At 40.6% G+C, this 126988-nt stretch overlaps 1 protein-coding gene and 1 long non-coding RNA gene across 4 annotated transcripts; both read left to right on the forward strand.

The window, feature by feature from the left end:
- The first annotated feature begins 42071 nt into the window (after window positions 1–42071).
- Window positions 42072–62063, forward strand: C1D (C1D nuclear receptor corepressor). Of its 2 annotated transcripts, XM_029231889.1 has the most exons (6): window positions 42072–42136; window positions 53530–53676; window positions 54442–54508; window positions 54813–54868; window positions 57792–57988; window positions 62004–62063. In XM_029231889.1, exons 2-5 carry the CDS (start codon window positions 53539–53541, stop codon window positions 57954–57956), a joined length of 426 nt encoding a protein of 141 aa, XP_029087722.1. In that variant the 5' UTR covers window positions 42072–42136; window positions 53530–53538; the 3' UTR covers window positions 57957–57988; window positions 62004–62063. The 2 variants fall into 2 exon arrangements, with proteins under 2 accessions (XP_029087722.1, XP_029087721.1); XM_029231888.1 differs by lacking the exon at window positions 62004–62063 and having other exon boundaries at window positions 57792–59415.
- Window positions 62064–62180: 117 nt separating this feature from the next.
- LOC114900624 lies at window positions 62181–114780 on the forward strand. Of its 2 annotated transcripts, XR_003794896.1 has the most exons (6): window positions 62181–62235; window positions 73365–73472; window positions 76347–76530; window positions 87207–87367; window positions 88960–89115; window positions 113981–114780. It is a non-coding gene; the product is annotated as an uncharacterized LOC114900624 (long non-coding RNA). The 2 variants fall into 2 exon arrangements; XR_003794895.1 differs by lacking the exon at window positions 87207–87367.
- Window positions 114781–126988: the final 12208 nt, after the last annotated feature.

Raw genomic sequence — 126988 nt, forward strand, 5'->3', positions numbered from 1 at the left:
CAAAAAAAAAAAAAAAAAAAAAAAAAAAAGCTACTGTTAATTCAAGAAAACCAGACATCTCAAATTAATGAAGTTAGCACTTTTTTTTTGTATGGGAAGGTGCAAGAGTCTGGGCTCATTGAATCATTGCTTTGACACGCACCTTGAGTATCTAGAGCCAGTATTCTGCCCTTCTCCATCCTGAATCCCCTCAGAGTGCACAGTCTGGGGCAGCTGCGGTGGCTGAGGGCTTGATGGCTGCAACATCCGTTGTTTACTGATATGGCAGGTGACACTCCTCATCCACAGGCCCTAAGAATGCTCACACTGGGCCTTTTGTAGTAAATCAGAATATTGGCTCTGGAAGAAGCATCAGAGACCGCTGAGCCCAATCCGATCATTTAGAGACAGACTGGGTGCTGCGTGTCCTGACCCCTGGCCCAGGGCTCTTCTCCCTGCACTGCCCGAGGAGGCCGCTCCACACTCCAGTTCCCTAGAAGCAGGGCACCTCTCAGGCCACAAACCAGAATCTGAGATCCGGTGTGCAAACCACACCATGGTCAGAGGTGATAAGGGTAGCAAATAAACGACCTGGAGGAACAGAAGCAGAGACTTGGCGCTCAGCAGCCTGCAGATAAGCAAGTGTTTGACCTGGGCTGAGCACATCCGTTATCTGGTGACAGATAACATTCACACTCGAGGAAGCCTGTGCCTGCAGTAAGAATGGAGCTGGTATGGTCCTCACAGCCACAGAACAATGGCTCTGAACGATGGACTCGGGAACAATAGATGGGGGGAAATGTTAACACCCGCCCAGGGGGTGCTGAGCTCCCGTGGGGGGGGGGGTGGTCACAGGCTAAGAGGACATACCCAGAAGTCTCGGGAGTGCTCGCGGCCACAGTCCCTACCCATCTGCAAAGGGCCATCAGGCTTGCTCTGGATTTCCCAGATCTGCTCAGTAAAGCTTCCTAGGAGAAACATCAGAAGCCTCATTCTCTTTCTCACTGTTCAGGCTACTGAAACTGAAGAAGCCCGTAAAGGCTGAACGCAGAGGGAAAACCATTAGCTTGCTTCTAGAGAGACTTGACCAAGACAACATATATAAAGATAGTAACATTGACAATAATAGCAGGTGGTATTTACTGTGCACTATACTAAGTGTCTCCCCTTCTGCATTAGATTCTTCAGTCCTCACCACAGAACTCTGAGGTCAGCACTGTCGCTGTGGACATTGGCAATTGAGGGACAGTCTTCAAGAGGCTAGGAGGTTTGCCCAAAGCCCCACGGCCAGGAAGCAGGAAGTGGAAACATGGCTTGTCCATCTCTAGAACCCAAACTCTGAACCTCACCTCTTTGATACATTGGTGGAAGCTGTTGGAGCATTTTTTTTTTCCCATCAATTTTGCCACTTTAACTTAAGGATATAAGTCCTGTTAAAAAGTGTTATCAGGGCTTCCCTGGTGGCGCAGTGGTTGAGAGTCCGCCTGCTGATGCAGGGGACATGGGTTCGGGCCCCGGTCCGGGAAGATGCCACATGCAGCGGAGGGGCTGGGCCCGTGAGCCATGGCCGCTGAGCCTGCGCGTCCGGAGCCTGTGCTCCGCAACGGGAGAGGCCACGACTGAGAGGCCCGCGTACCGCAAAAAAAAGAAAAAAAAAAATAGTGTTATCAGAGTGAAGGGAGACTTTGGGAGGGATTCTGGTGGGAGCAGAAGGGAGCAGGGAGCACTGTAAGGGGAGGAGGGGAGAAGGAAAACTACCCCTCACGGGTACGCTGGCACCGGGTTCCACCACACCTAACGACAGCCCGTGCCCACGATTTCCCCCTTCCTCAATAACAGGAGCCCAGTCTTTATTACAACACACAATGAAGATTACACTTGCCGGCCTCCCTTTCAGGTAGATGTGGCTACCATGGGGAGGGGGGCACCCTGAGGAAGACGGTAGAGCCTAGAATGTGGGGAGCCTGGAGCCTGATGGCCGGGGAGCCACCCCCCACCCCCGGCCTGCCCCAGCCTGTTTACTTTGACTGCTGCCTGAAGACAAATGGACTTGTTTCCTTTTTAAGCCAGAGACAGCTTGGGAATTTCTTGTATGCATGGATACTCGTGCTAACTACTGACTTTCACCCACATTTTACAAAGGGGAACTCAGGCTCAGAAAGAGTAAGTATCTTTATCCAAAGGCGTCCACGTATTACCTGGCAGAGTTCAGATGTGCATCTGTCCGTCTGACCCTAGAGTTTTCGTCTTTCTAGCACAGTCTATACTAGCAAAAGGAACAGGAACATGCATGCATGTAGTGCTTTATAATTTGAAAACATTTTCACATGCATTATGCAATGTGTATGGTTTGGGATTTGGGGGCTGCAAGCAACAGAAATAGACTCTAGATAACTTACATTAAAGAGGACTCTATTAGGAGGATTGGGGGTGGGTATCAGTTGGTGTTCAATCAGAGAAGCGAAGTCACTAGGGCTTGTTTCAGGGATGTGACCATACAGCTTGTGGAAGCTGGTTAAGCAGTCTCTGTAAGGCTGCCGTCCCCAGGTCTGATGCCGGAGCTCGGTGTCCACAGGGCAGACTGTGACCCAGCCTTCTACACACATCTGTGGTCCCGGCCGCCCAGCTGCAGGCCTGCTTCTCTGCGGGTGCAGCCTGACTTTGCTGTGGGAACCACCCCAAACTTCACGTTGCTTAGAATCTGTGGGCCTATGATTGGGCCTTGTTGATGAAAATAATCAATAAACAATCTATTATAGGAATAGAAAGTTTTATTTGAGCCAAGTGAGGACAATAGCCTGGGAGACAAACTCTCAGATGACTGAGGAAGTGCTCTGGAGAGGCATGGTTTCCAGCACAGTTTTCTATGTTGTCAGAACAAAGAACATTGAACAAGTCAGGGATATATTCCTTCAAGGTTTCAAAAAGACAGAACAACAACAACAAAAACCACATCAGCACGTACACAGTGGGTCTGTATGGCCTTGGCACCTGGAAAGGAAGTCTTATCACGGAAGGAGTACCAGCATTGGTGTCCCAGAAGGGAAGGCATTTAATCTTTATTTTTAACATGGACAATCTTTACTTCTGGTCGATGTGCCCTTTTCTTTAATAATTAAAGCACATGTACACCATATGCTTGACAGGCCCCAAACAGGCTGCTTTAGTTGACATAAAATTCAAGTTAACTCATGGCTAAGCCAGAATGACTTCCCCAGACCTCAGTATGTGATCATTTCTTTTATCAGCCTGGGTCATGAGATGGAAGCACTCCTTCTCTCTGACCATCCCGATTAGCTCAGGAGAGCCCAGGCCCAGCCAGACCAGTGAGCTTCGGTCCCCAGACTTCTGTTCCTTCCCCTACAAACAGGCTAAATGACTCAGGTGGCAATGAATGATTACTCAGAACAGAGATCCCCTTGGTTTGATTGAGCTTTTGCCACACATGATTCCCATTTGACAAGTTCTATAGGACCCCATGGAGATTGAAAAGGAATTTTATTTGCTGTCTTTATTTACCAGGAAAAGTGAGATTTGGTTTGGGACTCAGAGCTTACTTGTCAGACGCTCTCTGTGACACCTGTCGCCAGCAGGGTGGGGCTCCTGACGTAGAGTAGAGAAGACCCCGGGGAGGGAGGGGAGGTGATGGGCCACTACAATGGTCAGGAAGGATCCTGCCAGCAAGGTCACTCCTGCCCGAGCCTCACCAGGGACAGGAGAGGTTCAGCTGCTGATAAAGGCCCGTCAGTCTTTGGAAGGCCACAGACACCACATTTATTCAATAGCAAATACGGATTGTTAGGCAAAGCCAACCATAAGTTAGGACAGTAGTCTCTTAATTGTGCTGTTGATATTAATCACTGTAATAAAACTGTCTAATTGAAAAAGTCCATATTGACAAACCAACAAGAATTGCATTGATGTAATAGTAGTTTTGAGTTATTAACTCTGCACATTTTTATCCGTAGAGCTGTCACATTTGTCATCGGGCAGGATGTCTCTTAAAGCAGCGGTCCCCAATGTTTTTTGGCACCAGAGACCAGTTTCTTGGAAGACAATCTTTCCACGGACCGGGCTGGGGTGTGTGGTGGGAGGGTAGGGTTTGTTCAGGCGGTAACGCGAGCGATGGGGGAGCGGCAGATGAAGCTTCGCTCGCCCGCCACTCACCTCCTGCTGTGCGGCCCTGTTCCTAACAGGCCGCGGACCGGTACTGGGGCTTGGGGACCCCTGTCTTAAAGAGTGCTAAAGGGTTATTCTGGAAAATTCCTGAGACTGGAAGATAAGGAAGTTTTGTGGATCCTGCGAGAAGCTGTTTGGTTTTCTGTATGCACTGGTGTGTGTGTGTGTGTGTGTGTGTGTGTGTGTCTGTGTGTGTGTGTGTCTGTGTGTGCATGTCCATAGACTGATTTCCTTAGGTGATCTGAGCCAAAGATGAGAATGTCAAGTTTGCTCAGTTAGTTCTGTGGATTGAGATCACCTTTGAGGGAGAAAGGATGGGGAGTCAATGTACAAGGCCACATACCTGGTGGCACTTACCCCTCCAAGAATGACAGCCCAATTGGGGGATGGGCAAGGGCACTGTGATAATAATCCACAGCACATGACTGGGCTCATCATAGCAAGTACTCAGTAAAGACTGGCTTATTGGTTAAATGTTTGGAAGGAAAGGTGTCATTTAGGAATTGCATTCAGTTGCATGTAACAAAGACCCAGAAAATCCTGGGTTTATTCTCAATACAATGGCAGTCAAGATGTAGGCAGTCTAGGGTTGTAGGGTGGTGCTCCATGATTCTGCCTCCTTTCTTTCGTCTCCACAATGCCTAGTGCATGGTTTCTATTCTCATCACTTCATGGTCCAAGATGGCTAGGGGGATGCTAGCCATCCAACCACCATGCATGTTGGAAGGAGGAATAAAGGCAGAAGGGCCCAAAGTGGCATAACTTCCAGTATTCCAGAATGTTCCACACAAACACTTGCACTCACAGTTCCGTGGCCAGAAGGTAGTCACGTGGTCACACTTAGCCGAAAGCGAGGCTGTGAAATGCAGCTTTTAGTTAGGCAAAACACCACTCTGAAACGAAAAAGGGAATCTCTTACTAAGGAATTAGGGGGAAATGGACACTGCGTTGGCATTAGTAGTTTCTGTCACAAGCACCATTACATTAGCACAGTTTTGGAGGGAGACAAATTGGTGACATCCCTCAAAATGTGAAATATTCATACTCTTTGAACCAAAAAAATTTTATTCTTAGAAATCCTTTCTACAGATGACTCTCACATACGTACACACACACACATATGTTTATTACAGCACAGCACTATTTATAATATCAGAAAATTGGAAACAACCTAAATGTCCATCGATTATCCAATTGTTCAAACACTGTGGTAATATGATGGAATAGTATTGCATCTATGAAAGAAGAATGAGGCGACTGTAAGTACTGAGATGGACTAGGATATGTTCTTAAACCAAGAAGCAAGCTGCAGGATATTATACATATTGTAATAAGTATATGATCCCATTAGTAACATTTTATTATACATGTTCCTGGAGATGTATCAGAGTCTTAGCAGACAGAGAAATGAGCCTGTGTAATTTGAAAGAGCTGTCAGAAATGCTAAAAAACATAATTAATGACTGAGCTGAACTCCTGATACAAGTAAAAGAGTCAAGTCTGTGGTCAGAGAAAGTGGTACTAACCTAGCTTCCAGAAGAGTTCTGCTTGGACCAAATTTGCACCAAAATGTTGGGTGGGCCAAGCAGATGTGAAGCCTTTGCAGCACATCTTAAGGGTGAAACTGGGATGCTGCTGGCAGAATGATGCCCTGATGTAATATTCTGCTACAATGGCATTAGATCCAGATGAAACATGCTTTGTAATACATTGAACTCTCACAAGAAACAGCGGGAAATTTCCAATGACAACAAAACAAAATAATAGAACATACACATACATGCATAATGAGCTAAAACTAGAATCAAGAGAGGGAAGCAAACTGCAAGGCTTGGAGGATCAATGCCAGTGTCAGCCCCAAACGTAGGGATTGGAAGCTAAGCCCTGAGCCTGCTGCCAGGGCCCATGCCCTCATTAAGAAGTTTAAAGCCATTCCCTGTTGGTAGGACACATGACTGCAGGAAAAAGTAAATGCAAATCCTTTTTGGAGGAAGGTGTCATTAATTCAGGCTTTCAGGATTCCCACAGATTATGTAAAACCAAAAAAAGATCAAAATAAGAAATTACCAAACACACAAGGAAACAAGATGCAATGATTATGTCACTTAGGACAAAATTTAGCCACACCTGGCAGAGAATCCAAAGTCACAGTGACTTAAACATACATGGTTTTATTTGTTTTTACGTAAAAGAAGTCAGGAAGCAGGTATCCAGAGCAGGTTTAACACAAATTTGTCAGGGACCTGCTTCCTGCCGGTCCGTGCATCCTCTGAGATCTCAGTTAGGGCCCTTGTTCTTATGATCTAAGAACTGCTAGGACTCCAGATATGCACACTCCAGGTCACGGTGGAAGGAAGGGCATGAAGAGCATGCCTATTCTCTTTAAAAACATTTGCTGGGAGAGAGGACCTTCAAGGTGGCGGAGGAGTAGGACGCGGAGATCACCTTCCTCCCCACAAACACATCAGAAATACATCTACATGTGGAACACCTCCTACAGAACACCTACTGAACGCTGGCAGAAGACCTCAGACCTCCCAAAAGGCAAGAAACTCCCCACGTACCTGGGTAGGGCAGAAGAAAAAAGAATAAACATAGACAAAAGGATAGGGACGGGACCTGCACCAGTGGGAGGGAGCTGTGAAGGAGGAAAGGTTTTCACACACTAGGCAGCCTCTTCGCGGGGGGGAGACTGCGGGTGGCGGAGTGGGGGAGCTTCAGAGCCGGAGGAGAGCACAGCAACAGGGGTGCGGGGGGCAAAGCGGAGAGATTCCCGCACAGAGGATCAGGGCCGACCGGACTCACCAGCCCGAGAGGCTTGTCTGCTCACTCTCCGGGGCGGGCGGGGCTGGGGGCTGAGGCTCGGGCTTCGGTCGGAGCACCGGGAGAGGACTGGGGTTGGCGGCGTGAGCACAGCCTGCCGGGGGTTAGTGCGCCACGGCTAGCCGGGAGGGAGCCCGGGGAAAAGTCTGGACTTGCCGAAGAGGCAAGAGACTTTTTCAAGAGACTTTTTCTTCCCTCTTTGTTTCCTGGTGCGCCAGGAGAGGGGATTAAGAGCGCTGCTTAAAGGAGCTCCAGAGACGGGTGCGAGCCGCGGCTAACATGGCGGCATGAGACGCTAAGGCTGCTGCTGCCGCCACCAAGAAGCCTGTGTGCGAGCACAGGTCACTATCCACACCCCCCTTCCGGGAGCGTGTGCAGCCCGCCACTACCAGGGTCCCGGGATCCAGGGACAACTGCCCCGGGAGAACGCACCGCGGACCTCAGGCTGTTGCAACATCACGCCGGCTTCTGCCGCCGCAGGCCCGCCCCGCATTCCGTGCCCCTCCCTCCCCCGGCCTGAGTGAGCCAGAGCTCCCGAATTAGCGGCTCCTTTAACCCCGTCCTGTCTGAGCGAAGAACAGACGCCCTCCAGCGACCTACACGCAGAGGCGGGGCCCGATCCAAAGCTGAACCCGGGAGCTGTGAGAACAAAGAAGAGAAAGGGATATTTCTCCCAGCAGCCTCAGAAGCAGTGGATTAAATCCCCGCAATCAACTTGATGGACCCTGCATCTGTGGAATACCTGAATAGACAACGAATCATCCCAATATTGAAGTGGTGGGCTTTGGGAGCAACTGTAGACTTGGGGTTTGCTGTCTGTGACTGATTTCTGATTTGTATGTTTATCTTAGTATAGATTTTAGCACTTGTTATCATTGGTGGATTTATTGGTTTGGTTGCTCTCTTTTTATTATTATTATTTTATTTTAATAATTTTTTTAATTTATATATTTTTTCCTTTCTTTTTTTCTCCATTTTCTTCTGAGCTGCCTGGCTGACAGGGTCTTGGTGCTCCGGCCTGGTGTCAGGCCTGAGCCTCTGAGGTGGGAGAGCTGAGTTCAGGACATTGGACCACCAGAGAACTCCTGGCCCCATGTAATATCAATCGGCAAGAGCTCCCCCAGAGATCTCTGTTGCAAAACTAAGACCCATCTCCACCCAACAGCCAGCAAGCTTCAGTGCTGGACGCCCCTTGCCAATCAACTAGCAAGACAGGAACACAACCCCACCCATTAGCAGAGAGGCTGCCTAAAATCATACTAAGTTCACAGACACCCCAAAACACACCACTGGATGTGGCCCTGCCCACCAGAAAGACAAGGTCCAGCCCCACCCACCAGAACACCGGCACCAGTCCCCTCCACCAGGAAGCCTACACAAGCCACTGGACCAACCTCACCCACTGGAGGCAGACACCAAAAAACAACAGGAACTACGAACCTGCAACTTGTGAAGTTAAGCAAAATGAGAAGACAGAGAAATATGCAGCAGATGAAGGAGCAAGGTAAAAACCCACCAGACCTAACAAATGAAGAGGAAACAGACAGTCTACCTGAAAAAGAATTCAGAGTAATGATAGTAACGATGATCCAAAATCTTGGAAATAGAATGGAGAAAATACAAGAAATGTTTAACAAGGACCTAGAAGAACTAAAGAGCAAACAAACAATGATAAACAACACAATAAATGAAATTAAAAATTCTCTAGAAGGAATCAATAGCAGAATAACTGAGGCAGAAAACGGATAAGTGACCTGGAAGATAAAATAGTGGAAATAACTACCACAGAGCAGAATAAAGAAAAAAGAATGAAAAGAATTGAGGACAGTCTCAACGACCCCTGGGACACCATTAAATGCAGCAACATTTGAATTATAGGGGTCCCAGAAGAAGAAGAGAAAAAGAAAGGGTCTGAGAAAATATTTGAAGAGATTATAGTTGAAAACTTCCCTAACATGAGAAAGGAAATAGTCAATCAGTTCCAGGAAACATAGAGACTCCCATACAGGATAAATCCATGCAGAAACACATATTAATCAAACTATCCAAAATTAAATACAAAGAAAAAATATTAAAAGCAACAAGGGAAAAGCAACAAATAACATACAAGGGAATCCCCATAAGGTTAACAGCTGATTTTTCAACAGAAACTCTGCAAGCCAAATGGGAGTGGCAGGACATATTTAAAGTGATGAAAGGGAAAATCCTGCAACCAGGATGACTCTACCCAGCGAGGATCTCATTCAGATTCAACAGAGAAATTAAAATCTTTACAGATAAGCAAAAGTTAAGAGAATTCAGCACCACCAAACCAGCTTTACGACAAATGCTAAAGGAACTTCTCTAGGCAGGAAGAACAGGAGAAGGAAAAGACCTACAAAAACAAAGCCAAAACAATTAAGAAAATGGTAATAGGAACATACATGTCGATAATTACCTTAAATGTAAATGGATTAAATGCTCCAATCAAAAGACATAGACTGACTGAATGGATACAAAAACAAGACCCGTATATATGCTGTCGACAAGAGACCCACTTCAGACCTAGGGACACATACAGAATGAAAGTGAGGGGATGGAAAGAGATACTCCATGCAAATGGAACTCAAAAGAAAGCTGGAGTAGCAATTCTCATATCAGAAAAAATAGACTTTAAAGTAAAGACTATTAGAAGAGACAAAGAAGGACACTACATAATGATCAAGGGATCAATCCAAGAAGAAGATATAACAATTGTAAATATTTATGCACCCAACCTAGGAGCTCCTCAATACATAAGGCAAATGCTAACAGCCATAAACGGTGAAATCGACAGTAACACAGTAATAGTAGGGGACTTTAACACCCCACTTTCACCAATGGACAGATCATCCAAAATGAAAATAAATAAGGAAACACAAGCTTTAAATGACACATTAAACAAGATGGACTTAATTGATATTTATAGGACATTCCATCCAAAAACAACAGAATACAGTTTCTTCTCAAGTTCTCATGGAACGTTTTCCAGGATAGATCATATCTTGGGTCACAAATCAAGCCTTGGTAAATTTGAGAAAATTGAAATCTTGTCAAGTATCTTTTCCAATAACAACGCTATGACACTAGATATCAATTACAGGAAAAAAATCTGTAAAAAATACAAACACTTGGAGGCTAAACAATACACTACTGAATAACCAAGAGATTACTGAAGAAATCAAAGAGGAAATCAAAAAATACCTAGAAACAAATGACAGTGAAAACACGATGACCCAAAACCTATGGGATGCAGTAAAAGCAGTTCTAAGAGGGAAGTTTATAGCAATACAATTCTACCTCAGAAACAAGAAAAATCTCAAATAAACAACCATCCTTACACCTAAAGCAATTAGAGAAATAAGAACAGAAACATCCCAAAGTTAGCAGAAGGAAAGAAATCATAAAGATCAGATCAGAAATAAATGAAAAAGAAGTGAAGGAAACAATAGCAAAGATGAAGAAAACTAAAACCTGGTTCTTTGAGAAGATAAACAAAATTGATAAACCATTAGCCACACTCATCAAGAAAAAAAGGGAGAAGGCTCAAACCAACAGAATTAAAAATGAAAAAGGAGAAGTAACAACTGACCCTGCAGAAATACAAGGAATCGTGAGAGATTACTACAGGAAACTATATGCCAATAAAATGGAAAACCTGTAAGAAATGGACAAATTCTTAGGAAAGCACAACCTTCCAAGACTGAACCAGGAAGAAAGAGAAATTATAAACAGACCAATCACAAGCACTGAAATTGAAACTATGATTAAAAATCTTCCAACAATCAAAATCCCAGGACCAGAAGACTTCACAGGCAAATTTAGCAAACATTTAGAGAAGAGCTAATACCTATCCTCCTCAAACTCTTCCAAAATATAGCAGAGGGAGGAACACTCCCAAACTCATTCTATGAGGCCACCATCACCCTGATACCAAAACCAGACAAAGATGTCAAAAAGAAAGAAAACTACAGGCCAATATCATTGATGAACATAGGTGCAAAAATCCTCAACAAAATACTAGCAAACAGAATCCGAAAGCACATTAAATGGATCATACACCATGATCAAGTGGAGTTTAGACCAACATGTGTCAAGCAGGATAAAAATTTCCACACCTAGACACATATCCGTATGATTCTACCAAATACCAAAGCCCAAGAGAAGATCTCAAAAATAACCAGAGAAAAAGGATCACCCACAAAGTAAAGACAAATTGGCTGATGGCAAACTTCTCAATTATAATAAAGGAAAACAGACAACAGTAGAAGAACATCTTCAAGTTGGTTAACATACTGTCAAAATAGGATTGTGTTCCAGGAGATTTTTTTTTTTTAAGAACAAGGAATAAATAGAGACATCTTCAGAGTAGCAAAGAATGAGAGGATTTACAACCAATGGCTCTTAACAACATGAACTTCTAAAGGATATAGTTCAAGAAGAAGCAACATTTATCTCAGTAGCAAGGTCAGAAATATAAGCAGGAGTGATGAGCAAAAATACCTAGTAAACCTGAAGGCTAAATTGAGGTAAATGTAAACAAACATTGTCTGAATATGATTTATAATAGTAATAAGATACAAATGCAAATTGAAACCAAGTGAGACACCATTTTACACACCCACCAACTTAGCAAACACTAAGAAGAAGACTGACCATACCTAGCGCTGGTGAAAATGTGGACAAACAAGGACTCCTATACACATCTGAAGAGTGTATTTTGATGCAAATATTTTGGAAAATAATTTGGCCCTACAATATCTAGAGAAATCCTTGTACATGTGTACCTGATGACAAGTTCAAAATTGTTCATAACAGCATAGTTTGTAACAGGAAAAACTGGAAACAATGCAAATGTTCCTTAATAGAAGACTGCATAAATAAATTGTGGTCTAAACAACAAGAGCCTACTGTATAGCACAGGGAACTATATTCAATATCCTGGCATAAACCATAATGGAAAAGAATGTATATATGTGTATAATTGAGTCACTTTGCTGTATAGCAGTAACATTGTAAATCAACTATACTTCAATAAAAAAAGAAATTGCATAGAGATTATAGGTTGAACTTAGTAAATTAGTTTCAAGCAGGTTATCCTGAATTATCTTTCTCAATATAAAATCCTTGTTTCTCCATGCAATTAAATGTGAATTATAATTTAAAATGTGAATAAAACACTTATTCATCCAAAAAAAAATTGTGGTCTATTTAAACAAACGGAGCCCAACAGTGGAAATGATGAAAAGGCAGCTAACCAGTACAATGTGGATGAAATTTAGAACCATAATGTTGAGTAAAAAAAAGGCAAGTCACAGAAGATTGTATATAATATAACCCCATTTTTGAAGCTCAAAACCAAACTAAACTGAATTTTAAGGATATATACCTATTAGATAAAAGCTGTTTTACAACACAAAGAGAGTGATAAACACAAAATCCCAGAATGGTGGTTTCTGCTGGGGGTAGACAGGAGATGGGACATATGGAAACATGTGGCTCACTTCAAAGATATTGGTAATGACACACCTTTTAAGTTGCATGGTGGGTTTATGAGTATTTATGTTACTACTACACTTTGTAACATATGTGCCATATATATGTGTGTGTGTGTGTGTGTAAGTATCAATTATTATAGAACAAAATAAAAAATAGTGAGAGTAGGGCTGGCTTCAAAGTCAGATTGCCTGTGTTTCAGTCCTGCCACCGCTACTTAACTGGTTGTATGACCTTGGGTAAATCACTTAGCTCCTTCAAGCCTCAGTATTCTCACCCTTAAAATGGGGGCAATAAGTTCCTATCTCTTAGAGGCTTATATAATACTTGTAGAGCACTTAGTAAATGCTCAGAAAATGTAAGGAGCAATTATTACTTTTATTTCTGGATATTCCCTCCCTCTGGTCACTGTGTGCAATCAAGTTCATCGATGGTCATATGTCAGGGTGTAATCCACTCATTTTCACCTCTAGGACCCCAGTGCATCTCAGCTTTAATGCTAGCATCCAGACCCTCTCCTCTCCACGCCCCCCTCACAAGCATCAGCATGAGCGATACCCAGGGCTTGTCCGACAAAGCATTTAAAAGCACATATATGGATGCCAAGAAGGGAATTCTAAGTATGAAGGGCCAGAATCTTTGTGTTAATGCCCAGCAGATGTGGCTTGTGCGTCAGAATGTTTTTGGATGTTCACTCTGAATGCGTAATGTCTAAGTGAAGCATCCTGAGGGCTCCAGCCAAGTCATTCAGGTCTGATGAAATTAAATCAAGAGACATCCCTGTAGGAGGATTTGGTTGCTGACAGAGTCTGAATGGGTTGTTGAAAATGCTTAAGAAATTGGGATTCCCAAGCAGTAATGGATGCGCCGATGACTGGGGCACTCTGAAAAACCTTGCTAGAATCTCGGCAGTAAAAGTCTCCAGCTAAAACTGTCTGTTCCCTTGGGACTGGAGGAAAATAAGTACAAAGCCACCCTCTGCCCCCACTTTCTTCTTTTTTTAGCTCCAGTACAGCGTCTGGCTCAGGAACTGGGCATTTTGCGGCACATTTTAGGGCGCTTCCCTTTGTGTTCTTTGGAATTGCAGTTGGCTTCCTTGGCTGGAGACAGACAGAAATAGCAGCTCATATCTAACCGCCTTCACTCTCCTTCATACCCTTAACTTCAGGAAGTACGATCCACGGCCTGATGCCTGATGCCTGATTTGGTCCTCTGTCCATGGCTTCCAGCTCCCAACTCTTCCTCAGATTTTTATCTTCTCTGGCTGTTGCCATGTGTCATGTAATGAATGATTGATCTGTGCCCCCCTGAAAAAGATATGTTGAAGTCTGTATTAGTCAGGGTTCTCCAGAGGAACAGAACTAATAGGATCTATAGAGATAGAGAGAGATTTAGAATGAGGGGTTGGGTCACATGGTTATGGAGACTGAAAAATCCCACCATCTACCCTCTGCAAGCTGGAAGCCCAGAAGGGCTGGTGCGGTAGTTCCAGTCCCAACCCGAAGGCCTGAGAACGGGGTGAGACAATGGTGAAAGTCCCAGTCTGAGTCCAAAGGCCCAATAGCCAAGAGCACTGATGTCTAAAGGCAGGAGAAGATGGACATCCCAGCTCAAGCAGAAAAAGCAAGTTGACCTTCCCTCCACCCTTTGGTTCTATTCAGGCTGTCAACAGATTGGATGGTGCCCACCTGCACTGGTGAGGATGACCTTTTTTACTCAACCTACCAATTCTTCCAGAATCAGTCTCACAGACACATCCAGAAATAACGTTTTACCAGCTATTTGGACATCCTGTCACCCAGTCAAGTTGACACATAGAATTAAGCATCACTTCCCTTGATGGCATCCTTACAACCCTACGAGTTAGGTGCAATCATTAACCCTACTTGGTAGATGAGGAAACAAAGGTTAAGGTTTTAAGTAGCTTGCTCTTGGTCACCCAGCGATAAAGTGGTACAGTAAGTCCCCTACATACGAACGAGTTCTGTTCCGAGAGCGAGTTCATAAGTCCAATTTGTTCGTATGTCCAACAATGTTAGCCTAGGTACCCAACAAACACAATCAGCTATGTAGTACTGTACTGTTTAAAGTTTATCCTGTTATTTCCAATTTTCGAACACCTTGCATTTTGTGTGGTCTCAGACCACAGTCTTTGAAGAATATGTTTATTTCCATGACCTTATGGACCAGTCTACAGGCAGAGCCTCTGCAGTGAGGTTGCTTCTCATACCTGGGGCCACACCCAGGGCCATCGTAAATCCCAGGGGAGATACTCCAGAACTAGATGAAATGTTTTTGCAAAAGAGAATCCAGAGGCTTTCCTTTACGCTTTTTTGTAGGAGGAGAGTTCATTACTGTCCTATCCACCTACCCAGATTTCTTTTCTCCTGGGCTGGTGACTAGGAAGTTTCTTTGTCCAGATAATTGGTGGTTCTACACTGCTCTCCTTGTCTCACCCCACTTGCTTTATCTATTTCTTCCTTCTTTCCACGGACAAACCTAGCCATTATCATACAGATGGAGTGTCCTGTTCTGATACAAATCCCCAGGCTGGATGCCTGATTGATGGCAAAGGAGCTCCACTGGAGAAGAGTAAGGGAAAGCAAGAGGGAGAAGTGAATGCAGCATATATCTGGGCAATGTTGAGAACATTTTAAGTGTGTCCCATCTGGCTTTCCTAAGAGAGGGTGGGATTTTCTGTATGTGGCTCTGTCTTTTTAAACCCATGCACAGAATCGGTTACTACAAATTGACAGACTTCCCACCCCCCTCCCCGCCTCACTCCCAAATGTGGAGTGGAGCTTAAAGGAAAGTGAAACACCTTGTCAAAAGTGACCCATCTAGGAAGTGGCTGAGTGGGATTCCAGTCTAGCCCACCTAATCCCACCAGCGTCTTTTTTTCCAGCCCATGATGCTCCTTCCAAATAAATAGTGTCATGACAGTTGGAAAGCCATAGGTTTCAAAGCAATTCACTATTTAATGTAAATGAGGGTAGCTGTAATTTTTCTTGTTTTAATTCACGCTTATTGATGATCTATTTCACACCTACTCCATGGCAGGCTGTGCAGGGCATTCACGTGAACAATATTATTTGACCTTAAAATCCTCTGTAAGGTGGACACGTTTAATTGTTTGGAAACATTTGTTCTAAATTATTTTGTTTCTAATCTCACTTAAAATTAATCATTTGCACTTTATTTTGTGTAGATAATATATGCACAAAATTTAGGTGTATGAAAAAGTATACAGCAAGAGTAAGAGTCAATCTCTCCCCTCTTCTATTCCTTAGGAAACTATATAGTTGCCCTCCTCACAGACATCCACCTGTTCATTGTTACCAGTCGATTTTGCAACTTTCCAGAACTGTTCTATGTACTTGCAACATGTGTGTGTATTTTTCTTTCCCCTTATACGTGATAGTATACATTGTACTGCATCTAGTTTTTTTCACTTTATAAAATTTCTTGGGGATCTTTCCACTTCAGTCTAGAACTGCCTCATTTTCTTTTAAGTTGATTTATGGCTTTATTGTTATGCATGTTCAATTTTTAATACCATTTTTAAAGGTTGCACTCCATTTACAGTTATTACAAAATATGGGCTAACGTCTCTGTGTTGTCCAATACATCCTTATAGCTTATCTTACACCCAATAGTTTGTACCTCCTACTGCCCCACTCCTATATTACCCCTCCCCATCTCCCCACTGGTAACCACTAGTTTGTAGAACTGCCTCTTATTATTATTTTTTTAATAGCTACCTTTGGGTAGACAAAATTAATTTCCAATATTTTGCTATATATATTTCCAATATTTGCAGTATTAAAAAATATTGCAATGAATATCCCTGTGTGTATGTATATATTTACTTAATAGTTGTGTGGATATACAGTTAAATTTTACACATAGATGGGTAAAGCTCACTGCTTTTAAACTAAATTAAAAAATGATTTAAAAATTAATTTAATTATCTTTAAAAGCCATGAACCAAACTGTACTCTTTTCACAGGCCAGTCTCCTTTCCCAGTTGCAGACAGCCTATGCCATCTGAAAACGGGCCGACTTTTGCACACAGGCCCAAACACACACACGAATGGATAGCTCACTACCTCAAATCTTGCTGGTTTGATAGACAGTAGGTCACACTGGTTAAATCAGCTGGAGGAGACTTTGGAAACAGACATCACAGAGCTTAAGAATTTTAGAGCTTGAGGGGTTTTTAGAGATCAAGTAGTTGTACATGAGGCCCCAGAAGACAAACTTATTTGTCCTTGTTCATGGAACTCATTCCTGATATACTGACAGATGGACAGATTTTAAGTTAAGGCCATGGTTGGAACTGCAATACCCAATACGGTGACAGCAAGCACTTGAAAAGTGGCTAGTCTGGGGAGCTATACTTAATGTTTTGTAATAACCTATAAGGGAAAAAAATCTGAAGAAGAAGAAGAAAAGATATATATGTATGTATAACTGGATCACTTTGTTGTACACCTGAAACTAACACAACATTGTAAGTCAACTACACGATGATTAAATAAAAATGCGGCTACTCTGAATTGAACTGTATTCCTTTTTTTGTGTGTGTGGTACGCGGGCCTCTCACTGCTGTGGCCTCTCCGCAACGACGCGCAGGCTCAGCGGCCATGGCTCACGGGCCCAGCCACTCCGCGGCATGTGGGATCTTCCCGGACCGGGGCACGAACCCGTGTCCCCTGTATCGGCAGGCGGACTCTCAACCACTGCGCCACCAGGGAAGCCCGCAGTGCATTTTTAAAAATAGTTACAAATACAAGATAAGGAGAAGACTTGAACACACAGAAGGGAGAAATGTGCCTAGTGTAGGTTCTGCAGTAATGGCCTGAGTCCAGTCCACCAGTGGTCTGCTTCCCACTGGGAACGTGAAACGGGGCAGAACCAGCCATGATCCATTCTGCATGGTCACAGTAGAGTCCCTGTGATTTGCTCTGTCTCGGGTCATCCCATACACCGCAGCATTTGTGTTTGTATCTGTGCTTACACGGCCTCCCAGGAGATGGGCTGGAGGCTGCAGCCACCACTCTCAGACCCCTTGCAGGAACCCCAGCCTTTTCTTGGGTCAGCATGGGCACTTTGGTTGGAACGCTCTGGTTCAAGCAGGAGCCCTGCAGCCCCCTTGCTTGCCTGCCCCGGGCTCTGGGGTCTCACCAGCAGGGGCGCGCGTGGTCATCCTTGAGCCCCAGCCCCTCAGAGCCCCTGTCTACATGTGCTTTCACTCCCTCAGCCTGCAAGTGTCAGATTTGCCATCGAAAACGATAACCTCTACTTTTTTCTTTTGTATTTGGATAAACACCGAAGAAGCTGGAGCTGTTAAACTTTGTCTTGGGGAAAACCTCCCAACTGGTTTATTTGGCGTCATGGAACCTCTTACGGCTTTCAATATACACAATGAATAATCAACTGTTTTGTATACTTGTTTTCAGTTTTCATTTCGACAAACAAGCACTATAATTACAGCTATTAGAATAAAATCTGTTAACTATTAAAAAAAAAAGAAAATAAAAAAATACAAGGGAGGTAGGGAAGTCAGATATGGAAGCAGGACAGGCCTTTTTGTGATCCATAGAGGTAGACTCTGGAGCAGTGCTGTCCAGTAGAAGTTATTGCACTGAGGGGAATGTTCTACGTAATTGGCACAATCCAGTACAGTTACCACTATCTACATAGGACCATCGAGCATTTGAAATATGGCTGGTGTAACTGACATACAATTTTTAATTAAATTAAATTAAAATGTAAATAGTCACATAAGAGTCATGGCTACTGTTGGACAACGCAGTCCTGGAGTATAAACGTCAAGTCAGAATTGAGAAGAAGGGGTGAGCGTCTTATGCTCTCATTGGCTATGGGCTGCCCTGGCTTTGGTGGGAGGGTAGGTAGAGCATAATTTCCCAGGCAAAACTGTTAGCAGTGCTTTTCACTCTACATTTCTCCTCTTAATCAACAGATCCTTTCTATGTCTGTGAGTCTATTTATGTTTTGTAAATACGTTATAGAAAACAAACTTATGGTTACCAAGGGGGAAGGGGAAGAGGGATATATTAGGAGTTTGGGATTAAAATATACACACTGCTATATATAAAATAGGTAACTAACAAGGAGCTACTGTATAGCACAGGGAACTATACTCAATATCTTGTAATAATTTATAATGGAATAGAATGTAAAAAAAGAATATATATATTTATATATATGTATGACTGAATCACTTTGCCGTACATCTGAAACTAGCACAACATTGTAAATCAACTCTATTTCTATAAAAATTTAAAAAAAAAACTGTTAGCAGTGGACATTCAGACAGTCGAGGGGTGTGGGGTGTGCGTTCTGGCCAAGCAAAGCGGATGAGGCACTAGCGCGCCCCCTGCAGGTCACAGGATGATCAACTGGGTCATCCAGACGCCCTATTTTCATCCTACCTCACAGATTCTCTAAGAACTGAATTACAGTCGCAGAATAACCTGAAGCCAACAACCTGGCCACCGACTTCATGGAGCAAAACAAACTTCCCAGTCCCCAGAGATGTTGGTTTCTCTCCCACCTTATTCTCAAATCATCCCTGGCAGTTCTACTGGTTTGCTGGTTCCAAGAGGAGGGTCATGAGGTATTGCACAAGTACACAGAGGAAATTTTTCTGTGAGCCTCTGATTATTAGCTGTTTCAGCCATAGAGAGGAAATCTAATTTTACACTGTCTGCTACCACCTTTGAGATGGCTAGCCCAACAGCTCTAAAAAAGAAAAAACAAATTTGCCCTTTCTGCACTGGAGTGTCGTAGATATGAAGTTATAAATAAGGAAACCCACGTTCATGTTTTATTTATACCTATTACACAGGATTTATGGTGTTGAAAAACACATTCAGCTTAATTTATGCAGGAATTAACTTTGGTAGAGATTAATTTTTGATCTACGGCCCCTCCCTAAAATATATTATCTCTATTCATGATCTTGGCTTGCAGACAGAGATGATAGTGAGCAAAAGAAAACAACAACAACAGAAACAACAAAATGAAAAAGCTTCCAAAGGGAGATACTTTAAGTCCTGAAAATGAAGATAACAGGATGTTTTTAAAATTAGAATCCCTTGGAGTTCACTGGCAGAGCCAGAATTTAGAATCAACCTAACAGTCTTTTCTATTAAGTCTGGACGTTCAGTAGAGAGTTTTACATGAAAATACATAAAACAGAAGAAAATAAAAAACAGGACCTTGGCATATGTTAATGCTTAATAAAAAGGAATTAAGAACTCTGAAATACTTAACCAGTATTACTCCTATGTTATCTATGTCACATCTTTACAGACTACCAAGCAGGTGTGTGTGTGTGTGTGTGTGTGTGTGTGTGTGTGTATGGGAGAGGAAGAGGATGGGAAGGAGAGGGAAAAAAAATCAAAGGGAAAATCAAAAAATCAAAGAGAAGCACAAAATATAGCTTTGAGCCTCTGGACAGTCAAGAGGAAAAGGGAATGATGAATGTCATGCCTACAAGAAAGTATATTAGTTTGCCAAGAAGCACTAATTTTGGTTTTGTTTCAGAAAGTTATCTTTATTTTAACAAACAAACAAATAACACAGTAGATGTTGTCTTTTTTTTCTTTTCTCTTCTAGACTCCAGCCATCTTTACAGCCTTACACCTCACCGACTGAGGTGAGTCACTCACTGACATTACCTGCCTGACCCCAGTTGACGCTTGTGTTGGGACCCCTGGTCCTGAGGATGCTGTTGAGAGCTCATCACGCCTGCTTCTTCCTGTGGAAGCCTCAGGCCGGTCAGAGTGCCACCAGGCGGGTAGAGGAGAAGACAAAATAAGTTGTCTCCCGCCCTTCCTATGGCAGGTGACACCCTCTCTCCACAGCTATTAGTGTTTCCGTGACTCTTCTCTCCTAAGCCCCCCCTGCACTGTCATCACCGCAGCCTCCAGCCAGCACCCAAATATCCAGGCCATTACTGGTTATGGGATGGGGTATCACAGGAGAGTGTCTGGGGAGAGGGCACCCAAAGGCGTCCCTCATAGGAGAGGTCTTGTCTCTTAGTTTTTACTTGAGAAGAAAAAAATGAGGTAGAAAAAAATGCAAGGACATTCTCCCAGGCTACGTGTTTTGCTGGACCAAAACAGGGAGTATATAGAATTAAGTCATTGTCCTGGAGAGTATCTGACCAAGGGAGTTGGCTTCGAGACTGTGTCCTTGGCAGTGGCATGATTTAGTTCTGAAAGGGAGAACAAATCTCTCTCCTTCACCAGTCCTCACAAAAAGCAATGCAGGAAGCTTAGTCAAGTGTGCAAATCTCTACTGTGAACTTTTCTGCCACATCTGGGGGAATTACTGGCCCTTGAAATCTCTCACAAACAGATAAGAAGCAAGGTTATAACGTGATTTGACACGGAGTTTTGAAGGCTCCACTCAGAAATGTGGAAAGTGTGGCTTTCAAGGCACCATTTCAAGAGATTAAGATTTGAAATTGTGTTGCTTTATCTTACCGTTTTCTTTCACAGGCTTTTCCTTAGGCCTTGCCTTGGAGCTTTTTTTCATCCTTTCTTGCCCCAGTGTACATATGAAGGTTTGTAACACTTCACGCTTGAAGACTTGAGGAAAACGGAGTAAATTCAATATGACCGACTTCAGAGTCACTGGCTTCACATGCATCTACTTGCTGTGAAGAGAAAAGCATGTGAGGAAAATATATTGCCACTGGAGGAACGGATCTGTCTCGTGTATAATGGCTCATTTTATCCATCCCTCGTGTCTTACCAGACTAGGTTACTAAAGAGGCTGGCCCCGCAGCACAGAGGCCTCTCAGCCTGAGCTCTGCGGATGGCCCTCAGCCCCAGGCCTCCTTGCCTTTGCTGGACTCACCCCTCCTCCCTGACATTCTTGAGCTTCTCCCAGGTCATGAGCCCCCGGGCTCTTGGCAGCTGAAACAAAAGCTGAAAGAAACCCACTCGGCTCTGCAATCAGTGTGCTGAAGCCCCAGTTCATAGCAAGGGGCCAAACCCTTCCATTTCCAGTCCTGCGGAGGCTGGAGCCACTGGGCTCAGATCTGTTGGTTAATAGGGTTGGAGACGTTGAGACCAAACTCTAGGTGCAGAAGGAAAGAGCAGATTCAGGCCCAGCCCAAAGCTGCTTCTATTTCCTGAGGAGAAACGAAGAAGCAGCCACTCTCTTTAGACTTTCTGGAGCAATCCTCTTTTGAGCACCCTTATTTTGTGGTGGATAGAAGTTCTTCTATCTGATGAGAGCATCTGTTCTAACTGTGGCAGGGGTGGGTGGAAGAGAGGTTGGGAAAAATGTACGTCTAGGAGCAAACAGAAATTGAGGTTGGAGAACTGTTCGTGGTGTTTCTGGGGAGACCTGTACGATTAGCACAATGTGTTACTAAGAATGGCCATGGACCAGGGCTGCCGTGGAGGCTGGTTTATCTGTTTGGCCCATTCTCAATCTCGTCCTGGACAGAGATCGGGGCTCTGATGAGTGATGGGGGAAGAAGAATGGCAGGACATGGAGCTGGGAGCACAAGTGAGAGCCTGAAGCCTCTGGCAGTATAGCATTGGGTGTCCTGTACAGGCAGAGGCTTCCAGGTGGCCTTGGGGACCTAGGTTAGGAGGGACAGGAACACTTAACAAAATGAAGGACTGGGACAAGCTTTGCCTGTTCCCCTGTCTCCCTTAAGCCAACCTTAATCCTTGGGGTTTGTGGATGAAAAATGTCACCTGCCGTATCAGTAAACAAAGGATGGTGCAACCATCAAACTATTAACCAGGCAGCCGCCCCGGACTGTGCACCCACCCTGAGGGGATTCAGGATGGAGAAAAGCAGGACAGTGGTCCTAGGTAGTTAAGGTGCATATCAAAGGAATGAGTTCAATGAGCCCAGACTCTCGCATCTTCCCATACAGAGAAAAGTGCTAAGTTCATTACTTTGAGATATCTGCTTTCTCTTTAATTAACAGTAATTAATTTGTGATGTTCTGACCACCCGTTTTTTGTTGCAAGACCTCCAATATATCCTGGCCCCTCCATTACCTCTTTGGAACATTCCCTCAGAGCTATCTGAGAGGCTGTATCCCAAGCTTAAGTCCTCAGCAAGTCTGCTGAATAAAATATAATTCTCAACTTTTAGTTGTGCATTGTTTTTCAGTTGATAGGTTGAACTTCTGAATAATGAATTAAAAATCTTACCAGGAATAAATATTGACCTAACATATTGATAGCAGTGATGAGACACATTGCTGGGGCTTTTGATCAGTTCTTAGCAGTCTTGCTGGCATGTGTGTTAGCAGAAGAAAAGATACCACTCTGGTGTGACTCTGAGGGTTTGGACCATCTGGCCCCAGTCTATCTTTCCCAGTTCATCTTTTCCCACCTTCCCATCAATTCCTTGTTTTTGTCCTTCTGAACTCTTCCCAATTCCCAGGCACACCCTGCACTTACACAGCTGTGCTGAGGGTATTCTCACTGCCTGGTAGAAATCCTTCTCTCTCAACTCTTTGGAAAAATCTTATTACCCATTCATTATGTTCCCAGGCAAGTTCCTTCTATAATGATTTTTCTAGCTCCCCAGATAAAATTAATCCTATCCTTCTCTGAAATTTCATTTTCATGCTACTAGAGCATATGTTGAATTATAATTATTCCTTCATTGGTGTCACTCTGCTAGATCACGTATGCTTTAACTGGGGAGACCAAAGTTAAACTGAATTGCCTTGTCCTGCATTAAACTAAATGAAAAGTCTAAGATAGGCAAGTACGGTCTCAGTATCTGGTAGGTGTTTATAAAAGAGGGAAGGGAATGGAGGTGGAGGAACTCTATCTCTGTTATCAATGTTGCATGCTGGCATATACACACACATACACACACATATGTGTCTATACACACACACACATATACAGATAGATAGAACTACTTACTATGTACCATATATTGTACATACAGGGATATTTTAATTTAATCCTCATAAGGAAAGAGAAATGATTAAAGGTTTAAGTAATTTGCCCAAGGTCACGTAACTAGTAATAGAGCATAAATTCAAATTCAGATAGTCCGACTTCAGAGACCAAAACTTCATCTGTTATTATTAACCACCTCCCTTTATCACACCTCTAATGGACACCTGTCATTTCCTTGGCGACCTGCCTCCTATTTTAGAAGCTGAAAAGTCCAGACATTGTCCCATCCTCTCTTGCAGCTAGAATGCAGGCAGGTGACCCAGGCCTGACTAAACAGATGCTTCTGCTAGAGACTCTGAATTGGGAGCTGGTTACATAAAGAGGCAGAGACAGTGGAGAATCCAGAGGTGCCAAGGGGGTGGTAGCAGGAGGAGCATCATCTAAAGTCCGGTGTCTGTGGTTGCCAGGCAATCTGTGGCTTCCATTTTTCAATGGTGGGTCAGTAGTGGTGGTTTCCCTACTAGGTGGGTTAGGTGATGTGTTTCGGCTGGGGTCCACCTGCAGCAAAGCTTCCCTCGTCTGGTTTCCTTCTCTTGCCTGGTTCCAATCATGTTGGAAAGTCCTGGAACTATTTCACAACTCACCAACGAATGCTTTTTTTTCCCGCTTAATCAACCAGAATTAGTTTCTGTTGCTTGCAGCCAACAACCCTGACTGGTATAATATATAGACTCATTATCTTTAATGTAGGTTGACTCCAACATACATCATTCCCACCTGGAAGAAAAAACACACATGGACCCAGAATTTTATGAAAGTTCAACAGAGTAGAGGGTGAAGGTGGAAGATGGTGGATCATTGGGAACAATTTCTAGCTCATTGATCTATTTATGATTCACGTTGCAGTTTGCATGGATGATTATGGGATTTTTCAGCGTGTTGTTACAAAACCGGTGTCCAGAAGTGGACTTTTACCTTCCTAGTGTAAGTTGACTTCCAAGTCTGACTCTGTGCTTTAAAAATTTGGGGATGAATTTGACCTTTGAATAGTAAGAAAGAAAATTACTACTTATCTTTCCTGCTGTTATAAGCAAAATGGCTTCCTCAAATTGTAGTACTTACAAAACTGAGATCACAGAGGAAGTTGAACTGCTGAATTATTTAACGTAATCTGACTCATTAGAGGCTTAGCTTCTGAGATGGAAGAAGATACGATAGCTTACAAAAAAGTTACTGATAAATTCCAAGATGGAATTCACTTTGAAGAGAGTGAAATGGGGTTGCTGGGTAACGAATCTCTCTGGCCTAATGCAATGAGAGAGTTGAATTTGCCGTTTGACAAAGGGGTTTATAATTACAAGGCATCTCTGAACTTCTGGAAGAAGCTACTGCTTCAGATGGCCAAGTGGTCTACTGAAATGTCAGATATAAGATAGGAATCAACCTTACAGAGGCCAGGGGTTTGACCTTCGTAAGTCTAGACACACTAATATGATTATCGTCGCTCTAATCAGGTTGTAAATTAAACACACACTCTACGAAGCAAAGACTTTCATGGGGTTGTTATTTAGAGGATGATGAAAAGCTGCTTTCTGTCTCTCCTGAGAACGGGAAGAAATGAGGTGACTTTGCTTAGATCAGTGGCTTTCAACCACAGGTGATTTGGCAATGATGGTAAGGAGACGGAAAAGGGAGGGTGCTACTAGCATCTAGTGGGTGGAGGCCCAGAATGCCACTAAACATCCTACAATGCACAGGAAAAAAATCCCACAATGAAGAATTATCTGAGCCAGAAATGTCAATAGTGTTGAAGTTGAGAAACTCTGGGTTTGATGTAAGAAAGAAATTTCTGAACTTGGAGTTATATAAGTATCGGAATGGGTTTACAGGTCCAGGACTACTGTGGGGTGAGTGAAGCATTGGCCTCTGGGTGCATAATTTGAGTGTCAAAAACCTCAGTAATCAAGATAAATAATATTTTTAAAAAATCAGTGCAAAAAATCCATGATGAACAGGGTATCAAAATTTTAAATAAAGACAGGATCCAACAGAGATGGGATTTGCATAGAGGAAGTTAAAATCTTGTTTATCTTGATTACTGAGGTTTGGGGCATCTCGCTTAAATTTTGTGCCCCAGGCAAGGACCTCAGTCCCCTCACTGTAGTCCCGACCTGTTGGATTATCAAGGGTGTGGAATCGTTTCAGCTAAAAGGTGATTCGATTTGAGTATTACTAAGCTGAGGAATAGTTAAGCGTGGTGGAGGTAAATGAGAAGGTCTTTTCCAGCTCTAGAATTTTAGATTTTGGTGACTAAGTTAAATAAGGAAGCAACCCCTATGTTAAGCTGCACAGAATTTCTGTAACATGGCTTTCTAACTTCTCTGATTTATAGCCTGGCCTCAGTTAGCCAAGATCATCTTCATTATAAAATGTAATGTATGAATGGCATCCCAACGAAATACGTGGCATTAACTATACTCTTTAGTAACACTCTTCTATTGCAAATTTCCCTGTCAGAAAAATAAACATGGCATGACTTTCCCATTTTACTATTTCTCCTTCTCATCCTCTCATCTCCCAGCCCCACCTCACCATAAAGCCTCCTGACTCTTCTTTATCGGGATCCATTGATATTGACATTCTTCTACATTACTTGCCCCTTTTGTTCCCTAAAATGCCATAGATGGAATCTTTGTGTGTGTGTGGAGAGGGGGAGGATTTTAAATACTTTTCCTTCTCTTAGGCTTGGGGAAGTAGTCTGTCTATATCTGATGACTAAGTTTATATATGTGGGCTATAGAGTACTTACCACATAATGCTGACCTCTCAGAAATGCCAGATGAAAGCTTCAAAGATAATTTACTATCCTGGGCGGGGCAAGATAGACAGTTATAAAAAATTACAGTAATATTACCAATTAGGAGAAATGTGGTCCTGGATCCGTATTAGAACAAACACTCTAACCGTTATAGGTCGCCTTCCATTAATTTCCCCAGTTTCCTTCTATGTGTGGCTCCCGTTAGAGTACCTGCATTCAGCAAATGTACTCTTGCATGAAGTAACTGGATATGGAACCCACCACTTCCCCACATCCTGTCACTTAATCTAACTGACATATGTACAATTCCTTTTGATCTATGCTAACCATCCTTATCTCAGTGCAGATCTCTACTTCTATCTGTTATTTTTAAAAAATGCTTTAATCAGAGGGTCACGACAAGTTGGGTTGAATTATAGGGTTTGGGTTTATAATTTTTTTTTCATTCTGTTAGAAACAAAGCAACATCAAACTTGGGCTCCTTCTTCCCAACCCCTTAGTCATTGCTATTTTGATGAGCTATTTTGTGTTTATTTCTTGAAAAAGGAACAAAAGGAAAAGAAAAGAAAAAGAAACTAAGTGGTAGATGGGTTGATGAGAAATAATTCTAATTTAATTGGAATTACCAAAGCTAGACATAGCCAAATGTTTTCTTCTCTTTTTTCTGTATCCTTTTCATTTTCTTTTTTCTGCTGGGTCCAGGGTGAACGGAAGTTCAAGTAGTCTGCCCACTGCTTAAGCAAAGGATATGTTTAATTGTCTAGGATTTGGGACTCTGAGCTGCCTGGATGGATACTTTGCTGCAGAAAATCCACCAGGAGAGGGCATAAGAGAGCACTGGAGTGGAGGCTGTTGCCTGGGGGCAGAAGTTCTGCAGTCCCTTTAGGATTATGCATTTTGACCCAGGACAGGTCACAGGATCTAAATGACACATATGTGCCTAGGTTCTGCAGTTCTCAAGAAAAATACTCAAAGTTTCCTTTATACTAATCAGGCTACATGAACATCAGGTTTGTGGGCTTCCTATGGCAGAAAAGAAATTATGTCTCCTGCATAATTTTAGTTAGATATTCAGAAATGAGATCAAGTGAGACAAATGGGGTATTTGTTCTCTTTTCTACATCCCTGTTCTCTAAACAGATGTTACTCCATCTATTTTATATAACATTACAAACATATACTGAACAAATGGAGGAATAAGTGAATGAATTAGAGTTCGTTGCAAATGGTAAGGATTCTTTTAGAAAACTTTTCTCTTGGTCGTACATAAAGTATGAGTCACGAGGTAAAATTTTTTTGTTTTGTTTTGTTTTTTTACTGTGGTTTGCGCTAATCACTGCTGATAAGAGAGTATCATACAAAAAACACTACCACCCTCGCCCCAAAAAAACAAAACAAAAAAAAAGGAAAAGAGAGAGAGAGTATCATATGACACTTTAAACAGAATCCTATGACTACTAAATAAATTATTACTTCATTACTGGAGACATAAGCTTAGGTTCAAACATTTTCCTTTAATCACTCTGCTCCCTGTGTTGCAATATAACTTCAGCTATGTTAAAACAACTCCCTCCCTTGTACTATTGTGTTTTTGTGCGTGTTTGAAATTTTTCATAGAAAAAAGTGTTTTAAAAACTTCCCACCCACTGCACCAATTTATTGTTCATAGTAAATAAGTCAGGGAGTGTCTCTTGTGTCTAATGCTTTGAGGCAAACCCTTTAAGTGCAATCTGGGTCATCTCAGTGATCTCAAGGTTTCTGTGCCCTAAGTTGTATCTTCTGTTCGGGTCTGTTTCAGATTATGTATGTAGGATGGAAAAAAATCTGTTACCATAGTAAATCAGCACCTTTTCAATATAAAAGTTCAGTTAAAATATTCTCGCAGAATGTTTCCATTGAAAGAGGCTGACATAGAGAATGGATTTGAGGACACGGGGAGGAGGAAGCGTAAGCTGGGACGAAGTGAGAGAGTGGCATGGACATACATACACTACCAAATGTAAAATAACTAGTGGGAAGCAGCTGCATAACACAGGGAGATCAGCTCGGTGCTTTGTGACCACCTAGAGGGGTGGGATAGGGAGGGTGGGAGGGAGATGCAAGAGGGAGGGGATATGGGGATATATGTATATGTATAGCTGATTCACTTTATTATACAGCAGAAACTAACACAACATTGTAAAGCAATTATACTCCAATAAAGATGTTAAAAAAAACTTAAAAAAAAATGAAAGAGGCTGACAAAAATAAATACTAGGCTTTAGGAACTGATCATTTAGAGGTTGCCTCTTCTAAAAGATTCATTTTCCTCTCCATTATAGGTATCAGTAGAAACTCAAAGAAGGGTGAACCTCACATTTGCAGGACACTTGTGCACCAGGCACGCTTCTAGCTGCTTTCATTCGTCAGCTCATTACTCTCCACAGCAAACCTAAAGTGTTTGGTATTATCAGCCTCACCTTACAAGGGAGAACTGAGGCAGCTGAAGTTCTGACCCCATCGGTTCTGGTGAGAAGCACCAATGGCAGACTAAAATATGGCTAAAAACTTTGTGAGGAAATAGCTGTGTACCCACAAGTGGTGACAGGATGACAGGAGTCACCTCCTCTGGGAGGACACTTGTGATGCTAGAGTCCTCAGGTTGGTCAGTCAGGAGGTAGAAGCTACCTTCCTTATTCAAGTGCTCTGGGTTTCACATGAATGCCATCTCCTTTGGTGGGGCTTCAGAGCGCTGTAGAAGGCATATTAGCCTTCAGAAATGACGCTTTAGCACCCGCATGTGCTAGATCTATTAGGATGATCAACTTGCCCCAGTTCACCTGGAACTGTCCCATTTTAAAAGTCAAAGTCCTGCATCCCGAGAACCCCATCCGTCTCCAGCAAACTGAGATGGCTGGGTTTCAACATGGCTCTGTAAGAGTTAGTTGTTTGGAGTCTGGCAAATCACATTGATGTGAGTCTCATAAAATCCACCAAGTCACTGTATAGACATCAAATATGTAAAAGCAATAAAGTATTATATTTTCAGTGACTCCTCTCCCCCAGGAGAGACTAAGCTTCTGTGAGTTGGCTTTGATAATGGGAAAATGCAGTCACTAGAGCTCACGCTGACAAATCAACATCATTTCTGGGCTCCTCTAAACACGAGGAATTGATATTTCTTTCATAGCTCAGCCCTGCCCCAATGACTTTTCACTATTCCTCTTTGAATGAGTGGGTAAGCTAAACACAGAAAACTTAACTGTGTTATACCCATTATTAGATAAGGACAAAGGGTGATAATTTCATAAGATGAAATGGGGTCAGGGGAGCCGTTTCCACTTGACATCATAATAGCATTAGCTTGGAAAAATGATCTGGAGCCACGTAGAGAACACACTGGATTTAGTTCAAATCCACTAAGTCTGGCTATTTACAATAGATTCCTTTGTACAGTCTATCCTGCTTGTTACACTTGACATGAAGTACTTAGCAGCCCTACAAAAAGAGAAAAAGTATTTGTAGGTATTTAGTAAAATAGAGTCATTGAATAAAAAATAATAAAAAAGAAAGGGCAGAAAAAGAAAGATCCATCAGGATGAGAAATGAATAAACAGGGATGGAAATGGGGAAATAAAACAAGTTTCAGTTTCAATTTGTAATTCATCTTTTTAAAATCTATTTCAGGCCTGAGTTATATTGTAGCCCAGGAATATTTAGTCCAGACAAGGCTAAATGGTAAAGACAGGCTGATTTAAAAAAAAAATTTTTTTTTTTTGGCCACGTCACGTGGCTTGCGGGATCTTAGTTCCACCACCAGGGATCGAACCTGGGCCCCCTGCAGTGGAAGGGTAGGGTACTAACCACTGACCACCAGGGAAGCCCCAAGACAGGTTGATTTTTAATAGTAACTCATTCAACATTAAATGTGTGTATCATTTTCTTCATGACTGCTTATATATGCTCTGGGAGTCCCCAAATAGCAGTTTGAGCTTCACGTCTTTCGACTGGTTTTAAATAACTTTTCAGATAGGCAAAAAGATTTGTCTTTCGGAAAACATCTCCCCCATTATTTTTAATAGTAATCAATATCAGGGAGAGAAGTTATTTACATCCTGAAACCAAAATGAACTTATGTCTGTTAAAATACGATCGGCATATATTGCTAGAGTTTACTTAAATACCATGAGTTGTGTGAGTCTCAGAATGCAGGCTGGAACCAGCAGTATCAGTGTCCGTTGGGAACCTGCCAGAAATGAAAATTCTCAGCTCCCCACTCCAGACATGCTGAATCATAAATTCTGCGGGGAGGAGAGAGCGAGCAGTGACCTGTATTCTAGCAAGCCTTCCCGGTAAATCTGATGCACACGCAAGTTTGAGAATCACTGCATTTGTGTATCCATAGTGGTGGCTTTATTTCCTAACCATCCTGTTTTATCACATGGATAGGCTTTACCAACCAGGCCAGCTGTACTATATTCTTTTTTTTTTTTTTTAAAGTACCATAGGTACTTTAAAATTTTTTTTTATTTTTATTTTTTTAATTAATTAATTTATTTTTGCTGCGTTGGGTCTTCGTTTCTGTGCGAGGGCTTTCTCTAGTTATGGCAAGCGGGGGCCACTCTTCATCGCTGTGTGCGGGCCTCTCACTATCGCGGCCTCTCCCGTTGCGTAGCACAGGCTCCAGACGCGCAGGCTCAGCAGTTGTGGCTCACGGGTCCAGTCGCTCCGCGGCACGTGGGATCCTCCCAGACCAGGGCCCGAACCCGTGTCCCCTGCATTAGCAGGCAGATTCTCAACCACTGCGCCACCAGGGAAGCCCCTGTACTATACTCTAAAAAGTTCACTCATTCTTCAAAGATTGATCACACCTTGCCTGATGCTGTCTCTGCCTCACGGTGTGATTGATCACACCTTGCCTGAAGCAACCTACAGAATAGTTCTAGCATATGGGTCATATTTTCAATCATTATTAAAATCCTTACTTACTTTTTTTCTTTTTTAATTTCAAAATTTTTTGATATAAACGACATACAACTTTGCATGTAACCTACACACATTCTTCCTTATATTTTAAATCATCTGAATTTACTTATAATATGACATACAATGTAAATGCTATGTAAATAGTTGTAAATACAATGTAAGTGCTATGTAAACAGGTGCTAGTGGGGAGCAAAGTCAAGTTTTGCTTTTTGGAAATTTCTGGAATTAAAAAAATTTTTCTTTTTTTTATATTGAATCCTTGGATGTGGAACCTGCAGATATGAAGGGCCATCTATATATGGTTGTATCACCCAGGGCTTCTGCTTGAACCCTGACTGATACAAATTGGCAGTGGTGCCAGATCAAACCCAAGGCCTGCTTTTGTATCACTCCTGAGCCAAGATGGTTTTTATGTTTTTAGAGGGTTGTAAAATAAAACAAAGAATGTGTGACAGAGACCTTACATGTCCCACAAGGCTGAAAATATTTACTCTCTGGCCCATTACAGAAAGTTTGCTGACCCTTGTAGGAAAAGTAGGAGTGTAAAATTCTATGGCTACTTTTTGTTTTTTGGGTTTTTTTGCGGTACGCGGGCCTCTCACTGTTGTGGCCTCTCCCGTTGCGGAGCACAGGTTCCGGACGCGCAGGCTCAGCGGCCATGGCTCTCGGGCCCAGCTGCTCCGCGGCATGTGGGATCTTCCCGGACCGGGGCACGAACCCACGTCCCCTGCATCGGCAGGCGGACTCTCAACCACTGCGCCACCAGGGAAGCCCTATGGCTACTTTTTAAACAGTTTGACAGTCCCTTAAAAACATAAACATAAATTTATCATATGGCCCAGAAGTCCTGCTCCTACATATTTACTGAAGAGAAATGAAAATACATGCCTGTACAAAGACTTGTACCTGAATGTTCATAACTTTTTAATTCATAATAACCAAAAATCAAACAACGCAAAGGCCCATTAACAGCTGGATAGATAGACAAACTGTTATACATCCATAAAATAAAAGGGAATTAACCACTGATACCCAACAACATGGATAGATGTAAAAAAAAAAAATGCCAAGTGAAAGAAGGCAGAGAAGGAAGAGTACATACTGCATGATTCCATTCCATTTATATGAGGTTCTATAACAAGTGATATCAATCTATAGTGACAAAAAATGTACTAGTTGCCTGGGAGACCAGTCTGGGGGGTTGACTGAAAAGGGGCTTGAGTGAACTGCCCAAGGAATTTTTTTTTTTTTTTTGGCAGTTCTGTGCAGCATGTGGGATCTCAGTTCCTCACCAGGGATGGAATCTGTGCCTCCTGCAGTGGAAGTGCGGAGTTCTAACCACTGGACCACCAGGGAAGTCCCCGGGTGGCTTAAACAACAGAAATTTGTCTCATAGTTTTGGAGGCCAGAAGTCCAAGGTCAAGGTGTTGGCAGGGTTAGTTCCTTCTGAGGGTTTTGAGGGAGAATCTGTCCCATGCCTCCCTCCCAACCTATGGTGGTTTGCTGGCAGTCTTTGGTGCTCCTTGACTTTAGATACATCAGTCTGATTTCTGCCTTCTCCCTGTGTATGTTTCTGACTCTGTGTCCCAATTTCCCCCATTTTATAAGGACACCAGTCCTACTGGGTTAGGACCCACCCTAATGATCTCATATTTGCTTGATTATCTGCAAAGATCCTATTATCAAATAAGGTCACTTTCATAGGTACTGGGGGTTAGGATTGTAACATCTTTTGGGGTGGGGGACACAAGTCAATGTATAACAGTTGTTCACAAATTAACATAGAAGTGTAGGACTTGGCCTCATGAACATGGTCATCTCAACAAATTCCTCTCTTCCTTAGGCCATAAGTCTGGAATCTTTGCCTGTCTTTCTTGTCTATCATGTTATCTTGATCTAGGCCAAGTTCTACAGTGTAAGCATAATTGAATTGATTTGGTTTGAGGCAAACATTTAAACAGAGAAAAGACAAACATATGTACTCAATATTCAGCTAAACTGTTCACTCACTGATTTACGTTAAGGCCTTAAAGTAAATATTACCTATTTAGAAAGGTTACTTTATCTAAAATAGTGTGGCTGTAGCCACAGTTGCCTTTACAAAGTCTGTTTTTGAGACTTCCGAAGCTGTCATAGCCATAAATGCTACCAATAAAGCAAAGGTAAAAATTATTTTTATTAATATAATTTTCTTCCCTTTTCAGAGTGTAAAGTTTCTAAAGGCTGACTTTTTCCCCCATCCATTTATTTATTTATTTTTCTAAAATTTATTTATTTTTAAAATTTTTGGCTGCGTTGGGTCTTCATTGTTGCGCGCAGGCTTTCTCTAGTTGCGGCGAGCGGGGGCTACTCTTCGTTGGGGTGCCTGGGCTTCTCATAGCGGTGGCTTCTCTAGTTGTGGAGCATGGGTTCAAGGCGTGCGGGCTTCAGTAGTTGTGGCAAACGGGCTTAGTTGCTCCATGGCATGTGGGATCTTCCCAGACCAGGGCTCGAACCCGTGTCCCCTACATTGGCAGGAGTATTCTTAACCACTGCGCCACCAGGGAAGCCCTGTCCATTTATTTTTAAGTAGAATACTTTATTCTAAAATTTTCTAATTAAAGAGTTAAGACATTTTTAATGGACAAAACTGTGTCTGGTTTTTTCTTTGTATTTCTTACTTTCAGCATAATATAAAATTTTCACAGAAAAGAATAATTCTATTGGAAAATAGAATTAAAAATTCACCCAAATGCCATGACCTAATATAGCTATATATTTTTTCCTGAAATTCTATACACATTACATTTAGATGTACCGATTGAACAGAGCATGTTTTTTTCCTTCAAAATATAGATGTGCTTCTTCCTGCTAATAACTTTGTTAGTATAACATTTCCACTGTATTTTTGTTCATTGAGAGGAAAACGATGTCAGATTTCTTTCTTTATACTAACCAGTTTACGCATTTCCTAGCCTTTTCTTTATGTAATAGGTAAAAAGATGAACTTAATACCAACTAGCTAATCAACGACTAGACAGGGTTATAGTAATGTTCCAGGCACTGAAAAAGAAATTAGAGAAGGAGAAAAGAGGTCAGTGTCCTTAAGAACTGGAAATCTAGCTGACGAATTTACAAAAGAAGTGCCAGATCTGAACGCAGATCAAATTCCTTGCTATGTTGATCTGCACATTATACTTCTAGGCCTGGGGAAGCTCCCCCAGGGCCATTGTGTGTCGGCTGCCAAGGGAAGAGATTCAGTGTGACTTGATTTCTTCAAGCTTTTTGCTCAGTGAGGTTAACAGGTGGTTGAGGGAATGATAATAATAAGGTAGTGAGATATCATTTATTATTTAATATGAAAGGAAAAATATGCCATTGACATAAGACATAAAAACAGAGATTCCTCTCCCATTTGGAATGAAAGAAACACACATCAAGAGCGGTTGCTAATGAAAACGAGAAATTTCTACTACCCACCCTGTAAAACAAAGAAAACAAGCAATAGAACGTCGTAACACCCTACGCTTCTTTTATATTAAGTACTTAATTTCTGAATGTGGGACATTAATTATATTGTTGAGATTAAGCCAATTTTGGTAATTTGGATTTTCAAGCTCATTATCTCTTGTATCCAGATGCAAATATTTCATTCTAGGGACAGGGGTTTTACAGAAGATTTACCAAAAAGCAGGGTCCTCTCCACAGAGAGCTATTTATTTTCCATTTAGCAGAAGTCATGGCATAGAGCAAGTCCAAAATAGTGCAAATTACTACAAATGTCTCTGCTCAAACATTTTCAGTCTCTTTTGCATCAGGATAATTGTTTCCACGTTTTAGTTTATTTTGTTAGCATAAACAGGTTTTTGAGTTTGTCTGGATAATTTTTTCACCTTCCAATTTCCTTTTGCCTGTAGCGTCCCAGCCTTTCTTAGGGAAAGGACTCAGCACTTCTTCAAATAGTCGTTGTGATTTATAATCCTATAAGTTAATTGGCTTGATAAGGGCTTCTGGGGCTTGAGTTCCAGGCATGGACACTCCAAATTCCCATTATATTGAGGACCCTTGTATTGACCAGCAGTCTTCACTTGGTTATTCCCCAAGCCCAAGTTATGGGATGTGTGAGCTTTGCCTCTCCAGAAGTTTTCCTCTAAATTCATCCTCCTTGTGGAAACTGTTGGATAACCCAACTTTCCCGTCTAAATTAGCCCAGTTACTGAACCACGATTATAATTAGCAGCATACCCATTTTTTCCATTCACTTTGGGGGCCAAAAGTACTTTCTCATCATGAGTTAATTCACCAGGCCAGGTCTTGGGATTGTTGTCCTATCACTGTTGCTAAAAGTAGTCATACGAAGTCGACAGAAGAGAGTTTCAGTACACAGTTCCAGCCTTGCTTGAAACTTGGGTTCCAAGTACTATTTGAACTATTTATTAGTTGTTATTAGTGCTATGTAACAAAGAATTTGGCTGGCTTTTGTCTCTGGTTACTGGGAGAGAGCCTCTAAATTATTGGAATTTCCCAAGTGGTAGGAGAGTCTTTGTTGTTCTTGGTGAACCCCTCAGACCCCACCTGAGTTTATGCTAATGAGGTGACTCATGGTGGGCACCTGGATAGTTTCAGGATGGAGGTTGGCTAGGCTGGAAAGGTCAACCATGTGATTAGAGGGTTGGGGCTTTGAGCCAGGCCCTATCAGTGCCATATGGGAGGAGAACTGGAGATTGAGTTCAGTCATGTGGCCAGTGACTCAATCATTCGTGTCTATGTAATGAAGCCCCAATAAAAAACCTTGGACACCTGGAACTCAGGTGAGCTTCCTTGTTGGTTATACTCATTGATGTCCTGGGAGGGTGACCTGTTCTGAGGACACGGAGGGTTTGTGTTTGAGAGCCTCTCAGATCTCGCCCTATGTGTCTCTTCATTTGGCTGGTCCTGATTTGGATCCTTTATAATAAAACTGAAATCATAACACTTTCCTGACTTCTGTCAGTTTATTTTAGTAAATTATTGAGCCTGAGGGGGTAGTGGAAACCTCCAAATTTGTGGCCAGTTTGTCAGAAATGCAGTGGCCAGAGAACCCAGGAGATTGGGCTGGTGTCTGAGGTGAGGGGAGTCTGCTTACTGTGTCCTTAGCTAAAATTTGATCTAACTCTGCATAGTTCGTATCAAAACTGCATCGCAATGGGGAACTTACTTTAATTTTTTTAACAGAAGTTGAAGAATTTCTTACGCATACGTAAAAACACGTGCGAACGCATAACCTGGTCAATTGTCCAATTGATTTTCTTCTTGAGATTTTTTTTTTTTAACAGTAGACATTCAAGTCCAAATAAAACAGGTTTTTTGTTGTTCTTGTTGTTTTAGTATATTGAAATGCAGCATGATATTCTATTAATGGGGTTATTTAATACAGCCATTGTTCAGCAGTTTGGGGTTAATAACCAGCTAGGTTACTTTTAGTTCTTAAGTAGAAATGAAATGATTAGGTCTTTTAAACAGCCACTTGCAAGACTTCGACACTAAAGCTCTAAGAGGTGGGAATTCTACAGAACCACCAAGAAAAACCGGATATGTTGCTGAAGGTCTCCTAGTGACAAAGATTCAAGGGTGGCCCCAAAGTAGACACATCAACTTGTTTTGGGAACTTCAGAGGAGGAGAGAGGAGGGCGAATCATCTCCATGTCTCTCACCACATGGAGTCTTAGAAGACTTTGCATATAGTAGGTGATCAATAAATGAGATGCCATGAATAAGGCCCTTAAAGGTTATGTGAGGGCTGGATGCAAGTCCATGTGTAAGATTCTGGTTGCCTGCTGGTAGGTACTTTATGTAGTTTAATAAGCTTCAAGGACTGACAGCTCAGAGACAGGGAACTAGAAGCAGTGTGAGGAGTCGTGGCTTCTAAATTATGCTTCTGAAACAGGTGTTTATATTTTCTGTTTCCAATTAGTGCTTTAAGTACTGACACTTCCAACATGGCCCCCATCTGGATGGGTGGAGAATATGGGGCAAAATCAAGCAGTCTATTCTACAGAAAATGTCTCCTCCTGCCCCTTGAAGAACGGTGAGGAATCCTGAGTAGCGAGTGTGATGCTGGGGCTAAGATAGAGCAACTATCAAATGTGAAAGTTGACAAAAGCTTTCCAATCCAAATACTTGCTAGATGGCAAACACATCGTTTAAGTTCAGAAGGAACTTACATCATTCCCTTATTTTTTTTCTCCTTAAAAATGACATTTCGATTTAATTATGTAATTATTAATTTAAAAAAAGAACTTATATTGGAAACTACCTGAAACTGTATTTTTCTGTTGCTTATATTAAAAAGTATAGTATGATGAATCTCCATGTACTCATCATGCAGTTGGGTGAATTTCAGTTGTGAGAACTGAACCAATGTTGCCCTACGAAGCAAAGACTAATGAAAAAAATGTTCACTGAAATGGTAAAGATATACTTCGTGAAGAAATAAGACACTTTGGCATTTCTTCAAGTGTGTCTCTGCTGTCCAGATGAGTTTATGCTGCTCCAGAGCCTTCAGAAGGCAGTTGTGGAGCTCCATTAAAAATGTCCCTGGCTTGGGCTTCCCTGGTGGCACAGTGGTTGAGAGTCCGCCTGCCGACGAAGGGGACGCGGGTTTGTGCCCCGGTCCGGGAAGATCCCACATGCCGCGGAGCGGCTGGGCGCGTGAGCCATGGCCGCTGAGCCTGCGCGTCCGGAGCCTGTGCTCCGCAACGGGAGAGGCCACAACAGTGAGAGGCCCGCGTACCGCAAAAATAAATAAATAAATAAATAAATAAATGTCCCTGGCTTCTCAGTGGTCCTGGGAATCCAGGCCACTGACTGCAGTGGAAGCTTTTCCAGATACTCTTCCTTTGAGGGGGTGAGAGAGAGGAACCAGGTAATAAGTTGGGAAATAGAGCATTAGAATTCCTGAATCCTCAGAGGACCTGCTGGGGCAAAATCCCCAAACAAAAGAGATGATTAAACACTGATGATGGGATACGAAGAAACTCCCCATCATGGTACGTTTAAGGGAGCTATTAACACTTAGCGAGGAGCAGATGGAAACACTTGCATTTCACCCTCACAGCTGGCTCTCTCGCTGGCCACATGAGGTTGTCATAACGGCCTTGTAAAACACACCCAATTGACAAAATATTGGGAGGAAATATTTGCAAACGAATCAACAGACAAAGGATTAATCTCCAAAATACATAAATAGGTCATGCAGCTCATTATTAAAAAAACAACCCAATCAAAAAATGGGCAGAAGACCTAAATAGACATTTCTCCAAAGAACACATACAGATGGCCAAGAAGCACATGAAAAGCTGCTCAACATCACTAATTATTAGAGAAATGCAAATCAAAACTACAATGAGGTATCACCTCACACCAGTTAGAATGGGCATCATCAGAAAATCTACGAACAACAAATGCTGGGGAGGGTGTGGAGAAAAGGGAACCCTCTTGCACTGTTGGTGGGGATGTAAATTGATAGAGACACTATGGAGAACAGTATGGAGGTTCCTTAAAAAACTAAAAATAGAATTCCCATATGACTCAGCAATCCCACTACTGGGCATATACCCAGTGAAAACCATAATTCAAAAAGACACATGCACCCCATTGTTCACTGCAGCACTATTTACAATAGCCAGGTCATGGAAGCAACCTAAATGCCCATCGACAGACGAATGGATAAAGAAGATGTGGTACATATATACAATGGAATATTTTTCAGCCATAAGAAGAAATGAAATTGGGTCATTTGTAGAGATGTGGATGGATCTAGAGACTGTCATATAAAGTGAAGTAAGTCAGAAAGAGAAAAACAAATATCACATATATGTGGAACCTAGAAAAGTGGTACAGGTGAACTGGTTTGCAAGGCAGAAATAGAGACACATGTAGAGAACAAGCGTATGGACACCAAGGGGGGAAAGCATGGGTGTTGGTGGTGGTGGGATGAATTGGGAGATTGGGATTGACATGTATACACTAATATGTATAAAATGGATAACAAATAAGACCCTGTTGAATAAAAAAATAAATAAAATAAAATTCAGAAAAAAAAAAGAAGTTGGAAGTTTGCAACAAGGAGAGAACCCTCACCTGACCATATTGGCACCTTGATCTTGGACTTCCATCCTCTATAACTGTAAGAAATAGGTGTCTGTTGTTTATAAGTCACCCAGTCTGTAGTATTTTGTTATAGCAGCATGAAGGGGCTAAGACAGTATTGGAACAAGTATCATTTTTCTGTGTTTTTAGAATGACTCATGAGCTGACAACCTATTTAAATATTCCCATCCCACCAGAATGTTTCAAATCAGTCAAGTACTCCTTGACATGGGGTGGTGGGCAGGGGTGAAGGAAGGAAAGAAGAAAGACAAGGCCAAAAAGAGGAAGTGGCTTATTTATTGAAGTTATTTAGGCAAACAGTAGAGATGGTGATGGCATCAATTCCTCATCCTCTAAAAACTCCTACCCTTGGTTTCAAGATAGAAAATCTCACCATCTGAGCATTCTCTGGCAGCAATACTCAAGCATACATCTGGAAGTTTTAAATGTTGAAATCAGTAATTATAGGAGAAAAAAGTTCGGTGAAGGAAAAGAAGAGGAAAGTAAAGTGGAAGAAAGGGGAGGAAAAGAAGAGGGGGAGGTATTCCCAGCTGTAAATTTGAATGTAAGCTCCATAACAAGGAAGGACTTTTTGTCACTGCTCTACTTATAAGACATAGAATAGAGTCTGGTATTTAATAGGGACTCAGTAAATATTTGTTGAACAAATCATGGGATTGTGGTGCTACTGTGGTGTTGATAGTTAGGTGTACAGCAGTTCAGGCAATGTGCCCCTCAGATCTCCCTTTAAGAAAGAATTTACTGTTCTGTAGTAGAAGCGCAGTTGACTGAGAGCCGCCACCTGGCAGCATCTTTAGGCTCTACTTCCGTTTTTAAGCTGAAGCCATGCTCTTGCTAATGACTGAATATAGAGGTGGGTGCCAGTTCCTGGCCATTTCTGCCCAATGTGGTCTCCTCTAAGGGGCAGTCTTTGTTCTGGAACTCACTGTTGGGGTGGTGAGACCCTGTCAGATGTCCATCACGGTCCGAGGCTTTCTGCTCAATCCTGCTTCCTACGTCTTTATCTTTCAGAGACATCTCTGCTTCCCCCACACCTCAAACCTCTTGTACTACTAACTCCATTTCAGTGTTTGCTTCCTGATGACCTAAATGACACAAGCTCTGACAATTTGCCTTGAAGCCTCATTATCACTTTGGTGCTGGATGAACTGTCAGGTTCTGAGTTATTCTGGGTGTTTCAGTCTTCCCAGATCTCAACAGTCTTCCTGGTAAGGTTATGCACCCAACTCTCAAGGATTGTGCTACTGAAAATGTGATCTCTGGACTGGCGCCCATCTCCGAACTATTTCTTATTACCTGTCCACAATGAGATGAATGCAGAAATTGAGAATAATCATTTGAAAACTTTTATGACAATTTGGCATCACTCCAACAACTAAGGTCTGTGAACTGGTTTTCTTGAGTAGGGTATAAGATTAGTTTGGATGTTGTTGAACTCACATTGTGAGTCCCAAGTTGTGTGGATTGTGTAGTAGTCATATGTAGTAGGACCACATTGCAACTTGCGATATTTTGAGGTGACTCTAACTATGTATAAAATCTGGAATCTATTTCTTTCATCAAGAGATAATTTAATCTTAAAAATAACTTTAAAGGATAAGTTGTTGGAACTGCCAATTGACGAAGGATTGAAGATGAATTTTGAAAACGTCATCATTTGTTTTATTTTAATTTTTAAAAATATTTATTTATTTAGCTGCGTCAGGTCTTCGTTGTGGCATCCTGGGATCTTTAGTTGGCTCCTTGGTTGCAGCATATGAACTCTTAGTTGTGGCATGTGGGATCTAGTTCCCTGACCAGGGATCGAACACTGGCCCCCTGCACTGGGAGCATGGAGTCTTAGCCACTGGACCACCAGGGAAGTCCCTGTTTTATATTGCTTTGAAAACTCTTCACCCATTCCCATCAACTTATCTCTGTTTCTCTACTGAGTGTAAAAACAAAACAGAGAAACAGTTTAGATACTCACCACCCTCAACCAGAAGCCTTATCTTTAATCCCAGTAGACTAGAAGAAGAAACCAGAAGAAAGCTCATTTGCCACTTAAAATACTTTAGATATTGACACACACGGTGTTTGTTCAAAGTGCTTTTGTAGGCATTTAATATATGGAATCGCTATTTCATGCATAACTTTTCGTTAAATTACGATTGTGGAATAAAGTCAGGAATGTAAAAACGATGCTCCTAATCGTTCAAGTAGCAATATGCAATCTTTGTCTTTTTTTCCTCTTATGTTTGTTCTGATTTCATTTATTGCAGTGCAGTTTTATGTTTTTTGAAATAATTAGAAATCTAGGCTTCTCTTTTGCCTTTTTATCCATCTTTCAAGCAATTCATTTTGATTGTATTTTACAAAATAATCTCGTGGCGATGGGTTGGAAAAACAAAGAACCCGAACTTTCACCACGGATAACTTGGGAAGCTGCTTTGGAGGCTAATTTTGAGGCGGACAATGGGAGAGTAGTAACAAGTTTCAGCGAACGTAAAAACCAGCACAACGCTTTAGTAACTAACATTTTTTTTTTCTGGATAAATATGCTCAATTTCTAATCCGGTGGGCGTTGGCCAAACGCAAATCTTGAAAAAGGTGCCAGCGCCCCGCCCCAACCCCCTCCTACACCTTCGGCCTGCGGCGCGGTTGGAGCATGGCCTTTGGAGGCGGAAGACAAAGGAGCGAAGGGGCGGGGCGAGCAGCGTGAGGTCACCGGAGAGCGCCGCTCGCGCCGCGGGCAGAGCCGGCGCGCCGCTGACGTCACCGCCGCCGACTGCTTTCTGGGAGGCAGGAGTGGAACGCCCGTGAGGTATTATTCAGAGCTGGGGTTGGAATTTCTCGTGCTTTTAAGTTCGCTTCTCCTGGAAGCGCCCTGTCACCCTCCGGCTGACTGTGGGGAGGGGGACTGGGCTGCGTAGCTTTCCGCGAATGCGAGCGTTGGGGCAGCGTCGTGGCAAGATCCCCCACTTCCGCTTTCCTGTGGCTGCTTGCTGGCTTCGGCCTACCTTGGCCCTTCACGTCTCTGGGTCCGGCCTTTCGCTTTTTCCTCGCTTCTTAGCTCCGCCTCTCAAGTATTGGAGGGCGGAGAAATTAAGAGCACGTGACTTCACTGTTTATTTTCAGCTGCCTTCAAACCTGGTTGAGGGAGGAAGGCCTAAGTGGCAGATGTAGGGGAGTAGCTTTCCCGTGTCATCCGTTATCATTCACATACATGATCACGCACTGCCTGCCACTGCAATATTAGCCCACCTGAGATGGTAGGCTAATTTCGACCTTAAGGTGAAATCTAATGGAATCTCAAAAAAGTGGTTTTTCTTTACGGCCCAGGAAAGTTTAGTGTGACTGAAACTTCTGTTTGAAAGTATCTTTTGTGTCTTGCCGTTTGTTGACTGCAACAGTTTTGGCTTGATAAAGATGTATCTGTCCCAATGAGATGTTTATTAATCATAAATAAACACTTATTAATCTTTTTGGACTGTCTATAGTAGACTGAACCGAGACTTAACCGAATGTTGACTTTGGATTCGAAAATAACCAAATAGTTCCTATTGAAATTCCGTGAACTGTTTGTGATTGATGGAAAATGATAGAGCTCACTGTTTTGTTGAAAGAAAATAATGATTGTGTGAACAATGTTTTTTCAAAATAATTAGAACGGTTCTGAGTCAAAAGATGTTATAGCTGTCTTCAGATAGCTGTGTTGTATGTATTGCAGTTCAGAGGTGATGTAATTTTTCATAACAGTCTTAAAATTTTCAAATGGCTCTTTATGTGTTTTATCTCAGTTAGCGACTGTTTCCAAACAGTTGACCCTTAAAATATGGCTCTAAATAGTCCCCACTGGGTTGGGGTGTTTGATCATTTTCACTTTAGTAAAATAATAACTAGTATTACTAGTTAATGTATTGAGTCCTGAGCCAGGCACTGTTCTAAGAACTTTACCTGTATTATTTACTTAACCTGCACAGCACACCTGAGAGAAGATGAGAATATTGTCATAAGCAAATTCCATAGTTTTGGAAGGTAATTTTACTGCTTCACATCAATAATTTTGAAAACACTTCGAATTAAACTTTAGAATTAACAATTGAAGTAATTTCATTGTAATCTGATTTAATTATTTATCTCGATCTTGAGCAACCTCTTTGTAATTTATATCTTTTTCTACTGTGAGACTTTGGGATAAATTTGTTTTTAGAGGCTAGCATCTCTATCTTTTCTCCGTGATTTTACTCTATGAAGGAGAGTTACAGGCTGCACTAGTGTAGACTGTCTGCCAAAGACAACAATATTTATGGAGAGATTGTCGTATATACGTTTCACTATCATTTTCTAAGGTAATGCAGTGCAAAAAGGTCATTACGTTAATAGAATTCTGATGCAACATTTGCGGATGTCTCTCTAGTTTTCTCCCCAAATTATGTATATTTTGGATTTGTTCCTGGCTTAGTTCATAATTGTATGTAACTCTACTTAGTATAGGAATGGAAACAGCCCTGGAATGTACATTATTATATATTTTCTTTTGGATCCACATGGTCACTATCCTAATCTGATATTGAGATTCTCGAAAATTTGGTTCCAGTTTACTTTCATTGTTTTTAGTTAGTGAACAAATAGTTATTAAGTACGTGGCAAGACTTTATGTTAATCATTTGGAGATACAGTGGGTAAATAACCAGTGGAAGGTTTTGAACAGAGGAGTGACATGATCTGGTTTAGGTTTTTAATAGGATCACTCTGCCTGCTGTGTTACGAGCAAGTTGTTGGAGAGAGGGGTAGGGCAAAGCCAGGAGACTAATTAGGAAGGTGTAATAATTCAGATGAGATGATAGCAGCTTCACAGCTGGAAAGACTGTGGTGAGTAGCAGTTCAATTTTGGATGTATTTCGTAGGTAAAGCTAACAGATTTGCTTATGGATTGAATGTGGGTTGTAAGAGAACTGTCAAGGTTTGGGGCTTGGGCAACTAGAATGGTTAATTGCCATTAACTGAGAAGTGGAAAACTATGGGAGGAGCAGGTTTGTGAGGGAGAATTGGGAGTTCATTATGATGTGTTAAGTTTGAGATCTCTGTTAGTCATCTAAGTGGAGATGTTGAGTAGGCAATTGAGTCTACCAAGTCTGGAGTTCAGTGGGGAGGTCATTGCTGGAAAAGAACATTTGGGAGTTGTCAGATGGTATTTAAAATCATGAGACTGGAGACAATCGCCAAAGGAGTGAATGTAAACAGAAAAGCAGTACAAGACGTGAGTCTTTAGGCATCTTAGCCTTTATAGGTTTGGGGAGATGAAGACCCAACAAAGTAGACAGAAAGAACAGCCATCAGGGGACAAGGACAGTTTTGGGAGTCTATAGTGTTGTGGAATTCAGGGTGGAGTAATGTGTTCACTATTCTCAGACGCTGGTTATGGATCAGATAGATAAACGAGGACTGACATTTTTGGATTTATCAAGATACATGAGAAGGAGTGTTATTAATGGGTAAGTGATAACGGTCTGGAGAACCTTGGGAGCAAAGAGGAAGAAGAGACTACTTTTGTTTGGGAGATATGGAAGGCTTTATAGAAGAGAGGGCATTTGATGTGTGTTTTAAAGGATTAATAGGTTTTACTAGGCCCAGAAGACAGGGGAGGAGTGGGGGGAGGGGGTATTGCAAGCAGAGGAAAAAGCCTTACTTCTCTCCCTTCAAAGCCATACCTCCCAGTCAGCTGTCTTCAAGATGCTTTTGCAAGTCCTTTCCTTTGTAAACATTAGTCAGTTCCTCATTCTGGATTACCATTCTTGCTCCAGGCCTACTGAACCCTGCTAAAGAAATTCACAAAAGACCCAAATTAATGCTACCCACCTTCAAATGGGTCCTTTCTCGGTTGTCTGACAGTTGCTTTATTTATCCCTACTCTCTTCCTAGCACATACTCCACATTTACTCAGCATTGACTACGTGCCAGGCACTGAGGAGTCATTTCTTTAATAGATATTTATTTAGCATCTATGACATGCTACCCTGATATTTGGAGTGTATATGAGCAAAGACTTGCCCTGCACGGTGCTTACAGTCCAGTGTGGATGATGGACACTATTCAAATAATCACAGAAATATAAAATTACAACAGTGATATGGAGAAATACATGGTGCTGTGAGACTGTGTAACTAGTGGATGTGACTCAATGTGAGGCAAGAGGGAATGCTTCCTTGAGAAAGCATTGTTGATGAGGGAGCCGAGTTAAGCAGGCCAAACATGTTGGTGGCAGGGAGTCCTCACAACAACTCTAGGAGGAGTTTCTAGAGAGCACGAGGCTAGAAAGGCTTTTGTACCATGAGAATAGGGAGAAAGTGGCCTTATGGTGGCTAGAAAATTTAGGTGTAGGGAAGGCAATCCATTCATATAGTTCTCTGAATAAAATAGAGGTAAAGAATATAGGTTTTTTTTTTAAAATAAATTTATTTATTTTTGGCTGCGTTGGGTCTTCATTGCGGTGCGCGGGCAGTCTCACTCCTCTATTGTAAACTTCCCCTTTTATCTGTCGGTGAACATTACGTGAATCTGTAATTTCACTAGGGGTTGCCAAATGGTGATTTTCTTTTTTTTTTTTAAAGGTTATGATTTCTTCCACATTTGTTAACTGGAATTTGAACTCTAGTTTTATTACTTGGGAACCTGACAGTCATCAATAACATGTCTATTGTGGAAAAATGCTGTCAGAGCAACAGTTTGTGATGCCAGGAATATACGTTTCCTGGCTATAGTTCTGGAGGCTTAAAGGAGTGTGATGGTCTTTTTGATGTGTCAGCTTGGCTAGGCTGCAGCCCCCATTCAGTCCAGCACCAAACTAGCTATTGCTCTGAAGGTGTTTGTAGATATAATCGAAATACACAAACAGTAGATAATCTGGGTGGGCTTGATCCAATTAATTAGAAGGCTTTAGAAGCAGAGCTGAAGCTTCCCTGATGAAAAAGAAGTTCCACCCGTGGACAGCAGTTTCAGCTTGCAGCCAAGAGTTCCAGCATGTTCTTTCTTGCTTACCTGCCCTGCAGATTCCTCCACAATTGCATAAACCAGTTTCTTGCAATACATCTCTTCAGAATACCTCCTACTGGTTCCGCTGCTCTGGTTGAACCCCAGCTGGTACCAGGAGCCACTCTCTAGGCTCTCATGTTCTCTAACAAAGTGGGGTGAGGAGTGGTGGCAAGGGTCAGAGAACCTACTTTTGTTAGGGTAACCCTATAATTTATTGCTCAAACTGGGACTTCTGAAAGAGAAATGGGGAGCTGAGCAGTTGGCAAGCTGAAACAATAGACATACATGGGGACTCTCTTGGGCAAGTTGAGACATAAAGTCATTCTGTGTGTCAGCCACTGGTGACACATCAGCATGGCGGTGACATATTGATGACACCACCCCCTCAGGGAGCTTGTAGTCAAGGTTAAGTAAATCAACACGTCACCAGATAGTGTTTTAGGTGACATGAGAACCTGTAGCTGTGCTTATCCAGACAGAGGGAATGGGAGGGTGGCACTCAGAGAAGTCCTATGCACTAAAGGGAAACCTGATCTTACCTCCAAACGTAAGCAGGGTTTGAACAAAGTGAAGTGGGAAGGATGGTTCACGTATAGAGAGCCACACAGGCGAAAGGTTAGGCTGAATGGGCATAGAACATCTGGAAAACTGCCGTGGTGGCTACAGCTATAGGATTGGAAGAGGGGAGCAATGAAAGATGAGGCTAGTCAGGCAAGCAAGGGCCACATCGTAAAGGGCCTCATGTCCATATAAGGGGTTTGGAGTTTATCTTCAAGGTGGCGGGAAACTATTGCATGATTTTAAGCAGGGGTGTACCATGACCAGATTATCTTTATGGAAAAGTTATGTTTTGTAACATCCTAACATTGAGAGTGGAGAAAAATTGACAGTAGGGAGACTACTCCAAGGCTCTTGAAATGATCTAGTTAGTGAGAATGGGGGAAAGCTTGTGGCTAAGGAGATTAAGGAGGCCGTATTGACAGAACTGATGGGACTGGGGCCTGAGGAAGCGATGAGGGGCGACTTCCAGGTTCCAGGCTGCACTGAGCTCCCTGAAGCAGAGAATGGAGGGGAGGAGGTAGGGGATGATGTCGTGTGCCCCTCCTTTTCTCCTGTTGGCACTGTGGCTCTCATCACCAACGAGAGGAGGGAAGGAATGGCAGTAACGTCCTGTAGGGATTGCTGGGCAGGGTTTCTCCCCTCTGCCCCTGAGTCTCAGCCAGACCTTCCTGAGGGATGAAGAGAGGCACCTTCTCTCATGCCCTCTTCCACTTGCAGCCTGCGCTTTAGAAGGAGTAGGTGGAGGGGTGGGGAGTCCCTGTAGAACCAGGCAGCGAGTGAAGGGCAGAGGGGGGTGAGTTCTCTTCTTTCTCTTCTTTGGACATTTACCACGTACAGTCTCGGGCAAGTTACGGAAACTCACTGTGGGTCCGTTTGTTGTCTGTGAGGAGTAAATGAATGAATGTGTGTGGCTGCTTAGAGTAGTGCCTGGCTCACAGGCAGTGGGGTTCAGATGTTGGCTATGGCTGCTGATAACCATCCATTCACTGCTTCATCCTGGCATCTGAGTAACAAAGGGGACCAGAGGGCGGCTTCTGCAGCTCCCTCCTTGCAGTGCTCCCTGTGGAAGGAACAAACACTCAGGAACTATCTGTACAGAATGTTAGAAGAAATCATTTTAATTGGGGGGGATTTCTGATAATAGAAGAACCTTTATTTTTCAGTCTACCTTGCCTTTATTTTTTAGTTAGGAAAAAGGCAAGTGGTTCAGTTCAGATTTAATGAGAATCATTATTCTTACTTACTGCCTTGCTTTCAGTGTTCACCGTAACCCATTTTAACAATAAATAACTACTTGTTTACTGGGGCTTAGGGACAAGGAATAATTGCAGGAAAAATCCCTGTCATGATTTTGAGAGGGGAAATATTTTCCAATAGAAAAATCGGATGAAAAAATTCACATTTAAATAAAGGCTTTTTTGTGTTTTTTATACTTGCAGTATTTGTTAAAAGCCAAAATAATTTATTAAAATATGCCTTTATTTAAATTTAATGATTGTTTATTTTTATTACAATTTTAATACATGCTTTTTGAAATAACGAAATTTAAACAACGAAGAATGAAGAGCTAAAAACATGAGTCTGCTTTGATCCCATTCGCATTTCCTGTCCCTTCTCAGAAAGAATGTCTGTTTTTGTATGTCTCCTTCCAGACCTTTTTCTACATATCTACATATACAATTTTTTTAAATAAATGGCATCTGTTAGACACATTACGTGTTATATACTATGTTCTATGACTTTTTTTCACCACTTATCGTGTATTACTACATAAAGATTTACTTCTTTATTTTCACTCTTTTGGATGGATGTGGTATAATTCATTTAACTGTTCCCCTATTGATGACTATTTAGATTATTCCCAGTATTTGGTTATAATGTCTTCATTCAACAAATGTTTATCGACTGCTGGGCAGTGGTAGTGAACAAAACTGCCTGTTTTCATGTAGTTACCTTCTTTTGGAGGTAGACAGACAATAAATGAAATATGTCAGATGCTGTTGAGGCCTGAAGGGTGAAGAAGGAGATAGGAAGTGCTGGGAATGAGAAGAGGGGTATGCATTTTAAAATAGGATGGTCAGGAAAGCTTTACCAATAGATAACATTTGAGTAGAGATCTGGCAGAGGTGAAGTCATGAGCTTTGAAGCCATTGGTGCGGGAGAAACATTCTAGGAAGGAGCGAAGTCCAAAGGCTCTGAGATAGGGGCATGCCCAATGAGAAGAAGAGCAGTGAGGCCATTATGGCTGGAATGGAGTGAGCCAGGGGCAGAGTGGGAGGAGATGAGGTCACAGAGGAGGCAGCAGAGAGTCAGGGTTTCTTCGGCCACTATAAAGACTTTGCCTTTTCCTGAGTGAGGCGGCAAGCCTTTGAAGGTTTCCAAGCAGAGGCATGGTAGAATCTGACTTAGATTTGAGATGATCACTTTCTTGATAATAAACTATTGGAATGGAAACAGGGAAGCCATTTAGAAGGCTATTGCAACAATACAGGCAAGACACAATGATGGCTTGGACTGGCTCGGACTAGGGTGGTAGCAGTAGAGGTGGTAGGACTTGAATATGTTTTAAAGATAGGGTAAGAGAGGAGTCAAGGACTATTCTGTAATTTTAGGTCTGAGCAGTCGAAAAGGTGGAGTTGCCATGAAATTAGATGGGGAGGACTGCAGTAGGCAAGATTAGATTCTTTTTTTTTTCATTGAAGTATAGTTGATTTACAGTATTGTGTTAGTTTCAGGTGTATAGCAAAGTGATTTGGTTATATATGTGTGTGTGTGTGTGTGTGTGTGTGTATGTGTATACACACACACAGTAAGTCCCCTACATACGAACCTTCAAGTTGTACACTTTCAAAGATGCGAATGTACGTTCACATGTCCAGTCATGTAAGTTAGTTCAAGTGTCTGGCGTACATTGTCACTTGCATGCATCCTCTACAAGTGGTTGTCCTTTTGTGTACTTTACTGTATAGTACTATATAGAGTACAGCAGTACGGTATGTTTATTTCCTGCCTGTTCACTCGATGGCAGCCCCTGTATGCCAGCTGTTGTACTGTACTACTGTAATTTTCAAGGTACTGTGCTGTAAGATTAAAAATGTTTTCTTTATTTTTTGTATTTGTTTGTTTTTTATGTGTTATTTGTGTGAAAAGTATTATAAACCTATTACAGTACAGTATTATATAGCTGATTGTGTTAGTGGGGTACCTAGGCTAACTTCGTTGGACTTACGAACAAATTGGACTTACGAACGCGCTCTCGGAACTGAACTCGTTCATATGTAGGGGACTTACTGTATATGCACACACATACATACATACATACATATACTTTTTCAGATTCTTTTCCATTATATGTTATTACAAGATAAAGTAAGCAAGATTATAAATTGGGCTTTGGGCACATTACATTTGAGAATCTATTAACAGCCAACCAAGGTACTGAGTAAGCGGTTGGACATTAAATTTGGAGTTCACTGGCGAGGTCAGGGCTGGAGATGCAAACCTGGGAGTCATCAGTTTATTAATATAGTTTAAACCCAGAGCTCACCTAGAGAGTAAATTAGAGAAGAGATTCAAGGACAGCCCTTGGGCACGTCAAGGTTAAGAGGCTTGAGGATATGAAAAGGATGCAGCAAAGAAGACCAAGAAAGCAACCTGTGAGGTAAGAGAGAAACCAAGGAAATGTGATGCCCTAGAAACCAGACAGACTGAGCCAGCTATGTCAAACGACGAGAACTGAGAATTGACCATTGAATTTGACAGTGTGGCTGAGTGGGTGACCTTGACAAGAACAATTTTGAGTGAGAAATAGGGGGCCTGATTGTAGTAGATTCAAGAAAGAATGGAAGGAGAGGAACTGGAACTCTAGTATTCAATATTAGCAACCCTTTTTGAGGAGTTTGTTCTAAAAGGGAGATAGAAAATGGGGCTTAAGCTGGAGGGGCATATGAAGTCAAGGTGTTTCTTTTGTTTCTTATCTAAGATGGAGGAATAAAATGTTTCAAGCTTATGGGCAGTGATCCAGCAGAGAGAAAAATTGATGTCAGGCAAAGTCCCCACTTTAAGAGAAGGGTCTGAAGAGTCCATTTTAATAAACTTATATGCGTGTATACAAGGATTTCTGTAGGCTACTTTCTGAAGAGGATATCCTGAGTCAAAGGGTGTGTGCATTTAAGAAATCTGTACCAATTTATATTCCACCTCCAGTGTATACCCTTGCTAACGTCAAACTTTGCCAGTCTTTAAAATTATTGCCAATCTGATGGGTGAGATCTTCATTATTTTAATCTGTTTTATGCTTTGTAGGAACTCTTTATATAATCTAATCCTTTGTTGTATTTTGGCACATATTTTCTCCCGTGCTGTTTCTTGCATTTAACTTTGCTTATGGTATACTTTTACCATATAGATGTTTTTTCAGTTTTTATGTATTTAAGTCTGTCAGCCATTTCCTTTTATAGCATTTGGGTTTCATTTGGATTATATACATATTTTATATAATGTATATAATCTTTTAATACATTTGTACATTTATCTCTTAAATTCATCTGGAGTTTATTTTTGTGTATGTTGTGAAATAGGTATCTAAGTTTTCCATCTCCTTCTGTGTTCTTAAACAGTTAAATACCATAAAAATTAACTGTTTCTTAAAGGTTTGGAAGAAATTACCTATAATATTTTCTAGACTTGGAACCTTTTTGGAGCGTAGATCTTTGACTTCTTTAAAGTGTTTTTTTTTTTTTTTGGTCTGTGTAATGATCTGTTTGTTTTATGTACTTCTTTTTAGGTTAGTTTTGGTAATTTTTTTTCCTAGCACCTCATTCTTATCATCCAGATTTTTCAAATTTATTGGTTTAAAATTTTATGGAAAGAAAAGAAATATCAAGTCTTCTCTATATTTGTGTCTGTCCCTGTACTAATACCTTTATCTGGGCAGTAGATGCTGGAGCTGTCCTTTCACAGATTGGGAGATTGGTTTAGCAGCTTTCAGCCCGCATGGTTCACCTCTTACTGTCCTTCATCTTGGGTTTATTCCTAGATTCTCCTTCTCTTTTGTTTGTAAGGGATTGCAGGCTCCTTGGTTCTGTTCCCTATCAGTCTAATCCCATTTGCTCTTTAGCTTATAAAAATTTCTGCTGTTGAGGTCGGCTGATGGATATGTGCCCTTCTTGGTTTCCAGCATTACTGTGGACTTATTTTTGTGTTTCTTCTGTCATTTTGGAGAGATTTTTCTGGGAGGAATGAGAGGCAAATCCATATTTTCAGTTAACTTTTTGAAATAGGAAGTCACAGTTCTTTCCTGTGTGGTTTTCTTTTCTCATAGTCCTTTGTTTAATTGCTGTTTGCACAGTAGTTGGATAATAACTTTACAGTGTGAGTAGTAATAGACCCCTGGACTTCACTTTTTAAAAATTTTAAATGAAACCAGATGTCTCAGTGGACTGTATTTGTTGAATAGAAATGTGGATATATTGTGACTAAATATTCAAGTAGTACTTTTAAAACTTAAATGACATAGTCATAACATTTAGAATTATAAGGGACTTTAGAGACCATTAAACCAAATGCCTTATTTAATGGATGAGATATTTGGGGCCCAGAGAGATTCAGTGATTTATCTAAGGTAACAAAGTCAGTGATCAGGCAAGGTGGAAAGCCCGAGTCCCTTTACTTCAATTTGGCTATGCTGTTTGTTATTTTGCACATTCTTGATGTTCTCCTTAGCTGTGTAATGAAAGAGGTATTTTCAGCTAATAAAACCTAAGGATGGTACAGTGGCTTGGAATTGCTTCTGAAATTTGATCTTAGATACCATATTAAATACATTGATGCGGACTTTTCTTTTCCTCATATAGCTAGTAAATATTATGATGTAAATGTGAATTTTAAAGAATGGGCCGTCAAGGTATGCTCTAGCCTAAATGAAAACCATACAGTTTATTTCTCCCATGTTTCATCTTTTCTGCTTACAGACTTTATGTGATCTATTGACTCTTGAATTTCTTATTAATATTTTAAGCTTAAGGAATATATATAAATATAAATATAGGCTTGAAAAGTAATTTTAGTGATAAATCATAAAATATTTCAGATCTAAGATTTCTAATTTTTTGGTTTAATATACCATGCTGCTAGATCAACATCTAAATTTACAAGTGCTAATATGTATGTTTTTTAAAAAAAGAGCTTTGCTTATTTTTTTCAGCAAGCATTAGGGGGTGGTGTATATTTATCACACTTTCATTGCTTTGCTTAGTCTTTAACTTCAACAGAAAGTTTTTAAAATGTAGGGTTTTTATTATTGATATAACATGTTTGGTAGTCGTATCTCTTTAGTTCTCAAAAAGCATCGAGGGATTGAGGGATTGATATGTGTAGCATTAATGAACTTGGGTGGGTCCTATCCTGGCAGCCCACCCCCACTCCCCAGCAGCCTAAGAAGAGGGGAAGTTTAAACGTGGTTGCTCCAGAATTATATTCTAAGAAGATTTGTTTGATTAACTTCAGGTTTTAACTCTTTTAGCACTTTTGAAACATATGATATGACCTATTAATTTTTTTTTGTAACCTAGAGAGCATTCTCTGTCTCCAGTATGAACTAAGAATTTAATTTTTTCCCAGTTGAACATAATGGCAGGCGAAGAAATTAATGAAGACTATCCAGTAGAAATTCATGAATATTTATCAACATTTGAGAATTCCATTGGTGCTGTGGATGAGATGCTGAAGACCATGATGTCTGTTTCTAGAAATGAGTTGTTGCAGAAGGTATTTTAAGTAATTTCTAAAAATGTATTCATAAAACCGAGTGCTATGTTATGAAACATATAGAAGAAGAAACATACATGAAATATGCCCCTTTCCCCCTTTATTTCAATTTTTAAGTGTTTGGATATCTTTAAGGGGAAAATATAACAAACTCCAAGCTTAGGAAATACCTCCTAACTATATTTTTATTTTGACTTGGTTTTGAATAAAAAAAAGCTCTCCCAGCATTCTTTTTGACAGACTCTATCTTTGACCTTTTAAGTATTACAATGATGTTATCAGGGTTTCTGGAAACCCTATAGGACAAAAAGAGTAAATTGACTTTGACAGTCTAAAACAAATCTCATTATGTTTCTTCTGTCTTTGGTATTGCCTAAGCATTTTAGCCTGCTTCTTATACATAAATGCATCATGTACAATGTTTATATTGATGAATTACTTTTGACATACAAAGCCCAGATTGTAAATCCTGAAATTAAAATAATTCAAAAGAATTTTTTTTTATTTTGGATTATACACATTCCTTGTTTAACTTAAAGATGGTACGCTGAAGTGAAAATTTGTGGGCAAAAATCACTGGTTAACAAAACTTTTCTTTTTGCAAATTATTTCCAGATTATTTGGTTTGATTATTGGATTATAGGAAGTGAAAAAAACATTTCTTTGATACATTGTACTTGGTGAAAGTTTAAAATATGTGATGGTGCTCAAAGTTTTAATTTCTTTTTTCTTTTTCTTTCTCTCTCTCTCCCTCTTTTTTAATAGTTGGACCCACTTGAACAAGCAAAAGTGGATTTAGTTTCTGCTTACACATTGAATTCAATGTTTTGGGGTATGTATATTACTTTAGAGTTAATTAGAAAGCAAATTATTTATCATGTCAAAGGTGACTTATTTTTTAAAATGCTAGCAATTATACTTTATGGCAATTTTAATAGTCAGATATTTATTTCTTTTTAAATCAGAGTACCAGATGCCCATGAGCCACACATACATTTAATATTACAAAGAGGTTGAATAATTTAAGATTTAGTTAATAATTTGTGTGACGTTTCCTTTTTGTAACTAGAGTTTCTTTAATTAATGCTCTTAATTAATATATATGCATTTTATTCCATGAAATCTTTCTCTTGTAGTTTATTTGGCAACGCAGGGAGTTAATCCTAAGGAACATCCAGTAAAGCAGGAATTGGTAAGATTGCAGTGGATCGATTTCTTTTTATTTTACGTGTAATGTCTGTTGTAGTGTTTCTAAAGGTAAAATCTTAGTACCTTTATCACACTAATTGTGGAGAACAGAATTATTTAGGGATGAAATTACGAAAGTGAGCCAGATTTCATCGTGCCTTTAGTTTTTCTTTCTCTCACCTTTGTCAGAGAAGGGTGTTCCATATATTATATAAATCTGTGGATGGGAAAATGTCACGATTCTAGTAATTATTTATAAGTGCTATATTATTTTTCCTATAAATTCTTGAAATCCTGTTCATCTCTACAACTGCCTGTTTTTTTTTTTTAAACTCTTATGCAATTCTTAAAAGTATATTCTAGTTGATTTACTAGCCAAGATGGGAAAGTTTCTCCTCCACCGTTTCAATTCTTCCATTAATTCATTTTCTCAGCAGTAAAGAATCCACTTCGGCAACAAAGCTAAAAGCTTTTTTGGCACCAGTTGTATGTGTACTGTCCAGTAATTCTGCATTAGTGACATATTTACAACCTGTAATAAATCTTCTAGGTTTGTCTTTGTATTCCATTTAGATGTATAAGTATAGTATATTATATAAGGTCTGGTATCTTGGAGTTTTTGCTGACTTCAAAAATTAAATCAAATCATTCAATTTGAAAGAAAAAAATTTAGAAATCAAACTTACGGTTACCTTCTTGACTTGGCTTTATGAATAAGAATATTAATAAATTTATTCTTTGTGTTTATAAAATATAAGGTAAATATATATGTGAAATACACTTGACACTGTATTATTGTTCTAAAGTTTTATGGTGGTTGATATGTATGTTTTTTTATAACTTAGTAAAGTACTTGGTCATTTATTTTAAAAAATGAGTAAACCAGATCTGCCGTCTTCAATTTTTAAATGTGTAGACTAAGACATTTTCTTCTTTTAAATTTCTTGGGGGAAAAGTAAATTTATTTTTAAATACAGAAATTGTGAAAGATACTTAAAGCAAAAATATAAAGCAGTATGATCCACAGAGCTTGATTTGACAAGTGATACTGGCTTTAAATCTTAAGAAGTATGCATTGTATCATCTGCTTTCACCTTTCTAATATGGACTTTACATTTATAAAATTCCTCTTTCTTCTCTTAAACACAAAGTTATTTGGAGTAGTGTAATACTTAATTCTGTCACTGGAAAAAGATAAAATCATCTGCCTTCTTTTTCCCTCAGAATCCACTTTATGGAGGAAGTACATTTATATTTTGGACAAGGGTTGATAAATGAAAAGCATCCATAAACCTATTCCCCTTTTCTGACCTTGTGACAGATGTCACTAATTGATCACAGAGTTAGTATGTGAGAGGAAGCCTATTTGCCATATCTATCATGAATGGAGAAGGGCATTGAAAATAGTTTATTCATTTGACAAATATTTGAATGCCCACTGGAAGCCAGGCATTATTTCCAAGTGAGATAATTCCTCAGTGAATAAAGCCAATAAATAACCCTGCCTTTGTGGCAGGTGCCAGACTACTAGTGGAGGGAAACAAACAACATAATCAAACAAACAACAAATAATAAATACATATGAATATATAGTATGTTAGAAAGTTACGTTGTGGGAAAAAAGAAAAAAATAGCACAGAGTAAGGGGCATTGGAGTGCTTGGGTAGGATTGCCATTTTCAATAGTAAAGGCAACACTTATTAACAAGGTGAACATTTGAGGAGACTGGATGGAAGAGAGGGCTGGCCATGTGGGTTTGTGAGGGAAGATCATTCTGGGCAGGGCTGGATTGGGTGTGTGTTGTGAGGACTTTGGCTTTTACTCAGAGAAATAGCGAGCCTTGAGAGGGTTTTGAACAGGGTTGTCAGTTTCTTAAAATTAAAAAATTCTAAGGTTCTGCATTTTTCTGTGTATGTTTATATAACTATTTTGATTATTTTAATGAAACTTTTAAGCAGTGATCAATCATTTACTCTGCTGTTTTATAGCTCTCACGCCTTTATTTCTCCAACTGAAGTATAGAATAGCCCTTTATTCTGATTAGTGGTCTCAGAAGATTCAAAGTAGTACAGCAACCTAGTATGTTTCTCACCTTGTAAAGTCTGATTAGAACTGTATATTTCATTAGAAAATATCATGTGCTTTTCAGTCAGAACTATGACATTGGATAAAAAGATCTTGTATTTTCATTATACTTATTTTAATTGTGACATGAAGGTAACACAAAAAAATAAATAGTTAAATACGCCTTAGCCATTTCCTGTTTAGAAAAATTTCTGGAGAGTTTAGTTTGTATGTTGAAAGTATGTGAAAGCTTTATTTTAATTAATTAATTATTTATTTATTTAGGCTGCGCCAGGTCTTAGTTGCAGCATGTGGGATCTTAGTTGTGGCATGCAGCTTTCTTAGTTGTGGCATGTGGGCTTCTTCGTTGCGGCTTGCAAACTCTTAGTTGTGGCATGCATGTGGGATCTAGTTCCCTGACCAGTGATTGAACCCGGGCCCCCTGCACTGGGAGTGCAGAGTCTTACCCACTGGACCACCAGGGAAGTCCCGAAAGCTCTATTTTAGATTATAGACTTCAGATACAAGAGAGTTAGTATGTGGATTTAGGTGAATGCTAAATTTAAAAATTTAGTATAACCACATATAAACAATTAAATGTTTATCTCTGTAGTGTCTAGATCTTCCTCTTTTGAAACACTCAGAACACTTCTGAAATGACTTTTTTGATATCTGTATTCCCCTCAGACTGTGAACTCCAGGAGTACATGGAATGTGTTTATCCTATTCGCTTTGCACTTATTAGCGCCACTCAATAAGCAATAAATACAAAGCTGTTGAATTGAACTGAGGTATAGTATAATAGAACTCAGTGGTGAGCAGCTTAGTAAATCTGTTGCCTTTCTTCTTTTTTTGTCTTTAAGGAGAGAATCAGAGTATACATGAACAGAGTCAAGGAAATAACAGACAAGAAAAAGGCTGGCAAGCTAGACAGGGCTGCGGCTTCAAGATTTGTAAAAAATGCCCTATGGGAACCAAAACCTAAAAATGCATCCAAAATTGCCAATAAAGGAAAAAGTAAAAGTTAACCTTTTGGTTTTGATGTACACATATTCAAAAAGTACATAATTTTTATTGTTTTCCACAAAATAGATGATGATTATGTGCCATTGTAAGGTTTAAATTATTCCATATTGAATTCATGTGTAAAATTTGCATTTTAAATTTGTAATGCTAAATACTTTTCCCCCAGAAAGATTAAGTTATCCTTATTGATTTCCCTATAGAACATTATGTGGTTTTTTTAACATTGTGGTATATTTTATATTTATAGTTTACTGTCTCTTGACAAGACTCTTATTTCCTTATATAGGTCAATTTTTCAAGTGCCATTTTATAAGCAACTATGAAATTTAAGTTAAATGTTCTTTGCAAACATTTGTCTATTTTCGATGAATAATGATTTTATGAAGTATGCTGAAGTTTTAAATACATCTGTTTTCACTATATAATATTAAGAAAGAAAGAAATGACTTAAATGTCCATTTTTTCTGTGAAGTTATTTCATTACGCTTTCATGATTTTGGGAATTACTGCTTTTTGTGATATTTGAAGTATGAAATTAAGACTTTTAAGGTTATTCTTTAATTCTTGGTACTTTGCCACTATGTCCCATTTAAAGTAAAATATATTCTCATTAACTTTAGATGGGAAATGAGGTTGTATATTGATGGCTGAATTTTGGCATAATGGCTGTACCCTATCAGTAAAGCTGTAAGTGTTGTGTAGCTGACCTGTTTTTTATTTTTCTCTTTTGAGTAAATTTTCTCTTGAAATTAGGAAGGTAGTTTTTAGAAATCCTTAGGAATGGGGGAATTCACGAGTTTTTGTTCCTTATGCATAGTGCCCACAGTTCTCTTGGCCTCATGTTTTCAGAGTTTTTTATTGTATGTTTCTGAGGCTATAGCAATTACATAGAAGTATTTTGGAACAACTTTGTATGTTATTTAATGCCACTTAAGCAGAGGAGAAATCCAAAGGAGATTACATTGTGTTTATATTCTGATTTATTTTTCTGCAGTATTTGCTACAGAGAATTCTAAATATTAAACGAATTTTTTTATGTCTAAGCCCATGAATTTTAATTATATACCCTTAATGCTTTCAGTCTTTGAATTCACATCATTATGTATAGGAATGCCAAGTACAGTAAAATACTTTAATTTTTGAAAATGAAGTTGTTAAAATTTTTTGTGTGACTAATTCTCCATAAGTAACCTTGAATAAATGGATTTCTTGATTTATGGTAGCAGATATTGGAAATGGTCTTAAAATGTAATGGATTTTGTAACGCATGTTGAACTCTTTCTATGACACATGAAGAGGTGGTCACTGATAGATGCAGAAAGACTTCTGGCTCAGATGTCAGATGATTTTTGAAGTGGAAGAACACTTATAGTTAGTTCACTCCTTTTTTCACCTTCGGCTCCTCAAAATTCAAATTTTTTTTTTTAAAGTAACTTCTTCATGAGAGAAATAAATGTTATTAAGATCAAATATAGTGGCCTAGTGTTATTTATTGCAAAGAAGGTTATAGCTTGCATTTCTTTATATTTTCTCATTTCATTAAGAAAAAAAGTTAAATGAAAAATGTCATGCAGTTGCAGAAAGTCATTAGCCAAATTATTGGTTTGTGAAAGTCCAATTCTACCTTCTCTTAAACTGGAGATTCTTAAGTGAACAATTCTTTTAAGTGTTTATTAGAGGTAAAAAACAATTTGAGTGTATTCCATTTTATTATGTATGATTTTAAGTACTTACTAGCACATAGTAAGGAGCTGAGTGATAGTAAGTGTATTGGGTTGCTTATTTTTTGTCTATGCATTTTACAAATACTTAATGACATTTACATTGTTAAATACTGTGCTAGGTTCCAGATAAGACAACTCCAGCCTTTATTCTATTTTAAGTATTATGAAAACACTAGTCTTTTCATTCAATTCAGTTTTTCAGAGTTACTGGAAAATTTATGACAAGTTGTGCTCATTAACCTTAGTCAGAATCATAAAGGGTGATGGGTTGATCTATTTGACTATGGTACAGTTATTGTTAGCATAGTTTGTTCCAAATGACAGTCTGCTCTAAGGTTAGATGTTAATTATATCTTGTATTAATCTCTTTGGGAATTAACAAATTGGAGGGGTTATAGCTATAGATACTTTTAAGATTAGAATTATGGATTATTAATCTAATACTAAATAATGAGATTTAGTCTTTTAATATTATTTTAAGCACAATTTTCTTATTGTTCATAGTTGCAGGATGGGAATTCATTTTAGTAAGTAGAATATTTTAAGAGGAAAACTGAAGCTTGAATTATGGTTTACATTCCTGGAATTTGAGGTTATGTCAAATTGATTGGTTTTTAAGATACCCTGCAAATTAAAAAAATTGTTCTACTTAGCTATTAGAAATGGATTAGTATTATTTCTAAATGAGCCTTTAAAAATTGACTAGAAATACAGGAAATGCTTAAAAAATGGACAATGTATTGAATATAGATACTTTTTCCTAAGCATAGGTCATTGGAGAAAAAGATGTTTTAGGAATCACTTAGCTTATAATACTGTTAAACCATACCTTTATGCAATAAATTATCAGAAATTCTGGCTTTACAAAGTAACATTAACTGAGAAAGGTTTGAACAGTGATTCTGAGCCTCGTGTAATAGCTAAGTTTGTTAGATAAAGTGGAGAAAAAGAAGAACTGGCATCTTGTTTTCTCCCTTCATAGAATAGTTAGTAAACTTGCTCTGATAAATTCAGGGGCTCTTTTAACTGAATAGCAACCTATTTTATATAAATGTGATCTGAATGTACTTAACTAATAAAAACATTTCTTTTCCCTATATCCTGGTCTAAAACTCATCAGTTTTGGAAATACAAACCATATTTTGCTCATTTTAAATATTAGCATTTTATAGTTTTCATTAACAATTATGTTAGGAGGAAAAGTATACAGATTTTATTACATTATTCTGTAGATTTGTTCTCCTTGATTAATTTGGTATTATATTGCTTGTGCACAGGATTTCAAGAAAATGCTTTGAATAATTTTGGTTTGCAGATTTGTTTTCCTTTCAGAGAGCAGCCACCCTCTGACCTGATGTGCCTTTTAAAGTGTTTATTTTATGGTATAATTTTAATATAGCCAGGAAGATTAGTTAAAGCTATCCAGAAAAGGGGGTAGCTATAGTGATATCTACTGGCAATTGAGACTTAATTTTAATTCTGTAACCCCCTACTCCCAATCTTAGGCCAAAAACCAAAACCAGCCTAGCTCTGTTTATAAAAGGTTGAGAAAACAAGCCAGTCCCTTCCCTCCGACCCCCCTCCCCAAAACCTTGAAGTCTGGCAAGTGTATCATGGCAAAGTAACTGCATGCAAGATGTCAATTTTGTAAAGTGATATATTTCAGATAGTACACAAAATTTCATGGCAGGAAAGATAAGCTTTCATAAATGAAACATTTAAGAGACTCTTTTATTATTTCCTTTCAGTTTAGTGTTGCCTTTAAGGTGTGCCATTTCAGTTTGGCAGCTACAATAAATGATTGAAGGAAATTGAAGATAATTCAGCATTTCAAGATGCTTCTGCTGAAATGAATGTAGACCTATCCAGGGCTTGAATTTAAAGTTTATAGTAGTACAGTATTTTAAAGCCAAGTACCCAGGAAATTCATGGTGATAGGATTTGAATGAGATGATTAGGAGAAATAGAAAAGAATACCTTCAGTTTCTTATTAGGTGAGTATTAGCTATTGAGAGCCTATGTTGAAAAATTATTGTAAAAAGGATAGAGGCTTGTTATATGCAATTTACTATAGTGTATAATTCATCTTGGACCTTGTCCAAAGATGTTTAATTATTAAAATACAAAAGAATGATTATAACAAGGAATCATTTCTGATTTAGTGCTAGAGCAGTGGTCTGTAGACCATGTTGTAATGTATCTGGCTGATATTGTTTCATTTAGTGACCTTTGCTCTCTCTAATAATACATTCCTTGACTTATTTAAATTGAAATCATTTACTATCCCATTTCTGATCCTTTCCTTCTTTACTATTTTCCCTTAAGAAAGAAATCATTGGGCTTCCCTGGTGGCGCAGTGATTGAGAGTCCGCCTGCCGATGCAGGGGACATGGGTTCGTGCCCCGGTCCGGGAAGATCCCACATGCCACGGAGCGGCTGGGCCCATGAGCCATGGCCGCTGAGCCTGCGCGTCCGGAGCCTGTGCTCCGCAACGGGAGAGGCCACAACAGTGAGAGGCCCGCATACCGCAAAAAGAAAAAAAAAGAAATCATTAAAAGTATGTATAAACATTTGGGGTGCTAGTTTCTTTTTTTAGTGTTTTTGTTTTTCTCGGATATATACCCAGGAGTGGAATTGCTGGATCATATAGTAGTTCCATTTTTAGTTTTCCAGTGTTCATTATTTATAATTGTCAAGGTATGGAAACAACATAAGTGTCCATCAACAGGTAAAATGGATAGAGTGAGTTCCCTGGTGGCCTGGCGGTTAGGATTCCAAGCTTTCACTGCCATGACCTGGGTTCAGTCTCTGGTCGGGGAACTGAGATCCCCCAAGCTGTGCGGTGTGGCAAAAAAAACCCCAAAACACAGATAACTGGATAGAAGAGATGTGGTGTACACACACACACACACACACACACACACACACACACACAATGGACTACTACTCAGCCATAAAAAAGAATGAAAGTTTGCCATTTGCGGCAACATGGATGGACTTGGAGGGTATTAAGCTAAGTGAAATAAGTCAGACAGAGAAAGACAAATACTATGATATCACTTATGTGTGGAATCTAAAAAATACAACAAACTAGTGAATAAAACAAAAATGAAGCAGACTCACAGATCAAACTAGTGGTTGCCAGTGGGGAGGGGCAATATAAGGGTGGGGAAAAATATGTATAATAGTTGCTGGGTTTTGTGGGTTTTGACATTTGTGAGTCTCAACATTTATGATTTTCACTATTGGTGAGTGACTTTATGGGGTTTTTTTGGTTTTTTTTTTTTTGGTGAGTGACTTTAGAGGTTCATGGAGTATATATATGGTATTTTGCAATTTTGCCAAGGCATAATCTTAATTCCTGCTAAATTCCATGCAGGAAGGCCTTGTTCAGCTAATGATTTAGCCTAGCTAATCTCTCAACAGCTACAGTTTTTTTCCTCACTTGCTGTTACATTCATTTATTCACTCATTCATTCAACAAATATATTGAGCTCTTCATGTGTGCCAAGTTCTGTTACAAGCATGGGAAATTCAGCAGTTATTCAAACAGTGTATAGTGATTAGGAGATGTCAAACTTTATCATGTGAAAAATGGCTGCTCTGGGTTGAATTTTTCCCCCAAAATGAATATGTTGAAGTCCTAACTCTTAATTAATTTATTTATTTTTGCTGTGTTGTGTCTTCATTTCTGTGTGAGGGCTTTCTCTAGTTGTGGCAAGCAGGGGTCACTCTTCATCGCGGTGTGCGGGCCTCTCACGATCGCGGCCTCTCTTGTCGCGGAGCACAGGCTCCAGACGCGCAGGCTCAGTAGTTGTGGCTCATGGGTCTAGTTGCTCCGCGGCATGTGGGATCCTCCCAGACCAGGGCTCAAACCCGTGTTCCCTGCATTAGCAGGCAGACTCTCAACCACTGCGCCACCAGGGAAGCCCGAAGTCCTAACTCTTAATACCTCATAATATTACCATATTTAGAAATAGGGTTGTTGTGGTTGTAGTTAGTGAAGAGGAGACCACAGGGTGAGCCCTAATCCAATATGGTGTCCTTATAAAAGGGGAAATTTGGACATAGTCTTACACCCAGGGAAACACCATATGAAGATGAAGGCAGAGATCAGGGCGTTGCTTTTATAAGCCAAGGGATACCAAAGGTTGCCTGCAAAGCACCAGAAGCTACATGAGGGGCATGGGACAGATTCTCTCACAGCCCTCAGAGGGAACCAGCCCTGCCAACACTGTGATGTTGGACTTCCGGCCTCCCCAACTGTGAGGCCAATACGTTCCTGTCTTGTACACCACTCAGTTTGTGGTACTTTGTTATGGCAGCCCTAGCAAACTAATACAATGGCCGTTTAGATGGAAGGAATTAAAAAGATTTATAACTTGGAGTGAAAGTATGTGCAAAGAAACTTCATGACACAAGATGAAAATGTAATGTTGAAGAAAACCAGGAACCTATGTAGACTTAATCTAGGACTATTTTTGAATTGGAGCAAAGGTCTCAAAATTTAGACCTTGAAATGTCAAGGGTCTGTTATACTCTTTCTGAAGCCAAAGTGTTCAGACCTCTCTAGCAGGCTTTGTTAGTTTTGACTGAGTGTACCATCTTTTAAACTTTACCTTGGTTTGAAGAAACTCATTTCCCTGAAGGAAAGAAAACCCTGTCAGGTTTCCATGGGGGAGAGATTTTCACTAAGCCTGTTATCATGTGCCATGTTGTCTCTTCCTAATATAACACAGCAGTCAGGTTCAAATAATGAAAATAAATACATAAAACATCTTACACAAGTTGTATGTAATTTGTGCTCATCCAAGAGCACAAACCACTTAAAAAATTGCTTATTGAATTCATCTGTATAGAGATTTTTTTTTAAAGCCCTAAAACTTTTTCCCCCCCAAATTCTTAACTCTAGTGTACCATTCAGTTTTTTTTTCCCTTTAAAGTTAGGTATTAGAGAACTCAGAAGTGGGTTTTTAATCTTAATGATTAGGGACCAGTTTAATTAAAAGAAATTGTAAATGTTGCTTACTGGTTTTCAGCTTTTACAATCAACCAGTAGATTAAACAGAAGACAAGAATGTGAAGGAAATCAACTTTGATAATGTAAAAGTGAAGGTATGGTAGACAGAAGTGAGTTAGAAATGGGGAGGAGGGAAGAGGGCATGCTCATGGCAGGAAACCTGGATGCTGCACGACACTGTTGGGTGAATGTGATTTTAAGTAAGTTGTAAAGGTAATAGCTATATTTTTTCTTTCTTTTTTTAAATTGAAGTATCATTGATTTACAATGTTGTGTTAGTTTCTGGTGTACAGCAACGTGATTCAGTCAAACTGATTTCATTTCTGGTGTACAAAGTGATTTCATTCTTCTGTCAAAAACTGGAAGGAGTAAGGGAGTAAGGTGCGGGGAGTGGTATAAATTAAATCCTCATTTTTAGGCTGGGGAGTCAATAGACGAGGGCCAACGAAATAGCAGTGTAGGTGTGTGTTATGAAGGTAATCACCAGAATTAAAGACCAGTTATTTAAAAGTGATAATCCCTCACATGAGCAGAAGTAAAGTGGGAGCAAAGGTTTTTTGTTTTCTGTTGTGTGCATGGTTTCTTCGGTAAAAAGAAATGAGAAAAAAAGTTGTACCGATCAACATTTGCTCAAAGAAGCAGCACGAGAATCGGATAACCTAGTGAATGCTAGTTATTCAGTTTGTGAGATGTTAGGCAAGAAATAAAATCCTTCTGTGACAAGGAAATAACGTGAGAATGCTTACGTGTAATAGCAGATATTTCATTGTCTTAAAAAAAACACCATGTGTATATAAAAATGTAGGCATTTAATAGTTTCCTACATGTGGGCCCAGTTTATTTTTAATGTTAGACAAATTACATTCAGATATAGCCAGAAAAATGAGAATTCTTAGTTGAAAGTGGCTCTTTTTCTAACCTGCTTTCTATACTCTTGAAACTTCTAAATGTTGTTTAAGGTAAGGTGAGATACCACAAAAATAGGGTTATGTGTAAGTGATAGTGGGATCTTTGCTTGATTGTCTTAATAATGCCGAATCAGAAGAGGGATCTTACTGCACCTAATTTTCATAAAGCGAGGTTAGTTCATAGGAAATATGCTTATATTTTTTTCAGGATCTGTTTTCTCACTGCAATCTAACTGTATTGTAGTGGAAATTAATTGTTCAGTATCAAAAGTTATATACGTCATAAGTGTAGCAAAAGATAAAATCTTTTTTAGGATTTCTTCTAAACAATTTAAACTAAACCTTAAGGAATTACAATTGCTAGATTTTATCTATCACTGTTTAAATTTGTAGAAGACAGTAATAAAGACCAACCTAATAGTGTTTCCTTAATTATCGACTACTTAAATTTTTATTTTAGCATAAGTTGTTATTTGAGCTATATTACATATACTTAGCTATATTATACCTAGATACATAACATTGGAAATATCTGTAATTAAATTTCATTCTCTTGCTTAGCTAGGCATTTAAGGTAACTTACAATAATTTAAATATATAACATTGAAAAGAAATGTTAAAAGCAGCTTTTGGGAATAGTGTCAATGTGTGTTTTAATCCTTTAAGGGAGGTACCAGGTACAGCTTAATACATATCTTCTTAGACTCTGACTTGTTAAGCTTAGTTCTTATGTCTTGCCTTGAAATTTACAGAAATATTTGAATTAATCATTTTAAGCTATAATTGTATGAGATGTCCTTGTTGCCTGTACTCCCCTTCCCTCTTATATGTAATTTTTAATAGATTAATTAATAAACTTTTATGTTTAGAGTAGTTTTAGGTTCACAGCAGAAAACACAGAGAGGTCCCACATACCCCCTCTTGCCTCCACCACCAGACATCCACCACCAGAGTTGTACATTTGTTACATACCTGGGTGAACCTACATAAATACATCATTATCGTCCAGGGTCCATGCTTTATGTTGGGGTTCCTTCGGGGTGTTGTACATTCTTTGGGTTTGGACAAATATATAATGACATGTATCCCTCATGATAGTCTTGTACAGAGTAGTTTCACTGCCCTGAAAATCCTCTGTGTTCCACCCATTCATCTCCTCCTCCTCACAACCCCTGGTCTTTTTACTGTCTTAATAGTTTTGCTTTTTCCGGAATGTCATACAATTGGAATCATATATGTGGTCTTTTCAGATTGGCTTCCTTCACTTAGTAATTTGGATTTAAATTCCTCCATGTCTTTTCATGGATTGATAGCTCATTTCTTTTTAGTGCTGAATGATATTCTGTTGCCTAGATGTCCTACAGTTTATTTATCCAGTCACCTACTGAAGGGCATCTTGGTTGCTTCCAAGTTTTGGCAGTGACGAATAAAATTGCTGTAACCATCCACATGCCTGTTTTTGTGTGAACATACGTTTTCAATGCCTGTAGGTAAATACCAAGGTGTGTGATTGCAGGATCATATGGTAAAAGTATGTTCAGTTTTGTAAGAAACTGCCAAACTTTTCCAGAGTGGCTGTACCATTTTGTATCCTCAACAGCAATGAATAAGGGTCCCTGTTTTTCCACGTCTTGCCAGCATTTGGTGGTGGTGGAATTTATTTTTAAAGCTTTTATTTGTGGATTCTGCTATATGTTTTTGTAGGGGTTCAAAGCAAAAAAATTATTTAAGTGATCAAAGGAGAGGTAGAAAATCTTACATTTCTTGATGATAAAATAGAAATGGAGCTAGGGGCTGCATCCTGAGAAGCTGGCAACTAGAACATTTCATTCTGAATAAGACTTGGGCTTTCCTTTAAAATGTGTCTTAAAATTTTGTGAATTTCCTGACTCATTGGAAGGTATTTTCAATATATTCAAATTTCTATGAGGCAAAGCTTAGGAATCCTCTTCCCCAAATACATATTTTTTGTTAGAGAGAAATAAGAAATGCTTGTTAATATGTGGGTTGGGAAGCACAACTGAATTTACTAGGGCTTTGTCCTTTCCAATTGTTTTAAATATTTTTGCCATTTATCAAGATAAAGTGGAATAAGTGATACCTTAAAGTTCCTACTGGATTGCCATTTACACCGCTGGATTCCAGGCTCATTGTTTACTGTTTTTGTACTGGTACCTGTAGTTAAAGCATAGGTTATAAATTTAAAAAATGATTTACAAATGAAAAATTCTCCAATCATCCCTTCCTCTCTGAATAATAATTTTTCTGTGCGTATGTATATTAAGGTCGTGCCTGGTCCATGTGTGGGCATTTGTGGCAGCTAACACCAGGTCCTGGCCATGGTTGGGGCAGACCTGTGTTATCTCATCTGTGATCTATACAAGCCAATTGAAGTGGGTATTTATGTCGAAGAGCACATAATTAGTGAGGCTAGGATGTGAGTCCACTCTGGAGACTGCACCTCTCTCACTGTCTCTGCCCTGAACTTTATAACCCGCCCAGAAACTGCACACAGAGGGGCTTCGCAGGAGGAGAGGACCAGGGTCATGGATGCTGTTTGCTGATTGGCTAAACCTACACTGAATTTTCAAACACTGGAAAGCTGGTTTCAGTTTTGGTTTATGTAGTCTCGGTGTTAAATTTGCACACCAACTTTGGAGCATGATTTGGAGCAATATCATATCTCTGACCCCGTGCTCTATCGCTTGTGTCCGCGACGGGAAAATCATCCTGAATTTTTGACCGGTTTTGACAATTTGTTCTCCTGCTCAGACCGTCTTAAAAGTATTCGGGGCTTCCCTGGCGGTCCAGTGGTTAAGGCTCCGCGCTTCCACTGCAGGGGGCGCCGGTTAGATCACTTGTCGGGGAACTAAGATCCCTCATGGTGCGCGGCGAGGCCAAAGAAAAAAGAGAAGGAAGTCCTCTCACTGAAAGATAATTGACTAACATTTAAAATACTTTATTTGAGCCTATTATCCATTTATATTCAAATGCAAATACAGCTTTTTCGTTGTTTTTTATTTTTCCACTTGATTATAATAAGCATTTTAATGAAATGGATTAGGCTAAACAGGTGTTTAAATGCCTACTACGCGCTGACGCCCAACCAGCCTGAGTCTAGGAAGAGTGAAGTGCTGAGCTCCCATTTTTGCTTGAAATTACAATCTAGGGGAGGTTTTCCCTCAATCTTTATGCTACATAAAGGAACCCTTTTTCATGTAACTGACTGCTTCGACATTTATCCCTTTTCATAATTTGGATTTTCATGCTTCGGGTTTTCTTGAAGGTGTGTTTCTGTCTCTTCAGTTAGATTTGTCATCCTGGCACTTGCTGATCATAGCCACTGGGTGGCAGCAAAAGAACATAGAAGAGTTTGTTTTGCTTTTGCATTCGCAAAAATGAAGAGAAAGCTATTTGGATTTCGTGGGTGATGAGAAAATAAAGTGATTAAAACTTGATATGTAACTAAAGCAGGTGAGACGCCAACACATCTTATCACTGGATGTATGTTATGGTAGTAACATAAAAGATTAAATGTATGCTTTATTGTTACCAAAGCCATATTGTAAAGTTCTATTCCAGTTTCTTTTAGTCACAAAATATCTTTCAAAATTCCCATGCCATTACTTTTCTGTTTTTAAAAGTGAAAAATAAGAGCCAAACTAGATATTAAGAAAAACTTGTTTAGCAGGAAACTTGTGAACAGAGATTTTGAATGTCAAGGAACCGTGGAAAGGGGTCATTTTCTTGATACCCTGTTTTAAAGATCATTCTTGGAGAAAAATCCATTGAGTTTGGAGATCTCGTTCATATACAAGAATTTGTTTTCCTTTTTCTTTTAAAAAATTGCTTACCAAGCAGATTTAAAGTAATGAGTGTCTTTGAAGATTTCATCCCATTTCTATAAAGTTACAATGGCTTTAGTTCCAAACTGAGCATACCTTACAAATGATATATAGCTCCAACTGAAAATGTGAAATGGAATTGAGGCAGTGACAAAGTAACAAACACTTGTTTTTTATTTTATTTTATGATTTTGTACAGATACATGAAATCTGCTTAGGTGAAAATACAGCTGTCCCTTTCTCCCAAACATTTGTCAACGTACTACTTTAAAAGAATCTTTTAATTTTTAGACAAAATATATTTAGTCTATCTGAAAGCTTCAATGAGTTACATAAAATATTAAGTGCAGAATGGAAAGGTTGCATTTGTCCAGAAAACTGAGTATTGAGTGAAGCCAGGGTATCATCCTGGGGCTTGTTGTCAGAGGATCATGGAAGAACAGAGCATGTGTTTCTTCCCCTGTTGAGTTTGGGACCTTCCAGTTGTGCCTGGAACCTGAACCCTTCTTGATTTTATTTCTTACTGGCACATTATCATTGCCTTTTGATGTACGTATGATATGGATCAGGTTGACCTTATGTTACTTGACTCTTAGTGGAAATGAACTTTTGGAAAGTGGGATAGTTTTCCCCCAATAATGAAGTATATGGCCACCAGAGTCTCAATGTCTAACTTCCTTTAACAGTACTCAAGAAGTTCCAGCAGTATTTATGGGTACTGAGACCTGAAACCCCAACCTGAAACTATATCTGATAACCTTCCTGGGTTTGGACTGTGGCCATCAGTGTCTGCTGTAAACCAAGAACAAGGAGAGAGAAATAATTCTTATTTTCACCATTCCCTCCTTTTGGAGCAATTTTTTTTTTTGGAGGGGGGTGAAGGGGCAGAAGTGAAGCATGTGTATTGTCTCAATGCAAGACAGATTTATGTGAGATGTATTTAGTATCTTTAGAAACTACATAGTCACTACACTGAAAGAGTCTCAGTTGCTATTTCTATTAGTCCAGAGTATCTAGGGGCCGAGGGTTGTAAATCCTCTTGGAAAATTTCTAGGAAAGAAAGTTCTGGGGCTGCCCTGGTGGCACAGTGGATAAGAACCCACCTGCCAATGCAGGGGACACAGGTTCGGTCCCTGGTCCAGGAAGATCCCACATGCTGTGGAGCAACTAAGCCCATGTGCCACAACTACTGAGCCTGTGCTCTAGAGCCCGTGAGCCACAACTACTGAAGCCCGCATGCCTAGAGCCCGTGCTCTGCAACAGGAGAATCCACCGCAATAAGAAGCCCGCGCACCGCAACAAAGAGTAGCCCCCGCTCGCTGCAACTAGAGAAAACCCGCGCGCAGCAACGAAGACCCAACGCAGCCAAAAATAAATAAATAAATAAATAAATAAATAAAAATAATTGAAAAAAAAAGAAAGTTCTACACACTTCTTCAGTAATAGTCACCTATACATCTCCCCTGTGTCTATCATTTGGCCATGTGGTTTTTATTTATTTGTATTTGCTATCAAGATAAAGGGAAATTATAAATAAATGAAACAAAGTTCGTTTTGAAAGTAAACGATGGTAAAACTAAAGGCTGAAACTAAATATAATTTGTAGCTGTCTTTACAGACCATAGAGACCTAGCTTTCAAATTTCAGGATTTATTTTGCTCGACTTATTTTTGGGCTATTTTATTTTATTTTTTAATTAATTACTTATTTTTGGCTGCATTGGGTCTTCGTTGCTGTGAGTGGGCTTTCTCTAGTTGTGGCGAGCAGGGGCTACTCTGCATTGTGGTGCACAGGCTTCTTATTGCAGTGGCTTCTCTTGTTGGGGAGCATGGGCTCCAGGCACACAGGCTTCAGTAGTTGTGGCTCTCAGTCTCATTAGTTGTGGCTCGCGGGCTCTAGAGTGCAGTCTCAGTAGTTGTGGCACACGGGCTTAGTTGCTTCGCGGCATGTGGGATCATCCAGGACCAGGGCTCGAACCCATGTTCCCTGCATTGGCAGGCGGATTCTTAACCATTGTGCCACCAGGGAAGTCCTGTGGCTATTTTAAATTTAATGGAATTTGAAGATCCAGGCTTAAATACTGCTTCTTAAAATATATCTTGAGGAAAATATCTTAATAGAGTATTTTTTAGTATTAATTGTAGAACATCAGAAGGAACATTACAACACAGCTTTGATTTTCTTTTTGTTTTAAATTTATTTAATTAATTAATTTATTTTTGGCTGCGTTGGGTCTTCATTGCTGTGCGTGGGCTTTCTCTAGTTGTGGCGAGCGGGGACTACTCTTCGTTGCAGTGTGTAGGCTTCTCATTGTGGTGGCTTCTCTTGTTGCAGAGCACGGGCTCTAGGCACGTGAGCTTCAGTAGTTGTGGTGTGTGGGCTCAGTAGTTGTGGCTTGCGGGCTCTAGAGTGCAGGCTTAGTAGTTGTGGCGCACGGCCTTAGTTGCTCCGCGGCATGTGGGATCTTCCCGGACTAGGGTTTGAACCCGTGTCCCCTGCATTGGCAGGTGGATTCTTAACCACTGTGCCACCAGGGAAGCCCAGCTTTGATTTTCTTGATTCTGTCAATGATTGCTGACTTTGAAATAAGTCACTGAAATTATGCGTATGTTTCTTCAGCTATAAGGTGGGTACAACCATGCCCATTTTTCACCATCAACTATACAAATTCAAATGAAAGGGAGTAGGGGCTTTGTAAGAAAATGCTACTTAAAATGTTATGTTGATAGTACTAAAATTAAGATGACTTACCTCAAAACTGGACAAATTTAATGGAAAGTTTCTCTTCTAGTTTGTCCTTTATTTTCTTTGTTCCAAATAAGGTTTCTAAATTAATATTTGAAGAGGTCCTATTGGGAAGTTAGTGTTCTCAGACCTCCACATGTATGGTTCTTTGCCTAGAGTCTTATGTACTCTGTTTGGATAGCTAAGGTTTTGCTACGTTGTTTGAAATCATGGGCTGACCCTTGAAGGAGTCAGGCAGTGAACAATTTCTAGCAAAGGAAAAGGTATTATATGAGAAAGTGTCAACCCTTCTCTAATATATTTGGAGAGAGAAGACCACACCACAAGAAATAGATTCCCCTGTGTTTGTTATGAGTGGGAATTGTTCCTCTTGACTCCAGAGCAGTGTCTAGACCAGTGGCTCTGAGTTCTGGCTCCACATCACTTTTGGAGTTTAAAAAAAAAATCCTCAGGTTTAAGAAGAACGAATCAGACTTTCTGGGCATGGTGTCCAGGCATTGGTATTGTCTGAAGCTCCTCAAGATATGTAATGACTATCCAAGGTTGAGAAGCATTGATCTAGAGACAGGTGGGGAATAATAACAACTTTGTAAAAGCCTTAAAAAGAGAACAGCCCGGGGCTTCCCTGGTGGCGCAGTGGTTGAGAGTCTGCCTGCCGATGCAGGGGACATGGGTTCATGCCCCGGTCCGGGAGGATCCCACGTGCCGCGGAGCTGCTGGGCCCATTAGCTGTGGCCGCTGAGCCTGCGCGTCCGGAGCCTGTGCTCCACAATGGGAGAGGCCACAACAGTGGGAGGCCCGTGTAACGCAAAACAAACAAACAAACAAAAACTGCCTTTATTTGAAGATAGGATTATGTACACAGAAAATTTAGAAGAATCCGCAAATAAATTATTATAATTCATAAATCAGTTAAGAATACTAATTATCCAGGAATAAATGCAAAAAGCTTGGCCCAAGGCCTCTGTTAATGGATTGAATGTTTGTGTACCCCCAAAATTCATATGTGGAAACCTTAACCTCCAGTGTGGCTGTATGTGGAGATGGGGCCTCTAAGGAAGTAACTAAGGTTAAATAAAGTCAAGAGTGGGGCCCTGATCTGGTAGGATTAGTGTCCTTATAAGAAGAGACTCAAGAGGGCTCTCTTGCTCTCTCTGCTCATTCTTAGAGGAAAGACCATGTGAAGACAAAGTGGCCATCTGCAACCCAGGAAGTGATCCTCACCTGGAACTGAATCAGCTGACACCTTAATCTTGGACTTTGAGCCTCCAGAACTGTGAGAAAGTAAATTTCTGTTGTTAAGCCACCCAGCTTGTGGTATTTTGTTATGGCAGCCCAGTCTGACTAATACGGACTCTACAGAAAACTATAAAAAATTATTGAGAGCCATTAGGGTAGACCTAAATAAATGGAGTAGTATAGCATGGATTGGAGGATAATCATTTTCTTCCAAGTGATCTGCAAAAGTACTTCTCAAACTTTACTGTGTACACAAATTTTACGAAGGGATCTTGTTCATGTTTCTGATTCAGGAGATCTTGTGCATGGCCTGAGATTCCCCATTTTTAGCAAGCTGGCAGGTGACATTGATGCTGCTGGTCTTTGAGCCGCACCTTGGCTACTAAAGGTGTACAGATTCAATGAAATTCCACTCAGTGCCCTAGTACCCTCACCCCTTCCCTCCCTCCACCTCTCTCTCTTTCTGTAATATTAACTAGTGGTGTAACTTCCATGATTCTCATCACATGGTCAGTTGCATTTCCTCGAACCTCCCTCCTCCCTCCTGCAATGGATTATTCTGGAGTAAAATTAGACATTATATCATTTTATCAGTAAATACTTCAGTGTGAATCTTTTTAAAGCATTAGTACAATGCAGTTATCACATCTAAAAAAACTGACGCTACTTAAAAAAAATAATCAAATATGTAGAACGTTTCCAACTCTCATCTCTTGTTTTCTTACAATTATTTATTAAGAAGGTTAACGTAGTTTCTCTTTTCCTCCGTGATATGGTTCAATGTGTACCTCCACCTCCTCCATTACCCATAAAATGATAATAGGCCTATAGATGAGGCTTGATGAGATCTGGCTTTTTTTTTTTTTTTTCTTTTTCCAAGAATACTTCGGAGGTGGTGGTGTATACTTCCCATGGCACTTAAGAGAAGGCACATAACATCTGTTTCTGTTTTTCATGACATTAAGATTGACCAGCTTTTCACCTACTGGTTTTAGCAGCCATTGGTGGTATCTGCCCGTGTCCATTATTTCCTTAGGGGTTGCAAAATGGTGATATTCCATCATTTCTTATTTATTTAGGTGGAATTCTTCTCCTAAAGAAGAATTTTCCCTTTCCATCTATTGTTACCCAGAGGTATAGTTCATATAGGAAAGGGGGAATAAATACTTGATTCTCTTCCTTTGTTTGTCAGCCTTCAGAATAATGATTTGAGTCTCTGGCACTCTTAAAAGGCAACTTATTTTTTTAAAAAGTATTGTTATCAACTCCGGATTTCCCACTTTCACTGTGTTTCCATTTTTGGTAGATATCATTCTTTTCAAGGTTTCATTTTCCATCTGTGGTCAGTGGGAGCCTTTTCAAGTTGTCTGCTGCATACTTTTGACACAACCCCAATGAGTCTGCAGCTACAGCCCCGTTCACTGCTTAGCATTTATATCCTTTTCTGACCTACAGAGATTTTTATCTGGTGTTTGAGGCCAAGTTTGGATTTTTGTCTTTTTGTCTTTACACTTTATCGTTGCTTTCTTTATGAAGCAGAGTGGTGAATCACTGCACCAGCTTGAGTGAAAAGTCAAAAGAATTTTTGAAATGATCATCCATTTGTAAGATACCCTGAACAATAAAAATTGAAATTTCAGTGCATGATGACATAAGACGAAAGTTTCATGATCATGAGACACATGTAGGGAGATGAAAGGTCCAGAAAGGGTCAAGCTGAAGATGTGTGGTCTTGACGACAGGGTGGAGGAAGGGGATGTCAGAACTCCATGTTCACTGTGTACATTTCGCCACAGGTCAGCCATAGGAAAATGTTGATCATTCTCATTCTAGAATGTGAATTAGCCACTCTCAGCAAGTTATTTTGCCTTAAGTTTTAGCTCAAAGGACTCTTCCAGGTAATGTTTATCCACAGATTCTTGGATGGGGTGACCTACATACCTCATGTAGAGAAAAAGCACAAGCAGGTAGAATGCCCTCCCAAAGAGCTGTCCTATGAAGTGTATTTTTGTTGGACTGGCCTTTTCCTCTACAATGACATATCCAATATTTTAAGTTCTCAAATTGATACTGTAGGAATAATCTGTTCATTTTCTATTTTTAAAGAATCCTCTTTTTAAATTTACATTAATTTTTGAATAGTTAATATTTCAAAAGGATGTGTGTTTCTCGTTAAAATGATTTTTTCTGTGCTGAATGAAACTGTCTGAAATATGTTTATTAATTTAAAAAGACAAATGTATGTGTGTGTTTATTGTTTTGGGTTTCAATGCTATCATCCTTATCTGTAATAACAAAAATCTCTGCCCTTTCTCCTTCCCAAATGTTCATGATTAACTTTTTAAATGGGAGCTAAGTAGCGAAAAACAAATATATACATCAATAAATAATTATTATTTTCTGAGATACTCTTGAAATATGAAAAGTTTCTTTAAATTTACTTTAAATTATTCCTAAGTTTAGAATAATTGAGCACCTTCTTCTGGTAGGAAAGATGCTAAAATTAATCCTAGACTGATATTGCATTTTTCTGAGGAGTATTATAATTTAAATTAATTCACCTTATGTTAATGCAGTTGAAACAAGTTCAGTTTCTTTTGTATGTATTACTTGAGTGGAGGTTCAGACTATTGGCATTAAAAAGTAATGTGAAAAAAAGGTAACAAATAAAGTATTTGATGGTTGATGAGGTCTAGACTTCTTAGTTATGTTGTGTATGAATCCACAAACACCAGATTTTGGAAAGCGAGTTCTCACTAAATGGACTGGGTGGTTTTAACATTCCAGTGTTGACTGAAATCAGTTAATTTCCCCATAACATTCTTGTTTCTGCTAGAGTTACTTCGCTGATAGTTTTTTTTAAATTTAAACTTAGGTACTTTTTATAAGTCTGGATTTTCAAATTTTGTAGACAGGCGATCCAAAGCCAGGCGTGAAGTTTAGGAAACCAGGACCTCTGCCTTGGCTTCCTCCTTCTGTCACCTCCAGGAGCTTGCTGCAGGCACTAGGAATATGACTGAGAAGGCCCTCTGATTCGGAGCTTAGTGGCACATGAGATGACAGATCTAAAATGACCGTGCTACCAACACCACAAGGTGGGTCACCTCTTTCATGTTGGGTACAATATGGTTCTGAATTGCCTTGTTCTTAGTTTTGAATTGGACAGTTTAGTTGCTTGTAAGAGCTACATTTTATCCCATCTTTTAAATGCTCTTTGCATTTCCCTCTGGTATTTTTAGTTATATGTGTTTTATTCTTGTTACTAATGTAATAAATTTATTGTAAATATTCAACATGAGAGAAATACAATGTAAAAAATGAATGCGTTCAGCAATCTCATTGTAGCAGATGCTGTTGGTGGCCCCATCCACAACCACTCAGACTTATCAGTTTCATACACTTGTCAGTTTCATGTATCACTACCAACACCAGAAAGTTCTTGCCTGCGGACTTTGCTTGAGGGCCCACTCTACCTGTGTTTGAGATGGTTGGAAGTGCTGGGGAATGAGTAACCCTTGGGATCCCTCGACCAGTGACTGACAGGATGCGTGAGTAAATATCTCAGCCTCCTTGCCTCTTGGTTGGGATAACTGAAAATAATGAATGTTCTGCAGTCTCTCCTGGCATTCCCTGTTGGAATTAAGATGAAGTTGCCCACAGTAGCAACTTGCTTGAAAACACACTTTCTAATGGCTTCCTTCCTTTCCTGGTATTACATCTCCACTCCCCTACTGAGGTTTCCAGGTATCACTTCCCAAATGAACCACTTGTACTTGTTCCTTCTGGGAGGACCTAACCTAAGGTACCCATCATCCGAGGATGACACCATGGCTTTAAATACTCACTCTTCTCGTGTGGATGTGAAGAAACTACACTGTTCTAGGGACTTTCTTGAGTGCTATTAGGCTGGAAATTTAACGAGAGATCCTGCTCATTATTTAGGAACTGAGTCAGGTTGCCTATTCCCTCTAGACAGTCACTTATCTGGGTTTCTCCAACTTGGCACCACTGACATTTAGAGCTGGATAACTTTGTTGCGGGAGCTGTCTTGTGCATTGTAGGACGTTTAGCAGCGTCCCTAGTTTCTATCCACTAGATGTCAGGAGCATCCCTGACCTGAGTTATGACAACCCAAAATATTTTTAGACATGGCCGAAAGTCCCTGGGGGCCAGAGTTGGCCCCAGCTGAGGACCACTGAGTTAGATCCAAGTTTATGTGGGTCTAATGTGGCAAGTTTGTTTAGGGTACTTAAAGGCTTTCTGATCACCCAACAGGAAGGAAAGGACAGATTGAGGATGACCTGAAAAAAATCTTTGTGGCTATCCCCTTGCATTGGAGCTACCGCCTCCCAATAAAATACATATAAAAGGTATATATTAGAAGACTTTTTGTATGGCAGTAAGGGTTCTTGGGTGGTGATACTTAGTCTGAGAGAAGTTAACATCTTTAGAGAAGGTGGCAGCTGGCTGGTGTCCTGAAGTAACTTGGGAAGTTACCACTGAATTTCGCAGAATGCCCAGTGGATGCAATTCTTCAATGACAGGGAGTTCATGAAGACCTGGGAATTCCTGCTTTCAGTATGCAGGTAGATAAAGAGCATTTGATGTTTCCACCTGCTGCTCTTCTGGTTTGGTGTAGGGGAAACCCAATCCCAGGTGCAGACGGGAAGCCAAGAATTCTTTCCACAACAAGAGTCCATCCAATCACATCCTAGAGCGACATAGGTTGGGAATCGAGCAAGTATTTGACATACTTTGTTTTCACGATAGGTGTGTTAAGATAAGACTGTCCAATGCCAGGGAAATTGTTAGGGAAAAGAGAAAGATTGTCATCTAGTTGATAGTTTAGAATTCCTGACTCCTCCCTCAGTTCTAGTTCTCAAAGGCTTGACCGATCCCTTTCATATACCCTGGGAACATAGTCCAGACTTAATCTGAGCTGCACCTTTACTCACCTCAAATATGAGATATCACTTCTCCTTTTCAAAGTGACTCCACTTTTTCCTTTGTTGAAAACTGCAGTGGCTGATTCTGTCCTCAGTTTGGAATCCTGAGGGAAGGCATAGGAAAGTCAGTCTTTTCTAAAATGATTGGATTGGCATGGGAAACATGCTACTGCACCCTCTGTTTCATGGTTGACGGTGGTGATTCTCAAAGTGTAGTTCCAAAACCAGCTACAGCACCATCTCCTGGAAACTAGTGAGAAATGCAGATTCTCAGGCCTATCCCAGATCTGTTGAATTAGAAACTCTGGAGGTGGGGCCCAGAAATCTGTTTCGTAACAGGCTCTTGGGGGTGATTCTGGTTTGCACACTCAGGTTTGAGATTATTGGTCCATGTTATAGGGGAAAAGGAAAAGTGAGGATGTGACTTTCAATCAGGCTTCTGCTTGGATTCCTGCACCCAGAGAGGGTCCTTGTCTTCATCTCGTTGCCCATGGAGGCCCTGACACCAGGCCCTGAGGAAGATCACCCCTCCCATAACTCAGACCTCTGTGTAGCACCAAGGACATAGACACGGGGAGTGAGACTTCCTGGGACCAGGGAGCAAGGCCTGCCTAATTCTCAGTAACAGGCAGTGATATCCCTTGTTGGAAATGTCATTGCAAACTGCCTGCCAAACACAGCACTGGGTGAACAGTGGTGCTGGCCTGTGGAAATGCTTCCTCTGCCCGTTCCCTAAAACAAATGAGAACAATGGCCATCTTTAAACAGTTCCAGTGATGTGCCAGGCACCGTGTTAGATCAGCCCTGTGTGTGTAAATTTCATTTAACCCTCACAACATCTCTCTGTGGTGGGTACTTACTATGGACTGAAAGTCTGCACCCAAATTCATATCTTGAAGCCCCAACCTCCAAGGTAATGGTATTTGGAGGTGGGGCCTTTAGGAGGTGATTAGGTTTAGATGAGGGTGGTCATGAGGGTGGATCCCCCACTGATGGGATTAGTGTCCTTATAAGAAGAGGAAGGGACCAGAGCCCTCTCTCTCTCCACCATGTGACGACACAGTGGAGAGGGGACATCTGCAAGCCAGGAAAAGCAACTCTCCAGAGCCTGCCTCTGCTAGCACCCTGATCTCAGGTTTCCAGTCTCCAAAACTGTGACAAATAAATTTGTTGTTTAAACTGCCTGGCTTATGGTATTTTGTCATGGCAGCCAGAGCAAATACAGTACTATTATCATCCCATTTTACAAATGAAAAAAGAGGTTCAAAAAGACCGAGTCACCTGTCCTGGTTCACCCAGCTAGTGAGCAGCAGAGTAGGTTTGGTTGTGGCCTGTGTGATTCTGTCCTTGTCAACCTGCAGGTCCCCATCTCCTGGGTGGCTGAGGGTATAAATCCCTGCTTTTGGCTGAAACCTTAGTGACAGGGCCCTCTTGTCTCATCCATCACCCATGCCCGGCCTTTGACCCTTCCTCAGTGATCCAGGCCTCAATTTTCCTGTGTGCTTCCTCTTGACTTCACACAGTTGTCCAATTTGGGGAGTAGCTATATTAACCTGCTCTGTTCAGAATCACTCTAAGGCCCTTGCACGGGCCTCTGTTCCCTCCTCCTCTCTTGCCCTTCCCCCATGAACCCACTCTCTCCTGGTGACTTGTTCAAGTGCCACTGGCACACTCTCTGCTCTGAGAAGGCAGTTCTCTACCTCTCAAGACTGTGCTCTCGCGTCTTGAGGCTGCTTTTATTCACTTTAAGCAGACTGAGGCCTGGCCTGTCCCTTAGAAGGTGGATTGCCATATCTTTGCACGTGTTGTCTGTGTTTGCCTTACTTCTTTGGTGAGCTCAGTACTGGGGCCCCTGTGTATTGTCACTCAATGAGGCTGAAGCAGAATTCTGAGGAGAAGGGCTCAACTGGGTAACTTTTATGACTGAGGAAAGATGGTGTGTGTGTGTGTGTGTGTGTGTGTGTGCGTCTGTGTGTTGCTTCGGGGGTGCTATTGGCAAAGAGGGAATGGTGCTATTCTGGATGTATCTATGTTTGTGCTGACATTTCATGTTTGTAAAACCTCACAGCTTGATGTGTTGATCCAATAAAATCATCCGGGGAGTGAAATAAAAATACCCAGAAGATTGGTGGGCAGGAGAGCTGACTGTGTGTGAAAGACACCAGAAAACTCTTCTTGTCACCCAAAGCATTGCTAGAAGGAAAAAAAAAAACAAACAGTCAAGGAAAGAAGACCTAGCAGGCGATAGGGGGATGGCGGTCCTGAGTTTGCCTTGGGCCTCTCATGACAGGCTTTTGTCTTGTTAGAGCTGATTGGCACAGAACTTATTAAGAAATTTAGAAGTGTTCATTCCTTGGACTATTTTGGACATTATACCAACTTCTTCTGGTGGGCTTTTGAAAGGACTCTATTATGTCATTTTGGCTTGGGACGCAGGAAATGAGCCGGCACTCTTCAAAGTTAATAAAACATCATCTGTCATAGAATTTGCAGGTGTGACTCAGTTCCTGCACTAAAATATACAATAGGAGGCCAGGGCTGAGGAGCCAGCCCTTTGGCAGGCGTAATGAGCATGCTCTGAGCAGTCTGGAATCTTCTGTGTGCTGTCTAGGTTTGAAGTGACTTATTTGTGGGAGGATCAGACCTGCTACCCTCAGCACCATGCAGGCCACTCTTGCCCCTGGGAAGTGCAGGAGAACCCCCTGTTGTTTCCCTGGGGATGGTTGCAGGTTACCCTACGGATGTGCTTTGACATCACACATGACTTTCATCTTCCTAAAGAGGGGAATTTTGTTGACAGGCTCATGGCACTGGTGGTGGCCACACTGGCCAAAATCTGAGTCTTTTTTCTAGATGAGGTGGATTCCAGGAGTGACTGGGAATATTAAAGTGGAGTGCTCTTGTGTTCAGAACCTCACCTCCCCAAACCATGTGTTGCCTACAGGATCTGCCCCCCAGGGAAAAGTAAGCAGGCTGATTTTTGCCCCTTGGATGAAGGGCTCCCACCTTGGCCTGTCTCCCCCAGCCTTTCTCTTGTATGAAATTCCTTTTTTTTTTTTTGCGGAACGTGGGCCTCTCACTGCTGTGGCCTCTCCCGTTGCGGAGCACAGGCTCCGGATGTGCAGGCTCAGCAGCCATGGCTCACGGGCCCAGCCGCTTCGCAGCATGTGGGATCTTCCCAGACCGGGGCACGAACCCGTGTCCCCTGCATCGGCAGGTGGACTCTCAACCACTACGCCACCAGGGAAGCCCTGAAATTCCTTTTGAAATGATGATGTGTTCATACTTCGGGTAGAACAGTGATTTTTCAATCTTTTTGGTCACAGGACCTCTATATACTTCTAAATTATTGAGGACTCCACAGAACTTTTGTTTCAGTTGGTTATATCTGTTGACATTTATCATGACAGGGGTCAGCAAACTGTGGCCCATGGGCCAAATCTAGCCCATGACTTTGTTTGTAAATAAAGTTTTGGTGGAACACAGCCAAATGCATTTGTTTATGTATTGTCTGTGGTTCTTTAACGCTCTAATGGTAGAGTTGATTAGTTGTACTAGAGCCTGGCTGGTGAAGCCTAAAATATTTATTATCTGTACCTTTATAGGAGAAGTTTACTGATGGCTAATATAAAAAGTAAAATGAGAAATGTTTAAAATATTTATTTATTAATTCAGTTAAAAAGTCAGTAATAAAACCATTACAAGAAAACAGACTTTTTTTAATTGAAAAATGTCCATACTTTCCAAAATATAATAAAACAAAAAATACTTAGTGAGACTCAGAGTGGCGTTGTTTTCCATTTCTGCAAATTCCTTTGACGTTTTGCTTAATAGGGACAGCTCAGTTCTCATCTGCCTGCATTTAATCTGTTGTGGTATGTTGCTTTGTTTGAAGTGGGTGAAGAAAATCCAGCCCCGTAAAGGTATGTAGTTAGAAAAGGGAGGGGTATCTTAGTAGTCATTTCAGATATTTATGGATGTTTCCCTTTGACTACAACAAATCTTGACAAGTGGTAATTTCTAGAAGGCTGCATGTAGAATCTGAAACCATAGCAATGAAAATTTCATACTCTGTTATGTTAAAATCCACTGGTCTAAATTGTACTTTGGATGGTTCTTATACCCATGTAAGATTTTTGTAACATCATGCATTAATTATTTTGAAAATATTAGTTCACTGAGTTATTCATATCTTCCAAATGTTGACATATTTCATTTTGTGTCATATCAAAACATCACATTTGTTAATATCCCCATCGAGCTCATTAGAAGAGTCTTTAAGCTGTCAAACGCATGATGGTGCATACAGTTTTCCAAAATTCTAATTTTTGCTTGAAAGCTCAAATTTTATAATTGACATCAAACTCTGCCAGTTGTTTTGCTTGTCGGGATCTGCTCATTTCATTCATTTTCAAGAAAATGTCTGCCAAATACTCAAATCTGTATAACCATAGTTTGTCTGTCAGTCAGTTAAGTGGTGTCCCACTTAAAAAAGGACTAATTCAGTTTTCAGCTCTAACAATTGCACAAGAGCATTTCCCAGAGACAACCATTCAATAAGCAGGAGAAGTGCTTTATGTATATTTTTTATATATTCACACAGCATGTTATATAAAAAATATATATATATATTCAAAGGTTGCAATTAATAAAGTTAATATTTCTTACAGCTTCATAGAGGACATTTTTAAAGTAAAAGTGTTTCTTGTTTCTTGTGAGTACGTGGTGGGAAAGACATACAGTACGAGGCCACTGCCTTGACATATGCTAAGGCACCAGCAGTTTTACCCTCCCCCTCATTGCTTTTGGATCATCCGTGTGAATGTCCAAATAGTGAAGAAGACAAATAACATCTTACTATTATTATGAACATAGATTTGACCTTGTGGATCTTTTTTTATTGAAGTATAGTTGATTTACAATGTTGTGTTAATTTCTGCTGTACAGCGAAGTGATTCAGTTTTATACACACACACACACACACACACACACACACACACACACACACACACGTTCTTTGGTGGGAATGTAAGTTGGTGCAGCCACTATGGAAAACATAATGGAGATTCTTCAAAAATCTAAAAATAGAACTATCACATGATCCAGCAATCCCGCTCCTGGGAATATATCTGGACAAAACTCTAATTCAAAAAGATACATGCACCTCTATGTTCATAACAGCACTATTCACAATAGCCGAGACATGGACACAACCTAAATGTCCATCAATAGATGAATGGATAAAGAAGATGTGGATCTTTCAAAGTGTGTCCATGGGCCACTCTTGGAGAACCTGCTGAGGTAGAAAGGGAACAAATTGAATTAAATTCTGCTGGTTCTAGGAGATGCCATGTGGGGAAAGGGTGATTAAGTCCTGTTGGGAAAATGCAATGTATTCTATGACAGTGTTGGGATTTCCCAGTGCTCATTAGGTTTTAAATGCTCTGAGAAGTCCTCGAGAAAATAAATGTCTTTGAACTTGGGATTTTTCAAACTCATTTGGGCAAAACATCCTTTTCACTTTTTCAATATATGTGAATACCCTTTGGGAAACCATGGCTTTCAGGGTGTATACGTGGCTGTTGGGATCCCTGAAAGCAGGCTGTGTTGGGCTGAGAAGTGATGTGTCGGGGGAGGGCTCGGAGAAAGGCGGACCCTGGCCTGAGACCACCCCTGGGGCATCTTTTCTTCGTTCCTGGGCTGATTTCCTGACCACAAAGCCAGTGACTGAGCCCTTGGAAAGTATGCAATAGTGTAATCCTCCCACCCATGTGCCTACTCCTTGCAGAGGATGCCAGCAGATCTGCATTTTTCACATTGCTGGGTGGATTTTGAAGAGCTGAGCCAGGCAGAAAGGCCCATACGTCTGCCCTGAAGGGGGCAGGTATGTCTCAGGTGTGCTTAGCAGTGAGGGGTTTATTTCTCTCTTCCAGCCCCGTTTGTGTTTATGGGTCTAGAACCTCAGCCACCTGGCCCTAGGGTTCTTGTGATAATTGGGTGCAGCCCCTTTTTAACTGTGACAGGCTGGGGACTCCGAGATGGCACAGGACTTTCTAGGGGCCATTCTCCTGAGGATTTACTCTGTACAGCCCATCCTCCGAGAAGAAAATTCCCCGTCTAAGGAAAAATACAGAGTGTGACGATTCCTCCTCAGTGAAGTTGAACTTCTGAAGTTTCTTCCTCAGTTGCACTTCCTTCCCTCCTGACAAATACCTCCTGTCAATTTGTATACACACCCCTTGGTTGTGGCTTCCCCAAACTGTCCCAAGGCTCTGTGCCTGCATAGTTTAAACAGATTTGTGTCATTGTTTTTCCTACAGATAATGACAAATCTGCAAAGGGAGTGTGTGCTCTTTCTGTACAAAGTCTTTCCAAACACCCACCCAGATCCAGGTATTCCATCCTGTCCTTGGGTCCCCTCTCTGGTTGATGCCACCAAGGTTGTGGTGTAATTCTGGGCAATCACTTCAAGAGCCTTTTGTTGGGCATCCACTGTGGGCAAAGTGCTCCCCAAGGTGTGTGTGTGTTTGGGGGAGGGAACAAAGTCAATTAAACTGCCCAGCGCGGGAAAGCAAGATGTTCACAAATATCCCTGGGGGTGAGGAAGTTGACGGGGGTTTGGGGGTGTGTGAAGCAGGAGCCTGGAGGGCAGGGCAGGGGCACTTTTGACTGGAAAGATCCCAGGAGGCTGCCTGGAGGAGGAGGCATTTCTGGTGGTCCTTGAAGGTTGACCAGAAGGCTGCCGGGACAGGGTTTGTGTGACAGTGGGAGGTGCAGAGTGGGAAGGCCCCTGCACACAATGATGTGTGGGTTGGGCTCAGGGGAGGGGAGGGAGGTGTGGATAGGGATGGGAGGAAGAGGGCATGAAGGCTGTTAGCCAAGACAGGTGAGGGAATCAGGACGTTGGTGGTGGGACTGCAAAGGCAAGGGAGGGTGACCCTTAGTGTTCTTCTCTATGAATGAGTGGGGCATCAAACTGGATCCGTGGGGTGGAGAGGGCAAGGGAGATGGGACCGTCCCACCCCAGTTCATTTGAACATACCCGCTTTTACCTGTTCTAGACTGCATTTTGGCATTGGACTCATTCAAACCAAAGATTCTGTTGCTTAAAAAATACACTGAAAATCACCAGGTAGCATGTCTGCTAAGGCTCCTCCCATCTCTAAATGTATCCCACACTTCTTGGTAACCTCAACTTCCTGATGTTTTCTGGATATTTTCTTATGATTCTCAAGCATTTGGCCTTTTTCCATACTCAGTGACAAGCTTCTAGAGGGCAGGGAGCTTCTATAAACTTTGACTGTTGTTAAAACACCCAGCAGGGTTGTGAACACAGGCCTTCATAACTGCCGCTGGGGTGCTGCCGCCAGTGCTCTGAGCAGGCTTCTGAGTTCCCACCGTTTCCCTCTCTCTGAAAACTGGCCAGTGGGTGCCTAAAGGGTTTGATGAAAATGACACTGAACTGGGCAGGAGACCTGGGTTAAAATTCTGCTTGCCGTTCCCTAGCCCTGGGACTGGGGCCATTCACACAGACTCTCTTGTTCTTGGTTTTGTTTTCAGTGAAATAAGGGAGCTTTTTTTAAGAGCCATGTTTCCCAAATGTGACCACAGAGAGCTAAGATGACAACAGGGTGTCCAGACACATTATGAAGACATAATGTCTTGTATATATGTAATTTATTATTAAAGTGTTACTGAGTTCACAGTGCCTGTTAATGGCAAGTGTAATAAAGACTAACATTTATTAAGTGCTTGCTAGTTGTGAATTATGTGTGAGTGCCTGTCTCAGGTTGGACTTTCAAGCCCAGAGAAGAGAATTTGTATGCAGGAGACTCATGTAGGATTTCTCTGAGAATGGACGAAGCAGGACAGAGGAAGAGAAGAAACCAAGCAGGGGTGTGATTTTAGGTGAAGCCCCAGTCTCAGCCTGATCGCGTAGGGGGCTCTGGAGTGTAAGTTACATTGTGTAGTTTGTCCTCACTGATGGCAAGGGAACTGGGCTTTCATATACTGACCCCGGTCCACTGCGGGCCCAGGGCCACCTCAGTGGGGTGATGGTGGTGTTGGGGGCTGTGAACTCCCAGGTGCTTCTGGCTTTTTGTGTCACACCACAGAGCAGCCTTGGTAGCCTTCAAACAGTTTTCTGACAAGAGTTAGAAAGAAGATGAAGGGAAAAAAACCCAAGAAGCCATGTGAATGCTCTGATGGTTCTGGTGGAGTGTTCACAGGACCTGCTTGCTCATTCTCAGCTCACTCAAACTGACAAAAGAAATTTTCACATATTGAGATATAGGGAAGTCATTCTGGCTTATCCATGAATTAACCTGAATTTTACGCTAACTAAAATAGCCTGTTTATGGCCTATCAAACACACATTGTACATGTGCTTTAATTATTAGAGAAAAGCACACACTGACCAAAAATAAAGAATGTCCATGTTAAAAATAAAGATTAAATGCCTGTCTTCCTGGGATGCCAATGCTGGTATTCCTTTAACGATAAGACACCCTCCGCAGGTGCAAGGCCATGCTGACTTGCTATGTACATGCTGGTCTGTTCTTTTTTTTTTTTTTTGAAACCTTGAAGAAATGTATCCCTGACTTTAATGTTCTTTGCTCTGACAAGGTATAAAACTGTGCTGGAAACCATGCTTCTCTGGGACAGTTTCTCTGAGTAATCTGGGCAGTGGGCATCCAGGCTAGCCCTCAGTTTGGCTCAAATAAAACTCTTTTCTATTTCTTATTCTTGATTGTTTATTGCTTATTTTCATTGACAAATCCTTCCAACAGCCTTGGGAAGTAAGTATCATTGTCTCCATTTTACAGGAAACTGAGGCACGGAGAAGTTAACAAACTTGCCTGTGGTCACACAGCTAGTAAGTGGCAGACCCAAGATTCAAAGCAAGAAGCCCATGCTTTTACCACCATACTGCATGGTGCTTCCCCAAATACAGCAGCTGTCATGTGTGTAATCGAGAATATTTGGGGTAAGAGTGAACAAGATATTGGAGGGTCTGTGTGGCAGTCTAACGTTCGATGACATCGTGAGCTCTTGCCAGTTTGTGCTCTGATTTCAAAGCAATTTCAGGGGCAATTTGGATTTCAATTATTTTCTGTCTTAACAATCATTCTGACTGAAGCAATTTAAATCAAAATCATAAAGGTCCAACCGTAGTTGGTTAATAGCTACGAAAACAATGGCCAGAGGTGAAAGATTTTTAAAGAACTATAAGGCATTTCTGTTGGCAGAATAATTGAGAGATGGCTGTTTGGGCGGGAAGCAAGGTGATCTAGATTTCTAGTTTCAGTAAAATTACTTAACTGAAAACATATGGTTCCCAATCACTGTAGCAGACCAGGGAGGTGTCTTTTAAGTGGGGAACACGTGGAATGGTGCAAGATGGAAGATTCCTTACTATGGCAAAGAGAAAAGGTTGTCTTCTAGCCACTGTTAAATTCTTGGCATTAATTGTCTCTTTCCTCCCTGTAATCCTGTGTTCATGAGGATAGTGACACAAAGTTCCCATCATGGGCCACTTTGAGACTTCCATGGGCGGTGAAGCACTCTATAACTGTGCCGTGCGCAATACAGTCAATTGTTGAGGGCGCTCGGGGGAGGTCTTGACCTAGACTCACAGTGGTTCTCAATCAGGGACAGTATCCTTGCCCTCCCCAAGGGTTCTTGGAAATATGGGAGGGATCACAGTGAATAGGTTGTCTCATGGTGAGTGTATGTGAGCTACTGGAATTTAGTTCCCAGGGGACTAGTGGTGCTAAGTATCCTGCAATGCACAGGACAGGCCCACTTGAGGAAGAAGTCTCACTCGAATGCTAATGACACCAACACTGAGAAACTCTGGGAGAAGTGATTTGAAGAAAGTGAATCATCTTCAAGTATGAGACATCATGGCCTCTGAAATGACTTACACTTTTCCATGTACCTCTGGAAGACCACATGTGAAATTAGATGGAGACCAAGCATCTTAGCAGTTATGGCTGCTCAGGATGGACTTGTCCTTGTCTTTGGTAGTGAGCTCCCCAACACTGGAGGTATTCAAGAAGAGGCCTGTTGACCTCATGGAAGGGATATTGTGAAAGGGATATCCAGCCTGAAGAAGAGGACGGATTAGATGATCCCTGAGAGGTATCCTAGTACCAAGATACAAGGATTCTTCTTATGGTTTATTCTCAGAATTCCAGGTGAGGCTTGGGAAGAAAGGAGTTAAAACTGAAAATCCCCCTGCATATGTGTGAGGTCTAGTCTGAGAAACAATGATGGACTGAAAGAACATGAGTCTAGTATTAAGAGATAAAGGAAAAAGCACATTGTGTTGGAAAGACCTCTGGGTGAGGAGTCAGCCAGCCCTGATTCCTGTCTCCACTGGGATCTCGCTGGTGAGTGTGGTGCTGGGCGGATCACATTTTCTCTGCATCTGTCAGGTGATGGCTGTCAGTGGTTCAAAGCTCAGAATCTGTGATTCTATAGTTTAGGGGTAGACCCATGTTCTTTTTTTTTGTTTTAATGTGGACCATTTTAAAAGTCTTTATTGAATTTGTTACAATGTTGCTTCTGTTTTAGGCTTTGGTTTTTTGGCCACAAGGCAAGTGGGATCTTAGCGCCCAGACCAGGGATCAAACCTGCGCCCCCTTCATTGGAAGGCGAAGTCTTAACCACTGGACCACCAGGGAAGTCCTCTAGACCATGTTCTTTGACATAATTCTACTGTGGCCTTAGGTAAGTACTTTATGATTCTTTCCCAATATGTGAAATAAAAATAATGTCTATTTTTTATTTTTTCTAATTCACAAGGAAATAGAATCAAGTAAGCTTGATGGCCAGAATACCTACCGTAAAAGTAGAAAGGATGGTAGAGTAAGTGTCATTTTGACATTTTCCTTCTCTAACACCACCTAAACGTTCTAGTACCAGTGGGTAAACGGGTCTCACTAAGTTGTTTGCATCCTTCACAAATCCTTGATATCCTTTTTGGAGTCCCGTGCTTCATCATAGCGAACATATTATAATATTCTTACATCCCCATTAAATAAATTTACATATAACAGTATGTTTTTTATTCTGATAAAATGTTTTATAAGCATTTAATTAAATTATACTGAGTTTCATATTTTGGAGGTGATGAACTTGTTTTTTCTTGATCTCAGACCTTCTTGGTAGGCCCTTTAAAAACTCAGAGCTACTTGTCACTGTAACTAATAATACTTGATAAATGTCTTTAGAGAAAAGACTTAGGTCAATTGGTAAAAAGAAAAAAATTCCCTTCTCAGAGCCTCCCTCTATGCTCCTATAGGGTAGCCCTTTTATTTATTTATGTTTTATAGCATTTTAAAAAGTATCTGTTTATTTATTTGGCTGTGCCGGGTCTTAGTTGTGGCACGTGGGATCTTCGTTGCCACGTGTGGGATCTTTTAGTTGCGGCATTTGGGATCTTTAGTTGTGGCATGCGGATCTTTTAGTTGCGGCATGTGGGATCTAATTCCCTGACCAGGGATTGAACCCAGGCCCCTGGAACTGGGAGTGTGGAGTCTTAACCACTGGACCACCAGGGAAGTCCCAGTTAGCACTTTTAGGTCAAGATGGATCTGGGCACAGGAAAGGAGGACATGGAGAGGCCATTGGTAATGGCCAAATGCCTGCAGCTAATTTGTAGGTACCTGTGAAAAGTAGTGAATGTGCGTGCATGTGTGTATGTGGTAGTGAGAGTGACAGATGAGGGCCCTGAGGGGTAAAGAGTTATGAGAGAAGGGGCAGCACAGGGTCAATGGTAAGCAGAGTTCTGAGATGGCTCTCAAAATACCCACCTCCTGGAGTACACAGCCTGTATAATCCCTCTCCCCCTGCCCCCAGTTGAGTGTGTGAACATGATGAGATTTCACTCCTGTGGTTAGTTTATGTCATATGACAAAGGTGAATGGGTTTTGTAGATTTAATTAAGGCCCTTAATCAGCTGACTTTACATTATCAAAGGGGAGATGATCCTGGGTGGGCCTGACCTAATCAGGTGAACACTTTAAAAGGAGGTCTGGAGGTCAGAGATGGAAGAGGTTAGAGATACTCTCCTGTTGGCCTTTGTTATGGACTGAATGCTTGTGCCCCACCCCTCTCCCCAGTCGTATGTTGAAGCCTTGACCCTTAATATGATGGTTTTAGAGCTAGGGTCTTTGGGAGGTCATTAGGGTTAGATGAGGTTGTAAGGGTGGAGCCCTCATGATGAGATTAGTGCCCTTATAAGCAGAGGCACCAGAGAGCTTTCTCTCTGTCTCTCTGTCTCTCTCCCTCCCCCCACCCCCACCCTGAGCACATGCATATGCAAAGGTCACGTGAGCCCACAGTGAGGAGGTGGCTGTCTGCAGCCCAGCTGGAGAGCTCTCACCAGAACCCGACCATGCTGGCACCCTGATCTCAGACCTCCAGCACTGTGAGAAAATAACTTTCTGTTGTTTAAGCCACCCAGTCTGTGGTATTTTGTTATGGTAACCTGAGTAGATTCATTTAGCCTTGAACAAGCAAACTACCATGTTATCAGAGGGCCATGCAGCAGGACTAGCAGGTCTTTAGAAGCTGAGAGCCTCGGTTCTACAAATGCAGGGGGCTGAATTCTGCCAACAACCAGTGAGCTTGGACAGAAACCCTGAGGTTCAGATGAAAATGCAACCTTGTGAGATACTGTGCAGAGAACCTAGCTAAGCCATGCCCAGGCTCCTGACCCATGGGACTGTCAGATAATAAATGGGTGTGGTTTGAAGCCAATAAATGGGTGTGGTGATTTGTCACATAGCATAGAAGACTGAGGCATACTGCCTGTTGGAGGGCTGCCTTTGCTCAGGACAAGACAAAGTTGGGGGGCCGGTAACCTGTTTTTCATCACTTTCCTTCTTAGTGTCACTCAGCTGAATTTTTGCACCTATATGATTCACAATATATTTCTCTCAGGAAAAGTGAGGAGAGTCTCTGTATTGGCTTCAGTATTAAAGGTCCAGCTAACCGTGGACTCCATGTGTGATGGAATTTCTGTGCTGAAGCACTTTGCAAGTTTTCCTTGGAAGGAAGCTCAGGATAGATTTAAGAGAATGAGAAGCTTTTATCGGCCATGGCTTCGAGGAAAGAAGCAGTGCCATAGGAGACCAATAATTCCTTTCCGGATAATATTTCCCATTCTTCTCTCCTGTTGCTGACAGTTGCTCTTTATTTGTTCTCAAATGAATTCTACCAGTTGGCCTGCAGCTGGAAGTGTGTTTGGTCACCAGGAGGTTGTCTGCCCTGCATTCCTCCTGGAGAGATGAAAAAACTGGGAACTCACCCTGTTACTCTCGAGTTTCCTGCCTTTTTTGACTCAGCATTAAGTGGAAAGAAAGTTGAGTTTTGATAGAAAAAAAATCTCTTGGACTCTCTCCCGTTTCAGGTTAGAGGAAGAAAATGCATCCACAAACCGGAGCCCTTGTGGGTGTGAATTGCACAGTTTTGAGGAAACTTGATATTGTGTCTTTGACATCACGTTGCACTTGATTAAGGGCCGTTTCATCCTGCTGATGGAGTCTCTTTCCCCCATGACCCAGGTCCCCTCCATAATCCCTCTCTCAAAGCCTTTTCCTTTTCATTATGTGGTCGTAATTATTTCTCTGTCGAGCACATAACCTAACACCTCTCGGTGCACAGTGCCAAGGTTTGAAACCATAATAAGTGGAATGCTCACCTTTGAAGCCATTACTTCAATCATTAGAACAAAGTTTATTCCTCAAGAGGACATTAACATTTGAAAATGTGTCAACCAGAGTAAGAAATTCATCACGATCATGGACTACCTGCCAACTGGTTAAAATGCAATATTCCAATTTTCCTGGATGTTTTCAACAATCTAACATCTGACATTAGTTTACGTTTTCAAGTTGTCTTTGTTCAGTTCCTGGTAAGTTGTTTGTGAAGGTCAAAGAAGTTGATTTTTAAACACCAAACTAGGAAAGACATGCAGCCAGAAGAAGGCAAAGGGATCCACTGAGCATATCAGGGCTGATGGGAGAGACTTCCCAGTCCAGGAAGCCATTTCCATCCTAGTGGGACTCAAAGCGGACAATGGCCTCTGCGTTTGGGCACCTATAATTTTAAACAAAAATGAGTCTGGTTGCTGTGCTGAATTTCTTAGAAGACTTTAATGAGATTATCTCTGAAGTTCAATTGGTAAGGAGTAAAGGACAAATATTCCACTTCTGCCTAGCAAAAAGCCACATTTCATCATTAATAGCGTTGAAACCATTAGTTGAAAACATCTAGCAAAACAGTGTAGGTTGGAAAGTAAAAATATAAACTCTCCTAGATGTGGAACGTGGAGGTTAGTAATACGTTAACCCAGTGATTTTCTGGATGGTCTTTGTCATCAAAGTAGCACCACTTCTTTCTAAAGCTCAGGGAGGGAACCAGCAAAGTGAAATGGTGCAATTAGAGTGACCTTAACCATTCACCCTGCAGCTTCGGGGATGTGTTCAAACTGGGGAATATTTTTGGTTGGGTATTCCATAGCTCCTTGATTGTGGATCCAAATCTCTTCCTGTTATCTAATGCTGCATGACGAACCACCCAAACTTCAGTGGCTTGAAATTTCAGTATTTATTTTGCTTATGAATTTGGGCAATGGGGACTTTTGGGAAGTCAACTGGGGTAGTTTGAAGGCTGGGGTTAGAATCATCTGAAGGTCATTCACTCCGATATCTGGGGATTAATCCTGGGAAGATTAAAACAGCAGGGGCTAGCACAGTTGGAGTTCCTTGGGCATCTTTCTGTTTCCATGTGTCCCCTCCAGCTTGGTGGCTTCAGTGTAGCCAGCTGTCTTATATGTCAGCTCAGCATCCCAAGGTCTACATTCTAAGAGAGAGCTAGGCTATGGTCAACAATACTACACTGTACACTTAAACTTTTGTTAAGAGGGTAGATCTCATGTTGTGTTCATATCACAATAAAATAAAATTTAAAAAGAGAGAGAGAGAGTGCTAGGGAGAAGCTATATCACCATTTGTGACCCTGTCTTGGAAGATATGCTACATCACTTCCACTGCCTTCTGTTTATTAGATGCAAGTTGCTAAGCTGGCCCACATCCAAAGGTGGTGGAATTCCACTCCACTTTTGATGGTGTCAAAGAATTTGCAGACATATTTTAAAAGCACTGCAAATCACTAAAATGTTTTTGAGCATCTCTGCCAGCATCTCTGGAGGCACAGTTGGTGATAAAGAGACACATGAGCCATGACCCTACCCTCATCTAGGTGCATCTCAGCCTGGATGTAAGGTCATACCAAGTAAGATGACAGTAGAATAGGAAAAAATGATGAAACACATATAGGAACATTATCTCTAAAAGAGATTAATTACTGAACAAAGTCAAAGACAGAGCTAGGAAATCTGAGGCTCTTGAGACGATTTCTCACTGGGCTGAGGAGGTCTGGGAAGGTAGCTGTGAACTTGGAAGCTGCAAGTAGTAGTACATTTACAAAACACTTTCACATGCTGTGTAGTCACATGGTAAGTGCATTTAATTTATATGCCGACTTTAAACCTAACCCCCTCCTAGGATGAGACCTGTGGTGCAGGGCATGAGAAGTAGGTAACTTCATGGCACTATGGAGACCCTGACAGGAAGTGCCAGCTTGGAAAGACAGGAAGTGGGGGGCAAGTTCTTTTCTATGCTTTCAAAAGCTATGTGCCCATGAGTCTGACCAAGCCAGGTGTAGATTCACAGCCAGCAAATATTCATTTTAAAAAAATTAAAAAGAAATTTTTTTTATTGAAGTACAGTTGATTTACAATGTTGTGTTAATTTCTGCTGTACAGAAAAGTGATTCAGAGACATATATATCTGTATCTGTACACACATATATATTCTTTTTCATATTCTTTTCCATTAGGTTTATCACAGGATAATGAATATAGTTCCCTGTGCTATACAGTAGGACCTTCTTGTCTATCCATCCTATATAGAATAGTTTGCATCTGCTAACCTCAAACTCCCAATCCTTCCCTCCCCCACCCCCCTCCCTCTTGGCAACCACAAGTCTGTTCTCTAAGTCTGTGAGTCTGTTTCTGTTTTGTAGATAAGTCCATCTGTGTCATATTTTAGATGCCACATATAAGTGATAGCATATATTTGTCTTTCTCTGTCTGACTTACTTTATTTAGTATGATAATCTCTAGTTCCATCCATGTTACTGCAAATGGCATTATTTCATTCTTTTTTATGGCTGAGTAGTATTCCATTGTATATATGTACCACATTTTCTTTATCCATTCATCCGTTGATGGACATTTAGGTTGTTTCCATGGCAAAGCCAGCAAATATTGATCAAAGTGCTTTGCCCTGTGCTAGATGTTTTTACATACATTTTGTCATTTAATCATCAGAACAGCAAACAGATACATTAACGTGTAATAAAGTTTCAGAGACTTAATTTTAAGGAAGAATGGAGTAAATACCGCAGGCAAGCAGGAAAGCTTTAGGAAACCTAATTCTCATTTACCCTAGGGCAACAGTCCTCAATTCTTAGTTGGGGTGATTTTGTACCCTCCTGGGGGACGTTTGGCAATGTCTGGAAACAGTTTTGGTTGTCACAACTGTGGGGACAGGTGAGGGGGAAGAAAGGGAGGTTTCTATGGGCATCTAGTGGGCAGAGGTCAGGTTGCTGCTAAATGTTCTACAATGCACAGGACAGTACCCCACAACAAAGCATTATCTGGTCCCAAATGTCAATAGAAATGAGAAAACCTGACCTAGAGATTTGATAGTATCTAAAAAGCAGATTACTATAAATACTCATGAAAACTCATACCTTCATCTACATATAAACTTTGCTTTTATTTTCTTAAATTTAGCTGTTTTTCAACTCTTAGTGTGCAAAGAATAACTGTTCAGATCTACATACATAAGACCATGTATGATATGCTCAGTGAATGTTTTAAGAGTTTTCCCAAGGGTAATTTCCTTCATATTTTTGCCTGATTGTTGATTCGAGGACCTCACTTACGTTTACAGTAACCCTGGGAGTTAGCCGGGGCAGAGTATAGTATCTCCATTTCATTGATGAAGAAACTGTGACTTGAAGAGAAGAAAATGACTTGCTTAAGATCCTCACAGCTGGTAAATAATTAAGCTTGGATCTCTCTCTTTTTATTCTGCTGTTCTTTCAATTCATCTACACATGGATATTCAATAATTTAACTGACATTTGTCCGGGCCCTGTGTTATGTATTGTATACTTCCAAATGAATAAGATGGTGACCCTGCCAGAGTGAGAGAGAAAGATTATTCCATAATGGCCATTCAACATTCTTTTACACGACCATGAAATGAGAACAGGATACTATATAAAGGAATATCTAGAAAACCAGAAAATGGTTTTAGAAATAAAAATATTATAGCAGAAATAAAAACTTTACTAGAATGGTAAATTTGAGGAAATCTTCCAGAACATAGAAGAAAAAGACAAGGAAATAGAAAAGAGAGGAGAAAAAGAAAGAAAATGAGAGAAGTACTGAGAATGACCAACATCCAACTAAAGGAAGTCTCCGAAAAAAATTTCTGACATGCTCTAATCTGGACAGGCTGCTCTCCAGACCAGCTGCCCAGGTGCCATCTTGGAATCACTCTCCAACATCATTCTGGGGATTCTTGGTTTTGTTCCCGTGTAGACAGAGGGAACAGCTTGAGGGAAGGCTTGGGGGTTAAAAGGAGCACGGCAAATTTGAGGAACAGAAAGAAAGTCAATGTGGCTGGTTTAAAGGACTACACAGAGAGAGGGGAGCACGAGATCTGAGTAGATACACAAGCAGAGTCAGGTCATACAATGCTGTGTAGGCTGTGATAAGAATATCTGATTTTATTCTAATAACAAGTGTATATCATTGAAGAGGTTTAGGCAGTGACAAAGGAATGACATGATATTTATGTTTTAAAAAAACCTCACTGTGTACTATTTCAGTGGTCTGTTTGGGTGCTGACGCTGTGTAGATTTCAGTAGGGGCATTGAGTTAGAAGAGTGTGTACCCAAGAGGTACTAAGAAGGAAGACTCAACAGGACTTGGTGATTTAGGGGATGTGGCCAGTGAGGGAGAGGGACGTGTCATGACTTGTGTGATACCTACCTCTTCTGTTTTGTGATTTTCTCAGGAAGTACTGCTTCCAGGATGTACATGGTTAGAGATGGTGGGTGATTTGGTTGATTCAGGGCTGGGGTTCTGCCAGCCAGGTTGAATGGAATGAAGGCAGCAAAGGACTGGGAGAATTTGCCAGGGATTAATTATAATGATAGACTATGAATTCCAGGATAAACTAAGAAAGAAATGAAAGCAGAGAGAATTGACAGAAAGTGGAAAGGTATTCTCCAGTCTTCCATAGGGAAGGACTGTTATTGTGGGGATAGTTGAGCAAGTAACTTGAAAGGATTGGAATGTTTGAATTAATAATTTGTAGTAACGCAGAGTTCAAGGTGTGATTGAGGGAGGTGCTGGCTGAGCTGGGGAGAAGAGAAGGTGAGTGGAAATGATAGGAAGACACTGGGATGCTGCACAGGGCTGTGCAGAGTGTGCAGTTAACAACTCCAGGGGGCACCATTCCCATAGGCTACAATGTTCATTACGCCCCTGGAGTTGGGCAATGTGGCAACTGCACCAGGGGATGAAAACAGAGGATGTTGGATGAAAATTACACATGGGTGTTGAACTCACCAGGAAAGATGGCAATAATTGGGCAAAGAAGGATACTGTGAGCCAGATGTGTAGATGAGAGTAAAGGGGAGGAGGTGGCAGGGTGAGAAGGCCTTGTCCTCAAAGGAGCAGGGATCTTGGCTGGAGGCCAGAGCAGTAACTGCCTAGAAGTGGCATTGGGAATAAGGTTATCTTCTGACAATGAGATGTGAGGGGAATGAGAAGATAAAGATTCTCATGCGGTTGTGCTCAGTGGACAGCTGAGTCTCAATATAGAAAAGGGGTGGAAGGAACTTTCTGAGACAAAATGAAATGTGAGCATTTGCTGATCTCGATGTAAGAGCTCCAGAAACCACAGTGGAAGGGTTTGATAAAGAGGGGAGGAACAGGGGCTTGGGCGTGGGGCAAGGAAATACAGAGCATCCCGGAGATATTCATAATGCAGAGGAGAGGTTATGGAGAGGGGTGGTGTATGTCGGGAGCTGATAAATGAGAGTAGTGGACAGTACCCAGGGGATGGTGGGCCTTGGGCCAATAAAGAGAGGTCTTGGCACCAGATTAGGGGTGGTGACAGCTCAGCAAGAGCTGAGCCCCTTGGAGGTATAAGGTGCTCCCCAGTTCTGAACATAAGTATACTGGGGTAATGAAAGGGCAGCTTCTTAGCTCAGGCAGTTAGGGAACAGTGCCAGCTAAATCATAAAAATGGTCCCTGTTCTTTCCAATGCAGAAAAATGCCCCCTCTCCTGATTTATCAGCCATATGGCTCTGATTCTCTTAGCATTTACACAACTTTGTAATGCTAACCTTTTGCTGTGTATTTGTCTACCCAACTATAATAGAAACATCTTGAGGGCAGGAACTATACCTTTTGACATTCTCAGAGCCTGGCATGGCACCCAGTAGATATTTGTGGATTGGTTGGTATCCTGACATCCTGTGTTTTCTAACCCCTACTCAGTTCTATTAGTCAGAAACCTCTAAGTTGCAAGTGACAGAAACCTAACTCAAACTAATGTAAGCTACAAGGTCACTGAAAGGTTATCACTGGAACCCCATCTTGCCTTCTATTGTCTCTAATTTCTACACTTTGATTCTTTTTTTTTTTTTTTTTTTGGAGGAAGGCAGAGGGAGATATATTTTTTTTTAATATTTATTTATTTGGTTGTGTTGGGTCTTAGTTGCGGCAGGTGGGCTCCTTAGTTGTGGCACGCATGTGGGATCTAGTTCCCAGATCAGGGATCAAACCCAGGCCCCCTGCACTGGGAGTGTGGAGTCTTAACAACTGTGCCACCAGGGAAGTCCCCTACATTGATTCATTCTTGATTTAATTCTTTTCTGCTTGTAGCAAAGATAGCTAGCTCTGGGCAGCTCAACTCCAGATTTATTTTGCTCTCACATTTTCTGATCAATCTCAGAGAAAAAAGAGGATGTGTGTTTCCTGAAAGCTCTGGTTCCAGTCCTTGGATGACTATGATTGGTCAGATTTGGGCTGGGGTCCCTCCTCTGAAACACTCTGTGGCCAGGGCTTGGGGTGCTCTGTATCTTGTCATCACACATGTGATGGGAGAATCAGGGCTGGGTGGTAGCCAGCCATCAGACCAGACGGTCAGTGCTCACAGGGGAAGCACAGCAGGCATTTCCTGCGACAGCTGACTCAGCAGTGAAGGAGAGGCGACTTGGGGGGTCTCAAAGGAGGGAGTGTAAGGCGAGGAATGAAAGGGAAGGAATCTGCTCTTTTACTGAATACCCAATGAATACTAAGCAGTGGGCTCTTTACGGGTTCTGATCTCGTTTAATCCTCCCAACTGTTCGGTAAGGCAACTGTTCGGTATCCTATCCTATCGGTTAGGATAATTTCAAGTTTAAAGAAGAGGAATCAAAGCTTGGATAGGTTAGGTTGAAGACGAAGGTAGGATTCAAATCCAGGATATCTGACTTCAAAGGCCCCGTGCTTTCCTTTAACCCGGGTTTCTCGGCTTCAGCACTATTGACATTTAGGACCAGGAAGTCTTTGCAGGGAAGCCTGCCTTTTACACTGCAGGATGGTTAGCAGGATCCCTGGCCTCTACCCACCAGGTGCCAGTAGCACTCCCCACCCAGTTGTGACAACCAGCGATGTCTCCAGACATTGCCAAATGGCCCTTGGGGGGCAAAATTGTCCCAGTTGAGAACCAGTGTTCTAAACCATGCAGCTGAGCTAATTCGAAGTTGTACTGCCTAAAAATCCATGACCTGCAATTGGGAAACACCACTGGAGTTCATGTCTTTACATTTTCACATGCTTTTGTGTGTTTTAGAAAACTGTAGCACTCACATGAGTGATCTCTGAAATCCAGTCGGAGACAGTAAATGGTTTGTCCTATGAAGTAATTTTGGGTGTCATTGGCTTACGGAAATGTGTCTTCATTTGGAACTCCCTTCTAGGAATCAGTTGCAGAGTCAGACAGAGCTTCTAATATTAAGTAAAGAGAAAAGGTGGTAAGTTGCAAAGTGTTCCGCTCTGACACAGTCTAGGTAAAAATCAAAGTGGGGACGGGCTGTGCTGTAACTGTCCCCAGGAGCCACTTGGCATGTGTGCCAGGTTCTGTTTCTGAGAGCAGCCAGGCCGCCCTGTCTATGTGGAGAGAGGGTAGCGAGCAGGGCCTGGGTGAGCAGAGCCTGGAAGAGGAACTTGGCATGGCCCCTGCTTACTTCATCCCGCCTGCCAGTCTGAGGCGATCTGTAAGGCTGTGTTTGGTGCCAGGGACCGGCTGGGAAAGGGGAAGTAAATTCAAACAAAAGAATGCCCCTGAAGTGTCTGAAAAGAGGCTTTTAGCACCATTCTTTCGGTGCTCTCAACCAGACGGAAGGTGCAAAAATTTAAAAAGCAGCCACAATCACTTTGGAGAACGGTTTTGTGGATCCAACACAGTGATATTATCACATCTATTTGTTGGACAAAGGACTTCATTGTATCACAAAATAAAACATGTTTCTCCTTCCAGTTCCTGCTTTGTGACATGTCTTCAAAAATGAGCTTACAAAGGAGCGGCCTGGAAACTTGGCAAAGGTGATTTTTAGACAAGCGCCTTCCAAAATATCTGATTAAAAGGGTTTTCAGACTGTTTTCCTGGCCTGCTGTGCAATTTGCAAACAATCCCCTTTTTTGGTCAGTTGGGGGTGAAGGATTGATGAAAGTCTTTGAAACTCATTTCTGACATTTATAGACAAACCTCTTCCAAGCTCGTTAGTTTTCAGCACGGGCAGCAACTGAACAGTCTTGCCATTAATTATGGAGTTCACATCAGGGCCCTCAAACATCCCAGAGGGTCTAGTTCCAGGGTTGTTTTCTGCTCTTTCTCCCTCTCTTCCATTCTGGATCCTTCATGGACACCTTCCAGTGTCCTGGTGAATTCTAATTAATGGTTAGATTCTTTATCTTTAGGGTTTCATCAGATTCTCAGATTTCCCAGACACTGAAACACTCTACATGACCTGAAGATGGAATTAATTCTCCTCAGTAAAAATCTAGTCAAGGAATTCTCCCCAGCCAAGAAATCCAGAGTCAGGATGTAAGGCCAATTTCCCATGAGTGTAAAACTGCATAGCTTATTTCAAAAGGTTACATATTGTATGAGTCCATTTACATAACATTCTCAAAATGACAAAATTATAGAGATGGGGAGCTGATCAGTGGTTGCCAGGGATTAGGTAAGGGAGGAAGGGTGTGACTTTAAAGGGATTGCATAGAGAATTCCTTTGTAGTGACAGAACAGGTTTATATCTTGATAGGGGTGGTGGTTACACAGGTCTACACATGGAATAAAATGTCACAGGATTATACAAGAATATACAGACCAAAAAAAAAAAAAAGTCCATACAAAAACTGGTGAAATTTGAAGGAAGTCTGTTGTCCTGTTAATTGTATCGTCCCAATGTTGATTTCCTGGTTTTGAAAATGTACTATAGATATATAAGATGTCTGTAGAAGCTGGGTGATGGGTACACAGAACCTCCCTGTACTCTTTTTACAAGTTCTCATGAGTCTATAATTATTTAAAAATAAAAGGTAAAAAGATGAAAAAAATCCCGCCCCAAACTGTATGTCTTTATAGCATCTACCATTGTAGAGATGAGATGACCCGTAGTAGGTGATTAAGAAATGAATGAGATGAATTACTGAATAAATGAAAGATCTTCTGCATTATATTAATGGAAATTTAAAAGAATCATGACAGTAGATGACATTTTTGAGGACTTGATATGTGTCAGGCATTGTGCTAAGGATTTTAAGCATTATCTCATTTAATCCTCATAGGAACTTTATGAAAAAAATTGCTCGTTTAAAAGATAATTCTACATATTTGGTACAAGTGTAAAGAAAAACAAGAAAATTATGAAAGACCAAAAAATCAGGATATTAGTTAACACTGATGAGTTGGAAGAGCAATACTGTCATGAGATGGGGAGGTTGGTGTGTGGAGACACGACAGAGGTTATGTGGGTATTTGTTGTATCATTAGTTTTATTATTTTATTTTATTTTTTGTTGAAGTGTAGTTGATTTACAGTGTTGTGTTAGTTTTTGGTATACAGCAAAGTGATTCATGTATATATACATACATACATTTTCATATTCTTTTCTATTATGATTTATTACAGAATCTTAAATATAGTTCCATGTGCTATACAGTAGATGCTTGTTGTTTATCTATTTTATATATAGTAGTCTGTATCTGTCAATCCCAAACTCCTAATTTATCCCCCCCTTTCCCCTTTGGTAACCATCAGTTTGTTTTCTATGTCTGTGAGTCTGTTTCTATTTTGTAAATAAGTTCATTTGTATCATATTTTATTTTATTATTATTTTTTAATTTACTTTATTTTATTTTTGGCTGTGTTGGGTCTTCGTTGCTGCGTGCGGGCTTTCTTTAGTTGCGGCGAGTGGGGGCTACTCTTCGTTGCTGTGCGCAGGCTTCTCCTTGCGGTGGCTTCTCTTGTTGCAGATCACAGGCTCTAGGCGCGCGGGCTTCAGTAGTTGTGGCATGTGGGCTTAGATGCTCCACGGCACCTGGGATCTTCCCAGACCAGGGCTTGAAGCTGTGTGCCCTGCATTGGCAGGCGGATTCTTAACCATTACACTACCTGGGAAGCCCCTGTATCATATTTTAGATTCCACATATAATGGTATTTGTCTTTCTCTTTCTGACTTACTTCACTTAGTATGATAATCTCTAGGTCCATCCATGTTGCTGCAAATGGCTTATTTCATTCATATTTATGGCTGAGCAATATTCCATTGTATGTGTGTGTATGTATCACATCTTCTTTATCTATTCATCTGTTGATGGACATTTAGGTTGCTTCCATGTCTTGGCTATTGTAAATAGTGCTTCTATGAACAATGGGGTGCCTGTATCTTTTCTTTTTTAAAAAATAATTTTTATTGGAGTATAGTTGATTTACAATGTTGCGTTAGTTTCAGGTGTACAACGAAGTGAATCAGTTATACATATACATATATCCACTCTTTTTTAGATTCTTTTCCCATATAGGTCATTACAGAGTATTGAGTAGAGTTCCCTGTGCTATACAGTAGTTCCTTATTAGTTATCTATTTTATATCTAGTAGCGTATATATCTCAATCCCATGCATGTATCTTTTCAAATTAGTGTTTTCTCCTGATATATGCCCAGTAGTGGGATTGCTGGATCATGTGGCAGCTCTATTTTTAGTTTTTTAAGGAACCTCTATACTGCTTTCCATAGTGGCTGTACCAATTTACATTCCCACCAACAATGTAGAAGGGTTCCCTCTTCTCCACATCCTCTCCAGCATTTTCATTAGTTTTAAAGTGTGCATATTTTATATATATATTCTTATAGATGTGTTATATTTATACATGGTAAATTAGGTGAGGAAGATATGTAAATATGAAAGCAAAACAAAAAAGAACCAAGGGCGATTGGTGTGACAGGAGTGGTTTTATTGAGAAGGGCAGACCAACCAGAGATTATTTGCTCCCAGTGAGACAGGCTGGGACCCGGAACCCTTTGCTGCGGTACTGCAGTGCTTGTACATGGATACACCTATCCTTGAGCAACAAAATACAAAGAAACTGTATGGGACTAAAAATAACTGCATGCATGCGCAGTTGAGGCAAATTCTGGACAAAAGATACAAAGAGACCAAAACACCCAACTGCCGCTTTTGAAGAGCCTGGAGCAAAAACAGGGCGTTGGGAGCAAAAGCAGGGTACTGAACATGCCCCCTGCACACCACACCAGCAGAGGGGTGGGCAAAACACCTAAGCCACCCCTGTGGCCAGGGTCTGCAAGTTTGGCTACATACTGTCAAGGTGGCCACAAATAAGCCTATGCTGAATTGCATTCCCACCACAATGTATGTTTATCCATTTTATCACATTCTTTGCATAAATAAATACAATCAATCTTTAAAATTTTTGCCATTCTGAGAGAAAAAGGTGTTTCATTATATTGCTTTAATATTCACTTCTGTGATTCCTAGTGAGGTTGAATGTCCTTTCTTATTTGCCATGTGTGTTTCTTCTGTTAATTACCTAATCGTACCTGGTTTCCTTTTTAGAAAAATTGTTCTTACCGATTTGTGGGCACTCCTTATGAATGGATAGTGACTTTATTATGGTGCAAATCTTTCTTCTTGGTTTATTGCTTTTCTTTGAAGTATGTTAATGGTGTTGTTTGCCTTAGAGATGCTTTAAATTTGTGAGTCATCAAATCAGTAACTTTTCCTTTTATGATTCATACATTTTATGTTTTGCTTAGGAAAACATTCCCCAAGATTATAAAGTTCTGATCTCAAACTTTCTTCTGGTAACTTTTTAATATTAAGATTTTTAACCTAACCAGGATTTATTCTTGCATATAGTGTAAGGTAAGAATCTAATTTTATACCTTTTTGCCAATTGGATAACCATTTGTCCTAATATCATCTATTATCTAGTTCACTCTTTTGTGGTCATATACTAAATTTGCATTTGGTTTTGAACCTGTGTATTCTATTTCATTGTTTAGTATCATGTGAATATCACCCTATAAAATACTGACATTTCTCACCTTGGACATTTTTTGCGCACTTGTGAATTTTAGATTCACCTTTTCAAGTTCCATTGAAAACCCTGTTGATGTTCTGACTGGCATGTCTCTGAGTTTATAAATTAATTATGGGAAAATTGATATTTTACAAAATTTAGTCTTCCCATTCATCTGGAAAATTTTTTTTTGGTATCTCAGTAAAATAGTTTTCTTCACAAAATTTGTGCATCTTTTTATTTGGTTATTTCTAGGTATTTCATAGTTTTTTTTCCTCTGGGGATTTTGAAATTTCATTGCAATTTCTATTAGATTGTTTTTTTGAAGTACAAAGCTACTGGTTTTTTAAAATGTTAATCTTATAAATTGGCTGCCTTACTGAGGCTTCTTATTAGTTCTCTATGTTTTTTGGTTTATTTAGTTAAAAAAAATAGATAATCATATCAACTGACAATAATGGCAATTCTGTCTCTTTTTCTCCAATACTTATGAGTTTTTTTTTTTAAACATCTTTATTGGATTATAATTGCTTCACAATGGTGTGTTAGTTTCTGCTTTATAACAAAGTGAATCAGCTATACATATATCCCCATATCTCCTCCCTCTTGCCTCTCCCTCCCACCTTCTACTTATGAGTTTTACCCACCTTCCTTATCTAATTGTATTTATTGAAACTTCCAGAATAATGTTGTGTAGCATCTTTCCCTGTTTTGAGTTTTAATCAAATGCCTCTACTATTTCACCCTAAAGTATGATGTTTTCTGTAACTCCTGTTATCAAATTAAGGGACATTTATTTACTAAGTAAATATAGTGAGTTGCAATAGTAAATCTCCTAAATTTGAACCCTCATTATATTCCCTGAATAAACCCTACATTTTAACGCCATTACATTAAATGCCAAAACCTACCTGGCAATTTTAAATGGTTTATTAGTAAATAGAGGCCTAACTTTAAAATAATCATAGTAATAATAAAAACAGGAAACAAGAATTCAAATGTTTTCAACAAACATAGGAGGAGGCAAAGGGAAAGAGTGGATGAAAGCAGGATAAGCATCTTGCTTTGTTTCAAGAAGAGCTTATATGTACAAATTATTTTTCAACCTTTAATAAAACTTTTAATTAAAACATTTTAAATACATGTGTTCAGTGTACATTTAATCTTGAGAAAAGTGGAAATAGAGCATGTTATTTTTAAACCACTAGAGCAAAAAAGGAAACAAAAAACTTCTTTAATCAGTAAAAATTAAAGATGAAGGAAAAAGAAGAAACAATGCAATGATAGCTCATAGGAAAAAAAGGTAACAGGAATGGGAACAGTTATCAAATATCAGGTAACAAAATAAAGGTGGTTATATTAAAATAGCCTATTAAATGTAGAGACAGATTGAGTTAGAGAATAAATTTCAGTTATTTGATGTACACCAGAGACACACACACAAAAGTGACACAGAAAAACTGAAAATAAACAACTTATAACCAAAAAAAGATAGAGAGGTCAATATTAATTTCTAGAAAAATAGATTCCAATATGAAAGCCATTATATGGCTAAAGAGGGACATAACATGCTGTTGAAAGATACAGTCCATTAGGAAGTTAAAATCATTATGAACTATTGAGGACATTTCATATTCATTTAATATAATATTCATGCACTCTCCCAGATTTCTTAGCCCCTTGCAGTTAAATGTGCTATAAACTAGTTCTGACCAGCAGGCTCTAACTAGTGCCACTAGTTAGAGTGCCACTTCCAAGCCAGGTATTTAAGAACCTGGGGTGCGACTTCCACTGCTGTCTTACAAATTGCTTAAGGCTAACAACCATGCTATTTAAATGTACTTAGCATTAACTATACTTTATTTTTATCTACCACTATTTTTTAAAACAATCCTTTCTCTTTCTTAGATTCATTTTCCATCTTAATATTGTCTATACTTATATAATCTGTTCAGAAAAGCTTTCTGAATTTTAAAACATCTGAGGACTCATGTGTATGAAAATGTCTTTATTTGGCCCTGACACTTAAATGATAGTTAATTTGAGAATTCTTGGTTCATAATTAATGGTATTTCGTGAGAACTTTGAAGACATTGCTCCACGGCGCTCTAGAGCCTAGTTATAGAGGAGAAGCCTTATGCCAGGCAGATTCTTGTTCTTCTGAACATAACCTTTTTTTACCCTCTCTATTGATTATTTAAAATTTTCTCTTAAATGCTGGAGTTCAAAGATTCCTCCAGACATGCTGAAATTATTTCTTTTTTCCCTTTTCCTTTCCTCCCTCCTTCCTTCTTTCCTTTTCACCTTCCCTTCACTCTGTCAACTATTGATTTCCACTGAATGTTTGACAGTACTTCATGGCACTTCATATTTTTAGATGAGTGCATATAAATAGACAGAATTGACAGCTCAGATATGTTTTTTTTCTAGTGCAAATGGAAATCCCTGTTTCTCTTGATGATCACTACGCTTCTGGTGGGTGGTGTTGGTGCTCGTTCTGGACTGAAGAAAACTTATGGGTCCTGGTAGGCTAGACGTCCCTTTAGGGCAACCAGTAGTTTGTCTTCAGATGAAGGTTAGGATCTTCCCTTGAGGTAGCCCAAAATATTTAGGGAATTGCTTTGTTCCAGCCCCAGTATCTACTCTGAGGCTCCTGTGTCAAAATTCCCAGAGTCCAGAGCTGCACTTGAGGTCAAAGCCAGCACCAGGCACTCTACCTGGGCAGGAACACCATTCCTCCACTCTTAAAACATTGCCCAGGCCTATCACCTATTCCTTCTTCTATCCCTAATGCCTCTGATCATTGGATTGTTTTAGAGTTCTTTCTTGGAGGACTTCTTATTTCCTTTCTGGAAGTCTGGATTCTTTAGATCTGTTTCCATCTGCTTTTTCTAGAAGATTCTCAAGGTTCTGATTTGCTAGTGGCAACTCTTGGTTTTTCAGCTCTGCTAAAATTTATCTTGTTTGCACATTTCCTCTGTCATGTCCATGGAATTTGGAGAATGTGACCAGGCAACCACGTTTCTTCAGTCAGCCATTTGAAACCTTCATTTGGTCTTCCTCATTCAAATAAGTCTGAGATCATTTTTCTGGACAAGCCACCTCTAAAATATTCTGCTTTGTAATAAAGGGTCAGGCAGCTAGAGTTACAGAAGAAAACTAAGTTATTATCCCCAACCCCAGATTAAAATAGCGTTGTTGTCCAGAAAATAGACAAAAATAAAAAAAGAAAATTAAAAAAATCTACAATCCTACCAACGTATTCATGTTAAAATTTGATGTGAATAGTTTTGAGTTGTTTATATACACACAGAAAAGTACTTTTCTCCATAAATGGAGGTTGTAATCTCCAACACAACTAATATTTATCATGCACTTAGTATATATCTCAGGTACTTTGCTGAGATTTTTTATTATTTTATTTTTACTTTATTTTATCTAGTCAGTTTTCTCACTCATCCTTCTAACAGCCCTTCACACTTGAGATTATTATTAGTCCCTCTTTTGATGCTCATTGAGGGTAAGTCGCTTGCCCACATTCATCTACTACTTTTAAGCACTACATTCTACTACTACCTAATATGTATATTGTTTTATAACCAGTTTTGGAAAACAAATCCATGAATGCCTTTTCATATCAATAACTATGTATCTATATCATAAATGGAAATTGCTCCATAAGATAATATCTTATGTATATTTTCTAATTTATTTTTCCAGAATAAACAGTGCAGTATTGCAAACTATGCACCAAATTGTATCAAACATTTACCATGAGTCAGGCATTGTGTTGGGCGCTGGAGATAAGTAAGACATGGTCTCTGACCACATGGGGTTTACATTCTAGTGTGGGGCCTACACAATTACAAATGATGACACAAAAGACTGTTTAATTACAAATGTGATCATATGATATCACTTATATGTGGAATCTAAAAAAAATGATACAAATGGTTTCTTACATGATTAAAAGGGCTTTATAGTATTAATAAAAATTAAATAATAAAGTCTATTTACCTTTAAAAACACTGCCTATGATATGTGGACTGTAAAAACATCTTTAAACTGATTTCTAGTTGCATTTTACTATAATCAGAAAAAATATTCTGCATGATATTCTTTGAAATTTGTTAGATTTGTTTTATGGATAAGAACATAATCTTGTTTTGCAAATGATCTATGTAATCTATAATGATATACTCTAGAGTTTTGGCTTATAGTATTATAACCATGATAATTTCATCAAGTTTGCTAGTTGTGTTATTCAAATCTTCCACATGCTTACTGATTTTTTTTTTTTTTGGTATACTAGATTAATCAATTACTTATAAAGCTGTGTTGAACTTTCTCACTATAATCTGAATTTGTTTATTGGTCAAATAAAACTGTACTACTATTTTTTAAAATGTGAGAGATACTAGATCCTAGTGTAGGCTCAGCTTGCGAGCTGGTCTGACCTGGGAGGTGTGAGCAGCCATCTCTGAGGAAATGACGTAGCAGAGGGAAGTTTTACTCTTACTTGTTGGGCCTTTGGTGGGCTTTCTGACTCTATAGCTTAGTCTGCAAGATGGCGTTAAGTAGAATCCAATCTCAGAAGCCTTTGAGAACATACTAACCTAAGGACATTCTTACTAAGAATCCCTGGGATTAAAATCTCCTTGCTGTGCACAAATCATCTGAATGAATTAAACATGCAATTGAAAGGCTCATCTTGTGCTACTCGAATGCTTGGCTGTACCAGAAATAAAATGAAAATGAAATCATTTTCTCTTTCAAATAAATATTATATACTGTGGGGCTCACTGGTTCCATTAGCACTATCCAGTTGCACAGAGGTGATTATATTATTTATGACACATGCAGATACTAAGAGGCTCCTTCAACTTAAGGCAGATAAGCACTGTAAGATCATTTCCATCTTGACTCAACCACCCACTATTACTAGAGTCCTCTCTCTCCTTCTAAAACCTATAGACTGGTGGTTGTTTTTGAGACTCCAGAGCAAGCAGCCATTTTCAAAGGATGTTTGCTTGCTCAAAATAGACCATCATGACACTGGTATGAGAATGCTTTGTTGTACTCTAGTTGGGTCATGATTTTGTTTGCAGGTTACCTTTCTTAAGCACTCAGGGTGTGTTGTCAGTAAATAAAGTGCCTGTCAAATTAGTCACTGACCCTGCAATAAATTCTGAAAAGCTACAAAGGGAATCCAGTTAAAAAAGTCCATATCATCTTCCTCTACAATATGATAAAAATGGAAAGAACAGATGTACATGTGGCCAACAGGCACATGAAAAGATGCTCAATATCACGAATTATTAGAGAAATGCAAATCAAAACTACAATGAGGTACCACCTCACACCAGTCAGAGTGGCCATCACCAAAAATCTACAAATAATAAATGCTAGAGAGAGTGTGGAGAAAAGGGAACCCTCCTACACTGTTGGTGGGAATGTAAATTGTGCAGCCACTATGGAGAACAGTATGGAGCTTCCTAAAAAAATCTAAAAATGGAGTTACCGTATGATCTAGCAATCCCACTCCTGGGCATATACCTGGAAAAGACAAAAACTCTAATTCAAAAAGATGCACACACCCCAATGTTCATAGCAGCACTATTTACAACAGCCAAGACATGGAAGCAACCTAAGTGTCCATCAACAGATGAATGGATAAAGAAGATGTGGTATATATATATACGATCAAATACTACTCAGCCATAAAAAAGAATTAAATAATGCCATTTCAGCAACATGGATAGATCTTGAGACTGTCATACTGAGTGAAGTAAGTCAGATAGAGAAAGGCAAATATATGCCATCACTTATATGTGGAATCTAAAAAAATAATACAAACGAACTTGTTTACAAAACAGAAACGCGCTCACAGACATAGAAAACAAACATATGGTCACTAAAGGGGAAAGGGTGGGGGAGGGATAAAACAGAGTACGGGATTAACAGATACACAGTACTATATATAAAATAGATACATAGAATGGAAGGAATAGTTACTTTTCACCGAGCATGCACAATATATCATGGACTTCACACACATTTCTAACCTTCCGAGGAAATTGGGGATCAATGATGTTAAATGATTTGCTTAATGCTGCTCCGTAAAAAGTAGAGCTAGGATTTGAATACAGATCTTTCCCGCATCAAACATAAGCTTTTCTTACCTGGGTGGTTTAAAAAAAATGGCTGCAAAATCTTGACTCTTTTAACGTTGAGCAGTTCGTCTACATGCCCTCCCTTTAAATCTGGGTGGGCTTGGACTGCTGCAACCAGTAGACTACAACATAAGTGATGCCATGTGACTTTTGAAGCTGGGTCACAGAAGGCCATGAGCTTCTGCTTTATTTGCTGGAACATTTGGAGCCCTGAGCCACCAGGTAGGAAGTCGTCTATTCAGATGCCACCATGCTAGGTAGAAGCCCAAAACACATGGAGTAGCCATGTTTGTAAGCATCACAGCTATAGTTGACAGTTCTGGCTAAGCCCAAACTTTGAGACATCCCAGTCCAGGTACTAGACATGCAACTGAAGCTCTAGATCATTCCAGTCCTTATCATTCAATTACCTCCAAAAGTTCGAATCTTCCCTGCTGAAGCTCAGACACTGTGAAGCACGGGCAGATCATCCTCATCATGTCCTGTCCAAATTTCTTTTTTTTTCTTTTTTTTTTGGCGGTACGCGGGCCTCTCACTGTTGTGGCCTCTCCCGTTGCGGAGCACAGGCTCCGGACACGCAGGCTCAGCGGCCATGGCTCACGGGCCCAGCCGCTCCGCGGCGTGTGGGATCTTCCCGGACCGGGGCACGAACCCACGTCCCCTGCATCGGCAGGCGGACTCTCACCCACTCCGCCACCAGGGAAGCCCCTGTCCAAATTTCTGACCACAGAATCCTGAGCATAATAAAATCTTTGTTGTTTTATACCACTGAATTTGGGGTGATTTACTGTTCAGCAGTATTTGGCAGAGTCGGGACGGATCTTGGGTGTCTACTAAGCTACCTTCTACCTAATAACCAGAATCTCACCTATTTCTAGTTGAGAGGTTACACACTGGTAGTTAATGGCTAAATCTGGCATTCAAAAGGGTTTTGTTTGGCTCTCAGAATTGTGAGTTTTAACAATGATTAAATTTTACATGAAACCTGAATTTCCAGCTTCTCTGGGAAAATCAGAAGATCTGGAGACACTGGGCTGGCATCGTGGTAAGAAAACAGTCCTGTGTTTCTGTGTAGCAGCTACCTCCTTCATGTGGGCCATTGCTCCAAGTGTTAAGAGTCCTCAGCACTCATGATTGCATTACTGCCCTTCCTGCCTGCCTGCTTACTGTGAGCGTTTGTATTTGTAGACTTGAGAGACAGATGATCTTACAGCCTGTTTTGGAGTGTTGAAAAGTGCTTAAGAATTATTGTTTCTTCCACTTTTATCTTCTAAAATTCAAGTTCAGTTTGCATTATCATAATCTATTTTGCATGTTTAGTAATTATCGTGATGACTGGAATACCTTTTAATGCTATAAAATAGTACAGTTTAAAATAAACATTAAATCCCAAATCTTATATTTAATCATCCATCTGTCGTGATAAAGATGCTTCCATCTTTATGGAAGTCAGAAGTCAGCTAACTGTTTAATTAGGGAAAAAACCCCTCTGTCTTGCACTCAGCTTTGAAAAAGAAGGCTATCCTTCAATTGTGGACTTAATGTCGACTCTATTTAGGACTTATGAATGGATTCGTTTTGGGGGAAGACCCTTCTTTACCAGAGCCCTTTCTGGAAGAGAAATTGGATTTTGGCATGGATCCATCCCTCTGTGGTTCCTGAGTTGAAACCCAGCTCTTTTGTGTAGCCGTGATAAGTCATTTGATTTAGGAGAGACATCAGGGAAAGTAGCAGGGTTAGTAGAATACTAATGTGACTGCTTGCTAAGAGTCTGAAGGGGGAAGAGGAAGAGAAAAAGAATGTTCATATTTACTCAACACTTAACTCAGACCAGAGCAGACTAACCCATATATTTTTTTTCATTGGCAGTCTGACAGAAGGAAATGTCTTAAATTTTTTTTTCAGTTAAACTTCAAGATGAAAGAACAGGGGAAGTGATTACCAAGGGAAGTTGTGGAAACTCTTTGTCTAGAGATGTTTAATAAAAAACAAAGCTTTCTAGACAGGAGAAATCATTCCAGCTTTGGAGTGGGGCAGAGGCAGGCAATAAGGCAGGCCAAGGAAAACTTGATGACCTTTTGAAAACTCCATTAAAGCTTTAATAGCTGTTGTATATTTTGATCAGTGGCCACAGACGCATAGCAGAAGGCTTTAACAAATTTGACTTGAAATTGGGTGTGTATTGGATGGTCATTACTTATTACAGCTAATAGGTGTTTACTGTTAGCATTGTGTTCTTATGAGGCTAATGCAATTTTGACACCCACCCATGGCTTCAGATTATTTCTTTGGCCCTGTTCAGCGTGATGTAAACCGCAAAGGGGACTGTCTACCTCACAGGCAAAGTGACACATAACAATGCAATGGTTTTGGCTTCTGACGTTTACGTTTAGGCTTCGCATCTTAGGAGAACTGTTGAAGTCAGTACATGGGTACTTGCTGAGAGGGGTTCCAACAAGGAGCCATGGGTGCCGATTCTGATAGTGATTTGGGTCATTAGAAATCAGCATTGAATGACTAACTCCAGAAAGTCATGGAGGGACACACAATGACACAGATTCTGTCCAGGAAACAAGCATTCCATTTTCTAGTATTCCAAAAAAAAGAAACAGTAATACAACTTTCTTCCCATTTAGTGGCTATGTGAATCTTCTTCCTTCCTTTCCAAGAAATGTTAATCCAGTCCTTCACATCTGATGACCAATGCCTGTCCCACTGTGGTGGATGCTGTGATGTACTTGCTTTCTTCAGGAATGAAAAGCTTCATTCCCCAGTCTGTGGGACCATTACTAGCAGAAACCCCCCAGCTGCCAGCCCCCTCCTGGGTTTGCCTTGGTAGAAGAAAACCACACCCAAAGTTACCATCCTTCCAGGGGTAATACATATCACATCCAATCACTGATCAAAGTCAGGATATACAAAATTCCCAAAACCACCCTCATCCCTGACACTAACTCCAGAGTTTGGGCATCTCTAAGACTACTCTCAAGTTTAATAATTCACTAGAAAGACTCACAGAACTCACTGAAATCTGTTATGATCATGGTTACAGTTTATTACAATGAAAGGATACAGATTGAAATCATCCATGGTAGAGACTCATAGGATAGAGTCCAGGAAAGTTCCACTCATGGAGCTTCCAATCATCCTCTCCCAGGGGAATTGCAGACAGCACTAAATTCCCTAGCAACAATATGTGACAAAATCCATGGAGTATTGCCAGCCAGGTAAGCACACCTGAGCCTTAGTGTCCAGAGTTTTTATTTGGGGTTCAATCACATGGACATGGTTGACTGCCCACATGGCTGACATCAGTCTCCAACTTCACTAGAGATCAAGCTGATACCTGTGACCCAATAAACCTACCATAAATCACATTGTGAAACTCTCTGCTGTGGCCCAAGGCTCTTAAGTAAATAAAAACACTTTTACCAGGCAGGACATTCCAGCACCTTCCAGGAGCTTGGGACAAAGGCAAGACTTCTCTTTGGACCAGGTTAATTTTTTTACTACACAGGACATAAAGACTCCCTCCCTCAACCTGGGACAATTTTGAAGGGTCATACTAGTTTCAGAGCTCATTGGAGGGTGAGTTGAATCCTCCTTTGAGGTTGCAGTGTGACACGATTTGTCCCTCTACCCAATCCTGTTTTCCTCCCTTTACTTCCACAGGTGTTAATTCCAAGCTTGCTTCCTAGTAATTCACCAGCATGCTATTCTCCAGCTCAGGATCCACTTCCAAGGGAACCCACCTTGCAACCGTTGGTGCCACAAGTGGTCAAGAAAGCAGATGCTGGAGTGAGATTTTAGAGCTGGATCACTTGCTGCCCAGTTGCCAGTAAAGAGTCCATCACCAGCAGAAGGTAAACGGTTAACTCCTGGCACAAATAACAACATAGCAGTGCCATAGTTAAAAGTTTCACTGGCAGTGAATTAGAATTGCATGCTGGTGGAAAAGAATGCAGGTGCTGAGAAATACTGGGGCAGTATTAACTATAAGAAGATGGAACTGTGTGTCTGTTGTTATCTGATGTTCTGGAAAAAGATAATAAGAAGGAAATGATAATCAATTAAAAGCTAAGTGTGAAACCTAGAGGGCCTTCGTGGTAGCATATAAATAGGCTTTCGTCTCTTTCTGGGGATGGTAAAGGGAGGCAGCACTAGGGTGACCAACTATCCTAGTTTGTTTGGGACTCAGGGGGTTCCCATTATGTGGGGCATTCAGTTTGCAAACCAGGAAAGCCCAGGAAGACTGAGATAAGTTGGTCATCCTAAGTGATAAAGAAAAACGGACCAGGCCCAGTGATGCACTGGCAGAAATGAGTGCCAGTCTTCAAGATCTAAAGATGCAAGATATTTCCCATCATATTCCCATTGAATTCATCAGACTGACAAATAAGAAATCCAGACAAATCCTGGAGACTGGTAGTAGACTACTGCAGACTCACCCAAGTAGTAGCTCTGATTTCTACTGTGGTCTTTTTAAAAAAAAAAAATAATAAATAAATAAATTTATTTATTTATTTTTGGTTGTGTTGGGTCTTCATTGCTGAGTGCGGGCTTCCTGTAGTTGCAGTGAGTGGGGGCTACTCTTTGTTGCAGTGCGTGGGCTTCTCATTGTAGTGGCTTCTCTCATTGTGGAGCACGGGCTGTAGGTGGGTGGGCTTCAGTAATTGTGGCATGTGGGCTCAGTAGTTGTGGTGCATGGGCTTAGTTGCTCCACAGCATGTGGGATCTTCCTGGACCAGGGATCAAACCCATGTCCCCTGCATTGGTAAGCATATTCTTAAGCACTGGGCCACCAGGGAAGTCCCTACTGTGGTATTTTTTGCTGAAGCAGATCAACACAACCTTGGGTACAAGGTATGAGAGGTCATTCATCTGTCAATTGCGTTCTTTTCTGGTCTTCTCAAAAAGGATCAGAAACAGCTGCTATTCACTTGCAATGGACAACAGTGTCCACTTACAGTCTCACCCTAGAACTATGTTAATGCTCCTACTCTCTGATATAGGATAGTCAAAAGAGACCTGGGCTGTTTGGTGGAAAGAGTACTGATTAAGGTGTGTTCAATCTGAATTGTATAGCTGAAGGTCAGATAACTTTTTAATAGAGCTGTGGGAAGACGGATCAGCTGCATCCTGAGGAACAGAAATTTCCTTCACTGAGAGGGTCCTAGCATGAACTAGCTGCCTTTTGTCATGGCCATTACAGAAAGGAGCCATGTTTCTGATGGAGGTAGTTGGAACTGTAGTTGGAAATAGAGGGTGAGGAAGAGTGAAGTCGGTGAGGTTGGGATGTAAACTTTGCAAGAACAACTTCAGGTGGTTATTTTGAGTCAGGAGCCAAGAAGTAATCAAGTTCCCATCATCTAATGGCATGTACTTAAACACAGTGGAGATGGTATATTTGTCAGAAAAGAGGCAATCTCTTGGAAGTCTACTTTAAGAACATTTCATCCTCTTCTGGTTATCTCTTGTTGAAAGCTCTTTATAACCTAATAGCATTTTGGCTTTATCTCTTACTCCACTTACTGCTGTGGTGACCAGTTCAGTACAGATTTCCAGCAATTTCATGGGTGCAACTCTCAGGATAGTGCTATGCTCCTCACTGTGCATCTTTTCCACTGCTGCAAGACAGGGTTCTTTAGGAATTGCTTGGCTCTCATGCATGTGGGTGGGCCAACTCTTGACCAATGGACAGTAGGAGCTGATGGAGCAATGCTTCCCTAGTGGACAACATGGGCATCACACATGATCCCACAGGACCCAGTACCCAGTCTCATGTAACAGGGGCCAACTCAATAATTCATCCTTATGTTGGCTCTTTCTTCTTCTTTCTTTACTCTTGCTTCCCACTTCTGCCTCTTGAGATCACACCCCCAGAGAAACAACTCGCATGCAAGCCTTTGTCTCAGGCTCTGCTTTGGGGGAAATGCAGCCTATATGCTGTAACATGATAGATAGGTGCTCCCAGCCAGATGTTACCTGGAACTACCTTGTTAGCATAGAGTCTCCACTGTGTGTGTGTGTCCTTCTCTGTTCTCACTTGTTTTCTAAGCTACATAAAACAAGGCAAAGGAGGTCAAGCTTCATTTGGGGCAAGACGTACATTTGAGGAATAATAGCAGTGAACATTTTTTGGATTGGTTCTTATCTGCCAAGCACCGTTCTAAGCGGTTTATATACATGACCTAACTTTTACTAAATCCTGTGGGGGAGGCATTATTATTGTTCCTATTTATACACAGGGAAATGGAGGCTGAGAGAATTTTAGTAACTTTAAGTGGCTTGGCTGGGGAATGGCGAAGCTGATCTGATTCCATTGTCTGATGTCAGAGCAGAGCTCTTAAATACTAGAAATCCCAAGATGCAAATCAATATTAGGCTCTGTGTGGGTGATGAATGGGGTTTGATTACCAACATTTAATGTGCAAGCATTAGCACGGGATTGTACACCAAGTTGATTTTTCTCAGGGAGCCTGGAGAGAGTGGCCAGACTCCAGCAGGAGAAGTGGAAGGTCTCATTCACCAGGCAGGTGAGGGTCAGCAGAACGGGGCCATTTAACTTCTTATTTGGCTTTATCTGATTGCTGGAAAAGGGTGAACTTTGTGATATTTATTTATGGTTATATATAATGCTTATGATTATTTATGATATTTGTAAATAGACGGCTCTGCTTGGTCATTTATGGCTGTATCTTGGACTTCTCATCATAGAGATGGCCTTAAAAATAATTTTAGTCTGTCATTAGAGGACAAATAGATGGTGTTTACCATGTCAGGTTTCAAGTAGGAATGGCTGGTGACACCTGGGAAAGAAAAAAAATAGGATTAGGTAATTTACAAAAGTGCTTCATTTTTCAAAACCTTCTCACTTTCCTCACTTTTTCATGTTGTACCGAAATAGAATGTTTGTCTTAATTAGAAGAAACAGGTCATGACTCTGAAGGCAAACAGATCCATTATTCTTCAAGAAATGCTCTAATCCTCCAGCCTGAGGTCAGGCTGTGTGGATAAGGGGTACACTGGGGGAAGGGACTTTTTATTTAAACTGCTCCTGAGCAAATATTTCCTTCTCCCCATCACAATCAGCTTCCAAAGCAACCCATAAATGTCTTTCTGAAGAGTATACACAGAATCCAGACCCCAGGCCCAGCCCTGGAACACCTGCTAGGGCTGAAGTATTTTAGGGTCCTTTGATGACAGCAGTCATTCACACCATATCTGCTCCCCAGAAGGAGGCTCAGCCAAACAAGGGAAGGTGGGGTTTCCTTGCACTTGACTTTTGCAAAACGAAATAGTCATTCGTGCATCCCCAAGTTTGTAATATGCATGTAAAATTTTGTCACATGATGTGGAGTTATTTGCATGAACCAACTTTATTAGTTACCTGGGACTCTGGCCCCAGGTGAGAACAAAAAGAGAACCACAGTGACAGGAACTATAACTAAGGGGTTCTGTGTCCTCTGGCAACTTCTGGAGGCTTTCTGAGCATGCACTAAGATCGACAGGTGATTCAAAGATGAACCAGATACAGACCATGCCTTCCAGAAGCTCACAGACTAACGAAGGAGGGTGCTAACAAATATACCTTAAATAACTAAAGCATGAGATAGAAAGAGTCAAATTTCATCACAGGTAGAGTGCTAGAGGAGCTTAAGAATGAGATTACTTCCAACTGAAAGGATCCAGGAAGACTTTGTAGAATCCTTTGGATTTAACCTTGAAGGGAGGGTTGGATTTGAACGCTCAGGGGTTGGGCTGGGAAGAACTTTCCAGAGGGAGGGTATGGTCTGTGCAAAGGCAGAAGTGTGTAAATGTTAGCATGTGTGTGGGCAGCAGCATGAGAGCAGTGGGGAGTCCAGGGAACTGGGGAAAGACAGTGGAGGGATTTGCCCATTGGATGAGGGATTGTCGAGGAGACTTGTAGATAAATTAATCCTTCATCGATTGAAGCTGCGAATTGTCCAAGGTCACATGGCTAGCAGTTGGCAGTAGGGTGGGTTTCGGCCCTGATCTCTTGGTTCTCAGTTCAGTAAGTTTTCTCTTCCTCACTTTGGATTACAAGAAGCTTTTAACTTTGCTTTATTTTTGGCCATCTGTGACAAGTACCTTGAGGAGCCCATTTTGGGAGGTTAAAGGCAACATGGTCCCGAGGGCTTAATCTTGGAAATCTACCAGCTTTGTGAATAGGTTTACTCTTGCTTTCTTTCCACCTTCCCTCACCCATTAGGATACCAGTGGGGCCAAGTCTGAGACAGTCAGGCTTTGGGAACAGGCACGTGGCTGGAGGTATGTATGTGCGAGAGAGAAGGACATGTGTACGTGCGTCTCTGCTTGATGTCTCTGTTCTGAGGCTAACTATGAATCACCCTTGGAATTTTGTTCTCTCAACTTGACATGGGCAAAAAGCCAGCACAGAGAAGAATTTTACTTTGCCCTAAAGTGTGTTTATTTCTGGGCTTAGCTGGAGCTCAGGAAACAGGGAGTGTTTCATTGACTAGGAAAGCCCTTTCTTGGGTGTTGGCTGGGTGCTGCTTTAGCAGAGAGATAGAGTCAGAGAATGAAGAACACTCAGACATTGGAAGGGATCTTAGAGGTGACCTGCCAGAAAGCTTTCCACAACAGCACTTGGCTTCCTGACGCAGGCTGGGACGTGCCTCTCAGGGCTAGTCTGTTGGTCAACAAATAGCAATTGAGAGCTTAGTATTTGCCGGACAGGGTTGTGGAGAGGAGAGAGTGAGGTCAAGCTAGTCAAGTGCCTAGCACAGTGGAAGCACTTGGTTCAGAAATGGTAGTTTCCGTGGTATGGAGGGTGCTCTGTAGGCTGAGAAAGCCAGTGTTCAGTATGTATAACTGGTTCACTTTGCTGTACAGCACAAGCTAACACAAGATTATAAATCAACTATACTCCAATTAAAAAAAAAAAAGAATATTCTGGGGGTGGGGAGGGGCAGGGGCAGTTTTCCTGGACTTCGGCTCTGCAGATTCCCTTCTCTCTCAAAGCCCATATTTTCAGCTGACATCATCCTTATTTTACAAACTTAGCACCCAAGAAAGCAGCTGGAAGTGCACCAAAACCAAGAGTCAGTTTAATTTTTCTGTTAAACCCTTTCTAAGTTTTGAAATTTGTTTCTTTGGTGATTATTTTATATGTAATTAATATTTCTTTCTTTCTTTTTTAAAAACTGGCTTTAGAATTTAGCATTTGTTTTAGTTTCCTAGGCTAGCTGTAACAAAGGCCACATTCTGAGGTCCCATGTGGACATCAATCTGGGGGGACACTATCCAACCCATTTCAGTATCCATAAAGGGATTTTGGAAAAGAAGGTGGGGTACATAACGGGTGATGAATTCACATTATTGTCTTCCTTCTGCTTTTTATCTCTCTGAACTTGATTTCCTGGGGTAGCTGGAAAGCAAGGCTCTAAAGAGTTAGGGAGTTAGTGGTAGGAGCTCCCAGGCATATAGGGAATGGGCCAGGAGGGCAGGCAGCATGGTCCTCCAGGTTGGGCAGTGACACTGGCTGGTCACTTTTGTATTTTATTTATTTATATTTTTGGCTGCGTTGGGTCTTTGTTGCAGTGCACGGGCTTCTCATTGCAGTGGCTTCTCTCATTGCAGAGGCTGGGATCTAGGCACACAGGCTCAGTAGTTGTGGTTCCCAGACTCTAGAGTACAGGCTCAGTAGTTGTGGCATATGGGCTTAGTTGCTCTGCGGCATGTGGGATCTTCCTGGACCAGGGATCAAACCCGTGTGTCCTGCCTTGACAGGCAGATTCTTAACCACTGTGCCACCGGGGAAGTCCCGACTGATCGGTTTTGGCCAGACACCACTATGGTTCCTTTAAACCTGTTTAAAAAGAGTTTAAAAAGCCAGATTTCTGGGCTTCCCTGGTGGCGCAGTGGTTGAGAGTCCGCCTGCCAATGCAGGGGACACGGGTTCGTGCCCCGGTCCGGGAAGATCCCACATGCCGCGGAGCGGCTGGGCCTGTGAGCCATGGCCTCTGAGCCTACGCGTCTGGAGCCTGTGCTCTGCAACAGGAGAGGCCACAACAGTGAGAGACACGCGTACTGCAAAAACAAAAACAAAAACAAACAAAAAAAGCCAGATTTCTGGCTTGGCTCTGACATTTACGACTGATGTAAATTCGAACAGATCACAAAATCTCTCTGAGCCTGTTTCCTCACCTGTGAATTAGGAATAGCAACAATACCTGCCTAGCCTACCTGCAGAGAGTGTAGTAACGATCAAGGGAGAGGAAGCGTGAAAGGTCCTTGCCCACTTACTGATGGGCATCTGAAGTCAGGGTGACCTTTTGAAAACACACATCAAATACTTTCACTTCCTTGTTTTAAACCATCTAATTGCTTCTTTGTATTTAGATAAAGCCCAGACTTGTTAGCATAGCTTAAAAGGTCTTGTAGAATCTGGCCCCGACATACATTTTCAGACCCAGATCTCTCTAGAAGTCCAACCTCTCCCAAGTACCCTTCTCTGACTGTTCTAGCCCATACCTGAAAGCTCATTTTCTGGACCACTTATTTCAGCACTTGATTAGATTTTATCTTGAATTATTCTTTGATTCTTTCTTATGGGAAGATCTAATCAAGTGAAATCTGCAGAAGCACAATCAATAAAAGGAGAGCACTGTAGTCGAAGTTGGACAGTTTCACCCGCTCATCTCTTACTTTGGTGTCCCATCCTTGCTCTTTCTCTTCATAAGTTTGGCCTTGTGGAACACTGTCTGAAAACCATTTCAGGGACTTTTGTTCAAAATGGCAGAAGTATTCTGTCTCTCCCTCTTTCTCAGATGGCATTAAAATTATAGTAAAGAATTAAAAAAATTATAAACTTATAAAAACTAAAAGTAGTAAGTGTATAAGTGGGTAGTGATGGTTCATATATTTCAACAAACCTCTAGAAGGTAGAAAACATTTGGAGAAATAATTGGCTAATAAAACAGAGTAAAGAAAGCTTCAGCATAGGAATGTGTACTTGGGCTTTACCTAAAGTAGGACGTCCGTTGCCCAAAAGAACTATAGGGAGGCTCTGTCCTTGGAGATAGCATGAATGTCAGTGGGATTGAAAACAGAAGACAAACTGGAGCTCCATGGAACTGTTGACCCCACTCTTGCTATCTTTCCTGTGCAACCCAGAATAGCCCTTGTTCTCAAAGTGAATATCTCTACAGACACTGAACACAGTCTTTGGAAGAGGACTCGTGTGAGGATTACTGCCCCAGACCAAAGCTCTCTTGATTCTGGAACTGAGGAATCTCTAGATGTAATGGATGGTTTCCCACCAGTTCACGTGAAGCAAATCCTGCCAGTTGATAAGCCAAACCCTTATTCACAGAGCTCCTGGTCAGCCATTCTATTGTTTCCTTCTTAAATATGAAAAGATATCTGATGATTATCAGAGTACTGAGAAAAGCCAGTAACTTGAAAGAGAATGGCTAAGAGAAACAAATAAAAATGAGCCTGGAGGAAAATAATTCAAGGGACAGAGGAGCACTTAAAAAAAAATTAGTTTCCTCGAACGGATTTGAGAAAATTTTGCATCCATAAAACAAGAGAGAATGTTACAAAAAGGAAAAAAGAGATAAAATAAGAAAGATCTTGTGAAACATAAATGACTGCCAACAAAATAAATTGATATAAAGATTGGAAGGTGAAGTGAAGGAAATCTTAGGATAAGTGAAGGAAAACTTAGAATAAAAAGAGTGATAGAGAGAGAGAAAGAAAGGAAGGGAGGAGAGATAAAAGAATTTGAAAGAATTAGAAAAAGAAAAGGTAGGAGGATCAATACAGAAGTAGCATTCTCTGAATAATAGATTGGCTTTAATAGGAGTTCCTGAATTTACAGAGGAAACCAGAGGAGGGGAAATTATTAAATAAATAAGAAAAGAAAATTACCCAGAACTGGAGGAAGATACAAGTCTTCAGATTATAAGGACCTAAAGTGTTGAATGGAATAAATGAAAAGAGATCTACACCAAGACAAATAATCATAAAATTTTGTTTCATTGGAGTTAAAGAGAAGGTCTTAAAAGTTTCCTGAGAAGAAAAGCAGGCAATTTAGAAAGGAACAAGAGTCACTTAGTCTCTTCAAGCTGCTACGACAAAATACAAGAGACTGGGTGGCTAATAAAAACAAACATTTATTTCTCACAGTTCTGGAGTCTGGAAGCCTAAGATCAAGGTCTTAGTATGGTCACATTCCAGTGAGACCCTTTTCCTGATTCATAGCTGGTCCCTTGTCATTGTATCCTTAAATGGTGGAAGGGGGCTAAAGTCACTAATTCCCTTCATGAGGGCTCCAACTTTCATGACCTAAGCACCTTCCAAAGTCTCTGCCTCCTAATATCACATTGGGCATTAGAATTTCAATATATGAATTTTAAGGGGACACAAACATTCAGACCATAGCAATTAATCTGGCAATTAATTTTAACAGTGATACTGCATGCTAGAAGACATTGAGCAATCCTTTCAAAGTTCTGATTGAATGTGGCTTTTGTTCTAAAATTCTATACCTAGCTAATCTATCAATCAAGTTTGAGGTCAGAATAAAGATCATTTTTTCAAGGACTCAGAAATACTATGACCATGCACATTAGAGAATGTGTTTCAGAAAAAGAAATCAAAGGAGTGAACAAAAAAAGAGGAAGCTATGGGAGACAAAGCCTCCAACCCAGAAAAAGCAGCAAACAAAAATCCCATCCTGGCAGCTGGGTCTCAAGTCTAGGGAGAAACTAGTCCCGATGGGAGAGGAAAGACAGGGGATGCTGTGAAAGAGGTCTTGGCCAAGTGGAGGACAGTGGAGCTTATAGGTTAAACTGTATGTTGAGAACTTTGAAAATCATGAGGCTTTTATAATGTTGCAGAAAATAAGAAAAAGGAGTAGTGAATCAGAGACTTCAGGAAGACAATAATAATAGAAGTGTACAAGAAAGGCATTGTCCAAATATAAAGCCGACTCACCTGAGGTATGATTTTGACTAGTTGATGGGATGTGAAGAGGAGAATCCATTTGAATAGATGCCAGAAATGTAACATTATTTTCTGTTTTTCAGTTTTTAACTTTCACTCATACAAATCACGAGGACTTAACTATGGTTCCAAGCAGAATATAAACATTATGAGTCTTGATAATGTAAACATTACAGGTATAGCTGTCACAGGTTGGGGAATGGAAGAGAAGAAGAAGGAAATAGCTGTGAAAAGTTGACGGAACAAGAAGTGAGGCTTTAATATGCCACTTGAAGTTGCCCGATGTCAAGAGGAAGAACTGAAAATGGAGGTGTAACTAAATTGGGATGAGGAGGGGGAGGGGCAGTAAGGAAGAGGTGGTTCAGGTGAGTTAAATTTTCATCCATCGTAGTGGAAGTCAGTAGATAATATCTAAATATGGTAAATCAAGAAACTGAGCTATGTATCTATTATATAGAGATTGGAAGTAACCACCAGGAGAAATAAAAATAGAAATGATTAAAAGTGCTTGCTTCTGGGAAGCAGGACTTGGTGGGGCACAGGAGGGGTCACCAATTTTCAATGTAAGTCTTTTCATATAGTATTTGATTTTTTAAACCATATACACGTATTACTTACACAGCATTAACAAAGACATATATACACACAAAGAAAACTGCTGGATGACCTTTGAAACTTGCTTTTAGCCCTCAATTTCAATTATAATTAGCTGAAATTTCAGCTCAGTGGAATATAACTGTAATTAAAAATCTCAACTGCCTAATGGCAGACAATTAGCTGGAGCTGTCAGGAGCCAAAAAGAATGATGGGCAGCTTGAAGACTTTGCTGTAAGGCTTGGCAGCAAACTGCCAAGGATTCCCGCTCCCTGAGTCTGCCTTTGTGTCTTCTAATCCCAAGGAGGCAGCAGGATTTATGGCAGGATCTTTGCCTTTAGATTTCACGGCAGACCGCCTTCAGGTCTTGGCTTCTCCAGTTATTGCCTAAGAATCCTTGGGCAAGTTATTTAACCTTTCTGAACTGTCAGCTGCAAAATGGGGATAACACCTACCTCGCAGTGTTATAATAAAGATTGAATAAAATAATGTAAGTACTGATCACAGCATAGTCCCTGGCACACTACAGATATTCAATCAGTGGCAGCTTAGAGAAGAACAGCATTTTACATGGTTGAAACACTGTTCTGGAAAAACACAGGGCTTTTCCACTTGATAGAATTTGAAACATTGATGTGAAGTCTTCTGTTCTAGACTTTGGAATCCCCTTGTCAGGAATAGCTAATAGGCAGCGTCTATGTTACCACTCTAACCCATGGCAGACATAGCTAATTGATCTCAGTATTCTTTTTTCTCTCTCTCTCTCTTTTTTTTTTAAATTGAAGTATAGTTGATTTACAATTTTGCATTAGTTTCAGGTGTATAGCAGTTATATGTATATATATATACATATATGTATATCTGAAAAAGAATATATATATATTCTTTTCCATTATAGGTTATTACAAGATATTGAATATGGTTCCTTGTGCTATACAGTAGGTCCTTGTCGTTTATCTATTGATCTCATTATTCTTGTCTGCTAGGTTTTGATGTAGCTTTAGGATCTTTTTCAGTACAGCTTTGGAGATAGCCATTATGAGTCAATCAAAATTGGAACTTGAGGTAAAAATCTATTTTTTGTCTTTGACTAGGTAGATAACAGATGCATCATGATGACCAGTCACCTTTTTCATTTTTTATACCATCTTAAAGGTTACTTTCCATTTACAGTTATTGCAAATTATTGGGTATATTCCCCGTGTTGTACAATACATCCCTGTAGCCTATCTTACACCCAGTAGTTTGTATCTCCCATTCCCTCACCCTTATATTGCCCCTCCCCACTGATAACCACTAGTTTGTTCTCTACATCTGTAAGTCTGCTTCTTTTTTGTTATATTCACTAGTTTGTTGTATTTTTTAGATTCCACACATAAGTGATATCATAAAGTATTTGTCTCCCTCAGTCTGACTTATTTCACTTAGCATGATGCCCTCCAAGTCCATCCATGTTGCTGCAAATGGCAAAATTTTGTTCTTTTTTATGGTTAAGTAGTATTTGTGTGTGTGTGTGTGTGTGTGTGTGTGTGTGTGTGTGTATACCACATCTTCTTTATCCATTATCTATTCATCTGTTGATGGACACTTAAGTCATTTCCATATATTGGCAATTGTAAATAATGCTGCTCTGAACATTGGGGTGCATGTATCTTTTCAAATGAGTGGGTTTGTGTTTTTGTTGTTTTGGATATATACCTAGGAGTGGAATTGCTGAGACCAGTCATCTTGATGGCTGGGTGACCATATGGTCACATGCAGGTAACAGCATGCATCAATCTTCTCTCCTGATACACAGGGACTCCCCCATTGGTGCCTGGAATGTCATAGTTTTTGGAGCTTCATGGACAGGGTTGGTGTAGGAAGGCTTTAACAGCAACTAGTTTCTCTACCGAAGAGTATATAGGGTAGGAACCTTGGTGGGATGAGGATAAAGACTTGATGACTCTAGGAACATTATCGAACTATTTGGATTACAAGGGGATACATCACAGGTCTGTCCTCAAATACACTTGATTTCAGGGACTGCAACTTTCAGACACCAATCAAACTCTTAGCTCTATTAACTATTTTAATAGTTGGTCAAATAGCTTTGAATTTCTTTGCTGGGCTGCTTGCCTTCCAGGCACTCTTCCCCCCAGGATACTGCCTCCTGAAAGGGTGGACCAAGCCCTTCAAAGTAGCTTTTCCTTCAGTCAGAGTAATTTCCCATTCACCCACACATGATAGCCTCTAAGTCTCTAAATCATCATGCCCAGTTCACCAAAGCATGGTTCTGTAAGAATCCATGCAGGGAACGGGCTGGGGAAGGATGGCCTGTGGGTGGTGGGCTGGTAGAACCTTCTGGAAAGAGTCCAGTCAAAGGTTCTGCACCTGAGGTTAGAAGAAGGCATGATTTTGAACTCACCAGAGGACCAGAGCTTTGGGCCTGGGGTGGTTGGCCTTCACTGGTGTTGGTTTAAATATTACATAATGGCTGCCTCCTCTATGCTTTTTCTGAGAGAAAAAAGAAACAAAATCCAAAGTCAGCCCCTTGACCTGGAGATATTAGAACCAGAGAGATTTTCAGAGGAACAAATTTGAAGCTGAAGTTGTAGACAGATCCAGAGAAAAGTGCAAACACACACCCCTCCCATCCCTTTCACACACCCCTTCCTGGTAGATACAAAGCCGTACATAGGTGTGGGGTTCTCTTCTGCACGTCTACTCATTCCTGGCTTTCAGATGGACTGCTCTCCAAAAAGGAAACAGCATTGGAGAAGAAACACACCCACACCATTTCTGTTGGGGCAGGAGGGATGTGTGTGGGTGGGGAGAATGAGAGTGTGAAATCAAAAGGATGATTAACAGAATTTGACAAAGGAAACGACTTCTTCCACCCATTTAACACCCACATTAATCCACTTGGATGATCAAATGCAAAAGACAAAGAGAATTACAACCTTTTCCAGGCCAAGAAATAATAATTATTCAGAGGAAAATCTTGGCAAAATGAGGAATAAACCAAGCAAAAAGAGGGGAAGAGAGAAAGAGAAGAAGAACACACACACACACACACACACACACACACACACACACACACACACACAC

This window comes from Monodon monoceros, unplaced genomic scaffold (assembly GCF_005190385.1).
Source record: "Monodon monoceros isolate NGI ecotype Baffin Bay Population unplaced genomic scaffold, NGI_Narwhal_1 Super_Scaffold_19, whole genome shotgun sequence".
NCBI lineage: Eukaryota > Metazoa > Chordata > Mammalia > Artiodactyla > Monodontidae > Monodon > Monodon monoceros.

Coding starts and splice junctions, on each gene's coding strand:
- C1D (XM_029231889.1), top strand. CDS start 53,539: ATGGCAGGCGAAGAAATTAATGAAGACTATCCAGTAGAAATTCATGAA. Junction 54,509..54,812: donor ATTGAATTCAATGTTTTGGG/GTATGTATATTA, acceptor TTTCTCTTGTAG/TTTATTTGGCAACGCAGGGA. Junction 54,869..57,791: donor ATCCAGTAAAGCAGGAATTG/GTAAGATTGCAG, acceptor TTTGTCTTTAAG/GAGAGAATCAGAGTATACAT.